The 144,179-nt window shown below is 19.7% G+C and overlaps 12 protein-coding genes and 1 long non-coding RNA gene across 24 annotated transcripts in view; 9 read left to right on the top strand and 4 right to left on the bottom strand.

Annotated features, from left to right (window-relative positions):
• The window catches only part of LOC100868658 (phospholipase B1, membrane-associated), a 14,402-nt gene extending 685 nt beyond the window's left edge, over window positions 1-13,717 (bottom strand). Inside the window, exons 1-8 of one of the 4 annotated variants that reach the window (XM_086912705.1) lie at window positions 13,556-13,717; window positions 13,302-13,482; window positions 4,478-4,597; window positions 3,896-4,097; window positions 2,114-2,200; window positions 1,733-1,944; window positions 974-1,150; window positions 192-487 (exon numbers count right to left, since the gene is read on the bottom strand). In XM_086912705.1, coding sequence (XP_086768831.1) covers window positions 192-487; window positions 974-1,150; window positions 1,733-1,944; window positions 2,114-2,198 — 770 coding nt within the window. In that variant the 5' untranslated portion in view covers window positions 2,199-2,200; window positions 3,896-4,097; window positions 4,478-4,597; window positions 13,302-13,482; window positions 13,556-13,717. Of the gene's footprint in view, window positions 1-191; window positions 488-973; window positions 1,151-1,732; window positions 1,945-2,113; window positions 2,201-2,532; window positions 2,849-3,895; window positions 4,098-4,477; window positions 4,598-13,301; window positions 13,483-13,555 lie in introns of those variants that run through there. The other 3 variants (XM_086912712.1, XM_086912720.1, XM_012488539.3) reach the window with 3 other exon arrangements.
• On the top strand, window positions 6,840-9,542 carry SP34 (serine protease 34). Its single transcript, XM_086913016.1, has 7 exons — window positions 6,840-6,894; window positions 7,455-7,672; window positions 7,752-7,955; window positions 8,493-8,691; window positions 8,758-8,970; window positions 9,031-9,182; window positions 9,261-9,542. The coding sequence occupies exons 1-7, from the start codon at window positions 6,840-6,842 to the stop codon at window positions 9,459-9,461; spliced, it is 1,242 nt and encodes a 413-aa protein (XP_086769142.1). The 3' UTR covers window positions 9,462-9,542.
• Window positions 13,718-13,768: 51 nt separating the features above from the next.
• Window positions 13,769-27,153, top strand: LOC100868769 (phospholipase B1, membrane-associated). 6 transcript variants are annotated; one of them, XM_031917424.2, is made up of 8 exons: window positions 13,769-13,853; window positions 15,657-15,878; window positions 17,417-17,503; window positions 17,613-17,824; window positions 19,024-19,203; window positions 20,679-20,977; window positions 21,764-21,942; window positions 22,077-22,214. In XM_031917424.2, the coding sequence occupies exons 2-8, from the start codon at window positions 15,743-15,745 to the stop codon at window positions 22,205-22,207; spliced, it is 1,224 nt and encodes a 407-aa protein (XP_031773284.1). In that variant the 5' UTR covers window positions 13,769-13,853; window positions 15,657-15,742; the 3' UTR covers window positions 22,208-22,214. The 6 variants fall into 6 exon arrangements, with proteins under 6 accessions (XP_031773284.1, XP_086768868.1, XP_086768871.1 ...); XM_086912742.1 differs by having other exon boundaries at window positions 13,780-13,853; window positions 15,700-15,878; XM_086912745.1 differs by having other exon boundaries at window positions 13,802-13,853; window positions 15,716-15,878.
• LOC100872773 (larval cuticle protein LCP-17) lies at window positions 27,016-29,087 on the top strand. The gene is made up of 2 exons (XM_086912768.1): window positions 27,016-27,185; window positions 28,566-29,087. Exons 1-2 carry the CDS (start codon window positions 27,030-27,032, stop codon window positions 28,941-28,943), a joined length of 534 nt encoding a protein of 177 aa, XP_086768894.1. The 5' UTR covers window positions 27,016-27,029; the 3' UTR covers window positions 28,944-29,087.
• Window positions 29,088-39,736: 10,649 nt separating this feature from the next.
• On the top strand, window positions 39,737-49,318 carry LOC100872893 (endocuticle structural glycoprotein SgAbd-1). The gene is made up of 3 exons (XM_003695034.3): window positions 39,737-39,929; window positions 42,822-42,955; window positions 47,920-49,318. Exons 1-3 carry the CDS (start codon window positions 39,918-39,920, stop codon window positions 48,185-48,187), a joined length of 414 nt encoding a protein of 137 aa, XP_003695082.1. The 5' UTR covers window positions 39,737-39,917; the 3' UTR covers window positions 48,188-49,318.
• A 10,789-nt stretch (window positions 49,319-60,107) lies between these two features.
• On the top strand, window positions 60,108-63,021 carry LOC100868883 (endocuticle structural glycoprotein SgAbd-2). 2 transcript variants are annotated; one of them, XM_012488433.3, is made up of 4 exons: window positions 60,108-60,220; window positions 61,245-61,390; window positions 61,926-62,067; window positions 62,625-63,021. In XM_012488433.3, exons 1-4 carry the CDS (start codon window positions 60,209-60,211, stop codon window positions 62,841-62,843), a joined length of 519 nt encoding a protein of 172 aa, XP_012343887.1. In that variant the 5' UTR covers window positions 60,108-60,208; the 3' UTR covers window positions 62,844-63,021. The 2 variants fall into 2 exon arrangements, with proteins under 2 accessions (XP_012343887.1, XP_003695125.1); XM_003695077.4 differs by having other exon boundaries at window positions 61,923-62,067.
• A 3,122-nt stretch (window positions 63,022-66,143) lies between these two features.
• On the top strand, window positions 66,144-69,093 carry Rpt1 (26S proteasome regulatory subunit Rpt1). The gene is made up of 6 exons (XM_086912679.1): window positions 66,144-66,376; window positions 66,444-66,481; window positions 66,639-67,121; window positions 67,242-67,406; window positions 68,316-68,482; window positions 68,596-69,093. The coding sequence occupies exons 1-6, from the start codon at window positions 66,304-66,306 to the stop codon at window positions 68,972-68,974; spliced, it is 1,305 nt and encodes a 434-aa protein (XP_086768805.1). The 5' UTR covers window positions 66,144-66,303; the 3' UTR covers window positions 68,975-69,093.
• dib (Cytochrome P450 302a1, mitochondrial) lies at window positions 68,961-74,953 on the bottom strand. Its single transcript, XM_086912674.1, has 8 exons — window positions 74,450-74,953; window positions 73,685-73,925; window positions 72,240-72,415; window positions 71,853-72,057; window positions 71,249-71,399; window positions 70,184-70,432; window positions 69,648-69,872; window positions 68,961-69,300 (listed from the first exon to the last, which is right to left on the bottom strand). Exons 1-8 carry the CDS (start codon window positions 74,634-74,636, stop codon window positions 69,172-69,174), a joined length of 1,563 nt encoding a protein of 520 aa, XP_086768800.1. The 5' UTR covers window positions 74,637-74,953; the 3' UTR covers window positions 68,961-69,171.
• A 3,974-nt stretch (window positions 74,954-78,927) lies between these two features.
• On the top strand, window positions 78,928-95,322 carry LOC100863107 (retinol dehydrogenase 12). Its single transcript, XM_003695037.4, has 6 exons — window positions 78,928-79,206; window positions 88,397-88,475; window positions 89,351-89,655; window positions 93,412-93,531; window positions 94,189-94,402; window positions 94,482-95,322. Exons 1-6 carry the CDS (start codon window positions 78,930-78,932, stop codon window positions 94,630-94,632), a joined length of 1,146 nt encoding a protein of 381 aa, XP_003695085.3. The 5' UTR covers window positions 78,928-78,929; the 3' UTR covers window positions 94,633-95,322.
• Window positions 95,323-99,590: 4,268 nt separating this feature from the next.
• On the top strand, window positions 99,591-103,729 carry Cpr49Ah (cuticular protein 49Ah). Its single transcript, XM_003695038.4, has 4 exons — window positions 99,591-99,766; window positions 101,184-101,362; window positions 102,016-102,277; window positions 103,497-103,729. The coding sequence occupies exons 1-4, from the start codon at window positions 99,755-99,757 to the stop codon at window positions 103,593-103,595; spliced, it is 552 nt and encodes a 183-aa protein (XP_003695086.1). The 5' UTR covers window positions 99,591-99,754; the 3' UTR covers window positions 103,596-103,729.
• A 1,703-nt stretch (window positions 103,730-105,432) lies between these two features.
• On the bottom strand, window positions 105,433-106,489 carry LOC147658630 (uncharacterized). Its single transcript, XR_015293424.1, has 3 exons — window positions 105,973-106,489; window positions 105,727-105,878; window positions 105,433-105,508 (listed from the first exon to the last, which is right to left on the bottom strand). It is a non-coding gene; the product is annotated as an uncharacterized LOC147658630 (long non-coding RNA).
• Window positions 106,490-110,894: 4,405 nt separating this feature from the next.
• LOC100869114 (uncharacterized) lies at window positions 110,895-131,503 on the top strand. 2 transcript variants are annotated; one of them, XM_086912644.1, is made up of 5 exons: window positions 117,575-117,758; window positions 118,000-118,122; window positions 124,771-125,030; window positions 125,415-125,534; window positions 129,049-131,503. In XM_086912644.1, the coding sequence occupies exons 2-5, from the start codon at window positions 118,084-118,086 to the stop codon at window positions 129,593-129,595; spliced, it is 966 nt and encodes a 321-aa protein (XP_086768770.1). In that variant the 5' UTR covers window positions 117,575-117,758; window positions 118,000-118,083; the 3' UTR covers window positions 129,596-131,503. The 2 variants fall into 2 exon arrangements, with proteins under 2 accessions (XP_003695127.1, XP_086768770.1); XM_003695079.4 differs by lacking the exons at window positions 117,575-117,758; window positions 118,000-118,122 and adding an exon at window positions 110,895-111,050.
• A 7,709-nt stretch (window positions 131,504-139,212) lies between these two features.
• LOC105735895 (odorant receptor 9a) lies at window positions 139,213-142,765 on the bottom strand. Of its 2 annotated transcripts, XM_012488437.3 has the most exons (9): window positions 142,645-142,765; window positions 142,249-142,368; window positions 142,032-142,149; window positions 141,480-141,738; window positions 141,111-141,224; window positions 140,936-141,026; window positions 140,617-140,762; window positions 139,780-139,915; window positions 139,213-139,377 (listed from the first exon to the last, which is right to left on the bottom strand). In XM_012488437.3, exons 1-9 carry the CDS (start codon window positions 142,750-142,752, stop codon window positions 139,327-139,329), a joined length of 1,143 nt encoding a protein of 380 aa, XP_012343891.3. In that variant the 5' UTR covers window positions 142,753-142,765; the 3' UTR covers window positions 139,213-139,326. The 2 variants fall into 2 exon arrangements, with proteins under 2 accessions (XP_012343891.3, XP_086769161.1); XM_086913035.1 differs by lacking the exon at window positions 142,249-142,368.
• Between the last annotated feature and the right edge of the window lie 1,414 nt (window positions 142,766-144,179).

Below are 144,179 nucleotides of genomic sequence, written 5' to 3'. Positions count from 1 at the left end.
TAATATTTCTTATTATATAAAGAGTAATAATCAATTATATTTATGAAAAATATATGTGATTTTGAAATTTTCATGAAAAAAATGAAGATAATATAATATGGTTTTTATATAGATTTTTTTTAATTAAAAACTATTAAAAAAAAATTGACAATTTTTAAACTAAACTGTATATTGATCTAAATTATATAAACCTGTTTATTATTTCATAATATTCCTGTCTCCGATCTCGGAATTGTAAAGCAAATAAGCATGAACATTCGAAAGTAGTCATCATATAGCATTTCAATGAATCTCTTCCTTTGCGAGTAGCAACAAGTTCCTTCAAATGGGGCATTATTATCACTGATACCAAAGTACGTGGTAAATTATCTCTCAATATCCGAAAAGTATTGATTAAATCGATTCTGTGCTCGTCCAAAATTGACCATGGAGAAACTGTACATATATTGGTACAAAAGTCATTGGCACCTATCAGCAATGAAATGAACTATAAAACATTAAAATGAATATTCTGTTATATTTTTACATAATATATGTATTAATATATATATTATAATATATATATTAACAATTGATATTTTATTTAAAAAATATCTAATTAATTCAAATAATTTTGATTGATATTTAAATAGTAATTATTAAATCAAAAATGCATCATTACAGAATTATTATAGAATTAGAATTTAAGTATATTTAAGTAAATCATGTCATGAAATGGTTTTCATTTTAGTTTATATTAAAAATGTAAAAATATAATGATTTTGTATATAAAATTCAATGATCAATTTTCTTCTATCTTCACTTGAATAATAAACTTAGTAATATTAATATTAAATAATGTTATGTTGATGTTATTACAAAAAGTACAAAATAATTTCATAAGTTGAATTGGACATATATATATATATATATTATAATTTGGTATTTAGTAACAATCAATTTCATAGATAGTTATTTCATTTAAAATACATACCTTCCAATGTTTCTTTATATCTATTCTCGTGTCTCGTTTCATTTTATTGATTAGATATTTAGCCATAAAAGGCATATCTCTAGACATTGCAGAAATTTCAGCGACATTCAATTGCGAAGCTGGCTCAGAAGTTTGACCATCTCCAAATGCATAGCCTATTAATTTGGGATTGAATTCCTGTATGTAAGAAAATCTGATTATCAAAAAATAGTACAATTACCTATAATCCTATCTTGATAAACAATGTTTATCAAAGCCAATAATATAGAAAACTAATTAGAAATAATTATAATTTTTAAGACGTGGTAAAAAATATGAAATTCATGAAAATTAAATTCATATTAAATTTAATATAAATTAAATATAAATAATATAAGCTCTCTATGTTATCAAGAAACATTAAATAAAAGAAAAAGCTTAATTCAGTATAATTTAATTTCAAATACAATTAATAATTTAAATATCGTAAATGTTTAAAATATAGAAATTATTTATAGCGTTTATATTTTCTTCTGGCTTTTTGTATCTTAAATACTTCCTTCCATCTATTATTTTTCTTTTTTTTTCATTATGCCTTTCAATAAATATTATATTTCTGGAATTTCAACATCATAATCCATCACATACTTCCATATATCTCATATTTGATATTTCATGTTTCAAAAATTATAATATGTTGAATGAATTTTGAATTGCATATGATTAAAAACTTTTGTTAAAATAATATTTTATTATACGATAACTTTGAAGATTCCATACTTTGAAGATATTGGGCAATGTTAAATATGTTCGCCAAATTTCTTCACCACCGATACTAAATGATGCGCCTCTATTCTCAATAGATAATTCGAATAAACTAGTCGCAAAAATTCCAACTCCAGCTGTCAAGGAATCACCCATCGCAGCAATAACGTCTATGTCTCCTGGTCTCAAACGATGAACTGAATCGGGAATAGTAGGAGATCTACCGTCTGTAGAGATTAAATTAAATAAAATAATTGATTAAAACTTTAGAATATTTAAAACACAATAATTTTAATTATTGCATATAGAATTTTTAATTATTTGGATGGAATTTAAGAATATGATTTAAAAATGTGAATATTCTGTTAATAATAATGGAAAATATTGTTTAATTACCTGTCACGTTGCAAGGAAATGGAACATCTGTTGGAATTTCTTCTTGAATTTTTTCTTCTTGTCGCGCTGTCACTCTTTGTTTCATGCCTTTCGTGACAAAGAAAATATTAATGATTCATGAATGTTTTAATGAAATAAGAAATAATCGTCAAATAAAAAAAAAAGTATGAATAAAAATACTGTAGTAATTTAATAAATCATCCATTTAATAAATATCTCACTATTCATACATTCCAAATATCGAAAAAATTCTACTATTTATAAAATATTATTCCAAAGAGCAATGCTTTTTTCTTTCACTTTATTTTTACAAAAATTTGTTTTTTTTTTTCTCCAAGACATCAATTTAGATTTACGTGTTCTTCTTTTAATAAAAAATAAAAAAAAAAGCAAAATGATAAAACCATTTAAATACGCACCTATACTTTGAGTAATCCAATTACGAAATAATCGATATTTTCCCAGATTTCCCGGTGAATCTAAATACGTTTTTTGAGATAACACAGATAACACATATAACGATTGTAACAAAAAAAACAACCATAATTTGTCCATTACTCGTTTTAACGAATAATTGATCAATTAATAAAAATGTCTTCGTATAATAATTTTTTATTCGATTATATTTCTGGTAGAAATATGAACTGAATGCACTCGAAACCGATAGCTGCCGATAATATATATTATCGTGTATCATGACTTTTTATTAGTGATTGATACGAAAAAAAGAAGACTACTTAAAAAGTAGAAATTAAAGACAAAAAGCAGTCTTGCGTCTTATTGAGCAGCAAAAAATCTATTTACAAAGATAAATATTTATAGAGAAAACTAAATATTCATTTAAAAAATAAATATTTATAAAGAAAGAAAAACATTTATATATAAAAAAAAATTAATTGAGAATCCTTATATATAAAACGCATATGATTTTATGCATATATGGCCGATGTTTGATCTTAATCATCGTAGTGAAAGGAATATTGGAAGATAAAAAACTGAGGATGAAATATTATATTATCGGATATAAAATTTTTATTTTCATTTCAGTTTAATTTTTAATTGACAAAATTTTTTATATTGAATTTTTTTATACGTATATTACTGTGCACATCAGTATGCCATTTATCAACTGTTCATATTACCTCATCATAATGTTTATAGAATTAAATATTAAATGCATATATATATATATATGTTGTATGCTTTTTCGATTGATATATATATATATATATATATATATATATACATATATATTTGTGTGTACAGAAGCTTGTAATTAATGATGTATAAGTGCGATATACGAGAGCTGGATCTCTTACAATATCAATATGTGATTGCACATCCGAAAGCACAATGTTTGCAATGAGATATTATTATTATTATAATTAAATTCACAATGCCATAATAGGTAATCCTATCTGACGATCAGAGCATTATGTGTATTAAGAAAACTATCTATCAAAACTATTGATCATTTCCTGCGATCAAAGATGTATTCAAAACGAAGTGTTAATTAGATTCTCCTTATCATTTAATAAGAGAACTCATATCCTTTAGAAATGCCTTCCAAATTCAATTTATAGAATCACGATTTCCTGGTGAAAGTCAGTCAATGTCTGACTTGCGATATTCTCGAGTTAGAGAAACATTTTTGTTGTTGAGTCAATTGTTGTGTTGTTAAAAAAATAGAATTATCAGTCTTGACTAAATTTTTTTTAAAAATGATATTGTTTTAACAATGATCATCCTATTTCTAGAAATTTTCTTAAATTGCATAATTACCGTTAGTTCACGCTATCGTTGTTCGTTTATGTGATGGCCAATCCTTGAGGAACAGCCAAAAGTCATATCTCGGAAATAAAAGCTATGCAGTCGATAATTCTTCAATAGTACAATTGTTAATGCACCATGATGTGTAAAAAAAACGAAAATTTATGCAAATATCTGCAAGTTGGTTCTGTGGTAGCCGAGATGCAACAAATGTCTGAAAGATACAAAACAATATCATCCATTATTATCAATCGTCAATCTCCTAACTCCTCCTCTAATGACAAATATTAACAAAAAATTATATTGAATTACATTCTTATTAAGAAACAATGGATGAACAAATTATTTTTTATTTATAGAGGACGAATAAATCGAATTTATTCAACAAAATTTGACAAAAATAATATCAAATTGTGATATAAAGAAACGAGTACAACTTTTCTAACAAATAAACGATAAATAATACATATTTTATATTATATTAAATTAAAAAATAGTTTATCAACAATTAATATATTACAATCTATATTAAATTAAAAAATAATTGATCAAGTAAGTAGATAAAATTAGTTACTTATCAAAAATTCAACTCACTTGAAATCCTTCCTTCTGAGTATATTTTCTTAATATTGATGATATTCTAGTATTCTATTTCTTAGCATTAAACTAATTGATTTGCATGTAATATTAAACTAATCATAAATAAAATATCACCTAAAAGTAAAATATTTTGGATTAATCTATTATTCAATAATTCAGTAAGAAAATTGAATTTAATTCTTTTTAATTTTTCTTCCACATTATTATATTTTAACGCTGAATAAGTGAAAATGTTTTCGCACTTCAATGATGAAAAATGGATTGTGTTGATAGGTACAGTATGCATGATATGCTGTTTCTCACAATTAATGTATTTATGGAATTATATCCAGTTATTAAACAAGATAAATCATCGTAAGACAACGATCTCGTATAGTTGTGCATATCGTACAATTCATTACTCATCAAGATAGAAAAATATTTTCATCCATTCAATTTCGATCAGATTCCATTATCCATTTACGAATACAAAAATTTAAATAAAAATGTTTAATGTTAAAATAATAATAATACGAAAGTATAATTAGGAAAAATTAAATTTAATTTCTCGTTGAATTAAAAGTGATTAATCATTGTTAGTAGATCATACAAGAAAGTGAATGATGGATAAATTAATTCGACGATACATTATCTTTATGTTATTTTTCATTTTGTGTTTTATTTGTAATAAGTTTAGTGTACAAATCAAGTATCAAAAATTAGTTCAATATTAAGGAAGCATGAAACTGATGATTCAACAGCACCACATTTTAAAACTCGAGTTGAATTTTTAATGAATGATTGATTCTATCGACTTTTTGAATTGTTTTTTAATTCAATATAATCTATAATATATCGTTTATTTTTTGTATTCCAAATTATTATTATTATTATTATTATTATATATTATTTATTGATTAGAAAAGTTTTATATTTATCTTTTTATATCAAAATTTAATGTTATTTTTATTCACTTTGATAAATAAATTCGATTTATTCGTTCAACAATTAATTAATCTGTTCATTCTTTTTGAATAAGATGTAATTTTTTTTTAATATAGTTTTTTCCACATATATTGGTTGGACTTGTTTATGCACAGTCGATGGCATTACTGGCGTCTGGATTAGTCCACGTTCTCTGAGTATGATTAGCTATTGTTTTTTTCTTAATAACTCGTTAATAAAATCATAATGAAAATTTTTGCAAAGAAAAATATTGCTTGAAATATATTTTAGAAATCTCCGATTATCCACATAATTAAATGATTCTATATATTAATATAGCGATAAATAATTACATTTAATAGATTAGTTTGTAATTATAATAATCTTCAAAATAATTGGAATTATTAGTTATTATTATATTTATTTTAAAAAAAACTATAGACGTTTACTTTATTTTAGTTCACTTTTTATTACATAGTTACTATCTATTAATATTACATAATATAAAAAATACCACAATAATATAATTACACACAACTTTTACATACATAGCACATCATTGTATACATTTTTATTTTTTCTAATTATATTAGAGTAATAATTTCGTATAATTCCGATTGAAATATTTACTTTTTCCTTTTTCCTTCTTATTTTTTTTATCTTCGCCATTATTTTTTATTGCCATTATGAATATTAAATGTATTTGCGTCAATAATATATTTTGAAACATGAACAAAATTTTTTGTAACATTCATTTTTAAAGTGTAACTTCTATTTTTACATTTAACTGGTCAAAAACTATTGATAAATAAAAAATAAAATAAGATAAAGTCTTTTTGTAAAAAAAGAATTGAGAAACGGCTTTTTAAATATCTAATATTTAATGTCTAACATCTTCAACCATTTGATGTTACATCGTATGTATATAATACATATGATGATATAAATATATGTATTGCTTCAATAAAAAAAAGAAAATATTACAAAAAAAAAAAAATACTTTCTCTTGTAATAAAAATATTTTTTTTTCAAATATATGTCTAAGTATTTGCTATGATATAAATTTACATATAATACACGTAATAATCCTGGATTGATTACACTGTATAATTCAAAAAAATAACAGGAAAATATGCGACTTAAAAACGAATGAATATCGATATCGAAAATATTTTTCCATTTTTATTTTTAAAATTCTAAATATTTATCCATTAAATCTATTTTTATTTTTTAAGTTCCAAATATTTTCGATAATAACAACGAAATTATTATCTTTTTCTTTTATCTTTTATATTTATATTTATTATTCTATATTTTTTTCCTTCATTTTTACGATGTGTATAAATACAAGCAAAAGCAAAAAAAAAAAATGGTGATGCCAGTGTCTTTAAAATTTTTGCCGCTGCCACGTAAGAAATTCGTAAATGCAGCGATGATTTTAACAAACAATATCGCAGCGTTTCAAAACGTTATTTTGGCAAAAAGAGGTATATACAGCGAATTTCTTTAGTATTTGACTAGAAGAAATTATAAAGTGTCTCGAAAATGTCGATTAACAAAGTTTATTTAATAATTTTTTTTCTCTCTTAAAAATTTTCATTTTTTAACAACTTTGTTAACAAGTTATCAATCAAAATACACTGTTCAATGGCAGAACACTATATCGCATTACGACAATAACGTTGATCGAATTGCCAGCCTCGAATAAACAAGTCAAGTTAACATATGTGGAAGATAATTAATTTATTCGTTATAAATAAGATATAATTTGATGTAATATTTGCTCGATAATTATTCAACACTTTTTTTTCGACGCATATTGTTTTCTTTATTATCACGGAATGATAGCTCTACACGTTGTGCGATTAAGTGTTTTCTTTTTTTTTTTTTTTTTTTTTTACATATGTTGTGTTATACTTATCTTAATTTATATCATATTTCTAAAATACTATTTTTATAGATTCGACATTTTGATTCATCTACACAATTTATCAGTGTAATTTATCACTGATAAGGGAAAATATTTTATTAAAATTATTCGTTACAGTTAAGATAGTGTTGTTGATATTCTATGGATCAATTGTGTTTTCTATGGCTCAAGTAAATAAGGAAGAATGCGACTATTATCAAAACCTAAATCTTGGCGAAGCATATTACATTTACAATCCTGGATATCCATTTCCATATTCTGGATCAAAATGTACATGGACCATCACCAGCTATCATCGAATTAATTTAAAGTGTTCCCTGGTTGAGTTTCCAGAAGTAAGAGTTTCCAAAGTTTTTTTTATTATACGATCAATTAATAAGGATGATTGAAAGTAAGAAAATGATTCTGTCGCAGAACAAAAACTGCAACGCAGGCAGTTTAACTGTTACAAGGAATTTTCCTACGAAATACTGTGGTAATATAACGTTGAATGTAGAATCCACATCAAACAAAATGATCATAATGCTGTCACCGTCAGGTAGATTTTTCTGTCAAGCACAACCAGTGAAAAGAATAAAAGATTCGATTACGAATTGTAACTGTGGATCGAAGAATCCTGTATGTATATATACTTAGTTTCTCGTATTTTCAACAAATTAAATCCGAAATATAATTTGAATTTTTGAGTTGAATTAAAAATATTTTCTCCATGGAACATTTCCAATTATGCTCAATAACCAAGAATATAATTTCCTTTCTTATATTATATTTTCAATTACTTATCGAGCTGATAAATCGATTCAGAATTTTTTAAATTGTACATTTCTGTTTATTGGCAATTTTTGAATCGTGCTTCATAAACATATTATTACGAACAAGATCGAAAATTTCTCAAAGATCGCTCAAAAATTCCCTTCTATTCGAACATGAAGATTAAATTGTACTTAATTATTAATCCAATTGGAATTCATTTCTATTTTAAATATTTTTTTTCAAGCAATTCACCTTTTCATCCTTATTCGATATCTCCACTTAATCCTACTCTCTCTAATTCAAACTCTTCATATTCACATTCATATTTTTACATTATCGGTGTAAGAATTGTTACATATGAAAATGAAAAATATTTTTAATCAAAATAGATTTGACTTTTAGTCCAGAATTGTTGGTGGAACTAATTCAGGAATAAATGAATTTCCTATGATGGCTGGCATTAAACGCACTAATGAACCTGGCATGATTTGTGGAGCTACTATAATATCCAAACGATATGTATTAACAGCAGCACATTGCGTCATAGATGAGAATTATAGAAAATTAGCTGTCGTGGTTGGTGAACATGATTGGAGCAGTAGTAAGTGTGAACTGCAAATGAAAAATACTTGTTTCTCTACTAAAGTGATCTTTATATCCTTATAAGGGACAGAAACAGACGCCACAGTGTCGCATAACATTAATAAAGTTATTATACATCCAAAGTACGACGACGTGGAAACGAATGATTGGCAAATAAACGACGTTGCTCTTTTGAAAACAGAAAAAGATATTAAATTTGGAGACAAGGTCGGTCCTGCTTGTCTACCTTTCCAACATTTCTTAGATTCTTTTAGCGGTTCTGATGTTACTTTATTGGGTAAGTACAATATTTTCTTTATATACATGACGCCACTTTATTAACATTTAATGAAATTAGGTTGGGGCCATACGAGTTATGAGGGCCAGCTTTCTCGTATTTTGCAAAAGATTACATTAAATGTGCTTACACAATTAGAATGTAAAAAATATTATGGCGATATAATGGTTAACGCGATGTGTGCTTATGCGAAAGGCAAAGACGCGTGTCAGGTAAAATTGTCTTTGAAAGACGAATTATAATATTCAAGTGATAATGATATATTGAAATATTTGTCTAATGATAAATAGATGGATAGTGGCGGGCCAGTTCTGTGGCAAAATCCTCGAACTAAACGACTCGTGCACGTAGGAATTATCAGTTGGGGTGCAGAATGTGGTAAATATCCTGCTGGTAATACGAAAGTTGGTTCTTATATAAATTGGATCGTTTCACAAACTCCAGGTATATCGAATGATACGAATAGAAAATATCTATATATATTTGCGTAATTTTCATAATTTTATTTCAGATGCTGAATACTGTGTCGTCGAATAAAATGTAAATCGATTTAAATCATCACTTATAGCAAATGATTTCGTTAATTTCGTTAATTGCATTTTTTGTTAAACAAATTTTCTTGCAGATATAAAAGTTTTTATTTTATTAAGTGTAAAAGTATATTTTTATATAAATATTTCCAATATTAAGATTTTTTGGATGCTAAATTTAAACATGACATACATTTTAAAATTTAAAATTAATCTTTTACTTAAAATAATGTTTTAAATATATATGCATATGTATTCAATATGTGATCAAATATTGCTACTTTAAATTAACAGTAAATCCGACTTGAAATCTTAAATAAAATCCACGAGGAATTTTTCGAATCGAAATAATTTTGAAATTAACCACTGTATAATTGATAAATGAATTCAAAAGTAAAGATATTATTTAATTTAAACGATTGTATTATGAATGCATACATTTTAAAATTTAAAATTACATGTTGTTAACACTCATGAATAAATATAAACTATAGTTGATATACTTTAAATAATGAAAAATATAATTAGTTTGACATAAGAGAGATTATTTTTATCTCTATTTTAAAAAAAAAATTGTTATCTCATAGAAGAAGAAAAAATATTGATACATTCGATCAATCTAGCTTGATCTCTAAAATCAAATATCGAAATAATAATGATATGAGAATTAAATCGTTTTTATCTTTTTTAAATTAAAAATCATTTTTATCTTTTTTTTTCTTTTTTTTTATCTATCATCGTGTTCGCGAAATTCTTTTGATCTTAATATAAAACTAAATATAAAATGTTTTGAATTATATTTACATATTTAATCTTTGTAAAAAAAGTCAATACCGGTTTTTTTAATCTACGTGATGCATCGATACGCTCGATTCCATTTTATCGAATACATATGAAAAATAAGTGAAAACAAAGAAGTAATAAATACAGCATAGAACATGAAAAGTATTCAAGAATTTAATTGTAAAATTAACAAAACAAAATGAAATTTTCTCTCTGAAGATCATACAATAGAATGAATACATTCGTATCTCTATGCAAATCTTGCTTTTTTTTTCTACTATAGCTCTTTTGTCTAATAAACTTGCCATCGATTTATTATGCATTTGCATAAATTTTATTCAACAAAAATATTATTATGTCATCAAGACATATTTAAAGTCCAATGTAGAGCCAAACAATTAACTAATTGTATGGCAATTTATAAATTTCATCTTTGAATAGATAGAAGATTTGCCTGTTGTTCACCCAAAAGCTGTAAAAGATCGATTTTTCGTTGTCCCATCTTTCAAATCTCAATGATTTAAATATACAAACTTTGTATGTTTAACAAATTTATTTATTAGATTTATTAGAAATAAATTGGTTAATTATAAATTTCATCTCTGACATAAAAAGATTTAATTTCAATTGCAATTTCATTCCACTTTGAATCTCATCGTATCTAAACGTATCTAAAAAGAATAAGAGTATGTCATTTCTTATATTATTAATAAATAAATAAATTTGAATTAAATCTCCTCTTTTAAGTTCTATGAAAACGAGAAGATTTTTTTCTTAAGAAAAATGGTAGAAAAAAATAAATCAGAGATCTTCGGGAGTAATCATAAAAAAAATAGTTTTGGTATAATAAATAAATCATTTTTTGCAATATTATAGTATGTGTTATAGTTATATAAATATCATTGAGTTTTTATCTTTTTTTATCTTTTGATATCAATATAAAATTTTATTTTATGTAAAGATTGTAATTTAAATTATTCATATAACATATGATAATCATGAAACATCATTTCCATAATTTGTTTATCGTGTTAAATAAACTTCCGCAATTTAATATCATACCATGCAAATGAATATAATAAATGAAAATTAAATAATATGCAAATTTTCTGTGTTATATTCTAAACTAATGAAAAGATCAAGTTGATATAAAAATAGGATAGCGACACAGAAAAATGATTAACTTGACATTATGTATAAATATTTCTTAATGATTAAAAAAATAATTAATTCGAAAAGAAAAAAGCGCTAAAAATTTAAACATTTAAAAAAAGTTTTTTTCAAGATATTGAACCAATTTATTCTATTCATTTTAAAAAATTTTTATAAATTTGTCGAATATCTTTAAAAAGTGGGTTTTGAATGTCAAAACGATGAAAAAAAAAATGATATACACATATATTTCATAAAATTTACTTAACAATAAATAGTATAAGTTTTATTAACGAAGCAGCAGTTATAAGTATTTTAAGTTAAGCAGAGTGAGATGATTGTAGAACGAAAACGATGAAAAATAAATATAAAAATATTTTTTAATTTCAGTATAATGTAATATACAATATATATAAATATTACCATTATTAAAAAAAAATGTATCACTTTTTGAAATTTATATAATTTGTCATTTAACAAGGATTTATTTCGAATAAGTTATATCAAATTCTACAATATTCGACATTATACAATGTATCATTTTATTTAAAATAATAAATGAATTGTTATATTATATTTAATTTTGCTAGAATTCAAAAGCAAATGAAAATATTTAAAATTCTAATAAGAAAAATTAAAAAGATTGAATATTTTTATATACATAAACTTGTTTATTTTAATTGTTTTCATATACAAAAATCTGAAATGTGATTTGATTCAATTTGAATCAAATATTGCATTGAACGTAGCGATTGACAAATTAACAAATTTCACTTGTACTGTTTCTTATTCTTATTCAGAGAAAAAACAATAATTAAAAATAAATATCATACATTAATAAAATTATAAATTAATATTATAATTAAAAATGCATAAATATTACAATTTTTTTATATGTGTCTCGAATGAATATAAATTCATTAATTTCTCTCTACTTTTATTTTATACATATATAATTTATGAACTAACTAAGATCAGGATAAAACAATACTGTTTTGACAAAAAGAAAGATTGTTCATTTAAACTTTCGTATTCTTGAATTTAATACAAATATAAGATTCGATTTCAGATATTATTATTTCATTTTTTTTATATTTAACTTATTTTTCTAACATTCACGATTAATATTGAATTGTTAGCAATGCTATTTCATTAACATATTGTTGCGCAATCAATAAATCTGAAATTTGATGAAATTAAAAAATATATTTAAAGTAATAAAGTTTTTAATATTTTCATATGAAACTTATGAAAAATTATATGATAATAAATAATAATCGAATATAAAAATAATTTTATTTGAGAAAATAAGTAAATAAAAATATCGTTATGCACTAGCTATGCGAAAATGTGAAAATGAAAAATTCAATGCTTACACGGATTTTTTGTAGACATAAAATATGTATGATATTATTTACGAACGAAATCAAAATGTAAATATTAAATTTCAATTATTATTTATTTTTCAGTAATCTCATATCAGAATAGAAATTTTTTGTACAAATAAAATAAAAACAAAAATAAATGTTTTTTAACTTGATATATTGATCTGAAATTCAAATTGATTCAGCTATTATTAGTAACTTTTTTGCTATATATAAATAATTAATTAACATATAAAGTAATTGAAAAAAAAAACAAATCTATGCGTAAGAAAACACATTCAATTTTTTAATCCTTTTTTAATTCTTATAGGAATATCTTATAGAAATCTTATTAGAAATATATTTTGATTGATATCTATGGATTTTGGCAAATAAACAAATTAAGCATCATATTGCAATTCATCTATGGATTTAAATATATAATGTTATATGATATTGATATAAAATGTTTATAATTTAAAATATTTATACCAAGCCTTACCCGAGATATATGAACTTTTCTCATGATTTTGGTATTTAAAGTACACTCTTCAAAGACATCCCGAATTTTTATTTTTAAAACTCATGGAAAACAATCGATCTTCGTTCTCCGTTGGCGAGCACTTATTGTTCACGAGATTGGAAATCCTTTTTTATTATCTGTCATCGACTTCTATTGAAACCTAAACAAAGAACGATGTTAACTGAGAAGTAATTGCCGTTTTCGAAAAGAGTTTAGTCAACACTTGTAATTACATATTTTCGATGCACTTCAGCTGACCAGACACGGCTGACTCAACATCGATTAACATCATTCTAATTCAGGAATTTTCCTCTAACTTGAGAAGATGTCACGAGCCAGACACTGACCGCAGTATTATTGGTTATTATCGTGCCCCACTAGTGATTCTCCCAAAAGAATTAAGAAGGAATTTTTTGAAGGCACGAATCTCACTAGAGTCTAATTATCGCTCGTTGTGAGCACATCGTAGTCTGAATACGATAGTTTTGTAACAGCACATCGTGTCGGATACGGATTACCTACTGTGACATTGTGAGAGATCCAGCTCTCTTATAGACACGCGTATCGCACTTATAATCGCATAATACAGTCCACTTATCGCGAAGAAAATCACATCACAGTCATATTCTAAACGTATATATATTAGTAAAAGAGCATTCGACACATGTATACATGCACTTAACAATCATCGTTCACATTATTTTTTCAGGATACAATAATTTTTCATAATTATTTGAAATTAGAATAGATATTGTGAAATTGTTTATTAATGTTCCAATCGCGAATATTTCGTAATGTAATTTTAAGTGATTTTTTTCTTCATGAATTTATAGTGAATTGAAGTGTTTCAAGTAAATTCAATTACTTTTAACAGTTATTAATATTAGATTAAAATAATATTAGAGAGAAATTGAATTTTGTTGAGATGTTGAAAGAATTCGATAATACGTGAAAAAAATTTTTTAAAATTGTTGTTAGTCAGAATTGCAAAGAAATAAAAACAAATGTCATGATTCTTGACTTTTTTATCTTACAAAAGAAATTAAAAATATGCAATTTAATAAATTTAAGTAATATATATAGTACTGTTTAAAAATTCAGAATTTTTAAGAATTACGTGACATTTTATATTCAAAATTATTATTTATTATCTTCAGAATTATTTATTTAAAGTATTACTTATTTGCCTATCAATATTATAATTAATTATTTGTTTATTAATACTATAGTTAAATATAAGTTAAAAAGAAATTAGTTTGCTTATACATTTATTAAATGTGGTAATTTTTCGATCAGTTTCTTTATTATTTCTTGATTATTTCTTTCCACTTTTTTTCTAAATATTTTCACAAATAAGTATCATTTTTATGATTTATATTATGCGTTTTCATTTATATATAAAAAATAATTTTTACATGTAATATATTTAATTATATTACAATATATATATAAAATTAATTAACATTGCTATAAATGATTGACAATGCTCAAATTTGTATTTACATTTTTCAATGCCTCTAACTTTGCAATGCTTTAACCTATTTTAATAAAATTTTATGTCAAATATATAATTTACTTAGACAAAAAGCATATTTAAAATTTTCTTTGTAAACTGAAATAAAAAAATCATAACTTTTTTTTTTTTCTTTACCATTCTAACCAATATAATTCCATTTTTTTTTTTTTTATATATGTATATTTCTTTTATACATTATCTAATTCATTGTTGAAGAAAATTCATATTGTTTGATTCAATTAAAAAGTTATTTCATTTTAATATTTAATTACTCTATATATTTAGATACTTTTCATCAATCGTTTCATCATACATAATTAAAAATGTAAATATTTATTCAGTTTTACATATGTATATTGATTCTGTCGCAATCCAACCTTTCGATTTTACGCAAGGTTTCTTTTTTTTATTTCTTATTTTTAAATATCAATTATATTAAAATTGAAACATAGATCTTTGTGCTAATAAAATTTCAAATAATGTCTCTTGCAAATGCTGATTATAACACGATCAGATACTTGTTAATATATGCTCAAATACGGTAGTCTTTCGCTGAAAAAAATATTGTGCATTGCTGGTGAATTGGTATTCGGAGGATGCGAATAATAAGTCACCTGTCAAACCACAAAACACATGACATATATTATTAGTAGTAGTTAATGAACGTGATGAAGTTCAGCCAATTATAAGAAAACGTGTGATTCGATTGTATGTTGTGTGGGCTGGCTTATCTCACTAAATTCTATATTTTTTTTTGGGGGGGGGTGCCAACTTACAAGCAATGCAAGTATTTTTGGATGCATTTAATATCGTCATAGAAATATAATTGGACAAAAAAATTTAATATTAAATGTTATCAAGAGTTTTAATTATCAAGAGGTTTGATCGTTTATGAATACACGTGATGAATAAATTAATGTGGTTGTGCTTTTTATTACAATTGTGGTGTATGATATGTGCGTCTCAAAAAACGGATTTAGACTCGTCTATAAATGTAGAAATGTTTCGTCTATTTCGTAATTGGGCTACGCGAAATTTCGGTACGTTCGAATAATTTTATTATGTTGAAAGTTTAAAAAAAAAATTGATATGTAAATCTGAATCGCTTTGGAAAAGAATTGTGAAAGGAAGCAAATATTTGTGAAAATGATTCTTTTTTAATACGATAGAAACAGTAAAATTCTTGAAATTTATAATGTGATGGAAATATTATATATGTATAATTGTAAAATTTCAAATTTCTTTTGCTGATCATTTTTCATCGAATTAAATTTATTCTTTTGCAAATTAAATTCATATTGAGGATGTCTTGAAAAAAAAATATCATTTTGTTGCGATATTATTTGAAATTCAACCATTGATTGATTCTTTTTGAATAAATATTTTTTTTTAAATTAAATTTTATGCAAAAAATATTTTAATAAATCTTTCAAACCAAATTTTTAATACTTTGAATTAAATTTTAAACTTTTGATGAATATTATTAATTATTCTGTTGCAACTATTATTTATACATAATAAATATTTATTTGCAAATTTATTTATATGTATGACATATATGATATAATTACTATATGAATGTATACAGATGAGATGAAGACATAAAATAAAAAATATAAATTTATCTATTAAAACAGAATAACTTTTTAAAATTGTATCACATAACTTGAATTTTTAGTACATACAAAAATATTATTGAAAAATTTTAATTTTAATTTTAACTAAAATCATTTTTTACAATTTTTATCTGAGTTTGCAATAAAAATTTAAAACATACATGCATATACATATACATACGTATGTATATAGTTATATCATATTATAGTATATATCAATTATACACACATATTGAAAATTTCATTGAAATTAGTTGATGCAAAAACAAATGACAATCATCGAAAAATAAAAAACTGTGATTTGCATTATTTTTAATTATTTATAGCTCATAATGATCGAATTTCAATAATATTTTCAGCATATGTAACTAATATAAAATGTCTTTTTAATTTTCATTGTAAATTCAAATAAAAAAGTTACAAAAAGTATTCAAATTAATTGTAATTTTTTCATAGATTTTTTATATTATATGTTAAACTTCTAAAAAAATTCAAGTTGCTTGGTTTAATTTTGAAAAAATTATTTCGTTAATGAAGAAAAAGTTATTTACTTTTGTTCGTTATTGTATATGAATTATAAGTAAGAACTACTTCACATATGATTTTAAATTTTGAAAAAATAAATTTACATTCGATTTTCTATTTATTACAATAATTTAAGAATATAAATTTATAAACTTGATTTATAAAAGAGCGAACTTGATCCATGATTTGTTTCATAAATAAATTTGATTTGAAAAAAAAAAAATAATCTGCAAAAGAATGAATTTGGAATGTAAAACTTACAGTTTTAGAAAGATATTAAGATATTTATTAAAAGAGATTGATAATATTAAATATTATTAAGTAATATTATTTATTTATTATAATTATTTGTTCAAAATTTACAGATTTAAGATTTATTTTTCATCCTATTAACAAAATTATGAATTATCAATAATTACATTTTTCTTTCCACAAAGGTATAAATGAAAGATTTATAGCGCGGTTTGAAGGAAAAATTCAAGACGAAATTTCAGCAGACGTTCCATTTCCTTGTAATTTGACAGGTAGTTAAATAAATTTATTATTGTTATTATAATGATATTCATAAAATGATATTTTTAAATATCATTTATTATCGTTATGATAATTTAATATTTTAAATTTAATCTTTAGACAGTAGATCTCCTAATGTTCCCAATTCGGTTCATCGTTTGAGACCAGGAGACATAGACGTTATTGCTGCGATGGGTGATTCTTTGACAGCTGGCGTTGGAATATTTGCAACTAATTTAATAGAATTATCTATTGAAAACAGGGGTACATCGTTTGCTATTGGTGGTGAAGGAACTTGGCGAACATATCTAACACTTCCGAATATCTTCAAAGTATGTTTATTATTTATAGATTGATAATGATTGATAATATACAAGTTCTAAGATTAAAAACGGAAATAATAGTGACTATACTTTTGTCATATCAAAGAAAGTTTTTAGATAAAAATTAAATTTTTGGTTTGACAAAAAAAAAAAATTTGATTTAATTTATTTTTTTTTATAGTTGTGATAGTTTTTTTTTTTCTTAATAAAATTACAATATTTTTTAGTGAACCAATTTATTCAACTTATCATATTCCACAAAAAATATTAAATTATTCAAATCAAGAAATTATTATTTTAAGAAATTTATAATTATATTTTATTTTATAAAAAAATATTTATAAAAATATGGAACAGCTTTGATAAATTCTAAGACATCAATTTGATGAAAAAAGTTCATATATACATATATTCTAAAACTAACCTAACGTAATAATTTTAAGTTTGCATTAGATAGAATGAGACGATGATAAAGTGAAAGCGGTCAGTTGGATGTACTATAATATATTGCAATATCGCTTGTGTAACGGAATTCAAAAAAACGAAAAAACACAAATTTATATTATATATTTTTAATGTGTACAAAAAAGACAAAAAAATAATGAAAATTAATGGGAAAAAAAAGTTAATGATATTTAAATCACTTTTAATCTCATAGATCAATTAAAAAAATTTTGTCTCTATTTTATTTGCATTAATATTTTTTATATGAAATTAAAAAGAAATAATAGTCAAAATAATCTACATTTTGATCATTAGTAATATCACATCTTGTAAAAATCCATATAAACACTTTTCTTTTCCATATTGTTACTGTATACAGATGATATTTTTATTCGCTACTTTTTTCAAATAAAATTAGGATGAAACAGAAATGAAGATAGGTCACATTCACTTCCTATCGCCCTTCATCTAATGCAAACTTCAATTATTATAATTTAATAAATAAATCTTAATTGATATTTTTATATATTAACTTTTGTATTTTTAGAATTTTAATTTTTCAAAAATATATACGAATATAATAATACTCTATATAGTATATATGCATCTATATATAAAACAGATGCAGAAGCGATTCAAAATGATTTTAAAATTATTTCAGTTTCTTGTTTTAGGTACAACACATTGTACAATATTTATTATTAATTAAAATTATTTATTAAACAGAAAAATGAAAAATTATGAAAAATTTTTCTTATATACAGGAATTCAATCCCAAATTAATAGGCTATGCACTTAGAGATGGTCAAGTTTCTGAACTATTTGCATCGCAATTAAATGTCGCCGAGATTGGTGCATTATCTAGAGATATGTCATTCATGGCAAAATATCTAATCATTAGAATGAGACGTGATACAAGAATAGATATTAACAAACATTGGAAGGTTTGTATTTTAAATAGAATTTTTATAATAATATAAAATTTTATGAAAATCATTTTATAATCATAAATATATCAAATTATATATTGACTGCTCCAAAAATGTGAAAACATAAGCATTCATAAACTGGAAATTCCTGAAGTAATTTCAAATTCAATTTTTCTTTCCAAGATAATAGTTATTGTTAACTATTAACTAGAGTATGAACAAGAAACATATGTTTAAACAACATCGAAAAAAAATATATTGAATATTATAATTTATTTATTTTATTTCATGATATAATTTTTTAATTCATAAAAAAATATTTAATATATTCATAATATAATATAATATATATATGAATATATTTCTTTTTTTAATAGTTAAATATATATACAAAGATCGATTAGCTGATTAAAATATTATAATATAATTATTTATATTAAAAAAGGCACCTATTGTGCAGACTCTTATTTACACAAGTTAATAGTAAAATTTTTAAAATTTTATTTATTATAATTATATTATTATTATAATTTTGAATGAAGTTCAGATTCAAAATATTAAAATTTTTCTATTCAAATACTGCATCTTGTTGCTAACGAAATTTATTACTCATATTATTTAACCGAATTTATTTTTTAATATTAATATTTAATTTAATATTATTTTATATTATTTTATAATTAATTTAATATTATTTTTATTTTAAATTATAGCTTTATTCGTTGAATTATAGTATGTTTCTATTCATTAAATGAATATAATAGCGAATAAATTTATTCTAAATATTAATTTTTGAAATTATCTGAATTATTGAAATTAATTTCTGAATTATACAATAAATATTTGCGAAATGAATAGATGAAAGAATTCCTATCTTCACCTAATATATTTTGTTCTTCAATTAAATAAGATAAATCCATTCTAAAAATAGAAAGATAAGTTAAATTAGACTAAATTATTTCTAATATGTATGCAGGAAAAAAAAGTAAAGTTTTAAAAAAATTTTTCAATAATAATGTGATGTCAAATGTTATGATATCAACTTTATTAGAAATATATGTTTTAAACAAATTTTTTCATCAATAATAATTAAATATTATGATATCAATTTTATTAAAAAATATATATTTATTCGTGGTCTATTTGTAATAATTAATAATTTTTTTTTATAATTTTAAACAATAATTTGACGACAGTTTTTCTAACAATGATTAAAACTTCTTGGAAATTACTTGAAAGTCCTTGATATGCCATATAGGGAATATTTCGTTCGAATGATAAAAATATAGTTTACTTAAATAAACGTAACAATTCTTCAATGTTAACATTTTGTTTGTTAAATATATAAATTAAAAATAAGTAAAACTTTTAAAATTAATATTAAACTAGATTATTAAAAAAATGTTTTTTTGAATAGAACAGAATATCAATTGTTATATGTAATAAAATATTAAAATGATTAAGTAATAAAAATTCTTTATGTTTTGCAGTTCATTTCATTGATGATAGGATCCAATGATTTTTGTATTAACATATGTGCAGTTTCCTCTCCGTGGTCCATTTTGGAAAAGCACAGAATCGATTTAATTAAAACTTTTCGAATATTAAGAGATAATTTACCACGTACTTTGGTATCGCTTATAATAATGCCGCATCTGAAGAATAGCATTCTTGAACACGAAAAAAAATTGTCATTGAAATGCTATATAATGTCCATTTTACAATGTCCATGCTTACATGCTTTGCAATTTCGAAATCAGAGAGAAGAATATTTTGAAATAATGAAGAGGTTTGTATATTATATAATAAATTTGTAAAATTTCTTTAATATGGTTGACAGAAAAATGTTAATGACATATCAGTATATGTTATTAATTGTTATTCCTAAAGAATAACAAATACATTCTTATTATTAATAATAATAAGAATGGACTTTTAATTTCACAGAAAAATCATAATGTACAATAGTTTAAACGATAATATATATAAGATATTATAGAAGTTTGAAAAAACTTAAAAAATTAAAATAAATCAAAATTTTAAAATCTTTATAAAATATCATAAAATGTCATCCGTTTAGTCTTGAAAGGATTATAATCAAGATCAAAATGATGGATGAAGCATCATTTTTTACCATGAAATGTTGAAACAAATAATTTAGACTTTTTCAAAACATTGATTAATAATTTAAATTTGTTGAGAATTGCCTGAATTATAAATTTTAGAAATTCGATGCCATTTTAATATTATCATTAAGAGTACAATACGTAGAGAATCTTGCATGATCAAGTTTGATTATATGTTTTATTTGATTTGCTTATCATAGAATATCTCGACAAATCTATGTACTTTATGATTGATCAGCATTTCTCGTTTGAATATAATTCACTAACAAAGTTGAAATGAAAATTTTTGCAAAAGAAAAAGTTATAAAAATGCAAAAATATATAAATTTCATTTCATCTTATTTTTTTTTTTTTAGGTAATAAAAAATATAAAAATTTTAGTAAAAGAAAAAATTGCAAAAATACAAAAAAAACAGATTTTGATTTTATTGTATTTTTATTCTATTCAGGTGGCAAAAAATAGAAGAGGAAGTCGCCAATTATCCAGAATTTAACAGAAAAGACTTTACTATTATTGTTTCACCAGGCGTTAGTAATGTTAAAATTCCGCTTGCTGAGGATGGATTGATTGATTTATCGTATTTTTCTGCAGATTGTTTTCACATAAGTCAAAAAATGAATGCATTGAGTAAGTAAAAAAAATAAATAAATAAAAATACATCTTGATTATTTGAAATAGAAAAGATGAATCTAATATTTTTTATGTTACTATATACATATATATATATAATAATAATAATAATTTAAGACATATCATTCAAGGTGCAAATAGTTTATGGAATAATCTGTTACAACCAATTGGTAACAAGACTATTTCTTGGACTTCATTATTTAAATCATTTTTATGTCCTACTTCCAAAAGACCATATTTGATTACACGTGAAAATTCATAAATCAATCAAAATAAAAAATTAAAAATATTTATGCAAATGTAAAACTTTACATATATGTAAAATATTATGAAAATACTATAAATATTTATGTGTAATAAATATATAAATATATATTACATATAATATAAATAATATAATATAATATAAATAATATTTAATATTTATACATGAAATATAAATGAAATACAAATATATGTAAAAAAAAAAAATATTAGAAATAATTATATTATAACCAATTGGTAATAAAACTATTTTTTAAATTCCAATTTGAATTATTTTTTTTTGTCCTATTTCTGAAAGGCATTGATGACACACAAAAATTCATAAGAAAATTATAAAAAAATTACAAATTATTTTGTATAAAATTCAATATTGTAAAAATAAAAGTTTTATTGCCTTTGAACATTGGTTGAAATGTATTTTCAATTATTTTTTTACATTTATGTTTTTTTACATTATTTATCATCTATCTAATACCTCTTCTATTAAATTACATCTAATTTCATGTCTACTTTCATGTCAATAATCATATCAAATAATTTCTATCTACTAATAATTATTTTACCATGTTCTATAGATTTTTTGAAAATATTTTTCTTATGGAATCATAATTCAATAATATATGTAATACATCTAATCTAAAGTATCACATGATCCTCATATGAGTTCATTACTTAAATTATAATAAATAATATAATACAAATATAAAATTTTTATGAAAAACTACCAGTAAATGTTGTAACGAACTCCCGATATTTTCGGAAAGAAATTTTCAATATCGATCAGAAAAATGGATCAAATTGATAGTAAGTAAGGAAATAATTAAATAATGCGTGCTCATGTTGATTTTATATAATTTATTTATTGAATAAATCGTTTATCATGATAATTAGTAATTTATTTGTTTTTTTCATTAATGATTCCGATAAAAGTATTTGCAATCGTAGCATCATCACAAATTTTTCACTGTCATATTTATTATCCTTCTTAAATATCCTGACAGTAGGAACAATTATATAAACGCTTACAAAATGTCTATTTAAATTGTTTGTATCTTTACTTTTAAAATTCAGATCGAATATTATTGTCATGATTTTCAAGCTGGAACAAGTTGAGAACTCTCAGTACAGAATCCTCAAAATGAGCACTACTGAATGAGTTCTTAATTCCACTTAGCATTCAGAGATGTCACAATCGACAAGTTTTCATTAACCGCAAGTATTTAGTTTAACCACAGACACAGATTAAATCTAGTCTGTGATTTAATCTCAAATACAAATTGTATTACATAAAAGCTATTTATACCACAAATTTCATCTATATCGCTATATATATTCTTATGCTACAACTATCGATGAAAATAGACCTATCGTCCAATATATTTTCATATCTCACATTTTTGGATTTAGAATTACATTACCATTTTACTATCATTTTCAATGTTACCAATTCAGTATAAAATAAGATTACAACGCTTGTGGTTGGAATTGAAATTAAATTTCAATTTTTTGGAGTCTTATCAATCTCATTATTATTTTATTGTCATTCTCAACGTTACCGATTTAGTAGTATATAAAACAAGATTATAATAAGAAGTTTACCATGATTAGAATTGAAATTAAATTTTAATTTAAAGTTACGAAAATAGAGTATAGAACAATAATTATTTATACTCAAACAAAATATTGTATAAATAAAAAATCATAATATTTCATAAGAAAAATATAATATTTTATTTTGAAAATACTTATATACTTATATGTTTATTCTTAAACAGTATTTAACAGTAATTTTAAATAGAATATACTATACTTAAGTTTTATATAAACTATATTTTCAAAAATAAAATTATATTTTTTCAGATTTTGAATGAAATGTTTAAAATATTATTTATAATATTTCCAAATATTTAAAAATTATTTGACTTTATTAAAAATTAAAAATTAAGTGGTGAAATATAGTAAATAGATATTTATAATTATACGATACTTTTGACAATACAAAGACAATAGAACCAAAATAAATAAAATAAAAAAAGTTGAAAAAAATATAAAAATGTCAAAGATTATTTATTACATTACAAACAATTTAAGTTTTTATTAGATGAAGCGAAATTTCAAGACAAAAGAGACAAAATTACAAAGAAAAACTATTTCTATATACCAATTTTTGTATTTATTTTAACATCTAAAATTAGCTCTTCAATGATGTCCCACAAATATATTTATTTTATATTTTATAAAAATATTTTAAAGGAGTATACATAGAATAATAATATATTTATGGCATATCTTTAAAATACAACAATTAATATATAAATATATCGATTAAGATTTATTTATTAAAATATAAATAAATGAAATTTAATATTTAGAAGCAAAACAGTGGTAAACTGAGATAACTGTATTTCTGTTACATTGTCATATCATTTCGCTTTATCTTCATCTTGGTTCATCTAACGCAAATTTAAATTGTTTATAAAATTAATAAGTTTTGTATATAATTTTTGTATCTTTATGTTTATTTATTTGATGTTCAGAATAAAATGGAATAGATCAATAGTATTCCTTGAATATAGTATATTAATATTATATATATTAAATATGAGAAGTTTAATAAAAAATGTTAAGGACAAAAAACAAGATGGCTAAGAATTTTCAATAGTTTAGATTTTAGTATAATTTATGAACCAATACAATTCTTTCATTTTTTCACATTTTCAATAGCAATCATTCGAAACTAATAGCAATGATTCATAAGTCACATTTTATGACAAACTACTAGAAATGATTGCAAAGATTCTGATCTTTATGCGCAACAATGTGAAGTTTTATCTTTGAAAATATTCAACGCGATCATTCTTTTTAAGTTTAATTTGCACTGAAAATAATGATTAGAGGAAGAACCAAGATCTGTAACAGTTTTCCAAAATGATAGAATCCAGATAGTGTTAAGATCAAATTGATAGTTGGAATTCAGATACTGTGCAGATCAAATCAACAGTTAGAGAAATCGCATTTAATTGGTCATGGAAATCAGTCAAATCAGAATAATCAAAAATTGGAATTCAGTCAACAAACAATTAAAATTAATCACCATTAGTTCATTCAAAATTTATAATATAAATAATTGTATAATCTTATAAATATAAATGGTTTTTTAATATTTTAAAATAGTATTCAGACACTCTTTTTGTGCAATCACATCTTAGTTGAACTTCAACAAAAGATATTTAGATAAAATATGAATATATTATACAGGAATCCTAAAAAAATGTATGTCCTATGGAACATAGGATAATAAATTAATAATAAATTAGAGATTTTTGAGATAATTTCAAGCAATATTTTTCTTTAATGAAAAACTTTCGTTAATGAGTTATATTATATAACAAAAAACAGATATATCGTGAGACATCTTTGATCTAATCAAAGAAGGATCAAAACAAACACAAGCTTATTTATTAAATAAATTAATTTAAATTAGTGAAACAAAATACAGAATAAGGCGAAAATGTAATAAAATTAAATCTATTTCATTTTATGCCTTACTTCATCTAATACAAACTTTAATTGTTTATAACTTAATAAATAAATCTTGCCAATATTTTTATATATCAACTTTTGTATTTATTTTGGTTTCTAAAATATTTTTCAAAGATGTTCCACAAATATTGATAAGACAAATAATTATAAATATTTTGCTTTAATTTTCTGTTATTTTGAATGAACAAATTTTTTAGATAGAGCTTAATGATTTCAGAAAGAGCATATTTTGATGTTATTAATTTTTTTTTATAAGCAAATGCATAAAACACACATGAAGATCATTAATTTCTTTTAAATGGGATCACATAATATATATACCAATGATGATATTTTCTATAAAATATTATTACTTATATCCAAAAATTATTAATTTAGAAGATATTTTGAAGTTTGTCAAATTTATCGTATAAAAAATATGAATGTTGAATATTGTAAGTTCGTAATTCATTATATAAATAGAATTCTTTACATATTATAAATTAAATGACTATTATATTATATTTCTTTCTTTACTATATAGCCAAAATATATTGATATATATTAAATCATTAAAAAGTAATAATAAATCTAAAATGATCTAAAAATTAAAGATTCATCGAAAAGTAATAATATATTGTATTTTATTTTAGAATTTTCACAAAGGAAAAGGAATTGTAATTTATAATTAATTAGGATATTAAAGATAATTTAAGCTAATAAAAAAAATTTTTAAAATTATGTATCAATATATTCTAATTTCTGTTAAAGATTTTTCGAAATAATTTATATAGTTTTTATAATTTAAAAATTTTTTCGTTTAGTGAAAATAGTTTATATATTTTTTTTATAAATCCATTATATAATCCAAATAAAAAAAACTATTTTTATTTAAATAAATAAAAAAGGACATTAAAAATGATTAAAGATTCTTACGTAATAATATTCCAAATATAACATTTGATATTTTAACGATTATATAATTATGATAAATTTTTTGGTATAGGTTATAGTGCTACGAATCTAATGACATTTCAATATTTATTTTATGATATAAGATTATTATTTTAGAATGTTAATGTACATAAATAAACTAGAACAGATTTTTAATTAGTTGTTATATAATATAATGTTCATATTTTATATTTTATTATAAATTTAAAAATATACAATAAATTTTGAAAAGTTACAAAAAAAAGTTACATGAAAATATTTTGAATTAAAAACTTTTATATTTCGCTAATTAGATGTTTTATATTTTGTATGTCGAATGCAGGATTACAATAAGCAAAAAATATATGATTTCGAAATGTAGATATTATATTATATACGGTAGAATTAATAATAGCCAAAAGGATACATTAATATACACGGTTATACAAGCTATCGATTTTGGGCAATATGAAAATGTCAAATCAATGAATAAATTTTGCAAAGTTCTCTTTACTTGTCTGGTGAGTTACCTTTATCTTTTATTCTCTCTCTCTCTCTCTCTCTCTCTCTCTCTCTCTCTCTCTCTCTCTCTCTCTCTCTCTCTCTCTCTCTCTCTTTTTCTTTTTTGTCCTCAAGCTGTATCTTCTTCTTTTTCGAATAACATAATATTCGGGGAAAGTGATGAGCACAGTTTCGTATAAAAGCGCATTCGTGTCACACAGGAACCACATTCGAAATCATAGTTCCTTCCATTGGATTTGATTGGTAGTAATCGTCTATCTTTTAAAATGAAATTTCTCGTGAGTTTTTCTTTCCATACTTTATTATATTAATTATTTTTAATAACATTCTTTAGCTAAATATATTACTTAAATAAAATTCCATTCGACATCCATTTGCAATCATATCTTTATAATTTGTTACATGTTCACTCTTATTTACTATGTTTCAGTTTATTATATATATATCAATTTATTAACATTATACGTTTATTTGATCTTTTATATTAGTGGACCAATGCAATAATAAAGAACAATTAAATATCATTCAGTTTCTGCTTTTATTTTTACATTTAATTTAAAATCTAATAATAAATCATTGATTAATATTATATTCAGTTATTTTATGTTATTTTTCATATTTTATTGTTAAATAGATTAGACTCGTTTTCATAATTTTATATAGTTTTTTAATCTACGATTAAATGTCCATTCAATATGTTTCCAAACTTTTTTATTTTATTTTGAAATGTTGCAGTTTTCTCGTTTTACAAAATATTATTGTTTTCGTATAACAATTGTTTGATTGTTAATTATTCTTTTTAAAGTTTTGATTTATTCTTAATCTATATACATAATATACATAATTATTAAAATAAATATATTAATTCAATAATATCAATTATTCTTTTTGCTGGAGATTGTCTTTCTCTTATTAAAATATTCTATAATTTATGCATATAAATTATGAAAATGTTACAACGATATGAATTCATTTTTAATAAACTTTTATTTTTTATGTTTAAATTTTAAATTCATTTTAATAATTAGCATCACTAACATTTTACATTATGAAGAATAAAAAGTAAAAATTTAATTTTTTACTAATTCCAAAAAAAAGTAACAAAAATTTGTTAACATTTTAATTTTTTAAAAAATAAATATTATTTAGAAAAAGAAAAAAAGGAAAATAGAAAAAATATAAATCTAAATTATCTCAAATTTCACTTTCCATGCCTGTTAGAATTAAAATTAAAAATCAAATTTCGATTTATCTTTAATTTATTTTTTTTAGAACATGAAAAAAATGTTTTAAAAAATGTTTATATACAACAGTATTTATGCTACAATAATTTTAAATGAATATAGAAAGAAAGATGATAAATTGAATACTCGTTTCAGGTAGTAATCTCTCTTACAATTTTGGCAGTAGCTTCAGCCGATGTAACTCAACCGCCTGCGGTTATTGTAAAACAGAGCCAAGATATTTCGGCTGATGGATCCTATTCCTTCTCTTACGAAACCGATAATGGAATTTATCACTCTGAAAGTGGAACTCCCGTAGTTACCAATGCAAGAAGCGCACCTGTCGTTGTTACTCAAGGAGAATATCAATATTATGCGCCCAATGGTGCTCCGATTAAAGTAAAATATGTTGCTGATCAGAATGGGTTCCAGCCTGAGGGCGAGCATATTCCTCTTATTTCTGCATCAATCAAAAGAGCACTTGAATACATTAGAACGCATCCACCACAACCTGAACAATCTAATTTGAAATGAATTTACGTTTCATTTCTTTTAAACATCACCAAATAATATTATATTTTGTACAAAATAGATATACAGTAATAAACAGTCATTAACTACTTTAAATTTTTTACACAAACTATTTAGTTATACGTATAACCTTAAATTAAAATAATATTTTACAACCTAAATATGAACTGTATTTTCTGAAATGATGAAATAGATAAATAGAAATAAATATTTTTATTTATTTTCAAGTGACACGGTATTATATTTCATTTTTTACTTTTTGTTTAAAATAAAATGATAGTTATATAATGAAATAGTATTTTAAATAATAATACTTTAAATAAACAGTTTTTAATTTTATTATAATTTATATTTAAATCTTATTATTGCATATAAAAGAACATAAAATATATCAACTTTTAATATCTAAGAAATAAAAAATAAAAAATAAAATATAGTTATCTTCGATACTTATTGCGTTTTATTTAAATAGAATATAAAATATCTCTTTATTATCTCCATCACATTCGAATATAAAACGTTAAATGAAATAGTATTTTCAAATAATATTTTTTTATGGAATTATTTTAATTTTTTAACATTTCTTTTAATTTATTTCAAATTTTTTCCAACTTTGTGTATTTCATCTCAACAAGATTAGATTTTATTCTTTTTACACGAATTATAAATCATTTAAATAAAATAATCCGAAAAAAAATTTAAATAATTTGATAAAATAAAATTTTTATAAATAACACCTTTGATTTCAATAATCTTGAAATTTATTTATTATCAAAGTCATTATTTTGAAGAACTTTTTTCTATATTAAAACTTTTTCTTATAATAATTTTTTATAATATAAATATAAAACTTTTTTAGTTTTTGAAATATTTCCAAAAAATATATTTACCACTATGTATGTTCAATGCTGAACATTTCTTAAAATTTTTTCTTAAATTAAAAGTGAATTTACAATATTTGTAAATAATATATTATGACATATACATATATGAATATATATATGTTGTGAAGTATGGACGAGAGAGGGTCAAGGCTACAATTAATCAGATAAAATTTATTTACATTAAAAATAAAATTACCAATATTTATTTTTATATTATTCAATGAAACTATTTCTTAAAACAAATTATGATTGATTAAAATTTATTCTTATTTTCATATTAAATGTTCGTTTTTTTTAATTAATTTTATTTAAAAATAACAGATTTTTTTGAAGTGAGGAAAAAAATAGAGATATTAAATATTTTTAGGATATTTTTTAAATACCGTATAACTTATTTCACAATTGAAATGGCAACAAATAAAGTAGAAAAATATCGAACAATAATAATAATCGACTAGAGAAATTTTCAAGAATCAAGTTCTCAAGAATTTATATATCTTTGAGTGTCTGATTTATATTCAATTTATAATACTAGACCTGGATGGCCTTCGCTCTACTGGCCGAAAAATATCTGGAGATTGTCTTTCTTTATTACTTAATTTTCTTTCTATGCGATCAAGAAATGATTTAGAAATATTATTACACAATTCCTTCGTAAAAATATATTAAAATAATTATTAGTATATTAATAAATTAAAAATATAGAAAAAAAGAAAAACTAATTTAATTTTAGAATTTTTAATCAATGATCTTCACTCTGTATCTATATTTAAAACTCTTTCCTGCCTATTCTCCATCAATTTGTATTACTTACAAAAATATAAAATATTCAGAATAATCAAAATCAATATGTAATTATAAATTATTATAATTATATATTGTTTTTTGATAAAAGATAATAATAAAATAATAAAATAAGTTTTTTTAAATTAAAATTAATCTTTTTTTATAATATTTCTTTATATTTAAGTATCTACATTACTTTCATTCAATGATCTTATCTATTTATTCTTTGTTTGTATAAGGTAAAAATAAATAATTATAATTATTCAACTTCGAATGTTATATTTTAAAGTATACTTATCCATAGCATTCCCTATTGATGAACAATTCTCAAATATAGTATGGTATATTTTAATATCCTAAAATTAAATAATATTTTTTATATTTTTTATGCATGACAATCTACTCAAAAAATTAATTTAAAAATTTATATTGTAAATCGAAAAATATTAAAAGTTATTATTATATATATATATTATAGTGTTAGTTTATTAGATTTGAAAATACTTAATATTATATAGTTTTGGTAAAATATAAATTTAATTTATTCAAACAAAATTTTCTTTTTATAGATTAACTTTATAAATTAGTGAAAAGAAAGTTATAGAAAATTTGAGAGTGAAAACAAATTTTTAAAAATTATTAATTTTTTAAACGTTAATATATAAAAACATTAATTAAATTTAATTATTAAGTTATAAATAAGATAAATTTATGTTAGATGAAGCGAGATTAGAACAGAAGTAAAATAACAAAAACAGAGAATATAATTTCATTCTCCGATACACTTCATCTAACACGAATTTAAATTGCTTATAACTTAATAAGTGTTAATCGATATTTTTATATATCAATTTTTATATTTATTTTGGAATCAAAACATTTCATGAATATATTAACATATTTTATATGTTCATTATCATTCGTTATACATCATTCATCACATCATTCATCATCGTGTATTCATTATCATCACAATTGCTATTATTGCATTAGAATATAAATATTAAAAATTGACATATATAAAATAATAAAATTTTTTCCTTTTTTATTTTTTTATATGAAAATAATACTAAATTATAATAATATAAATAAGAATATAGGAAAACTAGATCTATGTGCATATAAATAATATATAAAAATATATATTATAAATAAATATATTAATATAATATTAGTTTTAAATCTAATTCATTTTAAAACTTTTACTTACATTTAAATAATATTAGATTTTATCACTTGATATAAAATAAAATTTTAAATATAATTTCTGATAATATACATAAGTTCTGATAATCTTACATATAATGCATCAATTTAGATATTTACATATTGACTATTTCTACATTACATTAAGTATTAATTTTATTTATTTTATTTATATATGTAGTTTATATTTAGTTATATTTTTCACAATAATTATACATAATATTATATATTTACAAAATTATCATTTTATTATCTACCATCATATCTCAGTTAATAATGTTTTATAATTTTAATTTTAGTAATAAATATATAATATAATAATTTATGAGTATTCATAATCTAAATCTTTCACAAAATTGATATTTATCTTTTGATTTTTCAATTAATAATATTTTAATAAAAATATAAAACATATTAAATTTGTGTTTCATAATGATAAATATAGTCGAAGTCTTATATTACAACTATTATCAAATAGTTTAAAAGATTTTTAAGAATATTTATTATAAATCATGTATTAATAATATTATTATATTGATCATGTAAATTATCAAAATCATGTAAATTGACAAATTATTTTTAATAATTATAATTTAACTTTATGTATCTTTTGAATATTTTGCCAATTTATATAGTTTATAATCTTTTATTTAATATAAAGTACAATGATTTAATGATATATGATAATATATCTATTTATAAAATTTTTGTGAAATGTTTTTATTTACATTATAATATCCAACCATAGTTCATTAATTAAAACTAATTTTTTCCATTTTTTATGAAATATCTACTTAAATCGAACAAATCAATTTTAATAAAAAACGAAATAAATCGATAATCTATTCTTCTCTAATAAAAAGTAAAAGATTTGGCTATTAAGATTTTTATTTTAATAATAAATCATTCGAATTTTTTTAATTTATATAGACATATATATAATAAAATATTGATACATCTAATTTATTTTGCATCATATTAATTCAAAAATTTAAGAAAATAATATTGTTAGATTTTGTAAATATTTCTTTTATCTATATATTTAGTTTGATAAAATTTCTTTCGATTACATTAAAAAGAATTTGTAAAGATTATAAAATATCCATTATTTTATTACAATGATTAATTTACAAATGTTTAAATATCAAAGAGATCTCGAATAATAAAGAGGAGAAGCAATTCTCCTCTTTATTAGAGATGTTCCATAATGATAATAGATCCTTTAATACGTTAATAAAGAATGATGAACGTTGATCCGAGGGCGAATTATGTTGGTGTGCTCTTCTTAGCTAATCCTGAACAGCATAACTGAGAGGTCATATCACGCCTCAGCTTGAGATTTGTGGTTTCTCGACCCACCCATCTTCATTCGATGAACAATACTAGATAATCGATAACTAAGGTTGGTAACATCTTTACAATTTTACATTCCTTTGCAAGATTTGCAAATACTATATTCCTTAAAAGAAGATACTCAAGGGAAATTTTACAATATCTCTTTTATATTTTCCAATTGCACATAAAATAATATATTCTTCAAAAACATGTGTGAAGTATGCATTTTCCAAGTATTTTCTTTGAAGTTTAAAAATTATTTTACAATATCGTTATATAATATATCATATAAAATTATATAATTATATAAATTATATTCTAATCTTATTAATATAAAATATTATTAATTAATCATAATAATTAAGTTACATTAATATTAGCATGTATAATAGAATTATTAAATATTCGTAAAAATATATATATGATTATAATTTTTTTTTAAATAACTTTTTTTTAAAATTGTGATTTAATTTCTTTCTCTCTTTTTCTAATTATAATATTTGAGTTTAGTTTATTCTTTATTTTTTCATTTTTTTCTCAATATTACACGAATAGATAAATGGATATGTTTGTGTATGTGTGTGTGTGTGTGCTTAAAATTGAAATTTTACATGAATCTATAAAGGAGTTCCTATCATATTAGTCATATAGCAAATGATGATACATACATACATATATATTCATAACGAATGTATAGAAATATGCATAAATACCGGATGCGCAGAATGCGCAATCGTTATGAAGTGAAAGAAAAAAAACACTATCATAAACTTTTTTTAATAAGCAATTAAAAAAGATAAAGTTAAATAAAATAAATCTAAAGATGGATTTCTATATTTTCTTTAATGCATCCGTGAATTTAGTTTGATGCTAAATAGCACTAAAATGTTATATCATTTTCTTGTTATAAAGATTAATAAAATAGTTTTTGTTTTTAAATAAAATGTAGCAAATACAATTAAGAGCAGAGATTATATTATAAGTATTGTTTCTTAAAATGTAAGTCATTAATGAAGCTTCAAAATTTATATCTATTTGAATAAATTCTTCAATAAATATCGTTTTTTTTTTTAATTAAGAATTCAGAGATTACAGTATTCCATTTTAAAAATATAGATCAAATTAAAATATAATTAGAAAATAGCAAAACTTTTTTTAATAAAAAATTCAATCTATAAAGATTTAAATACAAATGTATTAAATAATACTATATATTAAAGAATATATTATAAAACTATATACTATAGAAAATAATTAAATATGCTATTATATATGTATAATTATATTTCAAAATAAAAGTCAGTATGAATTTTGCTAAAAATATTTGTACATTTCTTGTAATCATAAAAAATATTTATAAACTTTTAAATTAATTAATATGATGATTTATTTGATGATTCTAGTTTCAATTATATTTGTAATTATATTTATATTCATATAGTTAAAGATTATCTTTAAGATAAATCTTAATGATTTTAATAATATTTAAAAATGTTAATATATGTTAGTATGGAAACATATAATAAACATATGTATTAACTTTTTTAAATTCTGTTAACTATCCACTTTGCAACAATTGAAAAATAATATCTAAATTATATTTAATTTAAACTTGCAAAGTAACTAATTATGCAAACTCGAATTTTGATTTTTTTTTTTTCAAATTCAAAAAGTTCCATTCAAATCAATAGATAGTACTTCGATAAGTTCATTCCTTTATTTTTTAAATGTTTAGAATTGAGAAAGAAATGAGATTTTCTTTTGCATAAGAATCGAAAAAATTGAAATTATATGATTATTTTCTAATAGTGAAAAAAACTTATCTTTTATTTTCCTTTGTATATAAAGATAGTTTCTAAAATTAAATTAATGAAAATAATTTTTAAATGTAAAATCTTAAAAAATTTAATGATCAAATCAAATTTTAAATGCTTAAATATTATTATAAAAGATAAAATATAAATAATAAAAAAACATTTCATATCTCTATTTTTATTGTACATAACATATAATGAATCTCGTTTTGTTATATTATCATCAAATTTTAATGCTATATCTTCTTATTATTCTTTGCCTAACTATTATAGCAAAATTGCCAGAATTTTTCTCTTTAATCTGAAAAAAAAAAATTGTTTTTTCTCTACAATTTTATTTAAAATATATGCAATTTAAGTTTTAATTTTATAGTTATTTTGTAAACTATAATATTTAACATAATTTTACTTTGATAATTAACAAATTTTTTTTATTGTCAATTAAAATATTTTATATATCAGTTGACCAATAGAAAATAATTAATTTCTTTAAATAATTTCTTTAATAATTATTTTATTTTTATTTTCTTCTAATAATTAAATATTTTTAGGTATTTTTTTTTTTTAATAATATTTAGCTATAATTCATAATTAATATAGAAAACTTAAAGTAATATATAGATAATATAGAAAAATATATGATATATCTACTTTATAAATTTGTTTTTCTGATTAATTAATTATTTAATAAATTTTTATTTCTTTGAATTTTTATTCATTTAAAATTATTTTTTCTTTTTTAGAAATAATAAAATGTTTAAAATTTTTATTATTATTATTATTATTATTATTATAAAATCATTCTTTATAAATTTTCATTCAGTCAAAATACAACTCTCAAATAAAATAATTACTATTTATTTATTTATTTTCTTAATCATCTCCATAAAAGATAAAGAAAAACATATTAAAAATATGTAAGTTTATTGTAATTATATTGTATTATTTATATTTGTTATATTTATTACATTATATATATTAAATTATTATAAAATAAATACTTATTCTTTTCTATTTATATTATTTTTTAAATAAATATAATGATGTTTTAATTTCATCTAATTATTATTCATTTTTATATTATTTTAAGTTATTATTTTAATTTTTTTATAATATCATGTAGAATATATAATTTATCTTCTTTTATATTTTGTTAAATATATATCTTCTAAATATTATTATCGAATTAATATAATCATTTTGTTAATTTTCATTTATATTATTCTAATTAAAAATATTTTAAATTACTATGTATAAACTAGTTATAGATTATTAATATATTGTTATTAATCTAATCATCTTTGAAGAATCTATTCTAGAAAAAATAAAATAAACATAAAAAGAAAGTTAATATAGTTCTATGTCTATTACATTATCCTGATATTCCAGAAATATATCTTGTATATTGTACAATTGCAGCCATATTCAAAAAATACTTTATGTGTTGGATATTTTATTTAAAAATTCTTTTAAGAGTACTTTAGCTTATTATTTTCCTTAATGTAAGACCGTAAATTGTGTAAAATCGACAAGAAAGATTACACAGATATTCAGAAGATCTATTGAAATGTTAGTATAATAAATATTAGTGTAATAAAGACATGATAAAGCATAATTGCAGCTGTTATTTCTGATATATTGGTTATAAGTCAGTGACAAAGTATGCGTTTACTATAGAATTCGATAGTGTTGGATAGGTTGAGCAATAAGATTTCAGAGTTTCATGAATTCAAGTGTCAAATCTGTTTTATAGATATACTTCTCTATTGTTTCACAAATAATTAATGGAAATGAATCACAATTGAAAATGAAAGAAAAAATTTTGAAATAGAATAAAAATAACAAAAAGAAAGTAATAAAATTTACATAATAGATTTTTTGTTGTCTTGTAATTTTAAATATAGTTATGTATTAATTTTATTTAATTTTTATGCATTCTTCTTTTTATCAACAAATAAAATATATTCAAAATAATTAATTGTATGTACCATATTGTTAATTTCATACAATTATATATAACAATTTAATGAACATAATTTTATAGATATTAAATAGATATAAATTTTATATTCTTTTTTATGTAAATAAATTTCCATATACATACATTATCCAATCATTTTATTATTAACATTTTACTTTATGCTTTAAAATAATAAGATTAATGCATATATTACACTTTTGTTTCTTTTGCATTTATATTATTGGTATATAAAATAATAAATACAAAAAGTTAAAATTTAAAACTTTAGAAATTTTAACATTTAATAAAAATAAAATTAAAAAAAAAAATAATATTATAGAAATATTATAGAAATAATAAAAAATTTTTGAAATGTATCAATAATTTAAAATTATCGATAAAATAATTAAAAAATTTATTATTTTAAAACAAAAATAGGAGAGATCATTTTACTTTTTATCTTACAATAAGAACAATTTGATCTTTATAATCCTTTATGATTGCTAAGTTTAAAAATGCCTATTGTTTTTCAATAAATTAATATTATATATTACTCTGCTTTTTTTCTCTATTATATGTGTATGACACAGAAATGAATCGAAATAAATGAATGTTACTATATTCGAAGAAGAAAATTTGTAAGTTAGATCAAAATCTCATCGAAAAATGAGGAACGAGAAACGAGAATGCGTTGGTGTTCCAGCCAGGGAGTGTCGCAAGGATCACCGATGCTGTGCAGCGAATCGTTGCATCGTGCATCCTGCTCGTAACAGGCAACCAGTGAAAGGAATACGCCCTGTGATGATCCGTGGCAAATCCGGCGATCTGAATCCTGTACCGAGGTCGCTCCGGTCCGTATCTTGCTAGACATTGTAAAGTGGTCGATTTAATAACGCCTATTTGACGGCTGCGTACCATCCTGTTAGAAGCTTCACTTCGCTCCTGCATCGTGAATAATTGTTATTAGTTGAATAAGAAGAGTTAAAGAGTTTATATCGCTGTAACTGATGATATACGAAAAAAAAAAAAAAACTCTTAAATGTGAACAAATGTTAACAAGAAACAACTATCGAATGTCAAATAGAAAAGAGTGCCATTAAACTCTTGAAATTATGTTGTATTATCTATATATCTATATTATATATAATTATAATTTACAAAATATTTCATTCTTTAATTATATAAATACCTAATTAAATATCTTAAATGTATGATTATGCTTATTATTATATTTATACATATATGAATATAATATATATATTTATATAAAATATATATATATATATTACATATACATTATATCAATTTTATACTTATGTATAATGTATATTAAGTTAATATCTACTTCAAACATCTAAAAATAAAAAACAATTTATTTTTTAATTTTGAATAAAATTTTCCTTTTTATTTATTATTTCCGTATTAATTCCTTAATTGATATTTCTTCTGATATTTTCTTACAAAACTTTCTTTTAAATTAATTTGGTATTTAAGATACTAATTTTTTGAAATTTTCTGAATTTAATTAATGATATGCAGATGCCAAATTAAATATGTATGTACATTTACGCACAAATATAAACAATAATCAAAATAATTTATTAAAATGTAAATAATAATCTCTTTTACAATTAAATTCCATTTATACGTAAATCATTAATTAGGAAAAATAAAAAATATTTATATGTTCTATAGTAAATTTATGGATATTTCTTTATGGTATATTTTCTTCAAGTTTAAACTTTTCCTTTTAATAATTTTATTTTAAATATTTATCATAATCATATTCAAGTCTTCTTTATCCTTTTTTTTTTTAATAATAGGAATTTTTTATTACAATATATTAATTTTAAAACTCATATTATTAAAAGATTTTAAATCTTCAGTATCAAAATAAATAATTTATGAATAGAGTTTGAAAAATAAAATTTCAATATAACAATTCTAATAATATCTAAATATATTACAAAATATGATTACAATATATATATATATATTAAAATAAAATGAAAATGATAAAAAAAAAGAAATTATTTCAAAATTCACAATTCCTTAAAGAAAATAAAATAATTAAACAATTTAATGATAATAATAAATTATTAATGGAAATAAATATTTTGTATAATCATGTGATTAAAGAAATAAATAAAAATAAATAAAAATTTTAATTATGAAAATAATTTTAAAACAAGCATAAAATGATATAATGATAATAAATCGTTATATAAATATATATATAATAATATGATTTTTTTATTTTCATAATAAAATTCTACATGTGATTATAATTAATTCAGTGAACAAATGTTAATTCAAAAGAATATTATGAGAAATATTAAAAAATATTATATATAATTCATATTTTTTTATATATATTTATATTCCATAAATATAAGATATATAGGTATGTATATTAATATATTATATTGACAAATAATCAATCCATAAAAATTACAAAATTTATATCAAATTTATACTATCAAATTATTCATTAAATTATTCATCAAGTCATATTTAAAATACTTTATCATATATATATATTTCATTTAGAAATACTATTTTGTTACAAAATGTAATAATTCAATTAAACACATGTATGTATATATATATATATATATATATATATATATATATATATATATATATATATATATATATTTTTAAGTGAATGATATTCATTAAAGATACAATTAATATTCTGGTTATAAATTATAGAAATAGTTAAAATATATTCTCTCCCCTTCAACCTATTTGAAAGAATGGCGGGGCGGGAAGGAAGTAGAAGCATAGTACTGTGGCGACTATAAAACCTCATCGTGATCCATCTGATTCCATACTTCTAAGCACTACCAGATAGAACTAACTCTTGTCACGTGTCTCTTAGAAAATCAAAGTGGGCCGTGATCGAATATTATTTTTTTACAAATCGTGTAATGCCAAGTGGCTTTGTGATTGATCCAGGATTTTGACGCTTTACTATCGCGCAGTCATTATGAAGATTCTTGTGAGTATAATATCTTATTTTAATTCCATCTTTTTATATTTAAAGTAATCATGTTAATTCATACTTAATTAATAAATACATAATCCACATTTTTTAAATATTTTTAAGCGATTATATAATTATATATAACTGTTCTATAAGATATATTATTATTAATTTAATATGTATTATTATTAATTAATATTAATATATATAATAAATTTAATTATTACATCATCATATTTTTTATACATCATTAATAGTATATTATCTTAATGCATAATATATTGAATATATAATAATAATTAAGATATTTTTTTAATTTTATTTATTTATTTCTTTTTTTAATTTTGCTATATTTATATTTAACACTTTTCTTCCTTGGAATTATTTTAATTTCTTTAATATAAATGTATGCTTAATATTAATAAAATTGAGAAAAATTACTAAACAAAATTATTAAAAAATCTTATTATAATCTTAAGAAGTTCACCATATACTACAAAATATATAATATTATTTTTAATAGAAATAAACAATACAATACTTTAATTTATTTTTATCTACATCAAAATTTATTCTTTTAAAATAAATCTTGCAATTTTAGTTTTTGATTCTAATAGAAATTTTAAAATATTTAATCAATAAAAAATTTAAAATATACTAAAATATATTAAATATATCTCATTTGTTTTATAATATTTTGCATAAAGTCTTAATTCAAACACATATTAGTAAATATATTAGTTTTGTTTTATTATTATTGACATATTATACATGTACATTATTATACATGTATTATATATTTTTTCATATATAATCAATTATATGATTTAGTTAATTATTTCTATGTATCTTGCAAGTATAAAGTTATAATTTTACAATACAATTTGATTATATTATTAATTTTATCCATAAATTAAATATACATATGAGTACAAATTTTTATTGAAATTTCATTTTTTTAGTCATACTCATAAAAATTTTATTTTGCATAAATATCCATAGTCTACTGATAAGTTAATAATTACGAGTTAATTTGTCATCAAAAAAAAAATATTATATAAAGAATATTACAAGAAACTATAATTATTTATTAAATTTAATTAAGAAGCAAACAGAAATTTACAGAATATATTTTCTGCCAAGAAAATTTAATTACTTTTTATTACTTTTACCCCTTTAAATGAATGAAAAGAAAATATAAATACTTATATACAACACTTATACATATATACAACATTTAATGATTATATATTATATAATAATAAATTTTATCCATAATAATAAATAAATAATAATATTTTAATATTATTCTAAATATCTAAATATCTATTATATACATATACATATAATATAATGTAACATACTATTAATATAATACAATTATAATCATAGATAGATAGATAAAGAAGACAATACTAAAATATGCAACACATCATATAATTGCATATAATTATTCATAACTTACATAGCTATCTACCCACTTACGACTTATTCCATTAGCCCTTCTTTGTAACTTGGCAACTGCATTTAAACAGCTATGTTATTTTGTAAAGAGCAAAATTAATTAAAGAAACATAGATATGTATAAATAACTATACGTATATATTATTATTAATTATTATACATTAAATTCTAACATAAAATGAAGAATATTCTTTCCATTTTTTTGTTACATATTTCTATTATAATAATAAATTACATATCTGAACAATTTTTATCTCTTAAATAAATATTATTTTAAAATTAATATATTTTTTCAATATATACATATATATTTACTTAAATTTATTTAATAAATGGAATCCTAATTTATGAATTATTTATATAAAATACGTTCCATTAAAATTTTATTTATTATACTTAATATTTTATATTTTTGTTAAAAATTTTTAATGAAACATTTCCGGATCTTTGTTTTTTTGTTTTTCATTTATCATTTATTATAGAATAAATATGCTGATAAAACTATTAAAAGTTTTAATTTTTTAATTTTTAAGCTATAAGAGATTTTTTCTTATTAAGTTAAAATAAAACATTTAAAAAAAAACAAATCTTTTAGAAAATTTTTGTAATATCTTTAAAAATCATCTGCATTAAATTAATATTAAAATTATAAAATATTAAAATGAAATATAGCAAAATCTATTATTTTTATAGTAATTTTTTTTATATATATCATAATTGCAACGTAGTCCTGTTTGTTTTTTTCTAACAATAATATAATAAAGAAAAAAAGAGAGAATAACTTTATAACTGTTTTTTTTTTTCGTTTATCTTTAACGATAGTCACTTTATGCCATATTTGTTTAGTAATTCAAATATTATATATATAAGATTATTAATTAAAATATTATATAGTATTTTACTATATATTTAAATATATTTTACTAATATTACTATATAATATATATTATGTATTATATGTGGATGTATTAATAATATAATATATTTATACTATATAGTATTATATTATTACTATACTATTATCTATCAATCATATTTTTGAATCATAATTTTTTTTTATTTTTACTTATATTAAAGTTATCTTTTTTTTTATTCAAAAAAAATTTTAAAATCTTTAAGAAAAAAATAAAATAATATTGAAATTATATTATTCCGTTTGAAATAAACATCATAAGTTTCATTACATTATATTATAAAAAAACATAATGTAACAAATTACATAATCGATAAAGATATTTTATTCAATGTATTCAATATCATAATTGTGAAAAAAAAATTTATATAGAAATTACTTAATAATGAATCATTTAAGAAAAAAAAATAATATGAATGATTAATATGTTCATTTATAATCTATAAGACTAAAACATCTAAAAGATTTTAATAAAAATTATGTTATTTATTTGAATAATAATAAATAATAAATGAATTCTTGTTTCTCAGATTTTCTTAGGATTTGCAACGATGGTTTGTGCACAATATAACAGATACCCGTACAACCCTGATTATTATGGTCGACGTTTCGCCATACTACGACAGACACAAAATTCTTCTCCGGATGGATCATACTCCTACAGGTGAGATCGTCCTTCCACATAGTCCTGAACTTCGAGAGCGATAAGCGTTGTCGAGTACATTTCCTCAAAAGCAATCTCGACACGCTTGAAGAGTCTCATTGTCAGTCTTAAAAATACATTGTCATTCGTTCGTATCATTCTTCGTTTCGAATTTTTAATATTTTTTGCATTGCTTTATACTTGATAATGTGTACTAACTTTAATTTTGATTTTTCTCATTTTTTACTTCAATGATTTATTAACACTTTTTATTCATTAGTTTTAAATATCTTTTTTCTTTTCAATGAAATATATATAATATTTACATTATTGTAATAATATTTTCAACAAAATATATTATCATATAAAAATGATAATAATATTAAATGAAGAATTATAAAAATTGTATTTTTAAAAATATTATAAAAATTTTTGCTTACATTATTATTATATTATATTCAATATAATATATATATATTTCTTTTTATATGTATTTTAAAATTTGAATATCATGAAGTTATTACGTAAATGTATAAATCTTATCTTAGCAATTTGTTAAATTGTATTGTAGTTTAATTAAAAAGAAATTTTATTTAATGTTATTAATAATTTAACTTTATCATATATTTTCTTATAAAAATTATGTATTTGATGTAATATTTTTATATAAAATGATATATTTTTTTTTTGTATATAGTAATTTAGCTTTCTATCACGCTTGATTTCCTTCAATCTTGATAAAAAATAAATTTTAAATCTAACACGAACAAGTCTAACATTTAAGATTAAATTCATTTCTAACATAAGATCGAATTTATAAACTGCTCATAAAAAAATTTTTAATTACTTTATAAATTTTATATATTTATAATGTTTATTATAAATATAGTATTTTTTTTAATAAATAAAATTCTCAATCAATTATTGAAATCGCATTATATTTTATAAAAATATTTATATGTATATTTATATCTTATCAAATTTTAATATTTAATTAAATATTAATATTTATTAAAACATCGTTATTGATACATTTAATTATTATAACATTATTTGCTTTTACAGCATACTATCTTTAGTTAATTTTCTTTTATATTTAAGAATTATTACATATATTTAGAAATACTAAATTTATTATCATTACTGATAAATAAAATATTATTTAATAAAAACATTGAAAGAATTGTGAAATAATGAATACAAGAATAGAAAATATCTTCAATAGAATATCTATTGAGATTTTTCATTTGATTAATAAGTAAAGGCATAAGATCGAAATAAAAATATAAAGTATAAAATTAATAGAAATCTTCATCTAATGATTCAAATAATTCCAATAATATAAAACGTTAAATCAAGTATTAGCATGATATTAAAAATCGTGAAAAATGTAAAAATTGTACAAAATATAGAAAAAATTTTTATATTTTTATTTATTTTTATTTATCAAAGAATTTTTATATATTATAACATTCATGTTATATAAAATATTTGATTATTAAATATTTTTATATTAAATAAAGACATTATTTTTTTAATTTAAATTATAGTGTATATGTGTACTCTTTCATTTTTTTGAATATATATTGAAATTTAACTTACAAACATTTATATTTATCAATATTCCTGGTTATTAAAAATTTGCCAATGTCAGCTATTTTCTAGCTTATTCCGTTAACCGTGATATACAGACAAACACAAATTTAAAATTGAGAGTACGGAAGCGTAAATACATAAAGGAGTGAGAAAGAAAGAAAAGAACTCACAGGATATTCAGCTGTGAAAAGATATATAATTAGCATTGATGTTAATCATTCGTGTTAGTCGGCTGCGCAGTTAGCAATAATACATTACACAATAGAATAATTACGATCGACCTACCTACCTATCTACCTACTTGCTACTGTATATAAAGACCTGAAGATCGTGCCTAAAACTTGGCCCCTCCTATGACATATAATGTTTAAGGAATCAGGCAACTAGTTTATCTTATATTTTATGGAGATGGTACTTTCAGAAAACAAAATGATAATATTTTATCAATTATTGCATGAACACAAAATTTTTAATAATTGATTACGAATCATTATATCATTAATCATATACTGATTCGTGAAAGTATTTATATTTTTAAAAAATATTCATGGACGTAAAATAAATATTATACAAAACTTTTTAAAATGTTGTTAAATGATTAATAATGATTTCAAATAACTTTTTTCTTTGTTTCCTTCTCGATTTTATTAATGAGTTATTAAAAACAGTGGCCAATTATACAGTTCGGAGAATTATCACGCTACGATGATAATTGCCACTGGCAACTCGTAGCAACTATGTCTAATGAATCCGACGATTGGCATTAATAAAGTTGAAATGAAAATTTTCGTAAAGAAAAGCTTTTTGAAAACATTTCAAAAATTATTAGTTAAGTTTTATCGATTTACTTGTAAGTCATGCTGTATATATCTATTAATGTATGTATACTCTCAACACATAGAATGCAAATTCATAAAATCATAAAATAACAATTGTTAAATTTCATTATTTTTGAATTAAATTTTATTTTTATTTTTAATTCTATTATTGTTAAATTTATATCTAATAACATTACATTAATAATACTACATTAGTAATTTAATTAATATAATACAAGTAATTTGATTAATATAAATTCTTTAAAAAATAATTAAAAGATAGATTCATTATGGAAAAATTTGTTGTAAATATGATTGTATATATTTCATATTTTAATATGATTCCAATGATTTCAAGAATAATAATGAATGAAAAATGGAATAAGATAAAATGAATATATGAAATTTTATATGTTTAATCCATGTTTAGATGTATTATTTATATCTCAATGATTAATATTAAGTATATTTATATCCTATAAACATTTTAATATTATTAGAAGTATTTATATTCCATTGTTCAATACTAGATATATTTGTATCTCACATATTTTTAAAAATTATTTTCAAGTTTAATTTTATCACGAATTTAATAAAATATAAACAATTCGATTGTTTATGATCTTTATTAGATTAGGTAGACAATATAATCTATGCAATCAATAAGATAGAATTAATTAAAAAGCTTATAAACTGCTATAAGTTTATAAAAATATAACTTGATCTATAATAAACGTTCTTAAATATTTATTAATCTTAAAAAATAAAAAAATAGTTATTGACAAAAAACAAATAAATAATATAAAATTTTTTTAACAAATAGATGATAAATAATATATATTTGAAATAAAAGTAAACGATATGTTAAAATCAATATGAAATTAGAAACCAATCTAATTTAGTCAATTAATTAATTTAAAATTCTTAAATTTACTTGAAAATTCAATTTACTATACTGTTTCTTTATGGACTCATTTATAACTCAATAAATTTGCACGTAATATTAAAATGATTAGATAATATATAGCTAAAACATTATCAAAATATACACACGAAGGCAATGTGCTGTCTGATCAATATATCATTCCTTTCACTGCATGATCATCAACACAGTACAATTAAATCATTTATAATCAGTAATTTAGTAAGTCCATCTTTTTATATTATTTAAACTATTAAAGATATTTTGATTTGAATATTGTATAAAGTTATATCCTTCTTAATACTCTTGATGTTCAAATATTCAATCTTAATAGAATTATCCTATTTTAATTAAATGATCTATCATTTAGAAATAACATTTTTTAGAATTTAAAAATGTAAAAATGTAAAAATTTATTATACGAAATTATGAATGTGATTTCAACACACTAATATACTCGTTTATTATTATCTTTCAGTTTGGTTTATTCCAATAATGCAGTTATAATTTGTTTTTTCCAATATGAAATTGAATAGAAAGAGATGATTCTAATGAATTTTTGAATATCAAGATCGTCTTAATAATATATATAAAATATATATTAAAAATATACAAGATTTATTAATTTGAGAATAAAATTATTCAAAAATATTAACAAATTGTAAAAATGTTAAGAAGATTAATAGATTATTTAGAAATAAGGTAAAATCTTTATATCTAAAGACATATTTGAACATCAATTTTAAGAACATGACTTTATACAATATTCAAATCAAAATATTTTTTGAATTAAATAGTTTTATATTATATGAAAACTTTATAAGAAATGTTGATTTGTACTCAATAGTATAATAAAAAATACAATTTGAAAAAAGTAGTAAATTGTTTTTCATTTATATTCTCTATATTTTTATTTGCAAAAAAATTATTTATATCAAATTGTATACGATTTGAAATCATTCAATTTTCATTTAAAATATTTTTATACGTTATCAATAGTTTAGTAGATATTGTGAGTGAAAACATCTAAATAATGTTATTTAGATATTTATTTTAATGTTATATTATGATTATTTTATTTGATAGATATTTATCCTCTTATTTCATGTACAATTTTATTCTAATTCTACCTGAATATCAATATTCTTGAATTTTAATATGAAATCTATGTTTCTTATATAAATTTTGTTTGATTTTTATTATTACTTAAAATAATAAAATATCTGATAAATAAATTACTTGAAAATAATTTATTTTTCAAATAAAATTATAGAATTTATTTATAAATATTTTTATTTTAAATTAATTTATTTCTTATTTTATTTAAAATCAATATTTGTTCTTTCATTTATTTTATTTCAATTTAAAAAAATTTTTTTTTGTATTTTCTAATCTGATAATAGTCCTCCAAACAAAATCCTGCTCTTTTATAAAAATGAAATTATAACAATTTATACTGATTTTAATCTTTATTCATTAAATACTATGAGAAAATACAAAAAAAAAGTTAGAATAAAAGTTAAAATGATGTTCATGAATTGTAGCTATTCTATTTGTAATACTATTTTCATTTCAAATAAAAAGTCATCCTGAAATTATATAACATTATATAAGACTAATATTTCTTGCGCTTACGTATATTGTTATAGTTACGATACAGAAAATGGCATATCTGTAGCAGAACAAGGTACACCCAAATTTATTGGACCGAATCAAATTGAATCAGTTCGAGGACAATTCAGTTACACCGCCCCGGATGGCACACCGATTTTGCTTACTTATACTGCTGACGAAAATGGTTTTCTACCAAATGGTGCTCATTTACCAACACCACCACCGATACCAGTAGCGATACAACGTGCTTTGGCTCATAATGCAGCTCATCCTGAAGAAGAAGAACCTTATAGAAGATACTGATGATGAACGTAAAGCATGTTTTAACTGTCTAAGAAAGCTCTAGTGACATAAATTGGAATAGTATAACATAGATATATAAAAAGATTTTCGAAACCTTAAGAGATCATAGATCTCTGATAATCAAATGTACAAGATATGCTGTAATTCATATAAATTCATTCTCAACAATTTTTACATAATATTTTTAGTATTATTTTATTTAATTTTTTATGCAAAATTTTAAATTTTATGTTGTAAAATATTTTTTTATATTTGAAAATTATATATATTTTACAGTTATGAAATACAAACGGAAAATAGTTTGTATGTATAGATTTCTTCTAAATAGTTGATTATTATTATATATATATTATAATATAATAAAATTTAATGTAAAAAATTATGACATGATAAATTTATATTATCTTAGTAAATTCGGAACAAATAATTTTTAATGTAATATTTTTAAAATATTTGTAAAAATAATCATATATTTTATAATTAAAACAGTAATATTTAAAAATATTATGTTCTAGAAAAATTGTGTTCTATGCTATCTAAAAGATTTTTTATAGATTCACATTGTAAATCACAAGCGTTTTTATGAGCGTTTATTAAACTTTAATATTCAAGTAAAAAATTATGAGAATTTATGATTTTGTGGAATTTTATAAAATCTTGTACTTCAAAAAATACTTGAAAATATAATATTATAAAATTATAAATCGATTCAAATATCTTTTCTATTTCTATGTTGTATTGTCTGATATGGTTTTAATCTACTGATCATATTGACTTTATTTAAATGCCTGCCACAAAAACCATATATTATAATATGTTGCTTTATAAATCCTAATACGAGAAGACTATTACTAATTTTAATAAACATATATTTTTCATATCCTTCAATTTTATTTACATTACATTATTTTTTACATATTTTTTTTTTTTGCACATAGTGAAAGTTACTTTTGTAAGTATAATATTTTTTATATATATATATATACCAACAAATGTGCAATGAAAAAATAATGAAATGAAAAAAAGAGAAGGATACATAAATACTGAATATTATTTTATACTTTGCTATATCTCATATTTTATTATAATGTATATTATGTATGTATAAATATATTAATATGAATATCACAATTATTTGTTTATTATATAATTTACCCATTAATATTAAAAAATATTAAAAGAAGTTATGAAAAATAAATAAATATAGATGTATTTTATTTAACATAATTTATTTATTGAAAAAAATATGTAATTTTAAGTCGTAAATCATTACATCTATTATATAGTATAGTAGTAATTCATAGTTCAATTTTTTCCATAAGAATGTTTATTTTAATTTGATAACTATATTTTTGTTTTAATTTAATAATTTAAATTTGATTATTCTTATAATTAAAAAATTTTTTTTTCTTGTAATGCCCAGACAATAAATCAATTTTTCCTTAATATAATCAATCGATTAATAATTAATTAATCGATAAATTTTTTACATTTATTATCTATTATTATCTGTATATTTTACTTTTACTATTATATGTTTTTACAATAATGCATGTAAGAATTCAAAAGATTTAAAAATAATGAAATTTTTATTTAAATCATTTTTTAATAAAAAAATTCAGTAACAATATTTTATATTTTCATTTATTTTGTTGTGATAGAACATAATATAATTTATTTATTATTTTTAAAAATAGTGTAGATTTTCATAAATAAAATAATTATATACTGTTCATGCAGTTTCTATATTGGTGAACTAATATTATTAAAAAAACTTTTTTAAGTTTCAATGTATTTTTTGAAAAGAATAAACGAAATTTTAAAAATGCAAATAATATGAAATTTTCTGGTTTTGTTTGAAGTTTAAAATTATCGAAATAGATACTATATTATTTAAATATTGCTATTAAACAATTTTTTTATTCTTAAAAGAAATTAATTTCGATGAACTTTTTAGTTTGAATATTTCAATATATTCTGTATGTCGAAAAAATAAAATTATAATTAATATAAAAAAAGAAAATTATGGAAAGTGAGAATCATCAAAAGTCGTGATTCTTCTCAATTTAATTCTGATGTTAAGAATAGATTTTTAAATATGATATTTTACAATTTAAATTTAGCATTAAATAAAAAATCGAATGTATAAAAATAATGTATAATATTATATACTTTTAATTGAATGATCAACTTTCGATATAATTATATCTCGATATTATAAATTAATTTAAAATTTTTAATAATTGACGAAATTTATTTTAAGTAATTAATACGATTATCTTGAATATATTGATATCAAGCTATTATTTCAATTTAATTTTGTACATTTCGATCAAAAAATAAAAACTTTTATATAAAATTATATTTTATCATTTAAAACGGGATAATTTTGTTTATTTTTCAAAATTTTTGAAAAACATATCACAATATACATAATAAATTTTAATAAAACTCTATCTTTTTTGTAAATAAAATTATTTAAAATCGAAAAAAAATTCAAAAATATGATATACATTATGATAACGAATTTATTAACTTTATTTTCCAATAAATATTAATCAGATTTATTTAATAAAAATTAAATAAAAATAAATAAAGAAAGAAAATTTTAAATTAAAGATAGTTTCAGGATTTTAATAAAAAAATATAATAACGAATTATGTATGTATATATAAAATGTTCAAATAACATACACAAAAAATGTAAAGAATGAATTTAAAAATTAAAACAAATGGAAAAATAATATGCAAAAATGTCTCTTGAAGTTTATTTTTCAAATAATTTATTTTGTATAAATGAACTGAAGTAAAAATAAAATATGAAAGAAATAATTGTTTATGTTGTAGTTTATATTTTAATATTATTATATTTAAATATTACTTTACATAGTAGTATTTATTGGAAGAAATCATTATCAACTAGTGATAAATTATACTTTTAATAAGTGCGAAATTTTAAGAAGAATAACTGAAATGCCAGTTGAATTAATGTTAATAATAATCGTAATATCACGTTAAAGGTGAGTCAGTGAAAGCAAATCATCGGTCTCTTGTCCATTGCACAACGATCGACCGACCGACCGATCATATAAATGTTGGTAAAAGGATTCAATGCATCTCTTGTATCATCTTGCTGATCATGTGATTTTTAAATTTTTATATTAATTAAATTCTACAAATTGTTTTAATTCTTAAAGAAATATATGCAAATTTTTAAATAATAATATTAATTTTAAAAAAATAATATTTAAATTCGATTCGTTTCAGCTTATTATTTTACATGTGATCCATCTCCTTGATTATAGTTATAATTTTGATATCATGAAAAACTATTAATATTAAACAATTATTAAACAATTAGTAAATTAACAATAATTTCATTATATTTATTATATTTAATTTAGCATACAAAAAACTATTTTAAATAATAAATAATTTATCGATAAGTATCAATAAAATATATCAAAAAAAATTCATTAATTTAGAATTAGTATTTTTTATTATATTAGTTAATTTTTATATTATACGAAATTATTTTTATACAGTACATATCAAAATTGATATAATGTTTAATATCAACAAATATTAAATTCAATAGTGCACTATTTCATACTTTAAATAAAGCATTTATATAAAGTGAACATAATATTAGATATCTAAGTATATATCAATCCTATATTTTCAAAAATAATTTCTAATATTCAATAATAATTATTATTAAATACCTATTTGTATCGTACTATTATTATAGTTATTATTGTTTATATTATGTGGAAAAATTAATTTCGTGTTCTTAGATATATTCTTGTTTTCTTAATTTTTTTTTAATAATTATTTAATAATTATTAAGGTTCAATTTTTTTAATGATTATTTATTAATTTAGTATTTTCTTTTTATTTTTTTGAATTTTGAAAAAATAGTATCTATTTTTTATAATCATTTTATAATTTGAATAAATAATTAAGAATATCATTCTGGTAAGGAAATTTATATTATAAAATTTATAAATTCAATTTCTCTTTAAATGAAAAGTATTTTTCTGTTACGTATTATGTTATAATTATATTATAAGCAAAATTTTTTACATTATTATAATAAATCTATATTAAATATTCTATATATATATATATTAATAATTCATAAATACATTTAATATTAATAACACTTTCATCTTAATTTTCATCTTAATTACTTTAAGAAAAGACAATATATGTACATATTGGGTGTTAATATATTCATGAGATATGTTTGAAAAGTTAATTTTAGATACTAAAAAAACACAAAAGTTGTTATACAAAGTTATTAATTGAAATTTATTTATTAACTTATAAGCAATTTAAATTTCTTAGATTAAATGAAACAAGATGAAAATAAAGTAAAATTGCTCTATGTTGTCATTCTGTCGCTCTGACTCCGTCTCGCTTAAATTATATGCAAGTATATATGAATGAAATATTCGTTACGTCATAGTCTGTCATTCGCATTGTCTCACTTAATATAAACTTAAATTTATATATAACGTAATAAATAAGCCTTAAACCGATATTTTTGTGTAATAATAAATTTTGTATTTATTTTCAAAATGATATCCCACTAATATATAAACTGTATATATATGTATGTACATATTTTATATAATTTTACTTTACTTTAAAATTTAATATCTATTTAAAAAGTTCTTTTTATCAAAATTGAAAAACCAGAAAAAAATAACCAGATTATATCAGCATTAATGAAATAATTAATAAATTAATAAAAATAAATTTTGTTATCATTTATTTCATATACAATTATTTTAAAATATTGTTTCTATAAAATTTTCAGATTAGGTAATAATTGATTTTAGTAAAAAATAAAAAAATTCTTCAGATTAGTCAATATATAATAAACTGTTTGTATTATTGTTTTTTAATGGAAAATTATTTTTAATTTTGCAAGTTGCAAAATTGTTTTATACAATTAAAAAAATTTAATGTAAATTTATTAATATAAATATAAATATAAGAAATATAAATAATAATATAAAATTATAAATGTAAGAAAGTAACATAATATAAATTAATATGAATATAAGAAAAACATGAAATTATATGTTTGTAATTATGTAATATCATTTTTCAATTATAATCAGAAATAAAATAAACAAAAATATAAATATTGTACAAAGAAACGAATATAAATAAAATTTCAATTTATGAAAAATTAAATGTGTTACATATATATACACACACATATATATAGTGATATAATGCTATAGTTAAAAATGATAGAAGTTGATAATTCACTAGGCGTGAATATGACAGGATGAATTCCTTTCATCTTTCATCACTCATAACAAAAAAGAAAAGAAGGGTAGAGCATCGATCAAGGAATCGTTTGAATGCCAGTTAGATTTCATAATTTGTATACAGAAAACATTCATAGAAACTAAAGCACTTTCATAGTTATTGTTACGTTATTGGTACACGTATTATATTCATGAGCAATCAGTTAAAGTTCGGTTCATCTTTCCTGAGAATCTCTCGGCAAAGATCTTGCTGTTCAGATTTTAGTGAATCTATTTCATTAAAAAATGATGAAAAATATGTTTCTACTACAATTCTACTACATTTTTCAATTTAGACACAAAACTTCATTGAAATTAGAAATAAAACAATTATAATAAATAAATTATATTTTTTATATTAATAATATTTAGTAGTTTTATTATTTATTAATATATATTTATCTTAAATGATATTTATTTTCTTATATCGATAATAGTATAAAATATATAAAAAGAAAATACTATAATAAATGATAATAAAATAAATAATAAGTATTTATTATTTCGAAAGTTATTTCCAAAATGGTGAGTTAATATATATAAACAATTTATTATTAATGATTTATTTCTTTTTATATTATATATAATTTTATCTTATAATTTTTATATTAAAATAATACATACGAATAATGAAATTCATTTTTTTTTCTCATTCTTTTTAAAATTTTAAAATAAATGATTATATGTTAGAACTTATTTATTTATAATGAAATATTTTATATAAATATATATATGTATACAATTATATATATGTATACAATATATATATGTATACAATTATAATTACAATAAATTAGTAAAATTTTTTTTAATTTATATTATCCTACTCTTAACTAATAATTAATTGATATAATTATACATATTACTTAACAAAAGTTTTTTATCTATATACATAATCATATATTATAAAATCATAAGTAATCATAAATATAACATTATAATATATCCAATATATATATAATAGAATCATGGTCAACGGAAAGATTAAATATACATATAAAATTCTTTTATTTCGATTTATCTACTTTTTTTTCAAATTCTCATAAAATCAAATTTTGATAATTTAACAGATGACTTTAATATAATATAATAATAATTTGTTATAAACTAATAAGATAAATTAAAGATTGTTATATATGTACATATGTGTATTGATATAATTCGATATAATTTTTTATCTATAAAAAAATATTTGTTTATTTAACATATTTTCTTCGATGCATGGACTTCGTGCTTACATATATTTCTTCGGCGACACATAGTCAATGCTATCTGTTGTTGCAGTTCGATTGGATCACACGTTTCGTGATTGACGTTAATAACTCAACAATTTTATTAATAACTCAATAACAAAATCGTAATGAAGATTTTGCCAAAAAAAAATATTGCTTGAAATTAATTTAATTAACAGATATTTTCGTATTTACTTATTTTATTATATATATATATTCTATATAAAACATTTATATATGTATTTAAAAAAAAATATTTTACAAAAATTATCAAGGATAACAAATTATATTATTATTTATTTTACGATATCTAAGACGTGCAAATGTCAAAGTTGAATTTTTAAATTGATATAAAAACTTTGAGATCAATTTTTAGAACAAAATAAATTTATGTATAAATATGATAATATACAGTAAAAAATATAAATCTTAATTCAAAAATTCGATGTTAATCTTGCAAATCTGATTGAAAACATTTCAAAATCAAATAAATGACAGCATGATTTATTCCCTTTGATAGTGTGTAACATTTGTCTAAATATTTTTTCATATCTTCTGTTTTTAGGAGATATTTGATTTGAGATATTAAAATGGCACATCCTATATTTATTTATCTTTTATTTGTTATTGTGATGTGATTATTGAAATTAGAAAATATCAGTATACGGATTAAATCATCATATTTCTTCGAAAAGATTTATTAATGTGAGATTCTTGAAACTTTTTATAAAAATTCTCCTTGTATCTCGCCTCTTCATAAAGTTATCCAATAATTAGAAATGTATACTTTATGGTATCATATCTGTCGACTGAAATAAATATAGAATAATAATAGAACTAGAAATTATATTGGATATAATTTTAAGTTGATTCTTTGATATAATTATCAAATACACTTATATTAATATCATATTTGAAGTTATAGATCATATAATATTAAATTATAGATGGTGCAATTGTAAAACAACTTATTAAATTTTTGTTGGCAGTTATTGACATTTATTGCCTACAAATACATTGTATATCAAAGCAAATAATAAGCAAAGAAACATCCTATTATGTTTTTATTTTTTATTCTCCATAATCTATAATTAACCTTTTATACTCGAAGATTTTTTTTTTCATAACTCATTTACCAACAATTTGACTTATTCATAAATTGAGTAGGAATTTTAAAAAAAATGATACATCATTGAAAATAATAATTATTCTATTTGAATAAATCATATTTGAAATAAAACTTTATTGATAAATATTTATAAAAAAAAAATTAAAATTTTATATATTATTTCTTATTCCTTATTTCTTGTTTGATATCATAATAGTAAATACTAATAAATAAATATGAAGCTAATCATTATTATTATCATTGTAGTTTCGATCATTATGCATATCTTTAAATCAATATTACTCGTCCAATTATTGTGTTATATTTTCGATTTCGAAGAATTCAATTTTCTTCATAATAACATTGTTATAAAATTTTGTTATAAAATTAAGTTTGGATTTAAGATTTGATTTGGTTGGAATTAAATTAGATATAAATTTAATACAAATATATATAAAATTAGAAATATAATATACAAAATGGCATCTATAATAGGCTATTTAAATATCAACTGTTGTAATTAATAGAAAAAAATGTGTTAGACCAAATTTATATGATATTGAATATATAATTTGATAAATAATTTTTTGATAAATGAACAGGTAATATTTATGAGATTAACTTCATTTTTTTTATTAATTTATATCATTCATTAATTTATATAAATTTTATGAATTTCACGTTAAAATTTTTCCTAACTGTATGATATAATTAATTTAATTCTTATAATGAGAAATAATGAGGAATAATTGATTGATACAATAAAAATTATAATTATATATATATATATATATATATAAATAATTAGATTAATATTTTTTTAATAGAATAACATATAATTAAAAAAAAAAATCATTACGTAATCATTATGTAAATAAAAATATAAAATAATCATTATATAAATAATTTTTGGTATTATTCAAATAATTTAATAAAATCATGTTGCAATATTATAATCAAATACTGAAATATTAAACAGAAAATTATTTAAGGAATTTTTACATTAATACTAAGAAATTTTTACATTAAATATTTTATTGAAAATAATAGATATTCTTTAAAATAACAATGATTTTTAAATTAAAAAAATAAATTAAAAATTAATTATAAAATAATTATAAATAATTTACAATTTTTGTATAATTTGCAAATAATTCCTTTTATTTGTGTTAAACTATATTACATTTCTATATTCTATATTATTTATATATTTATAAATATTTATGTACATGTATATATATTATCTTATTTTCGAATTTATTTTTTATATTTTCATATTACAATTAAATATACATAAATACATATATGCATGATATATATATATATATATATATATATATATATATATATATATATATATATATATATAACATGTAAAATATCGAAATTACTAAATAATTGCTTCAATTGACGATAGTTTTACAATTTCTATACATTTAATCTAATCAAATTATCCAATTATGATATAGAATCAAAATGATGCTTTATACTGCTATGTAGAAGCCAGATCTTCAACATTACTTGAATCTGGTCTGACCTTTCTCGTTTTATTAACCACGTCAGTTCAAGTATGCTCTATCATCTCAAGCAAAGCTTAGAGTTTCATAAAGATACAGATAAAAGCGCATGCTTATGAGATTCTCTCAGATCAATTGTGTCTAGAAATTATGCAAACTAATCTGCTATGTGCAATCTTGAATTACTTGAACTTTTTTCTATCTAACAGTTTTTCTAAATTTACACATATATATTTTTTTTTCATTTTCTGATTTTCTTCAATTTATTTGATATTAATAAATGAATAAATTCCTATTTTACAATATTGCTAATTTGTCATTGTTATTTGGACAATTGTTTTTTTAAATAAATTTAATATTTATTGAATAATCAATTTTGTCATTTTAATTATTCTTAAATTTTTGTTTAAATCTATAAAAATTATAGATTTTTAAATTTTAAGTTTTAGAAGAAAATAAAAATGTATGCACTAGTATGTTAAATATTTATTTTGTTAAATAAAATTTTTATAAAGTGATCAAATAAAAAATAATTATAAATTCTTATTTTGTTGTTTTTTATTCAAATTTATATAAATAAATAATCCTAAAATATATATATATATGTATCGATTAGAAAATGGATTCAACATTCAATAATCAATAGTTAAATAAAACAAAAATATTTAAAATATATAATAATTATATTACTATTATTTCATATACAAAATGATTCATTTTAATTTATAAATTTTTCGAAATTATTTCTGAACTTGTCAAAATTGTTTCAAATAGGAATTGCTTTTTCGAGAAAAAAGTTTTGTAAATATTTTTTTTATATATATACAATATACGCGTAAAAATACATATAAGAAAGAGAGAGAACATAAAATATTTGTAATATCAAAATTATATATTTAAATACAAAAATTGCATATTCATGTTTGTACAACTTTTATATATATATATATATAATATATTTAATTTTTCATACAGTACATTTTTTTTAAATATCTGTAAATATTAGAAATACGAAAAAATGTTTTAAATCAAAATTATAATATAGTATAAAGATAAATACAAGATAAATCGTGATGATTTTGAAATAATGTTGACGATTCCAATTATTTTTAATTTTTACAATTTTATATTTTTTATTGCATATTTTTATTAACCAATATTTAAAATATTATATACACATAATGTATTTTTCATAAGCCATTATTGAGTTATTAATTTTCAAAATTTATGTGTTATTAACATTAGCATTGCTCAATTTATACCGAAATTGCTCAGTATATGTATGCGTGCGTACTTGTATTTTAATGTAATCTAAATGTAGTAGTCTTAATTATTATAATTATTCATTTTTTGAAAGAATTAAACTATATGGTCGCTTATATTTACAAAAACATTTATTATGAAATAATAATTAAAGTGATATCAGATAAATTAAAATTAAAATTAGAAATGAAAAATTAAAATAAAATGATTAAATTATTTTCAATAATTATTTCAATTATATTTATACATTTTGTTATATGTAAAAAATAATATTTTGTTCTTTTTATTAACTTTCAAAGTTAAAATATAAATCATAAAAAATTAAAATATATATAAAATAGATAAAATTTATCTTGTTTTAGAACTATTACTATTACTCATTGATTTGATAACGTATATAAATTCATATAGATATTGTATTTATTTATAATTCTGTCAATTATATAATAAATTTTAAAAGTTTATTTGTGATATGATTTTATTATATTTAAATAAAATTATAAAAAATATGTAAAAAATGTCTAATAAAAATAATAAAATGCAATTCGCCAATATATATATATATGTATATTTGTATCATTCATTGCTTGTTTGTTTTTATTATCATTTATTTTTAATCGGGAAATCTTATATTCTAAATATGTAAAAATAGAAAAAGTAAATTTTACAATATTTTATAAATAATAAAAATCTTATGATAATAATAATTTTATAAATAATCTATTAGAAAGTTAATAATTTTCTGTAATCTTATAATCTCAGTCTAAAATAACTTTTTACAATCTTTTCTACCTATTTTAGCAATTATTAATGAAATAAAAATGTAAAATATAACATTTTAAATAAAATGTTTCTTGTTTTGAGAAATTTATATTGTATTTATTATTATTTATATTTAAAACATATAAGATATTTTTTGATAAGATATATATATATTTCAACAAAATAATTATTCTATTATGAAACGTATAATGTATCATATAAATTATTCTTTTGAGATATAAAATTATTTATTTATTTTGATAAAATTAAAAATGATCGCCAAAATTAAATTATTTAAAAAGGAATTTATCTTCTATACATATAAATCAAATATAAAGTAATGAAATATTTAATATAAAGATTGTATATGTATCCAAATTTGTATTTTGTTTATAAATTTTCAATAAAATGTTTAAATTGTATAAATAATAAATTAAATGATAAATTACTTTAAAAATATTAATTAATAATGGCTAAATATTCCATAAAATATACATGCCTTGAACAGCACATATATTCATAAGTATTTCGATAAACTCAATAAATAATGAACAAGTAGCTACCGACTGACACTTGTTCCTGAAAGATTTGCGTGAAGAAACATTAATTCTAGCATGTAATATGTTCGAGAACAGAACTGAGGTGGGGCAGAATTGTGAGGGCGAAAAGTTATGAGGAGAATGGTTAGATATATGAACAGAGGGAACGGGAAGGGAAGACTCTTCTTCATATAAATGCTGCCAGTACTTGTATTCACGGTACTACAGATTCGATCTTGTTCAAATCTACGCGCGGTATTCAGCAACCATCATCATGCAACGCATAGTGAGTGATTGTTATAAATGTATTAACATATAAGTGATTCAAAATTAAAATAGACGCAACTTTTTCTCGTTAATTGATACATTCTAAATATATTAATACTTCATTCTTATATTTTACACTATTAATATCATTAATATTCTAATAATTCTAATACTTTAAAAGAAATCATAATTACAATTTCTTAGATAATTTAATTACTTAAATAATCATCAAATTAATCAATTAATAAAATATTAATTTTTTATATTTTCTATATTTTCTGTATTGAAACTCTTGGTTAATTATTATTTGATTTTAATATTTTGCACATTTCTTAATATTTATTTTATTTCCAAGAAATGTTTTCTATATATATATACATATATGTATTTTTACATTATTTTAATATGTGAAAAAGAGAAATTTCCCTACACTTTTTAAAAAAATATTTTTCATAATTTTACTATATAAATATATTAAATATTAAATCTATTACGAATATCATTATATTTACTCTAAAAGTTGTTTTAAATTGTATATTATATAAATTGGTTATATATTTGTAGCACATCTAGAATCGATTCTAAAAATTGATATAAAAAATAAACAAATACAAAAATATCGATTAAGACTTATTTACAAGCAATTGAAGTTTATGATAATAAAATAAGAAGCAAATAGAAGTAAATTCGCTCTATTTTTATCACTATTTCACTTTGTCTTTGCCTCACTTCATCTAATACAAATTTAATTAATACTTAATAAATAAGCCTCAATTAACATTTTCCTATTTCCTTTTTTTTTTTAAAGATCTTAAAATCGAAGATATTGTACAAATATTAACATCCTATACATAAAATTTAGAAGTTAAATATATATTAATATATAGAAATAATATATAAAATATAATAATATATAGTTATAGTAATATAATATGTATAATATGTATAACAAACAATAAAAATTTGTAATAAAAATTTATATATGTAATAATATTTATAAAATTTTAATATTTTAAAAAAGATTAAAATTGCTTAAATTTCAGTTATTGGTGTTCAGTTTATTTGGCTGTGCTCTTGGACAGTATGGTGCATTTCGTGGTGCATTTCCAACTCAAAATGCTTATCGATCAACACCTAGACCAGCTTATCAACAACCAACGATACAACCGCAGTATACACCCCAGTATAAGTATGTATTTATATACATACTATACATTTTATTACATATATACAATAAAAGCAGTTAAATATTAATCTTCTAATTCGAATAGTAACGATTGTTTTATAATAACTTTTGGTCAAATTCAAGAATTATTTAAGTTTGAAACATACCAAACTTTTAACTGATCTGTCTGAGATGTCAATATTTACTTCAGAACTCAATTTTATCGGATAATATTTTTTCATCATTATACTCTGAATAAAGAAATAAATGTTAATCAATTGAATAAATGATTATCTATTTACAAGAATTTTTAAATAAATAATCACTATTATTCAAATTGTTAAAAATAAAATATTATAAACCTAATATAAGAAAATAAATTATATATAACTAACAAAAAAGAATTAACATTGAAGTATCCATTATCTGAAATATTACCTGATAATTTTTTCTTTCTAACTTTTTTACGTATTTTATATTTCTTATAAAAATATATATTATTAAATCGAATTAAAAGTATTTGAATTTTATATAATAGAATATTTATTCTTTTTAGTAGTCCTGGAAGATTTATAGCTATACGTAGTCAACAAAAAGATACGTATCCAGATGGAACTTATACATTTAGCTATGATACCGAAAACGGAATTTCAGTTGCCGAAAGCGGAAGACCTCAAGGTGCCCCACCAACACAAACCGAGGTAAATTTGTTTATTATTTCTTTTATTATTATAATATAATTTCATACTATAAATCATATTTTCTATTTATCGAATAAAATTTTTTATATTCAAACGAAGCATGGAACAAATAATAATAATGTTTTTGCAATATATTACAAATCAAATTTTTTATTTAAAATTTATAACAAAACATGGAGTAAATAATAACGTTTTTGTAGTATGAAATTTACTAATTATCGTTTCATTAATGTGCTCTTACTTTTAAATTTTATATTTTATATCATTATTAATCATAAGATTTTAACACAAATTACGTGAAATAACTTACAAAAGTGGCTAAATTATTCTATTAATTATATAATTTTATATTTTAATTTATAAATTATATATTATAATTATATACTGTATATTATTAATAATTATTAAGTTATTAAATTATTACACTTTGATAAAATTGTTTTTACTTTTTAATATCCTTAATATTAAATTGTGCACGAATATTTAAATATTTATATTTTGTAATATAGATATTATATAGTATTTAGAATTTTAATTCCAAATGCATTATTTTATAGATTGTTCAAGGAAGATATTCATATACCGCACCGGATGGTACTCCTATTACTGTGGAATATACAGCAGATGAAAATGGTTTCCATCCTCAAGGTGCACATTTACCAACTCCTCCCCCTATTCCAGAAGCAATTAGACGAGCACTTGCAGCTAATCCACCTGGACCTGATGATTCAGACTATAGACAACCATATAATCCAAATCTTTACCGAAGATATTAAATAAAATATTAATTAACTAAATGATTTTAAGAGTTTCCAAGCTTGCACTTAATATTGCCGTATAATCCGACCAAATATGTACATATGTATATCATACATAATAGAAATCAAGATTCAACATAATATAACAGTCACTATATAATAGATGAATAAATATTTTTTATCTTTTCTCACTTTATTTAAGTCCCTCTATATTCTTTCCTTTATTTAAAAATATATTTCTTACAAATTATTGTCGCGTATAATAATATCTATCTTTAATTATATTTAGTATTTAAATTTGTTTGAATATATTTAGAGTAATATTATTTGCGCAATATATAAATTTATGTAATCCTATAAGAATTGATACTTGACTATTTTAACTTCATACAGTTGTCGCATAACTTGTAACAACAAGTGATCTTTCCAATACGATAATTCATCATATTATAGATATAGACATGCATGTTGTATTAGAAATGCATATGTAGTATTAAAAAGAGGAATATTCAAGAAATATATTTAATAAAACAAAAATATTTATGCTGATTAATTATGATTTTAAATTTATGTTTTAAAAATTTATATTTTATTATGATATAATATTTAATAATAAATATTCTAATATTTATGAATAATAAATATATATTTTTTTCTCTTATTTAAAAAAATATAATTATTTCTCTATTACTACTTATTTTATATTATTAATTATTTCTCTATTTTTATTGCATAAGTTAGTTATTATTCTATTGAAAAATTTGATAAGAGAATTCATAGAGAAAAAGAAAGAAAAAAGAAAGAGTACAATATCTAAAATTTCTCATTATTCAATATATTAAAAAAAGAATAATAGTAAATATGTGTAATTATTCACTTTTATTTTTATATCTTTGTTTTAAAATATCTTTGAACAATAATAATTTTGACAATTAAAAATAATAATTAGTTACTTGTACAAACTTATTTATATTTGCATTTATAAATAAATTTGTTTTTGTTAGAAATATATTTTTTAATCAACAAGTATTAATTATTAAAAATTTAAAAATTTTTAATTTTCTAAAGTTCAAACAAATTATGCAAAGTTAAAACAAATTCTAACAAAAATATTTTGTTAACGTAAATAGTTATTGATAATAAAAGCAAATTATTAATGTGACCTTGTAATTTGATAATATCATGATTTATGTTAAATCAAAATTAAATGAAATTGATTTCTAAAAATAAACTTTCTTACATTAACACACAAAGTAACTATACGCATGTAATAGATCACAATGATGACCCATAACGTAATTTATGAACTCCTTAATACTAGGGAAAGCATGCTAGTTGAACTTCAATTGCACCATGCCTCTAACTGATATGTAAGAAATGCAGTAAAAGAGGGCTGGGATGAGTACAGGTGAAAGTGTTCTATTGGATCTTTCATTATCTTACATTTTTCTATAGATCATTCCGGTCAAGGACTAACACAAACGATGCAACTTGGGCGGTTCCTGCACTTCCTTTGAGACGTTCATCCATCTGTATCACTAAAAATCGTATACAAAGCATGTTTATAATATAACTGTATTGGACAAAATATAATCGTTACTATTAAATTGAAAATATTTAAAATAAAAAGTATAATTATATTTTCTAATACTAAAAAAATTAATTTCTAATCTTTCAGATTTAATGTGAAAATAAAATTAAATATATACTATTAAAATTAATTTTTAAAATACTACAAAAGTTTCAATTGTTTATTGTTTTAAATACATTTTTATTAATATATTTTAATTTTTCAAATATTACTTTTGTCAATTAAATGTTATATCGTCAATTATTTTTATTTATAATTACATAGTTTTATATTATGAATTTATTGGTATTTTAAAATAAATATGTAAAATAATATTCGTAATATAAATGAATATATTAAGAAAATTTTATGAAATGATATTTTTAATCTACTCCAAATATAATCCGAATTTTTCTATTTAAAGTTATTTTTATACACATAGAAGATATTGACCAGATTTGCTGAAAATATAAAATTACATTATTATTTATAAAAAAAAAATTTCTTATCAAAATCAAATAATGAAGATGATAATTTTTAAATTTATGATACTTTAAAAAATTCTTAATCGAATTTAGATTTTAACAACTTAAATATTATTATAAAAAGTTAGTTTTTATAGTTTTTATAAAGAATAGTTCAAAGAATTCTATGATTTAAAAAGTTCAGAATTAAAAAAGTTCTGATTTTGAAAAAATTCTGAAGTTTAAGAAGTTCTAAAGTTAAAAAAGTTCTGATGTTTAAAAAGATTGCAAGTTTCAAATAATATGCAGAGTATTTGTTTATAATTCTATCAAAACGCTCATACCCTTTAAAATCTCTTCTATGCTCATCTCGCGAGATCACGAATCTTTGCGGTAGAATACACAAGCTACCAATAACAGCGTGAACATCTGATTAAGCGACATCCCCAATCCAAGAAAAATTTCTAGAATTAGACTAAGTGTTTATATCATTTATAAAATCCGCTATTTTCAAAAACCGTGACTTTACGTTTCAAAAAGATTTAATTTTAATTTATTTTATTATCAAATTTATTATTCTTATGCAATTTATTAAGACTAATAATTTGTCTTATATCTTATTATCTTATATCTTATAAAATGTCAATATTTCAATAATAGTATTTATTCAATTTATTACTTAAAAGTGCTTGGAATAAAATCTAATTAAATATGAAAATTTTATAAAAATTTTATAAAAGATATATTGATAATTTTTTATAAAAAAAACAAAGTAATTTTATTTATACATATCTTGATTTTTAAACTTAGTTTTAGAATTACTAATGCTTTTCAGGTTTTTTAGTTTTTAGTTGTTAATTAATATTATTGAAAATAAAAAATACTTATTAAAGGAATAAATTATATTATTAATGAATATTATAAAATTAAAACAAGTGCAAATATATTTTATAAATATTTATATAACAATAAAGTTTATTATAAAATATAAAAAATCATATTTATTTTATTTCACTTTTTTTTTATCACTTATTTATTATAAAATTTAATAATATTTTCAAATTATATTACTATATAATATGAAATTTTTCATATTTATTATAAATAATAATTATAACAATTATTTTATAATGAACAAAAATAATAAATTAATTATATATTTTGTATTATATGTATAACAAATTTTATAATTTTATACTTTATGTATAATTTTATATATTATTATAATTCAAATAAATGTAATTTTTTTACCTACATATACAAACATTGGATTGAAGAAGTAATAGTTTACATTTATTACTATAGAGGTCAGTCAAAAATTTTGTGTTTTCGCTAGTAATGGCAAGTAAAAACCTAACCTTAAATCTGATTTTTATCAATTTCTTTATTTATTGAACAAAATACGCTTGTTTTTAACGCTGAGAAAAACTAAATCAATATAAAAATGCCTGATCATCTAGGAGAAGATATGCGAAAAGTAAAAAGTGAAGAAGGAAAAGAAGAAAAAGAAATAAAATGTAAGTTTTAATTAATTATTATTTGTCTTTACTTATTGAGATATAATAGAATTTATTTAAATTTTAGCTTTGGATGAAGGAGATATTGCTTTACTTAAAACTTATGTAAGTAAAATTATATGTAATAATTTTGGAAAAAAAACAATTTCCTTTAATAATAGATTTAAAAATAATAGATTTGTAATAGATTTAAAAATAAAAATTCTTGAAATTATTTTCTAGAAATAAAATAACTAAGATAAAATTAAAATATTTTGTATAGGGTCAAGGACAATATACAAAAAGTATTAAAGCTGTTGAAGAAGATATACAAACAATAATTAAACGTGTCAATGAATTGACTGGAATTAAAGAATCTGATACTGGTCTTGCACCACCTGCTTTATGGGATTTAGCTGCAGATAAACAAACTTTACAAAATGAGCAACCATTACAAGTTGCACGTTGTACTAAAATAATTAATGCAAATTCTGATGATCCGAAATATATTATAAATGTAAAACAGTTTGCAAAATTTGTAGTTGATTTAGCAGATTCAGTTGCTCCAACTGATATTGAAGAAGGTATGCGAGTAGGAGTGGATCGTAATAAATATCAGATTCATATTCCACTTCCACCAAAAATTGATCCAACTGTAACAATGATGCAAGTTGAAGAGAAACCTGATGTCACATATAGTGATGTTGGAGGTTGCAAAGAACAAATTGAAAAATTAAGAGAAGTTGTTGAAACACCCTTGTTACATGTTAGTATTTTATAATTATTGAATTACAATTTTTATAGAAAATACATATAGAAAAATAGATATAATAATTTCTAATAATATCAGATAATATCAAAAAATATGATACTTTATTTATTATAGCCAGAAAAATTTGTTAATTTGGGAATTGAACCACCTAAAGGAGTATTGTTATTTGGACCACCAGGTACAGGCAAAACTTTATGTGCTAGAGCTGTTGCTAATAGAACAGATGCTTGTTTTATTCGTGTGATTGGTTCAGAATTGGTTCAAAAATATGTTGGTGAGGTAAGTATAACATGACTTTATTATTAAACTGTAATTACCAAATAGTATGTATTTACATAAAAAAATGAACAAATTTTTTAGCAAATATAAATTTATAGCAGAAACTAACATTTTTTTTAAATATTTTTATTTATTTTCAAGTATTTTTTGTTTCTATTAGTAAGTTTCCATTTTTGTTAATAGTTTAAAGGTTTTTTCACTTATTATTGTAATATAATAATTATTCGTACATAAATATTTTAAAAAAGTAAAAATATGATCATTTTGAAAAAAATATGTATATATTCAATATGAATTATAATAATATGTAATATCTTATTTATTATATTATTATTACTATTATTATTATAATATACATATATAAATTATCTATCTATTTATTAATTAAATTAATTTAAATTGTTTTAAAAATGTTTATTGTTTTAATCTAATTGTTTTAAAAAAATTTAATGTAAAATAAAAAATTTGTATATTTATATATTTTTTGCATTATTTATTCTATTTATATCAATACAAATAATTTTATGTACAACTAAATATTTTTTCTATATCTCTAAAAATAATAATTTATTGAGAAAATAAAATAGCATGAAGCAATAAAAATTCCTTTATAATATTTGAATGACATTTTATGTTTTCAAATATGAAAATTTAGTTGAGTTATCATATTTAATTATGATGTATATAATGTATTTGTAGTAATATATATGTAAAAAAATACAAATATTTCATTACCTCCAATATTGAATTTATCTATAGATATATTTTTAAAAATATGTTTGATTGGAATTAAATGTATTTTAATTCCTTCATGAACATTTTAAATAATAGAAAAAATAATACCTTATTTATTATGTTATTATTATTATTATTATTATTATTATTATTATTATTATTATTATATAATAGGGTGCTCGCATGGTAAGAGAATTATTTGAAATGGCACGTAGTAAAAAAGCTTGCTTAATATTTTTTGATGAAATTGATGCTATTGGAGGAGCTCGATTTGATGATGGAGCTGGTGGTGATAATGAAGTACAACGTACTATGCTTGAACTTATTAATCAATTAGATGGGTAAAAAATATTTTTTTTTCTTTATATTATTCTATATTCTAATTAATTTTTACTAACTTTTAGTAACTTTAATAATGCAAATAATAATATTTATATGATTTTAACTATTTCAGTTTTGATCCACGAGGTAACATTAAGGTATTAATGGCAACAAATAGACCAGATACATTAGACCCAGCATTGATGCGACCAGGACGTTTAGATAGAAAAGTAGAATTCGGATTACCGGATTTAGAAGGACGAACACATATTTTTAAAATTCATGCACGTTCAATGAGCGTAGAAAGAGACATCAGATTTGAACTTCTTGCACGCTTGTGTCCTAATAGTACTGGAGCTGAAATTCGTTCTGTTTGTACAGAAGCTGGTATGTTTGCAATTCGTGCACGTCGTAAAGTAGCTACAGAAAAAGACTTTTTAGAAGCTGTAAACAAAGTAATTAAATCTTATGCTAAATTTTCTGCAACTCCTAAATATATGACTTATAATTAAAGAATTATTTCTTATTTTCAAATATTTATGTGTTACAATTATATTGCTAATTATAACATACAAATTAATCATTATAATTTGATTATAAAGTCAAATAATAAATTGCAATTTGTTTTTTACTTAATATTGTACTTTCTCTATTTCCATATATTTTTTGTTTAAAATGATATATTTTAGCTTATAATTTGTTTTTTTTTTTAACAAGCGGAATTATTGTTTAAGATATCATGAAAACTAAATTTTAATAGTGCATCTGGTTTGTTGATTAATAAAGATATCATTCCAAGATCATCTCCATGCCAAGAAATTTTAAAATGTCGACATATCTATATAAAACAAAAAAAATATATTTATTATGATTATGATTAATATCATAAAATATTTTAATAACATAAAATATTTGCATATTTTTAATTGTGTGAAAAAACATTTTAAAAAATTTAAAGTTTATGATAATAAAATTTTTATTTTTCTATAATTTTTATATAATACTGTATAATAGCGTAATACTTTTCATTCTCAACTGAATTAAATAAAATTTATCTAATTTATTTTTAAAGAATAAAAAATTTTAATCAATTTTAAAGAATGAAATATAATTTTTAAAAACAATAACTCTAAAATATAAAGTGTTATATATCCATAAAAATTAACGAAAGAAGTATAAACTTACTCTTAGTAACAGTATTTGCATATTTTGCTCTGCAAAACGTCTAGCAATACAAGATCTAGGTCCATGACCAAAAGGCAACAACACATATGGATGTACTGTTTTCTTATAATTTATTTTATTGTTTTTTGAATGTTCACGTAACCATCGTTCTGGTATAAATGAATCCGGTTCTTCAAAATATTCAGGTAGACGACAAATAATTTGATTTTGTGTTACAACAACACTCTATGAATGAATTAAAAAATATAATAATTAACAAAAAAAAAATTTGAAAAATATGAAATATGCATATAAAAATAAATATCCATTATAAAAATTCTTTTTAAATATATATTAGTAAAAAAATGATTTTAAATAAAATTATTTAAAACAATTTATATTTTAAAATACTTATATTTATATTTAAAAAAATTTTTAAATTAAAAATATAATTAAATGTCTTACAATTGCCTTGTTCAATAAATGAATTCTATTTATATATTTATATATATATATATATCTTGTATTGATTAATTTATATACAATTTATAACTTACTCCTTTAGGTACTTTATAACCACTAAGAACAACATCAGTTTGTAATATACGACCTATTCCTATAGAGATAGGATTTAATCGTAAACTTTCCTTAATTACAGCTTTAGTATAAGTAGCATTTCGTAAAACATTTATTGATATTGGCTCATTATGATTATTCAACAATTGTGTGGCTTCAATCCTCAATTTTTCTTGAATATCTTGATTCTTTGCAAGATGGTATAAAATATAAGCTGTACTATAACTAGTCTAAGAGAGTAGAAAATTTATTTATTTTACTTAAGATTTATTGTAATAAACAATCTATATTATTGACTTATTAATATAATATTTATAATATTAATTATTATAATTAATATTATTATATATAATACTAATTATTGATTAATATATTAAAAAAAAATTATATTTTAATGTATTATTTAATGAAATCTGCATGAGCTTAATAATTTATTATATAATATATTTATACAATATCTATTATAAATATAAATTATAAATTCTATATTTTAATATATATATATATATATATATATATATATATATATATCATATTTTTAAATTTTTAAATTTTATCTAATTAATTTAATCTAATTTAAATATAAATTATCTAACTAATTTAATTAATTTAATTTATCTATCATATTTTAATTCTATATAAAATATATAAATATTTTTTTAAATTTAATTTATTTTCCTTCAAAATAAAAACAAACACTCTTAATTTTAATTATCATTATATTAAATGATATAATAAACCTATTTAAATATTGCAATGTTAATAACTTTAAAAACTCTAGTAATTCTATAAATAGAATTAATTTTTTTTAAATTTCTTATTTAATTATTAATATATTATTAATAATTTAATATATATTACATTATATATTATATAATATATTATTAATAATTTAATTATAATTATATATTAAATTATTACAGAAATTATATCACAAATGTACTAGATTAGGCTTCTGTTTTGCTTATTCAATAATAAATATTTTTCAAAAATGTATATGTTCAATATTAATATCATTATATAATGATATATATTATGATAATTACAGTATCTATACCAGCAAGTAACATATCACAAGCCATGCCCACAATGTCCTTAATGTCCAAAACAGGATTTTCTAAATAAGCATCTATAAATGATTTATTATATCGTATTTTCATATCGTTTTTTTTACGAGATACCAATTCTAATGCAATCCTAATTCAAAAAAATAAAAAAAAATATAAAATGTAAAACATAGCAATAAAAAACAAATTAACATGTACATGTATATTCAAAGTTTTATAAAAAGAATTCTTTCTAAAAAAGAATATTATATATATTTTATAAAAATTTATTTTTATAAAAATAAAAATATATGAGAAATATTTAAAATACAATTTTAATAATTTCAAAACAAGAATATAAATATTTTATTAATCCAATAATTATTTTTATAATTTATTTTAGTAATAGTTTAACAGTTTTAATGAAGTATCCAATTTTAATATCTTTATAATTTATATATAAATTATATATTATTATATCTTTAATTTGTTTATAATTTATATATAAATTATATAATTATATATAAATTTATATATTAATAACTTTAGGATTAATAATTGATTTTAAATGATAAAACACATAAAATAAAGAATTATTACTCACATTTCCATATATGTTTGTGCCTTACGTAATTTTCTATATAATGGTGTTTCAAATAAACGCCATAATTGCAATCCATTATCTAACTTTAAAATTGCACTATTTGTTGCAAAGGCAGCTTCAATTAACTTTGAACTTGTAGAATTTTCAGATCTTTCTTCTTTTGAAAAACTATTCAGTCTTATATCAAAAACAACCAAACATGTCACTAAAATCAAAAGTTAAAATAAAAAAATTTCTTAAATAATTTAGGATATATAAATAATAATTATTAAATAATATATAGACATTTTGTTTCTATTTATCTACTAAAATTTGATGTTGTTGTTTACTATAATTTAAATTTATAAAAGAAGATATACTTCATCATTATTGTAAGAATTATATTACATTCAAGAAATAAGCGTGATAAAAGTGGTAAAAAATCTGCAAATTTTTCATTGTTACATAACTCAACAAATTCTTGCACAACATGATCTGTTTCTTTTAAATAATTGATCACATCTTGAGGTTTACTAGAAACTTTTTGAAATTCTTTACGCAATCTCCACCATTCTGATCCATTTCTGAAATTTATAAATTTATCTTAATTATTATAATATAATAAATTATAGAATTACATATAAAATTTTATTTATTAGAATTATTAAATTATATATATATTTTTTAAATATATTTTATAATTATTATATAATTATATAATTAATTAAATAGAAATAATTTATATTATATATATATAAATGAATTAATATTTTATGTAATATTGTAAAAATATATTAAAAATATAATAAAATAATATTTTTAAATATATATTCAATTATTTTATATATTACAATATATTTTATAATATATATCTTAGATATTAAATAATATATATGTATATAATATAATTAACTAAATAAGAATAAAATAATTAATAATTAAAAATGGAAAATTTTTTTCTACATATAATTTATTATATTTCTATTTATACACTATTTTTTTTCAAATTTATATAAATAATTTAAAAATTGTAATGAGTAGATGATTTATAAATATTTCAGAAGTTGCATTTTATAAATGTATAAATTATATTATTAATAATAATATAGAAAAGAACAAGTATGAAACTTTTTCTGATATTTATTAAATTATATTTCAGTATCTTATATATGTATATACGTAGTTATACTATATATATGTATACATATTAATATATATGATTATGATTATAATATAATATAATATATAATATTAATAATATAATAAAAATGTATAAGTATAAAAATATTTTTTATATATTATTTTATATCTCATGTATGAATATTTTAAAAACAGTATTAAAAATTTAAAATAAAAGGTTATATGTATATAATCTTTAACACGTAGTTTTTGCATTTTTATTTTCTCTAATTAAATAAAAATATATATATAATATAATGTAAAATTTTATATAAAAAGTTTTATTTTAATTTTATATAAAAAGGATTATCTTAATTATATAATATAGAATATCTTTTATTATATTTTATTCATAAAAATATTTGCATAATGATATATAAAAAAAATTTTAACAATTGAATCTCGATTGAATCATTATTTGCTTTAAAAATTAAAATTAAATAGTTAGTGTTTTTGTTTTTATTTAATTATTTAATTTTATTTAATATCAATTAAGACATTTATAAATTAATATAATGATCATATTGTATGTATATAAATTTTATAAATATAGAATTATTGTATAATAACAAATATAATGTATACTTCATTATATTATGATTCATTATATTAAACTGAACAATATAGTATAGTATGATAAAATATATTAATAAATATAAAAATACGTATATTACGTGGGTAATAAACCTCCAGTATTGTATATATTAGGACGATCTTTTCGATATTTTAAAAGAGCTAAATGGCTTCTTCTTTCTGGATGCAAACCAGATTCCGCTTTGAAAATTTCAGCTATATCTTCTGGTCTATAAATCCATATGACATTTACATTAGGTACTATTTCTTCGCGTACTAATGGTCCAAAACATTTTAATTTTTTTTTTCCACTTTCGTATAAATTTGTAAAACTATATTCGCCTATTAAATATATCATTATTTTAGTTAAATAATAATATAAATATAATCAGTTATGAAATATTAATTAACATATAACTTAAATATAAATAATGGTCATAAGGAATAAATTCTAATATTTTAATATTTCTGAAAGAAATATATAATAATATAATAAATATATTTATATAAAAATTTATTTTAAGAAAAATTTAAATAATAAGAAATAGTATATATATATTCATAGGTTTTTATATTTTAAATATTATAAATTTATATATTATGTTATATTATTATGTTACATTTCTTACAATTATGTTTTATAATACAACTTTAAAAATCATTTAAAAAAATCATTAATTTTTTATTTTATTTTTATTTTTTTAAGTTTAAGTTGATATATATTATATTAAATTGTTTAAATTAACATAATATATCGGTAATAATATATGAAATTTATATTTGACAATATAGTATATATACATAATGTAGTGTTTTATATATATATATATATATAAAATAAATTAAATTTAATTTGATTTTCTTACCAATAAACGGTAAATATTTGTAAAGCGTTCCAATAATTGGTAAAGATTTTGGTCCAGGAATATCATAGAAAGCTTTTGGTTGAGAATGGTCTATTTTGATCTTACTCTTTGTAAACTCATTAGAATAAAATTTAATAAATAGTTTTTTCCTTATAGATTGATTACACTTTTTCAACAATGTACACATTACTATTCAACAATGTACAACTATATAATCATATAAGGAATAAACTGAAATAAATAATACGATTTTTTAGTGAAAAATATTTAAGGAAGTTTCAGAAATATAGTAACTCTCAGACTGATTTTGGAGACTATGTTATGTATCTGGATCTTTTAGAACCGTTCTTGTTCAAGAATGCGTTGCTTCTTTCTTATTTCATCTCTTCTCTTTCTAACTGCTCGATCGTTCCCCGTCCACATAGAATTTCAATGTGCTTGTTTGAATTCGATGCGTCGGCGATATAACGTCTTGTTGACGTATTCTGTTGCTTAGTAAAATTTCTGAATAAAGTAAGATGTAAAATATTATATCTTTTGGAAACATTATTTTAGGGTTTTCCAAATAAAAATGTATATCTAATAAATGAATGATTTAAAAATATGTATGTAATCATATACATAATTCTAATCTTTTTTACTATAAAATTTACTATCAAATTTCCTATCTATTTTATAATTTGAATATGTATATTAATATATTAAATTAATTATAATAAAAATACATTATAATAATAAGTCGTAATAAGATGTAATAAAATAATAAATCTAATTTAAATAATTAAATAAATAATTAATTAATAATATTTTCTCAATTTGAAATAAAAAATAAAATTCTAAAGATTTAAAAATCTTAATATTAATATATTTACTTTTTAATTATTTCATAATACGCAATAAGGAATAAATATTATTTTATAAAATTTGTGAATTTTTTAATTATTTAATAATATTATATTATTATCATTATTTTGATATATATTATATTAAATTATACAAAATTTTATTTATAAATTAAGAATTTATTGTTACTTAACTTACTTTTCGACTATTTTAATAATAATTTAACAGATTCATTTCTATATATATTTGTATAAAACTTTTAATTCAATAGTAATTGAGACACTAATTATAAATATATAAATAATATCAGAACTAACGAAATGAAATAAGGAAGCGAAATAATTCGTGAAATATGAATACCTCAATTTAAGTACTAATGTCATTGTATATATATATATATATATATATATAATACATTATTTATATAATTCGTCCGAAATAATCCGAAATCATAAATTATTATATTATTAAGCAGATATTCATTCTTGATTATAATAAATTCATTTTGAGAATATTAATGGAATCAATGTATTTGTAATACGAAAATACAAAAATATATTTGTAATAGTTATTTGTTTTTTTAAAAACAATAAAAATTTGTTTTATGTAAAAATTTATTATTATTATTATCATGCAAAATATGAAATGGCAGAGATTCTATTGATGATATAATTTGATTGATGCTATAATTTTATTTTTCAAATAATTATAATCAAATCGTTAACTTTATATACAAATTATGAATATATTCATGGAATATTTTTGAAGAGTTAATTTTAAAAATCAAAATAAATATAAAAATTATAGAAAAATATCGGTTAAGAATTATTTAGTAGATTATAAATAGATTGCAGATTTATACAAATGATTATTTTTATAGAGAATATAAAAAAGAAATGATCAAAATAGAAATTTATTGTCTCATTCCCGATTCTAAAGAAATATATTTTATTTTGTATATTTCTTGTATACTTAACATATTAGTTTATTAATTATTTAACAAGTTTGAAATTATATTATTTAATAAAATTATTATATAATAAATATTTATCTTTCAATTTATAATATCTCATCATACATACTTATCATATATATATTATATTATATATATATTTACCATATATATATTATATTATATATATATATTTACCATATATATTATATTATGTTATATACATTTATGTTATATACATTTATATATTTATTATATATATATATTTGAATTACATATATAATATATATATGCATCTCTATGTATAGAAAAAAATGACATTAATAGAATAAATTTTTTTTTGTTTTTGTCATTTAATCATATTAATTTTTATTAGAATTTTCATTATTCATTTTAATAGAATATTCATCCATGTCTACTTATAAAATAAAACTAAATTTAAAAAATAGAACTAAATATTTCAAAAAACCTTAATTACATTATAAAATTTAAGCTAATTATATATAAAGCTCAATTCATTCTTTGTATGGAAATTGAATAATTCAATGATTAAATAATAAGAAAAAAGTTCAAAGTTATCAAATTTAAAATTGAAAAAACTGAATTTAATATTAAAAATACTAGAAAAATTATATCTAATCTAAGAAGAAAATAAGAATTAGAAGAGAAAATATCCTTTTTCCATTTTTATAAATAGCAAAGTCGCAAAATCTATATTTAATATGTTATATGCATATGTATTATGTATATATATCTATATTAATATGGATTGTTAATGAAGTTATTTTAAATATGACTTAATTATTAATTACTTACATAAAAATATTGAATTCATTTATAATACATACATAAATTATATTCCTATAGTGTCAAATTCGAATAAATGTAATAATCAAATGCATAAATATATAAATCAAAATTATAGTGCTGGGCAAAATAATGATATCTTATGATTTTTCTTAAAATTAAATCAATATCAAATATATATCAAATATATATATGTATCAAATATATATAAAATATATCAAATTTTAATAACTTCAATAATAATATAAGAAAAAATCAATTGTAGTTAATATTTTTTTTTATAAATTTTACTCATTTATGCAAAAAATATATTAAAGACGGATACGAAAAAAACAGTTTATATAGATTTTATTGTTTCAGAATAGATTTCTCGTGTATTTTTATATACTGAATTTGAATCTAGTCTTAAAAATTGTTTATCATATCTAGGAAATAATGAAAAAATGAATTTATAAAAAAATATCAATTTTTGTTATGTCTTTTTAATCTTTTTCTTTCAAAAATAAAAACATTAAAAGTACAATTAATATAATCAACGGATGATGATTCCATATGCAAAAAAATTTCATTTTCGAAAAAATGAATTTAAAAAATCATCAAATACTCATGAATTAACTCATTTTCAAAATATGAAACTTCTATCTCTATTTGTATTTGTAAATATGAATAATGACGATTTGCTTCTATTTTATTATTTTATTTCTATCATATCGATTTGTATTATTGCTTCTTTCATTCTGTAATTTCTTCATTCTTAATTTGAATAGTTTCATAATTAAGATTAATATCTATTTTTTAAAAATCATTTCATGTAACAAATATTTGAAACATTAATTATATTGTTACATAAATAACTTTGTTCATTGAATTAAAATGTTTTTCCAACCATATATTTGAATTGAATTTAAATTATGTATTTTTTAACTCTTCGAATATCACTATTTATTTTTAATTCTTTAACACAAATATTTTTGAAGTATTATCATTTTTTAGATTAAAAATCTTATAAAAAAAATTCGAAAATTGTTAAATTTAGGTTCCTAATTTATAGGAATACTACCGCGACTAAATCTAATAAGTTATGATATTGTTTAATAATACACAAATATCTAACAAATTTGCAAATTCAATTTTTTCAAACAATCAAAAAATAATTTAAAAATATTATTTTCTTTTAACTTATTTATACCTATTTTATTAACAAAAGCTATTTGAATAAATCATTTTATTATTTTTATCTAATCTTAAGGTCATTTATTTTTAATTTTTTTAATAAAATATTGCTCATTTATGTGCTTTATTTATGTGCTATATTTATTTATATATATCATATCATAGATACAAAAAACATTCTTGTTTATTAATATTAGAGTGTAATGATATAATTTTGAAAATTTAATAAAATATCTATTCATCTAGAATATGTTTATTTTTATTATATATATTTTTTAAATAATCGAATTTTTTTAAAAATCATATTTTTAACTATATAAAATAAAAAAAATATTTTTTAAATAAATATTAAGTTTAATAAAATTTATCCAAAAGTAAAAAATAATTCCATTTATTTATTCCAAAAAAAATTTGAAAAAAATTTTTATTTTTTTAAATATTTTGTCCTTTAAATAATAAATTTTCCGAAATTATTTAATTAATTAAAATAAAAAATCGATATTTGCATATCTGATTTCAAAAAAAATAATTTGTTATATTTTATATATGCTAATAACGGAAATGAATAAATCAATATTTTTATAAATATATAAAAAATAAATACAACTATTATTAAATTACAACATATATATATATATATATATACATATATGTATATATATACATGTGAATGGTTGCTATTTTAAACCCCACTACTTTTACATGATGATATCAAGTACAGAATACCGTATAGTTATACCGTTCAGTGAAGTGAATGAGATCACAAAGTACAAAATTTTACTATTAGAAGGCTATTCAAGATTCTCGATAAAACAACTTTTTTTATTTTTTATTGTCGCAATTAAGCTAAAACTTGCTCTAAACATGCGATTTTTTAGTAATTATTGCAGAAGTAATATTCGTTTGAATGGTAAAACTATTGTGATAACAGGTGCAAATTGTGGAATTGGAAAAGAAACAGCCAGAGATTTATATAAAAGAGGTAAGAATATACTATTCATATTAATAATATTTTTATATATAAAATATTTTATAGTCCACTTTAGATATTTCACATGATATATATTTACAATTTTATTTTAAATTATCATTATATTATATTATATATGCATATATTAATATTTTTAAATATAAAAATTTATTTAACTGACATTAAATCAAATATGATTTAATGAAATTATTTATACTTAATATAATTATGATATAAATATATTGTATAATTTGTGTATTATATATATTACAGAAATTATAAAATTAAATTAAAAGTATAGCATTATGTATGAATATTTTATATTGTATTACTATTATCATACTATTATTGAATCATAAACGTAGAAACCAAAAAAGATACATCTTCAATATTATAGATTTAAAATAATAATTATTTCATTAAATATATATTTTATTTTTTATACTTAACATTGAATAAGTACAGAATCTGAAATCACTATGTGAATGTTAAAATATATATAATTTTTATATATTGCTATATTTAATAAATCAACTATACAATGATCATTTTCTCAATTTCTATTAATATATTCTGTTTATTAACAACTAGTTTATAATTTAAAATATTTACATACGTTATATATTTATTTATATATTATTGTTATACACATCATATATATATAAATATATAATATAGATATCGTTGAAGTATATATAATATTAATAGAGATTGTCGTGAGATATATATTTCATATTAATATATCAATTGTTAATATATTTTTTCAATATGTTTTGATATTTATAAAAATTTATTTATATATATAAATATAATATCAAATATATTTATGTACTTACATTAATTACATCATTAATTAAAATAGGTTAGGAAAAGATTATTTGTTTTAATACTTCATAATATAATTATTGCGAAATTATTAAATCAATTTTTGCAATAATAAAGTATAATTATTTCATTTGTCGTTATTGTAAATCTATAAAATCTATCTAAAAATGAAAAAAGAGAAAATAAGAAGATTAATAGTAAAAGTGACAAATGAATAATGCCACAAAAATTTCTATTTTAATATAGATAATTTTTTTCTATACATACATGTTTAATAATATATCTCAGAATATACATATATATATTATTCAAAATACTCTCAAAAATTATTTTATTATTAAATTATATCAAAATCGTTCAAAATTAAATAGTTTTTTGTATATATTGAATATATATTGAAAATATAACAATATTTATTATAGTTTGTTTTAAACATAAATCTTGATAATAACATATTTAATTATATCTCTTGAATACATTCTTTTATCTTTTTAAATAGTTTATTTTAAAAATATTTATATTTAATTATATTTTCATAACAAACTATTTTTTAGATCGCTAAAATAAAAATTTTTATTTATTTGAAATGACATATTTTTATATATATTTTATATATATAATAGTTTATTTTTATATATATTATAGCTTTTTATTTTTTTATATAATAAATAAATTATAAATAATTTTAGATTTAATTATATAAATGATTTTATATGTTAAAATATTTTTATATTTTATATTTTTTTCGAAATATTATTTAAAATGTCATACGCTATATCTAAAGAGATAAAATAATATAGGTTAATCGATTATGCCATTAGATTTGAAACAACATGATTGACACACTTGCAACTGAAAACACGAAATAATATTTAACTGGATAGAATTATTGTATCTAAATCGATAGTCTACATAAATCAATTTTAATTAGTAAATTTTACTATAAATATTTATTATATAAACATTTTTGAATGTTTTTCTATTTTATTAATTTATTTCATAATGAAAATCAATTTTTATATAAATTATATTTAATCTCTTTTATATAAATTGTAAAAAATCTATTAAAAATATGAAAAAAAAAAAATAAATCAATCAATCAAAAATTTAAAAAAGCAAAAATTAAAGCTTTACGATAAGAACTTAACGTTATGTAAATTTTTTATTATTTGAAAATATATATATATATATACAGAATGTTTATAAAAACGAGACATCTTTGGAAGGTGGATTCTAGATATTAAAACGATAAAGAAAGTTTATATATACATATGTCCAATAAGGCTTAATTAAGGAATTATAAGCATTTTTAGTTTGTATATAGAGCAAGACGGCGAAAGAGCGAGAACGCTCAGCTGGGTGCACGGCAGTACCGTATTACAATGTCGCTTGTGTAGCGGAGCCCCTCGATGAAAGTAAATATACTGATACTTTTTTATATACAATTGATTATTTCAAATAAATTTTAAAATAATGTAATATAATGTACGTATTATATAACTCCTTATTTAACAAAAACTTAAATAAGTTAAACTCGAATAAGTTTTAATAAATTCCAGAATATTAACATATACATCATCACTTTATATAAATCCATTGATAAATTATTTTATGGTATAAACATTATTTAAATCCATAGTTGAATTATTGTATGACACTCAATTTGTCTACTTACCGAAATCCATAGGAGCAAATCAAAACATACTCTCATATGATTTCAAATTAGAAAGATTGAATGTATTTTTTACATATAACATTTGTTTATTCTTACATGTACAAAAAAGTCACTAATGATACTTGAATCAATTTGAAATTCATAGACCACTGAAAAACTTTTGTCTCTATTTCACTTAAATTTAATATTTTTTATTACGATATGAAATTACTAAATAGAAAATTCAATATCTATATTTTAATATAATATTAATGTTACTATTTTATATCCACTAGAAAAATTATATAAGCATTATATTTTTCTTTTTCATATTACTATTAAATATTAGATTTTTTTTATTCACTATTCACATTAATTTCTTTAAATAAAATTATTTCGATTATTATTTATTATTTTACAATTTAATTTTATATGAAAATTATTTAATTAAAACTTTATTTAAATAAATATTCAAATATGTATTATTTCATCAAATTCTGAACTGATTCCGCGACACGACAATGTTACTAATTGTATGTTGGATGTTAGAAAAAGAGATTTGATAGAAAGAAAAAATGAGATAGTAATATTTAAAATCGAACGTTATGTTTGTGTGTTTTAAGTATAGGAATACGAAAGCTTAGATCACAATCTTTTCGATTGCTAAGATAGTGTTGCTTTGTTTTAGACTTAGTTCGTCGTAACATTTATATAACGTATATTAAAAATAAAAGTATAAAAAAAAAAAAAATTAATGAATTTGTAATATTCATTCAATATATAAAAAAAGCAATTGCAATATGTATTTTTTATGGATATGTGATTTTAATATGTAATATTATTATTATTAATTGTAATATTATTAATAAGTGATATACAGATCAATTTCTATTATTTCTCTCTACATAAGAATGAAAAATGTTTAGTGTAAGTGAAATAAAGATAAAAATTTGTCAGTGATTTGATTGGATAATTTAATAATCTGAAATTCAAATTTATTTAAGTATTCATTAGTTTTTCGGACTTTTTTATACATGTGAAAATAATTAAAAAAGCAGTGCATAAAAAGACATTCAATCTTTTTAATTCAAAATTAATTCGAAATCTTATAGAAATGTGTTTTGATTTGTTTCTATGGATTTCGATAAATATGGCAGTTGAATGAAACACAATTCATTTGTGATTTTAAATGAAATATTAACCATTAAAAAAATTTAGTATAAATTGTATTAAATGATAATAAGAAATAATAAGAAATATTATAATTTTATTGTAAATATAGTAAGTATAGTATAATTATAGATAATTATATTAATTAGATATTTGTATTTGTAACATTATCAATTTTTATAAATAATGATGATAATGATATTTCTTGCATCATCAAATTAGAAGAAAATATCACAAACATGATTAAAAGTATAAAAAAAACATTTAAAAATATTTAGAAATATTCTCTATTCGAATTAAATATAATTTTTTAATTTTTCATTCAATAAATTATTTTAAAGCAAAATTATAAAAGCAAATTATAAAAGCATTCTAAGACTTGTTAAAATTTAAATTGGATTTTTATAAATATAAAATTATAAAATTAATCAGTTATGAAAAGTACTAGAAGAATTATGTAGAAATTTATTAGGTTAAATATATTATTATCTTTTAAAAAAATATTTCAAAAAAATATTATTTTATATGCATAAATCTAATATATTTTATTTTTAAGATAAAATTTATTAGGTTAAATATATTATTATCTTTTAAAAAAGTACTTTAAAAAAATATTATTTCATATACATCAATCTATTTTATTTTCAAGCTAAACAGAATTTCAAATCTATGTTAATAGTTTTTACACAATTTACTTATGTTATCTATATTTCTATAATCAGCAAATTTAAATTTATTAAATAATGATTTAAATAATGATTTAAATAATGTAATTTAAATATAAGTTGAAACAAACACTATTATATATAATATATATATATAGTATTAAATATAAATTGAAACTATTGTTGAAAGACTAAGTGAAAAAAATATCTAAAAATTTTGAAAAAGAAATAGAAAGAATAAAATATAAAATAAATTTTATTATTATAAGATATTTATTTATAAATAGATAATTATAAATATTTATAAATAGATTATAAGCTATTTTTGAAGTAAAGAGTAATTTTATTGAAAATTTAAAATATTAATTATTATATTAATGATGATTAATATATAAAAATTTTTATTGTAGATATATATAGATATACATAATATTATTGATTGATAATAATAATGGTAAATATAAATTTATAATATAAATTATTTTATTTACTTGTTTTGAAAGATATATATGAAAAATTTTGAAATAATTCTCAAATAAGACATTGTTTTCTTTTTCTTATTTATATCATTATAAAATTATAATATGTTAAAAATTAAATAATTATAAAAGAATATTTATATATATAATATTATTTATATAATATAATTTATAAAAGATATATTATTGAATCAATAAACTTTTATTAAAAATTGATTATATTGAAGATGATTAATATAAGGAGAAAAAACAAAAAATATTATAAAACTTATATATTATATATTATTATATATTATTATATATTAAGAAATAAATACATTATTATATATTGTGTATAATTTACTATAGTGAAGATTTTATAAAATTAAATTTTAATTAGAGAGATTAAGATTAAATAAAAAAATTTTTGTAATTAAAAATTTATAAAATTTTTATATATATTATTTAAATATATTGAAATTTATGCTTTAATTAGATATCAGGAAAAGATGAGTAAGAAAATAATTAAAATAATATTAAAAAATTACTAAATTAAAGTTATGTAATTAAGTATAAAAATCATATGCAATTTCTTTTTTTAAGTTTAACTATATAAAACTATATAAATAATAGAAATTATTAAAATAAGGATATTAAATAATTTTATAAATAATTTTAAATATTGTCATTTAATTTAGATTTTTTTTATTGATATAAATATGTATATTTATATAGTATATATAAGTAATATATATTTATATATTAATAATATATTGAATTAATGAAAATATTTCTTTTCTATTTCTACTAAATAAATTTTTGTTTTTAATTTTATTAGATATATTGTAAATCTTTAAAATCATTTCATATACAGATCTTTTGATATATAATCCTTTATAATTTAACAATTTTGTAGTCTCAATTGCTATCAATAAAGTATGCTGTAGTATATATAAAAAAATAAAAAAATTAATATTTTATCTTTTTTCTTCATAAATATATCATAATATACAGAACAATTTTAATGTATCATTTTCTGGGTTTATAATTATTTATATTAAAAATTTGTATAAAGTAAATAATATATATACATATATATGTATAATTATTTTGAATTTATAAACTTTATATTGGTAGCTAAATATAATAATATTTTATAAATATATATTTTAGATAAATTATATCAAGAATCTTAGTTCAAATGTTATTTTTAACACAAGTGAAGAATTTCCTTGAATTTGATTGCGATTCGGATACTGATCACGATATTATTGGTTATTGGCGTGTCTAACCGTGAAACTGTGACCTTTTCAATTGAATAGGAAGAGATTTTTCTGAAGGCACAAGCTTCACTTGCAAATAGAGTCTCACAATAATCACATTATAGTTTGATTGCTAAATACAGCAATCAGATAGTTGTGAACATATCGTATTCTAATCATTATCTATTATAACATTGTGAGAGACCCTGTTCTCTAATAAACACGCACTTCACATAAGTAACCACTTATATAATTCACTCATCTTTAAGAAGTATACCATTTATTGCGAATCTGTCGAAGGATATTCGACAAGCATCCAGCTATTATTACATTCATCAAACTATACATCGCAATACAATACTATTATTGCGGACACGACAAATATAAATATGGATATTTTTTTTTAATTAAATTAAATGATTAATAGATTCCATAATATAAAATGTGCAATAAGTTCTTTTGCAATGATTTGAAATTTAAAAAATTTTTTTTTATTTTTCATATATGATCAATCTTGTAATAATACGATACTTTAAAAACATAATTTCAATAGAGCATGAAACGAATGTTATTGAAAACTTGATTATATAATTTTTTATTATTTAGACAATTGATATTTAATAATATTTATTTGAAATACAGTAGAGATTTCCGTATTCGAACTAATAGGAAAATAAAAGTGGTTGGGTAATGGAATTTTCGGATAATTAGAACAATTATTTTCTTTTGCTTTAAACTTCATTTATTTAAGTAGAAATGAATAGAAGTAGAAAATTAACAGTTTCTTTCAACATCTAAGAGTCCATATCTTTTTAATCGCTCACATTAATTTTTTATTGTAGGCAACAGCGTAGAATTACATTGCGTCTCAAACCATCGGAATTCAAAAAAAAAAAAAAAATTCGATGATCTGTTTTTCAAATGTATATTATTTTGTCTCTCTATTTTTTCACATAAATACATAAAATTTATAGAAGAAAATGTTAACTGTTTGATCTTTCTTTATATTATTAAAAAAGAGATAAAAAAAAAATAAAATTTTGATAAATAATAATTGCATTAAAATATATTATTATTTTGTTCAGAAATGATTATAATCTTAGATTATATTTTTAAAAATATGATTATTTTTCGATTTTATGTTATAATTCGAGAATATAAGAAGAATATATAAAAAAAGTTTTTAAACAAAAATTGTTTCTTTTCATACATACATTTCTTTTTAACATTTATTATTTAATTAAAAAAGATTTATTATAAGAGTTAATAAACAAAAAGATTAATAATTTTTTTAAAATTTGTTTTTTAATATAAAATTATTATTAAGAATATTTTGATATTATTTTTATGTTTTTAATTATTCAGTTTTAATTTAATAATGCTAAATTTTGTTGAAATGACGGCGATTGAAAAAGATTGCTGATAAATGAATCTGTTTGAAAATAATATTGAAAATTTGATCAATTTTGTTCTGCTGATAATTAATGATTTATTTTCTCTCGTTATTTATTCTGTTAGATCGTGTTTATCCCTTCTACTCGAACTTTTGTTGCTGGAATTCTTGATAGAAGTGATGATGTCTAGAATGAAATCTACAATGTCTCGAAACTGTTTTCTGAATAATCTGGTAACTGTCACAAATTATCTCCAAATTATCCTTCAAAGAGAATATATGGATTATAACATATTTGCGATTATTGAGTGTAAAAAAGAAGAAATCATTTAATTTATCGTTAAAAACTTTCTACAAAAATAGTCTCGTATGCTTGTATTATAAAACAATACTCATATGTTTCATTCTGAGATCAAATTATCTGGAATATGCTGCTACACTGTTACGACGCAATAGTTTTAATTAGTAGTTAATTAGTTTGAATAACTATCATAGATAAAATAAGTTCTTATTTTATTTGCAAATTTAAGAATGATGTAAACTATTGATATAGTATATGATTTCCGATAATATAAAAGAAGAACTTTGTACTGATGTTATTATATAATTATAACATTAATCTATATGCACAAAATAATTTCATTAAATTATTAATATAAATTATTAATTAAATAATCTCTAATTCATAATCAATTTTCTTTATCAAAGAATATTAATATATTTACTTACGCAGTAAAATAGTACGTAAAAGAGAACATATTAATGACAAATCAAATGATTTTGAAAACTCAACAAATAAAATTTGTTTTTTTGTAAAAAATTTTTGTACAGCTATTTCGTTTTACCATATATGTTCATACTATTATTTGACGTGTAATGATAATCGTACTATTATTATATAATGTACATGATGCAACATGTATAATTCGTATTTGTATGTTTCATCTATTCTTTATTGAATCCTTTTATTATCTACATAAAAAAATAAAAAAAAGATGATTACATTAAAAATAAAAAAAATTAATAAAATACTTATGTATAAATTTCTTTTTTTTTTTCTTTATACTTGTCTTATTTTTCTATATTTATAATTTTATCTTTTTAAATTTCTCATTTTTTATTTTTTTTCAATTTTATTTAAGCTTTGAAAAAAATGTATGCGCTAGTAAAAAAGATTTAAACGAATAAATAAAACAATAAAAGATTTTGACTTAAAATGCATGGTGTGAAAATGAATACAGAGAAGTTAATACAATTAAAAATTAAAATGTATATTTTTTTATTAAGATGATCAGAAATTCTAATAATAAAAAAAAAAAAGGAAATTGGAAAGATTTTAAATGTATCAGATAAATACATATAAAATATATGCACTTATATATTTTATCTTGTATAAATATCATAAATATTTATTTCGATTCAATATGATTTCAATTTTTAATTTCTAATTTTTTTTTCTTTCAATTGTAATCATACAATAGTTTTAAAATTACTATTAAAATTATTGTTATACGTAATTTCTTATTTTGTAATTTATTGTTCACCAAATATTTCCGTAAAAATTTTTATAATTCTTTAAAAGTTTATTCTCAACATAAATGATTTTTAAATTGTATTTTAACTGAACATTTTAAAATTCAACAAATAAAATGATTTTATTCATTAAATATTTAAATATTTAATAAGTAAATAGAACTTTTTTCGCATTTTGCATATAATTATTTTAATTATTATTCTTACATTGTAGAAAATAATATAATTTTCTTTTTTTTCAGGTGGCCGAGTAATTTTAGCATGTCGTGATATTAATAAAGCAAAAGAAGCAGTGAATGATATAAAAGAAAATGTTTCAAGGTATTTGAAAATTATTTTTTACTTTAGAGATAAATTTAATATATTTTTTATAATTATATATTTTCTTTAATTACATTATTTAACATGTATCTCATTTTGTTGTTAACGAAGATTATAAAATCGAAGATTATATTAGAAAGCAAAAATTATATAATCTAAAAGAAATTAAAATTTAAATCGAATAGTATATGTGAATAGTTACGCTTAATATTTATACCTTAATATTTATTTATAATAAATAATAAATACCAATTTGCATACAACTGCATACAAATCAAATATTAATTGAAAATAAACAATTGTGATAAAATAATTATTTTATAATATTTACAAATAGAAAAATAGAAAAATTTAAAATGATTTAAATAGATTACAATGTATTAATTTTAAAATTAATTATGCATCAATGAAGATTTAAAGTTCTTTTATTCATATTAAAATGTTTACATTATTGAATGTAATTTGAATATAAATTTATGACAAAATGCACTTTTCTTTTTCTTTTTTATCATTACTTATCTTTTTTATCAATGTTATATTAAAATAAATAGTACAAATAAAACATTGTATTCGAAGTTCAATATTTTTTTTCTTTTTTGCTATTTATTGATAAACGAAGCCTGTTTCTTTAAAATATAATTTCACTGATATACAATTTTTTTTATTGTTTAATTTAGAAGTTTTCGAACTTTTTAGTTTTTGGTTCTTGATTGCTTTAATGTATTGACTATTTATAAATATTATAGAATTTTATTATTTATTTGAAATTTTTAATAAATTTTCTCTCAGGTCTCATTAAATACATTAAATTTAATAAGAATAATCAAATCGACAAATTTTTTGAATAATCATATTTACAATACATAAAATTTCAGAGCTCAAGAAAATAAACTCGAAGAAGAATTAGGAGAATTAGAAATTTGTCACTTGAATCTCAGTAGTCTTGCAAGTATCAAGAAGTGTGCGCAACATCTATTAGCAGTCGAATCGAATATTCATATATTGATCAATAATGCAGGAGTATTTTTGCATCCATTTGAAAAAACAGAAGACAATTTTGAGACTCATTTTCAAGTTAATCATCTAGGACACTTTCTATTAACACTTCTATTGCTACCGAAAATACAAGAATCTGGACCAGGATGTAGAATAATTAATGTTTCATCGCTTGCACATAAATGTGAGTTATTATAACTGTTCTTATTTGTTTTTCGTTAATTTCACTCATAATACAAGCGATCCATAAAACTGAATCAGAATTTCTAATTTATATTCGTAATTCTATTTTCTCAAAATTTATATTTATATTTTTTGAGTCTTCTTTAAATTTTTAATATTTCTAGTTCTTAAGTAGCCACGAAATTCTGGTTCTTCCAACGATGATGTTATGGAGAACTTTTTTTTAAAACTAAAATTAATTCTAATGATCATGAATCCAGAATTCATGCGTTAACTTTCTCCACATGTATTATCTGAATTTATAAGATCATTGTTTGTCATGATTATTGAATAAGTAATTTCCTACGTGTGTTACTCAAAAATTTAAATCTTTGGCTAGAATCAAGGATATAGCTTTAAGTAGATCGTTATGGTGGTTTTTAATCACGTAAAATTAACCACCACTCTCGCAATTTTCAAAAATCTTAAACAATCAATGTCTTATCGAAAATTTTTTGGAAAATTTTTCATAATTTTTTTCTTCGAAAAGATTGATTCATTTTTTAACACTAATCAATTTCTGATGCGATATTATTGAATTCTTAATACAATTTCAATTAATCACAAATTAAAAAAACTTCAAATTGCTTTTATAAATTACTTCACACTTGTTATTTTTATAATCAATTAATCATTCTTACTATTTTAATTGATTTTTGATTTATAACAAACATAAGTGCGAAACTGTAGTGTCGTTAGAAATTAAAGCTTTATGATTTTTATCGACACTGAGGAACAACCTCATGATAATCATATTAAAACATTGTTATTAAATATAATAATAATATAATAATATAAATTAAATATAATAATAAAATTTTATAACTATATATAATATATCCATTTTAAATGAATATATACGATTATTTTTATAAATATTAAAAATATTATAGAAGACAAAAGTTATATCGTATTAATATATCGTGATAAATGTTTAATCTTAGAATTAATCTTGAATTGTCTCCTGATCATATTTAAATTTTTAATAGAATCCTATATTTTTTATCACATATTTTTTAGCTTATATATACTGAAACTATTTTTAAAATATTATTTATGTACATATTTTTCTAAAGCTATTATTGAATTATGAATTTTAAAAATTTATATATCAGCCAGCATCAATGTTACTCGATGTACAAGATGGACTGGATTTTGTACATCATGAAACTGTGATATATAATTATAATACTAATAAAATTGATTCATTACAAAGTTCGCTATTAACAAAGTTTTAATTTAAATAATCAAGAGCAAAGTTTATATGCTAATGAAATATTGTCATTGAATAAATAATGAGTAACGACGTTTTAAAAATTTTTCTTCAATTTGAGATTACACATTTCAAGAATTCAAATGCGTTCTAATAATTCAATACTTTGAATTGTTAAAAAATTTGATGGTTTTACAAGTTTTGTAATTAGAAAAGTTCTAAAATATAAAGTTCAAAAGATTACAAATTTAAAAGAATTCTGATTTCCTTAAAGTTTATCAAAACGCTTGTGTCTTCTAAAACTTTCTTTATGCTTATCTCTTGTGATTGTGGATGAGCTACACAAGTGGCCAATGATATCATGGATTAGTTTCCTGATTGAATAACAATCTGAGGAAAATTTCTAGAAGTAGAAACTATGCCACTCATAAAGTGCGCTGTTCTTAAGGAATTGATCCAAGTTTGTAATAATTTTTCTCAAATAAAATAATGCTGATTGAAATTGGCATGGCTGGAAAACATCATTTTAATCCCAAGATCATGTTTACCATGTTCATCATGTTCATAGTCATGCCGAAGCGTTTTTAAAAAATATATAATTCCAAGAATCTTTTGAATTTTTTTCTCAAAAACAGCATTATCATTACGTCCAATGTTATGCATAAGTTTTAAAAATATTTCAATATAAGCTACAAGAACATATAATAAAACATTTCATTTACAAAATTATCTCAAAGATAACTGATTATTATCACAATATATGGCTTCTTAATATAATTTCGACAAGCAAAACTTTACTGGCTTTCCAAATCTCTCTAATATAAAGTATGAAATGGATTTAATACTATTCTGTTTTATAAAATGTTTGATTTTTTGATAATTTTTAACATATTTGTTATAGTTTTCATTTTTAAGTAAATTTCTTAATTTATTGAATTGATTACAAAATTAACAAAATTTGTTAAATCCTTTGTATAAAAGAAAGTGCCATGATGAATGATTTAATGTTAAAATTAATAGCAAGTTCTAGATATTGCCTTTGTGGTAAAACAAATAGATATATATATAAATGAGCATTCAAAATGGTTTATGTTTATATCTTCATTTTAATATAAAATAATTCTGCATATAAAAAGCGTCGAAATAATGCCGCAAGTAAATTTTTTATCATACATTTCATCGTATTTATAGAATTATTTTCAAAGTATCGAACACAATTTTAGATTATTTGTTTTACGGTCTGTATATTTGTGATTAATTAATTCTAGATTGTATAAAACTTCGTTTGATATCTCTGCATATTAGTAACATATATGTTTTTAAATTATAACTAATCTTATAAAATTTCGCAAATATTATGATGTGTGATAATGTGCCAGCTCTATATCAAAAAATGTGTTTAAATTCGATTTAATTTGTTTGTTCTTGAAATTCATTTTTTAATTGTAAATATTTTATATACATTCTATGCAAAATTTGTTTTTTCTCCCTTTTTAATATCTTCTTATATGATTCTGCAGTATTATCATGTTTTTTTTATTTTGATTTTTAATTTACTTATATAGATTACGAAGCATAAAGATATAAGATAAAGATAATGATAATAAGAAATTATCATTATATTTATCATTCGGATATGAAGAAAAACAACAGTTGTACTTCATACATTTTGATCACATTTATTGCTATTAATAGTGGATAATATAACGTTGATTTTAATGCATTTTTCCTTAATCACGATGATAGAGTTTTTATTAGTGCAGAGAATGATTCCTTGCAAAATAATTAGCAGAATTTTCCTTGAAGAATATATATTCCATATAATATAAATTTCTAATTTTTTTTTTTATTGTTTTCCACTTATTTCAGTTTTAATTCGCATTAATTATTAATGCAAACGGAATGATTTCTCGCGAAATAATGTCAATAGAATTTTCCTCGAAGAAAACACATGATCATGTTTTATGAATTTAACTCAACGTTCCATCGTATACTATTATGTTGTATTTTTTTGTTATTGTTTCCGTGGTGTCCATATAAAATTATTGTAGAATTTATAGATATATAAATTTTTAGTCTTAAAAATAACGTCACAATATATTGCTATTTTTCTATATTAAAATAATATATAAATAATAATCAAACATTGTTTTTTATAATAAAGTGTTTAAATACTGATTAGATTTAACTTTTTATTTTATTTAACAAAATGTATAAAATAAATAATATGCTGAAATTTCTTGAAATTTTATTTTTATCATTATTTCTAATTAACACACACATAGATTAGGATTGAACATGGAATCTTACTGACTATTTAATGAATTTCTTTGATACAATTATACATACATTGAAACATACGTTATTGTGATATTTATTAAAAAATATTTAATTACTTGTATTATTCATTAAATATATTTATCTATTATCTGTTAAAAAATTTAATTAATCTATAAAAATTTTACTTTTATTAATTTTAATATTTATATATATTTTTTATTATAGATGGTGATATAAATTTCGAAGATTTAAATTTGGAACATTCCTACACTCCGATAAAAGGATACTGTCAAAGTAAATTAGCTAATATTTTATTTACTAAAGAATTGAATAACAAGTTACGTGGTAAGTAGCAGAATAATGTTTATTAATAAATTTTTTAGTTTAGTAATTATCTTGATATTGATAAATTAATTATTCAAATATTTTGAATTCAAATTATTAATTATAAAAATAAGGCAAATTTCATTATAATACTAATTATTATGTTCATTAATGTTTCAAATTTTTATTAAATTGAATCAGTATTCTTTACTTTTTCTAAGATATATATTATTTTTTATATAAATAAAAATTGTTTTTGAATATAAAATATTTAATATATAATATTTAATATTCTAAATAATTTATCAAAAGAAATGAATATTTCATAAACATGTTGTGTTTATATGTTAATCAATTATAGATTCGCTAGATTATTAGAAAACACATTAAATAAAATTTCGTAAGATTTTGGGATTTCAAGTATATTTTAAAATCAACTTTTTCAAAAACATAGCTCGATTAGAAAAATTTTATCAATTTGTTTTTATCATATCGCATTATTATTTTCTGCACAATTAATAATACTATGATTAATGTCTCACTTTATATATTATACGTACAAATACATTTTGAAATTATATTTTAAGTTATTTCTATTATTTAACATGTCTATAATATCTAAAATATTTTGGATTCTCGTAATAAATTCATGCAATTTATTTTCTGATATATTTTCAGCTGCTGGAATTCAAAACATAAATGTATATTCTCTACACCCTGGAGTAGTAAAAACGGAACTTTCTCGATATTTGGATGCATCTTACTTTCGAGGTGCACGATTAATATCATCGCTAATTAATCCTTTAATGAAAACTGCGGAGCAAGGTGCTCAGACAACTATATATTGTGCTATAGATGAAAATGCAGGAAAAGAAAGTGGCCTATATTATGAGTAAATTCATTATATGTATATTATATATATGAAAAATTTGTTATTTGTTATTTAATAATATAATTTATTTCTTCTTCAGCAATTGTAGAGTAGTAAATCCATCAATGAAAGCTTGTGATCCTGAATTAGCAAGTCAATTATGGAAATATAGTTGTGAGTTACTTGGTTGGTCATCGGACATTGGACTTAAGGAACTATTAAAAATAATAAGTAACAAAGAAATTATATAATAAGAAAATACTTTTACTCCAAAATTTTATATAAATGCAATTGTATCAAATATTTAACAATTTTAATATTGTTTTGTTAATTTTATAATATTAATTTATAATATGTTGTTTATTTAACTTTGCACTAAGAAAATAAGTATTTGAGGAGATTTTTTGGAGATTAAATATTTTTATTATATATTCCAGATATTAAGTAATATGATAATATTAATACAATATGAATATTTTTATTTAAAATATTCACATTATGGGATTTAAACATAAAGGTTATTTTTATATCTTTAAATTTATGTGTCACTAAAAAAAAAAAAAATAAAAAAAAGTAAAAAAATCTCAAATTATAAATTGTAATTTATATAACTATAATAATACATGTATTATAATTATTATATAGTTATTATATATTATAATTTATAATTAATTCGGTATATACTTTTTTTATTACTTTAATCATAATAATAAGTTTAAATATTTATTAACTTATCAACAATATAAAAAAAGCTCGATATGTATATATTGATATATATGTACATATATATATATCGTATGTATGTATTGTAACTTATTATAAATTTTATATTGTAAGATGTTAAATTATATACATATATATGTATATATTTTTAAATAATAACTATGTTAATAATAATAATAATAATATGTTAAAAATAAAGTTTTATTTTAATAAAATAATTTTATTTTTCTTTTATTATTTTCCATTATTGAGATAATTTAGATTATATTACTAAATAGAAACTTTATTAAATAAATCTAAAGTGAAGCAGATAAAAAAATTTAATGAAGAAAATCCATTCATTTACATAATAAGATTAATGATTTTAAAAATGAAGAACAGCCATAATCTATAATTTGAAATAATATTAAGATTCGTTAAATGTCTCAAAATATTTCCAATTATAATCAGAATTTATAAAAATATCTCGCAAATTTTTTGAAAATTTAGTATTGTCTTAATAACTATTAATAATTACAATAATAATACACATATTTATTTATTTATTTTAATTTTTTTTAAGTGATCGTATGATGATCTATTTTTTTAATTCTAACTCGTTTCTGGAATTAGATTATATAATAATAAAATTGATTTATTATAAAGTTCTAATAATTATAATATCTAAATGTAAATATATAAATTGTAATATATAAATTGAATGAAATATGAATTCAATACGATTCAATGATTGAAATAATTTTTGGATCAAATAGTTAATCAAATAGTTAAAAGAGTTAAAATAATTTTTTAGTTCGAGAAAATATTCTTCCGAAATCTGATAAAGTTTTTTTTAGTTTGGAATTTAAAAATTTTATTTTAGACTCGAAATTTGACAAAGTTTTTAATTTAAGAATTGAAAAAAATATTCGTTCGATAGTTAACAAAATTCTCATCTCCAATTTGAAAAAGAATTTATGCTTTTTTTAAATCTTCATGTTCATCATGGAAAATTGCAGTTCTTCCAATAACAATTGACGTAGATTATACGATAATCTCAAACCTAAGAAAAATTTTTTGATTTAAATTGGAGAAATATATTGCATGCAAATAATTAAATAATTTCATGATAATCAGGAGTGTTAAGAAAAAAAAGTAAATAGAAAAAATGAGATAATAATATAGTATATGGTTTTTATTATTAAAAAATCAAAAAAAAAAAAACTAAGTAAATATCTTTCGACAATAACAATTGTTTTAAAATTTTGAAATGACGTAAAATATTGGTTAAATAAAATTATAAAATTTTAAAATAAAGTTAAGAAGTTAATTGAAATTTTATTTTATTAAGAAAAAAATAACAACATTTTTGCAGTTATTATTCAATTTTAATATTTATGATAATTCTATATAAGATAACGATAATGATTGTCGTTTTATTGCAAAAAAAGTATTTGAAATTATAATCATACATATATATTATAATCATACAACTTACAAATAAAGTATTTATGAAATTGAATATTATATTATCTAATAAAAATATATAATAATTAAGAATATTATATAACAATAAAAAATTTCATAATTAAATAAAATAATTTATTATATAATGAAGAAATGATAAAAAAATGGTAAGAAGTAAAATAATTCTGAATTTTTAAATGAATAAATAATGCTTTTCAAATAATAAATATCGAAACTTGATTTCTAAATTTAATTGTACTAAATCATCTAACGTTTTCAAACTGTGGTTTTTCTTAAACTGAAATCGTTTCTCTTACATTTAATGTAATTATTGGTAAAATGTGTTGCATAATGAAACAGAATTTTTAACTGTTTAAATGACATTTAAGATTTTTATTTAAATATTATTAGAAGAGATAGAAGTGTAATTGATTTTTATTAAAATGAAAATTATTATTTTTAACTGTTATTTAAATAATATTGTTTAAAAAAGATAAAAACATAATAATTAGTAACGATAATGATATCTGTTTAAATAAAAATACTAATTAAAAAATAATTATCATTTTTAACTAGTAACATACAATGATTAAAAGAAAAATATAAAGCTAAAATTGATAATGATCAGTATTATCAAATAAATACAAATTAGATATTTTTTAATCGAATAACTAATTTGTTGTTACAAAAAAATTTTATTTTATTACATTATTAATGGTATAAATAATCTACAAATAATACTTAACAAATATAATTATAAAATAATATATATATATAGATAATATAATTATATTTAATGATTATTATTTATAATGATTTTACATAAAATGTTTTTATAATGTATGAAGAATATACAATGTATAAAGAATCTTTTGCAATAAGGAAATATAAATTTAGTATCAATTAATATATTATACTAATAAATTATATTACATTTCCTTTCCTCCCGATAAAATGTTTTCTTTTTGCGGCAAAATAAAAAGAAGATATATAATAATAGCTATTAAAGAATAATTAATCAATTCTTATGCTAATTTTTCGATCAGATTCGAAAGGTAATTATGAAAGAAACCTAAAGGTATTGTGGAATACTTGTGGAAGCAGTTGTAATTTATGACCAAAACAAGATATCAAAGTGAAGAAAGAAGAAATCATAAAATTTTTTTACTTTTTTCATTCTCAAAACATTCAAAAAAATTGCAATTCTCAAAAAGCGTTGTCAAATTTTAATAAAAAACACTGTAGATGTTTGTTTTATGCTCGTTCAGATAATATACGATAATAATGAAACTTTGAAGAAATTTTTCGTTTCAGAATTATAATACAAAATTCTATTTGATTTTTATTCGATATAATATGTTTATTATAATATAACAATATAACAATCATTAATTATTAAGATTATTACATTGAATAAATTTTATTTGTATTTGATAAAATATTCTTTTTATTACTTATATTACTCACAATTATTATATATTATATATTAATATTACTATCACTTATTTTATTTATTATTTCTCATTTTGTATATATCGTCTTCTTTAATATTAAATGATGAAATATAAGTTCAAATGGACAATTAATAATATAATAAATCAATATATGTATAATAGTTTCTAATGTATGTATACAAAAGGATACAAAAAGAAAAAAAAATTAATAGTGTTAATAAAATAAAATCAATATATATATATAATTTCTAATAATATATGAATATCAGTTATTTCTAAAGGCTCATATTTTTTTAATAATACAAAATGTATCTCATAAAAAAATATCAAATTTAGATAATGAAAAAAACGCAATGAATGTGATTAAATGATGAAACAAATATTTTTTTATATGTATTTAAATTAATATTATTAAATATATATAAATAATTTTTGAATTTGATTTATGAATTTTATTATTGAACATAATTTTTGCTTGCTCATAGTAATATATACAAGATGTAAAAAAAAAAGTTCTGGAAAAATTAGGAACATAAATATTCTTTAAAATAAATAAAAAGTTCTAATAAATATAAATTTAAAAATTATTATGGAATTATAAGCTATATCTTCTATTTTAAGTCTAATGGAAAATTCTATTTCTAAAACTTACAAAAAAAAAAAGAACTTAATTATAATATGTTTATTGTAGCATTTCTTTGCGTACATAATAATACGGTAATTATTTATTTCCATTCAAATTCATATATTCAATATTTGAATATATTTCATATGAAGCAATAAAAAAAGTTATGTTTAATATTTATTTACTTAAGATATTAATATTGAATTCAATGAAAAATTCAATATTAATATAATTTACATGTTCATGCTGTAGCAATAGTTTAGAGAATCGTGACTTCATATGTGATGCAATAGATTGGAATTTAAATATTAGCAAGTATTTAATGTATAATTGTTATGTTATCATAAAATTTCTGTTTTCAGAAATTGAAAATCTTTCACTTATGTTTATTCACTATTTATTATCAAGGAATTAAGTAATTAGTTCTATCGTTCTATCGTTCTATTTGTTCGTACAAATATAAAATTTCAAAATAATTTTATATTTATTATTTGAAAAGAAATATATTAATTGTAGAGCTAAATATATAATATTAGAATTATAATAACAAAAATAAAATAAAATAATATTTAGATTAAAATTATTATTTAAATTGTTACTTGCTTTGATATTATTCGAACTAGTTATAAGAATTATAAGAGTTTTATAATTTTAATAAAATAAAATATTATTGATTTTTTGTTATCGATATAGAGTAATTTAGAAAAATAAGTAAGAAAAATATTTGATGTAATTATATTTAATTAATAATGGTAGAAATAAATTGAAACGAAATTAAAATTTTAATTATTCAGGGCTTTAAAATAAGTAATTACTTATAATAAAAAATTATAATATAATCTATTAATACAATGTATTGATTTACCCTTGCAAAAAAAGATAAAGAAAAAATAGTCGAAAAGAAACATAAAGTGGTATGGAATGTATCACCATATACATATAAGATAACACGCATGTAAAGATCGTTGTTACAAACTATGTGAAACATCTTTGGAGATCCATCACTTTTTAAGTGGGGATAAAGTGAGAGTATAAAAGGTGAATTCCTTATTTCCTTAGGATCACAAACGATCTGATTTAGTAGTGCTCATCTTTTTCAAAAGTGTTTTCTTTATTAAGAGAGAGATGAAAACAATTGTAAGTAATTTTTATATTTTTATTTTTATATTGATCTGTTTTACATCATTATTTTCGTTATTCGAACATTTCACTTTTTCTTCTCATTTTGCAATAAAAATTGAAAATGTATGAAATATTCTGGTATCTTCGTATAGAAATAAGATAAAAAATAAAATCAGATTGAAAAAAGCCAACAAAAAACAAAATTATTTTTTATTTTAAATTTAATCAATATAAAATGAATGATGAATTTGATATTTTTTACCAATGTTTTATTTTTTAAATCATATTTGTAATAACGATTAAGCAAAATATGTTCAATTTTTTTCAATTAAATTGTGATAAAATAAAAAAAAATTGAATGGACATATTACAAAGGTTTAAGAAAATATTAAACATAGATTAAATTATATGTACGAATTCTGGAATTAATTGTTGCAAATATTTAATGTGAATTAAATACAATTAAAAACAATTATTTAAAATACTTAAGCTTTTATTTCGAAATATCACACTTGTATTTACATTATAATATAATAATAATAATAATATAAAATATTATTATCAATATAATACAGAATTTCTTAGGAAAAAATTATTAAATTATTATTTGCTATTTATAAATGCTTTTTTTCTTATTATTGATATAATTTTAATTATTTCTGAATAGTATTATTACGTGAAGAATAAAATGAAGGTCTGCATGGTTGACCTTTAATATATCGTACTATACTTAGAACTTATTGCTAAACACATAGTATATTATTTCAATCTATATTGAATATTTGCTTATAATTGTATATTATTAATTTGAATAATTAATTTAATTATGCAATATTTACAGTTATATAGTATATTATATAGTATTTACAATTATACAGTATATTATATAATATTAATAATTATATAGTATAAATTAATTAATAAGTGTTTCATTGGAAATAATAAATATATATATTTTCAGTATTATTATTTTATCAAGTCGGTATTTTTTTTGCAAGTTTAAGAAAATTTAAAAAAAAATTTTGTAAATTAAAGGAAAGAAAAATTAAATATTATGCATATACCAAAAATTATTATTTAATGAAAATAATTGTAAATATTGTTCCTTTAAATTCGAATTAAAAAAATAATATAATTCTTGAACTATTGTTGCGACACGGATAACTGGAAAGAACACGAAGCAATCTAAATTGAAGACGAGTTCGTAAACTCGTAGGTCAGGAGTTAAATGACCCGCATTGGCATCTTACTTTCACTCATCACATCGATGGTGTTGGTCACAGATTTCTATTATTATTAAAACTTCATTTTAAAATATTACAATTATATATAAAATAATACAATATTACAATTATTATCAAACATATTGTAAAAACGATAATTAGTTTTTTTTTAAATAGTTTAACAATAATATAAATAATTTCTTTTTTAGATAATAGCAATAATTTTAGGATTTGCAGCAGCACAAGATTCAAATTATGCTCGTAACAATTATCACGAAGATAGACAAAATCCTCCGACTGATGAGAGGAGAGGATCATTAACAACAACACCCATTCCAATTTTACATTGGAATAAACAACAAGAACATGATGGAACTTACAAAACAAGGTGACTATTTTATAATTACTTTTTTAAATTTATATTTAATATTTTTATCCATTATTAAAATATTTATAATTGAAAAATATTTAATGATAACGATATAAATAATAATATTTATTTATTGTTTATTATTTCTTTATTACTTATTACTAAATTTAAAAAAATAAATTATTATATATAAGAATAAAAAAAAAATAAATATATTAAAATTACTCATTAAAATATAGTCATTTTAAATAAAATTTTAAAATTTATTATTTATATATTTTAAAAAAATAATAATTCTTATTAATTTATAAACATAATTTAGGTAAAATTTCTAATTTTTATTAAAATAATTTAATATTTAACATAAATAATGGATAGATTATTAAAATTAAAGTAAATCATAATATTATGATATAATTATAAAATTATGATAAATTTAAAAATAATATTATATTTATAAATTTTTTGAAATAAATTTATAACTTATGAAATACAAATTAATTATTTTATATATTCACGAATTTTATCTGTAACAATATAATAAATTTAAAAATGTATTTGTACGTTTGAAAACTTTGTTTTAAATCTGATAACGCTACGATGTGCGTACATATTGAAATAAAGTTCAGAAGAATGTAATTTGAAATCTGATGCGAATAACTTATTCATAGTTATGAAACGGGAAACAATATTATCGCTGAGGAGAGTGGTTACATCAAGAAAGTAGGCGAAGGCGAGGAACAAGGAGAAGCGTTGGTTCAACAAGGAAGTTTCTCATATACGAGTCCAGAGGGGAAGCTGATCACCATCCATTATACTGCCGACGAGACTGGCTTTCACGCGACCGGAGATCACATTCCCACGCCACCGCCAGTCAGTGAAGAGATTCAGAAAGGCCTCGACCTCATCTTTGCGGGCATTCGTCAGCAAGAGGTACGTCCCACGACTTTTCCTTTTCTCACTTTCTGCTTCTTCCTTTCTCTATTCGTTCTTTCTTGTATCTCTTTCAATTCGATTTATACTTTCTCTTTCTTTCTTTTTCAGCTTATTTTTCTCATTTCATTTTATATCCCAAAGAAGTATACATATATTATAAATTACATAAGATAGTTTACATAAATTGTGACAAACTATTTTTTTCAAAACAATTTAATTAATTAAATAATTAGATGAGTTAAAAATTTATAATCATTTAGAATATATAGAATTAAACTTTTATTAAAGATTTTAAAAATTGAAATATTAAAAAAAGGAGGAAGAAAAACAAGAAAAGAAAGTTCTAATGGGACATTTTTCTTTAATTATAAGTAGATAATTTTTTGTATGGGTATTATTAAATGTATTAACATTTTTTTAAAATATTATTACATATTCTATATTAAAAAATAACTATATTAAAATAATATTTTTACGATTTTCTGAAAAATTTTTCATAAATATTGTATTATTGTATTATAAATAGTAAGTAAATTTATTATATTATATTATTTTATATTATATTATATTAAATTTTTTATTATTAATATTATAATTAAATATTTTATTAATAATGATTTTATTTATAACAATTAAGTTTTGATAAAATTAATTTTGACTAAATTAATTTACTAGAAATTAATTCTTTTATCAAAGAAAAATATAATAGGAACGTTTTATAATTTTTTTTAATTTTTTTAAATTATTTTGTAAAAAAAATATTATATTATTTTATATCATTTTATAACTAAATTAATTAAATCAAATTATACTAAAATATATAATTAACAATAAAAATATATATGACTTGTATTATACTTTTAGATTATATTATATTTGTAGAAATTAATAAAATTTAAATATTAATATAATAATATTTATTTATTAATATATAATAATAATATTAATATTAACTTTAGTATTTGAATATAATACAAACATAAGCATTTAAAATCATTTTTTTATTCATTGCTTTTTTATATTAATAATATTTGTAAATAATTATATTATAATTTCTCTATGTAATAATATATTATAATTCATATATATATATATATATATGATGATGTATGTATTTAATAATATGTATATAATAAGGATAAATAATGTAGCAAATATATCTATATATTTATTAAATGAACGAATGTGTAATAATAAAATTATTATTGTATTATAGGAAGCAGATGCACGTGAGGCAGCTCAAAAACTACAGCAACAACCCTTGAATCAGCAAATAGATCGACGAGATAATTATGATAGAAAATTTCGAAAATGAAATAAATAAAAAATAAACATTGTTGACATATGTTTTCATGTAGTATAAAAATTAAGTCAAACAATTAAGTTTTTAAATTAAGGATATTTTAATAAAATAAATTTTATAATAATATTATAAAGTAAATACATAAATGTGTGTTTCTTTTCATTGATATTATTAATCTTAAAATTTATATATTAATATATTTATAAATTTATATGAATATAATTTTATGATTCATATAAATTTCTTTTTGTATTTTGAAGTTCTATAAACATTGATATGGATTTACAATTTTATATTTCAAATTTTTTTAATAATTCTAAAATGTATTTCCTTCAATTTAATGTTTCCAATATATCCTATATGTCCATAATTTCTAAAATAAAATGTTGATTAACTTCTTAAGATTAGAATTAACAAATCTATACAAGAATTGTATAGATTTTCACATAGTCATATTAAATAAGTAAATAATTAATATAAGTATTTAATTTTTATTCTTCATTAGGAATAGTTCAGATTATTCCATATCAAACTATAATAGCATTTTTTTTAAATCACATTAAACATAAACTAATATAATATCTAGTTAATCTACATACATTTTATTTTCAATTGAAGCAATCAAAATTGTTCACATTGTTTAACTTGTTATAGGATATATTTCCTTATAATCTATAATTTTGTTTTATCTACTATTAGTTTTATTTTATATTTATTTATAGATTCATCGTGATTTCTTTTTATTTTAAATACTTATTTATTTGATAAGAGATTATATTTAATTTTTTTATGTTTTATTCTATATTCATATTTTGTATTCATGACCGCTAAATTATTTGTCATTTCTATTTTCAATTTTATTAATTAGATAGCTCTGTAAATTCTCCTTGAAATTGCTTCGATGATCTTCTAAGTTTTCTCATTTGAATATTTTTTTCTTCTTTCTTTTCTTTGAAAATTTTATTATTTTCTAAATTATACTACTATTTATATCTATACTTATGTTTTGTATATTATTTTTTTTAGGCAGAAATATCTATTATTATGTTATCATCTCTTTTTGAAAATTATTAAAATTTTTTGTAAAGTTTCTGACTTTTATATAAAGCATACATCTCGTTTTTTTTTACCATTCTAGTGGTATCAAACAACCATAATCTTTATGTTTTAGATTTCACTTGAATATCGAACTATATATTATACATATTTATGTTATACATGATTATATATCATAATTAATATACTCTTACTTGTTTGATTAAATTTTTCTATTTCAGATTTTTCTAATGCAATGACTTTATTTATTTAAACATCTTCATAAATCCAATATATGGTTTTCTTTTGTTCTATTTTCCATTTCATATTATCCATCATATTATTTATAAGTCTTAAGCTTAGATATCTATTTTTAATTTAATTTGCTATATTTATCACATCAGTCCACAACGTTTCAAGTATATACATATTCTGTTAATGTTCTATTGGTTTTTTCGGCTATGCTATTTTATTCAAGAGTATGTTTCAAGTTTAATTATAAGTTTAATTTTCCTGATACCATGTATTTTAAGAAATTCTCTAAACTTTTTTGAAATATTTATTTTTTTGCATTATAAAATCTGATATATTTTATTTGCTTTCCAATTTTTTTTTTTTTTGATTTATATACTTCTTATATTATCAATAAAAATAATAAAATATCTTACATTATTTAATGAAATTATCTTCATGAATCCAATATTGATGTGCACTAATTCTTAAACTTCAGTTTTTTTTTCTGAAGAAATCTTAAATAGAATTCTATGAATTTTTCTTAAATGATATATCTCACATTCATAATTTTCATTGAAACTTTAACTACATATATATATAATATATATTATTATCAAGATTTTCTTTCCAATTTCTCAAATCATTCTGAATTGTATCTAAAAAATACAATAATGTATAATTTATATATATAATATATATTTACAATATATATATTAATATGTTGATAAATTTTTTACTATTTTTATATAAATAATAATATGATATAATATTATCACAGTAATTTCTAAGCATTGCTAATCAGAATCATTAATCATTAGATTAATATTTAATATAATTATATATATTTGTACATTAAAATTTTTATTGTACTTACTGTATATACTTGCATTGTTATTCTTTGATTTGTCTCTTATTAAAAATCTATCATTTTTAACTTCATCTTGTGCATTTTAATTTTTGAATCTGGTTTTCAATTTTATTAATTTTGTTTTTAAGAAATTTAATGTTGATCTCTAGATTTTATGGCTATATAAAAGTTTTCATATTCTGATGAAAGACAATGTATAATTTAAAGTAATTTTAATATTTATTTCTTCTAATTTTCCTAATATTTACTTACATATTTTTCCATTTGCATATTTATTTCTTTTCACATTTTGAATAGTTGCTTATAAATGATTTCATTGTTGAATTTTTCAATGAATATCAAAGCTTCTTATACTATTTGAGCATTTTCTGTTATTTATTTGATTTTTACTAATACTTAAAAAATTAGAATAGCTTTTCATTTTTGATGTAAATATATATTATATATTAATTTTTTAAACTTTATTTATTTCTAGCATTAATAATTTTCTTCATTTAGTGTGTATTCTTCATTTTTGATTGTGTATATTTCAAAATTTATACCAATTTTTAAATTATTTTAGCATGTGATTTTATGTGATCCTTTGGGTCCATAATTTATTGAATCTAATTTGTGTAGATTGCCGGTTAACTTAATTAATGGATTTTTGCTTAACTTATATTCATTTTACAAAATAACATACTACATATTTTCGATCTTAATATAATAATTTTTTTCAATTAAACTTATAACTAATATTAATACTACTCATATGTAAATAACCAATATCAGGGATACCAACTCTATTGAATATGGTGATTTCAACATGTACAAAGTACCAAAAATTATTTGTCATAACTTTGGATCAAGAATTTTGTTAAAAAAAATGTTCAAAAAAATTGAGCATGATTTTTAGTTAAAATTTTTTTTTAGAATATATAGTATTTATCATAAGAAACCAAAAGTAACATTCTTAAAGAAATCATAGATTGCAATTGATCTTTTACAAAATTAGATTCATTATATCTTGAATTTTATATATTTTTATTATTATTATGTAACGATAATATATTATAAATATATAATATAATAAATAAACAATATTTTAATAATAATATAAAATTAATATAACGATATAATAATAATCAATAAAAATATTTAATATTATAATTATATTAAGATTTAGTATATTATTATTACTTAATATTTAGCATATTATTGAAGCTAATGAAAATTATTCTTTGTTTCTATAATTGCTAAATTGATTCAAGAATTAGAAAGAATTAATAGAAAGAAAAGAATCTCAGGAGAAATTCCTAATTGTTGTGATTACATTCTTGAATCAATTTAGCAATTCAAAATTGCTAGTAATCCAGAAATAGCGATTCCTGAATATAGAAGAGACACTTTTATATTTATTGGCACAAAAAGGAACAATATCACCATTTATCGAATAGAGATTTCACGAAACAATGAGAAATTTCCTTAAGAAAGGTTGCAAACCTGTTCGTTAATTTTTTATTTTAATTATTTCACAGATATAAATAGTTGATATAAACAATATATTATTTCCTTGAATAAAATATATTCCTGACTCTTTCTAAAAAAAAAATCTAGAAGTGTAAAATCTGATAACCAATTATAAATATGAAGCGATTTGTAAATTTAATGAATTTCAAATATATATAATCAGATATCATTTAAAAATTGTCTAAAATTTTCTAATGAAAATAAAGAAAAGATGAAAATCATTCATGAAAATCAGTGTACATTTGTAATGCGAAATAATATACCATAAAAAAGTACTGTTAAAAAATCACTGCCAAGAAATCATAAACAATTTGGCCTCGTTAAGAGAAAAGATGAAAAAATAGCTTGTGATATTTTCTCTAATAATATCTGTCCTACATATTAGAAGAAAAGTCTTTAATTGAATTTTTATTCAGCTAATGTGGGAATTTCTATAAATCCAAATTCTGATAATTAAGAATATTCTTATTAGAAATAATTTCAGTATATAAAATATACTAAAATATATACTATACTCAGTAAAGCGTGGATTATATTCTAATTTTTTTAGCATTTAACGACAAAATTTTCGTAATATAATCTGTTTTACACAGTTCTTATATTCGGTGAATCTTATAAAGTAAATCTTTCTCACGTATTATTTTTCTTATTGTTTCGTGTGAAATCTTTATTCTTTCAAGATCTTCTATCATTGAATATATACGTACACAATAGCAATAATAATATTTGGACATTCTTTAAAACAAAATAATTTTTTTAAAGTTATCAAAGAATCAAATAACTTGAATTATTTTAAGACATTAAAAGAATTAATATATTAGATAATATGAAAAAAAAAAGAAAAAAATTAAAAAAAAAATTATCATTAGTCAAAGTCATTGGTGAAGAAAAAAATCATGATTTTTAATTTTTTTATATGAATCTATAAAAAATATGTCTCTTTTAAATCTAAGAAAATTATATGTATACATAAAGATTCATTGAAGGTCGATTAAGAAAAAGCTATAGACATTAAAAGATCATGAAAAAAATGTTAGATTTATTATATATATTCGTAGACTGAAAAAATGTGAATTTAAACATTTTTTATTATTTATAACAAGTGTTAACCGATTTTGACGAAATTTTATATATATATATATATAATTTAATGCATAAACAATATAATAATTTTTTCTTTTTTTTATGTTAATGTATAATATATTATTAATCAAATTATAATAAATTCTAATGATTAAAATTAATTTATCAAACTTTAATCTAATTTTTCAAGAAAACGAGTCGTTTTATTTTTGTCTAGTGAAGAATCGGTGGAATTTTGGATTACTAAATTGTTAATCCAGGTTTTTGAAATCATGAATTAGAAACTTCTCTTTAAAATTTTCTACTAATTTCTAACAATTATCGATATATTTCACATACTGCAGAATAATTGGTTTCGTCAATATCATGAAGCTTAGCATTAAATGTGTGTTTCTTTACTTTCGGAGCATTTTCTAAAGATCGAGTGTAAAGATGTTACACTAACGCAATTCTATCTCTACCTGTTTATAGCTATTGCTCTTGAACTAGTTCAAATAGCCTTCGAATAATGGAAACGAATGACGTTATATGTGTAAATTTCGTAATTTCTTAGAGAAGATTTGTGTCTAAACTCACAGGTTGTTCTAATATAAATGTTCCAGTCTTTCGATAAGCAGTTAATAAAATTTTCTATCGCATATGCGAATGTGTTTATTTCTACTTATTTCGACTCAATAATCAAAGTATAATAAGTTCTAACAAGTCGTTTACGATTTATGATTTCTTTAAGACTTTTGTTTCTTATGACGAACAAAATTATATATTTTTAATAAAAAAAAATTATAAAATCATACTCAACATTAATTTTGCAATCACTTTTTGAATTTCTATCAATTCAAAGATATAAAATCTTCAGATTCTTCAAAGTCAAATAATTTTTTGATATTCTATATAAAAAGGAACTAAAACTATAAAGGGACTAAATTTTTATAACTAATTTGATGATACTAAATAAATAATATATATTTTTCAGTTTATAATAAACTATTTTGAATTGAGATATCTAATAATTTAATTCAATTTATTTTTTCTTGTTTTTAACATTTTTTTATGCAAATAATAATTAATTATTTATCATTAAAATTATTGTAGAATATTAGGATTTTTTAATTATTTCATATTTTTTTCTAATTATAATATAATTTTATGTTGCTAATTAAATATATTCTTAATATTTCTTATTTTTAATTTCACATAATTATTATAGATAGATTTCATTACACGAAACAAATGTAATGTATATATTTACATATATATATACATTTATTATTTGGATAAGAAAATATTCACAATATACATCAAAATAATCAGATAGTACAAAGTTTGGATAAAAAAATGTTCAATACACAATAATTTTTATTTTTACTGTACACAACTATTATAAGTTATGAAATTAAATGTATGTTCTAAGAATCTGATTATTTATGGCATGGAATTCTTTTCATTTTATATATATATATATATTATTTTTAATATCAAGAAATTTTATTGTATTTCTATTTAATAAGATGTATATGAACTTGTATCTGCATTGAAAAATAGTTATTAAAGAATTAATTGATGATATAAAAATCAATTAATTATTCAATTATGTACATTTTATATGTATTTTTAAAGAAGCAAAATTATATTTTAATATATATATATGTGTGTGTGTGTGTTAATATTATGCATAGAATTATGTAATTAATTAAGTTAATTTAAAATATATATTTTTGAAAAATATTTCAGAAAAAATTTCAACTATATTTGTTTTATGAATATCCAAGTTATAATACCAGCTATGCTAAAAAATTTTTTATGAATATCTTAGAAATTAAGATCGAACGATAGCATATATAAAAATTGTTCAAAATTATGACAATTTATTGTTTCAAGATTATTGAAATCGGTAAGAAATCTCTTTTTTTTCTGGCATAATTAAAAACTTGAGACAGTTCTATTTCCGTCACATCATTATCTTGTTTTATCTCTACACCTTGTTTCTCTTGACATAATTTCAATAGTTTATAATTTAAATGAATCTCGATCAACATTTTCATATATTAACTCTTGTGTTTATTTATTTTAAAAATATTATTTTAAAGATATCCATGAATATATCAGTTTATATTACTAGACTTTGCTCAAAATATTGTTGAGATATTTCAAGATCATTGAAATCATAAATAAAAGCGGTTTATTTTGTAAATAATTATTTCCATTATATATCATTAAAAACTTGTATCGTTATAAAAGAAAAAAGTTTCTTAAAACCTATAGAATTTATTTTTCTATATATATTCTACATAAATAAAATTTTTTTTGTTACATTTGAGTATTTTCAAGTAGAATATCAAGTAAAATTATTAGTAAAATTTATTGAATAAAATTACATAAATAATAAGAAATTACATATTTTACTATATAAAATTTTATTACATAAAATTATACCGTTATAATACAGATATGTAAAATACACAATCATTTATTATGATCCGTAAAGGAGAATTGCGAAGGCGTAAGTCCGGTCTGCTCTCCCAAGTACGGATACGTAGATTTTCTTACGTAGGCTTTTGACTGTGATTCAACTTCAACTTGGTTGCGGTGGATCAGTCAGCAATTGTGATTAGACTTGGAAGGACTACATTGCTACATTTTTACAAAGTAAAAACAATTTTATTTCTAATATTTTTTTGATATTTGTCTCATCATAATTTCAATTGAAAATGAAAATACCATTGTTATTGTTTCTTGTGGTAAGTATTTTTTGTTATTTTTATTATTTATAGATTTATATTTATTTCTATATTAAAATATAAAACTAAAAGAGTACAAAAGGATACTATAAAAATTTAAAAATATATCTCTATATATTCATTTGAATAATTTTTATTTATTATTTTTATTTAGACAATGAAATTTTCTATTTTAATTTAAGGATATTTCAATTTATAAATAAAAATATTTTTTTGATATTATATCTTGATGGTACAATATATTTATTGTATTCGAATTATATTATATACATATTATAATATATATATCTATTATATTATATAATTTTATTTATATTTTATATATAATTATTATTCATATAATTATATAAATAATAATAAATAATACTATAATATAATATAATATTATATTTTATTAATTGAATTTAATGAAAAATAATTTGATTATGTACAATATTCTTATAAACAAAGAAAATTCTGATTAGAATTATTAATTATTAATTATTTTATTAAATTAATTATTTTAAATCTTAATTAAATTATTAAATTATTAATTACTTTATTAAATTAATTATTAAATTAATTATTTTAAATCTTATAAGAAAATTATTTAATCATCTATTCACAACAATCTTTTTTTCAGCTGTTAGTAAGCAAATGATTTTTCTTGTATTCAATTTCTAATAAAAATTTTCATAATTTTAATTAACATGGTAATTTTTAATGCATGTATATTTGTGTAATAATGCTTTTTAATTTTATGTTTGAAATATAGTGGTCTTTATATTCTTAAACAAAATTTTTAATAAAATCAAATAAAACAGATTAAAAATGTATAAAAAAAAGCAATAAATTTTTCGAAGAATAATTATTTACTATTTTTATTTATACAATAGATAATTTTTATTATGATGTTATGATTCCATGAAAAGAAAAAAATTGATTTTTATATAATAAATTATATTATTTTATAATACATTGTATGTTTTTCAAAAGAAATTAAATTCTATATATTGAAATATATTTTTTATTATTATTAAAAATAATTCAAAAGATATTTACATATAAAAATTCAAATAATATAGCCATTATTAATTAAAATTTCTATATAATTTCCCCTTAACGATATACATCTATGCAATTTTTAGACATTTATATTTTTCATTATATACAAGATGATTCTTGTAACAAATTATATATCTGAGTTAAAAGCAAGGTTAAAAAAAAATTGCAATATTTATCAAGGTCTACAATGCGACGCATTATGCAAATGCATAATATATGTAATAAATGTATAAAGCAATTGCAAATATTTTTTTCTATATAAGTTGATTTAAATATTTTACTATTACATTTTTAATAAATGTTTTCTTATTTTTCCTTTTCATTCTTGAAAACAACTGTTAATAAATAATTAAAATAATTGAATTTTCAAATAAGTAACAAAATTAGGAATACAATTAAATATAAAATATACACAATGATTATAACATAAAATTTTATACAAAGAAAGATATTTCAAGCAATATATTATAAAATTTATTATAAAATTTGAATTAATAACTAACTATTATACATATAAAAGATACTATTATATACCGACATTTTTGAGGGATCGAATCTAAAAATTAAAACAAAAAAAAATATAAATAAATAAATAAATAAAAATAAAAAAATATACAAAAATAACTGATTAAAGTTTATTTATTAAGTTATAATTTAAATTTTCATTAGATGAAGCGAAGAAAAATAATGACGGTATGACAAAAATAGAGTTGTCTCATTCTTGCTTCGTTTAATGCAAACTTAAATTGCTTATAACTTAAAAATAAACTTTACTTGATATTTTTATATCAATTTTTATGTTTGTCTCAATCTCTAAAATCAATCTTCCACGAATGCATTAATAATATACACATACAGATATGTTATAAGTTTACTGATTTAAAATCAATCAAATTTATAAAATTTTTTATAAATATTATATACTTATATATTATATATTTTTTTATAAATATTGTATAATATTCATAATATTTTGTTTATATTGTCAGATATATTAATCTCCAACATTAACATATAAACATTTTGCAATTTGTAACATCATATTCAATAATTTCAATATTATTAATTTATCATTATACATTTTAAGAATATTGTTATAGCTTTTTTAAAATTATTTCCCAATATGATGAAATATACATTAAAAAATTATAATAAATAAAATGAATTATTAAATGAAATAAAAATACTAAAGAAATATATGTGATGTCTGGAAATATATAATGAAATATTATATAAAAATATATAATTCCATTTAAAAGATTAAAAGATATATCTTTATTATAATAAATCTTATTATATGTAATAATTATATACAAAAAAAATTTTATGTATTTTACTATATTTCTTGTCAAATGAAAGAATTTATGAAGAAATTTCTTGCATTTTTTAAAAATTAAAAAAATTATATAGTGTATACTATGCAGTATATATTATTTTTCAGTCTGAAGATAAGAAAAGATGATAAATTCACTTCAGAGAATATAGAATTTAAAATATAATATAATTATTACAGAATCATAAAATGTTTAATGTATGTTTAGATTGCTCGTAAGAGAATAAAATATTGTGATCTGTGATACTTTGTAGTAGTTATTTGCTACACTTTGTGGACAATTATATAATTACTTAATATTATTATAAAAAAATCAATTATCAATTTTTGTAAGTTCATATAATATTCGATACGATTTGCAAATTTTTTCTTTATAAAATATTACAACAATTACAACAATTACAAATATTTTAAAATTATAAAAAAATATTATTTAATTATTTCTTATTATATCTTATTATATATCTTGTTATAAAAAATATAAGATAAAGTAAATACAAGATAAAAGAACAGAATAGTAAAAAGTTATATAAAGAATATGTTATAAAAATGTATATGTTATATAATATATACATAAATATATATATAAGTAAATTCTTATACAGAATATTCACGCTCTTTACCTTTTTTCATTTAAAACTTAAATTGCTTATAATTTAACATTTTTGTATATTAATTTTTATATTTAGAATCGATTTATAAGTAACACTTTGTAATAATATAATAAAAATACTAAATATTTTTCAAAAATTAAATTTAGACACAAAAACGGTTTATCTAAATTATAAGAAGTATTTCAAATATCTGAAAATAGTTATATAAAACATTTGCAGTACTATATGGCAGTCGTTCATGTAGAAGCTTTCAACAAAAAACCAATTATATTAAATCAATTTAATATAAAATAAATACAAAAGAAAGAAAGAAATAATTTAAATTTTTCTTTTTATCAGGGAAAGACAATGAAAAAATAAAATCTTAATCGAATATATAGTTAATGATTTCAAAATCAACAGAATATAAAAATATTAAAAAATATTTTAAAAAATAATTTATTTTTACATGAATTCATAATAATACTCTTTTCCAGGAATTCTGTCAAATATCATTATAATACTAAATTTTTTTAAAACTTTCTTCTAATTATCATTTTATTTTTTGGTCATATTCTCTTTGTATATATACATATAATATATCTTATTTTATGTTACATGTTTCACAGTTTATTAATGTTTATTTTTTTTTTGATAATATAACATTAATTAAACATATTATATGTTTTATATATAGCTATTTATTATTATTGTTATTATAAATTGTTTTAAATTAACATAAAAAAAAATTAAGAAAAAAATTTTCTAAAAAGTTTCCATAAAATAAATAAATTAAAAATAGTATTAAAGAATATTCGAAAATGAAAAGATAAAACTTATCAAGTGAATATTAAAATGGAAAATGTATACGATACTATTATATTTTAACAAAAGGTAATTGTGAGATTATATTTCTGATTTTATCTATTTCCTGATAATTCTTTGTTCTTTGTAATACATCGAAGGAAAAGAATACTGGTCCTTGTACGGTCTGTAAATACTTCTTTTAAATACTTGTTTTCCTAAAACAATAAAGATGATTGATGATAAATATGAATTACTTATTAATATAAGATAAGAATAAGATATTAGTATTAAATGAAAATTAAATTAAATTTATTTTATTTAAGCTTTATATTTAATATATAATTTATTAAATAATTTTGTTATATTTTTTTTATCAAAAAGAATAACAAATGAGCGAAAGATTTTCATAAAATTTTATAATTATTCTATGAAAATATCATTTTATTTTATTAATGAACTTTTTTTTTTATTATATAAAAGTGTACATTTTAATTTTTTAAAACTTGATAATTTTTGAAAATTGTTAACAATTGTGAATTATTTGATAAAATTTTACTGTTATTAAATTATGTTTTTATTAATGAAAATTATTAATAAATTTAAAATTTATATGAAATATTTAAAAATATTTATTATAAAAAGAAAATATTTTTCTTAGGAAAAATTATAAAATGTTACATTTTTGAATAAAATATATGAATATTTTCACATTTTCTTTTAATTGTTATTATTTAATTTATAACCAATGGAATTTTAAATAAAATTACTAATAAAAATAAATAGAATTTAATAAATCGAAAATTAAGTGAAATATTCTACTTTCTCTTAACACTGATAGTAAAAAGCAATACAATAATAAAAACTCGAATGAAAAAAGAGAAAATTTGAATAAACATTAACATGACATATGTAAAAAAGTTTCACCGACAAACATGATGCTTGATATATACACACACAGTCACATCAATTAATCGTATACGAGACTCGACTCGTAAAAGTGAAAGCGATGTAAACGAAGGAGAAAATATGACCGTGAAACTGGACCAATTGATGCTATAAAAAGATAAAATGGATTTTCGTAAATATATAACTCTGATTATTCGATTTTCATTTTTTGAAATTTAATGTATAAAAGAATTTTATATCGTGTATAAAAATTCAAATCTTTAATTTTGTTGAAGTAAATAATTTACTTTTTGAATTTTTTATATACAATATTAAATTTCTTTCTATGTATATTTAAATATTAAATATTTAATTTTAATAAAAATACGAAATAAAAATTATATAAGTATAAAACTAAAATATTAAATAAAATGTTTAAAAATAATGAAATAAATAAAAATATTTTATTATATTAGATACAACATATATATTAACGACACTAGTGAAATCAGAATTTTATTAATTTTGTAATTATTTTAAGATTTTTCATAAAATTTGTATGAAAATGTTGAAAAAGTCTATATATACGATACATAAATATAATTTTGTAATCATTTTAAGATTTTCATAAAAATATATATTAGAACTGTTGAAACATTCTATATTTATATAAATAGAATAGATGTATTTATTAATTAACAATTAGAAGCGCGTCACGTTTGTGTAATCATCGATCATTATTCAATAGCAATTTGAACTTCCTGCACAGGAATATTTATACATAGATAATTTCTCATCTGACCCTGATCAAACTATGCAATGCTATTAAAATGCTCATGTAATCTGACATCTGAATACACGTAATCAAATCATTGAATTCAGTTACACATTGTTTCAAAATTGTTATATTATTTATATTTTTTTATTTTTATAAATAATATTATACACTTATAGTGAATATAATAATAATATAACAAATATATATATATATATTAAAGAAAAGATTTTACTTTAATATAAATAATTATTTTATCATGAATATACTTTATCATAAAATTTTATATAAATATTTAATATTTACAACGATAACAAAGCTATAGAATACAATTTAAAATACGATATATTTATAATACATTGCAAATATATAAATATACATGTATATATATTATATATAAATTATATATAAATTAATAAAAGAATGTTTTCTTCGATTTGTATGTAATAATTTATCAATTTTCAAATCATAGTAATAGCAGAATATGTAAAATTTGTAAAATATAATATATAATCTTTAATTATATAAATAATTTTTTTATCGAAAAAATAATTTAAAATTTTAATTTGAAATTCCTTTTTTTAAAGAAAAGAATTAAAAAACTATTGATTAAAAACAAAAAAGTGAACATGTGTAAATAATTCGTCAAAATATTTCAAAAAAATGAGTAAATATATTTTACAATAATTACAAATTAATAACATTATTGATATATGAACATAATCAATATTAGTTACATATTTCTTAATCTAAAATTAAAGATATAGAATAGGTGTAATTTACAAAAATGCAAGATATAATTAATTTAAGAACGATAACAAAGTAAATGAGTCGCATTGATACTTAAATATACTAGAAAAACATCTGTTTCTCTTTCTTAGTTTATATCAGGTACAAAAATAGAAAAATATTCATTATCTTTAAATAGAAAACTAGGTGAAAATGATTTTATGCGTGACAAACAACGCCAGTTCCTTGAAAAAGTAGGAGAACGTTTGTAAAGAAAAGAGTGGAGATCTATAGAGAATGGTTCGCGATAGCTTTGAAAATACAAAGCATCATATCGTCTCAGTCTCTATATCGCGTTTGCTCTGCTCGCTTCGTTCATATTCGTGCGAGTGATTCACTGTAACACATAATAATACGTTTATTTCTTTGTTTTTTATTTATTTTTATTTTTATTTTTATTAGTGAATAAAATTGAAAAAAAAAATGAAGAATATGTGTATTAAAATATTATTTTTGTTTTAACTTTTCCACTTTACAGAAAAGTAAATATATTTTTTGTTTTTTAATTATAAAGAATAAATTTCTCATAATACTTTTAAGATAAATTCTGACTTGTTATTTTGTCTCATTCTTTGTATGATTTGTTTAAAAGCAAAATTGCGTAATATTAATATTTTTAGTCATTTAATCGTAAAAATTAGTTTAATTTAATTATTTATTATTATTTAAAAAATATCACTGAAAGATGTACTATATATAATTTTATATATGATCCCAACAAAGAAAAATAAATAGAATGAAAAAGAATGAAATAATGAAAGCACGGTGATACAATTCTATCTCAATTTTACAATCATTATAATAACTATGTTTTTGTGGATATTAAGCTACTTGAATTTATTAACGGTAAGCTATATAATTTCATATCTAATTATAATAGGCCACATTAATATATTAACATAATATTATTTTTAACATATACGATATACGTTAAGAAACATATGAGATATTTTAGGAAATTATATACAAAAATATCTGTTGGATCTTATTTTTGAAGTTAGTTAACCTATTAAATCTTAGCTAATCGATATCACAATATTATATTGTTGTATCGCTTGTTGTTGTTTATATTTTTCATTTAATCGAATTTCTCAATGAAAAGTTTAAACAGCATATACTATTATCATTTTGAATGCATGAAATAAAAAGTAATCACATATATTTGTTTTTATAATAACGTACATATCTTAATACAATATCGTGTGTTATATATAAATTCTAAATAATATAATCAATTATATATATGAAAAAAATACATATAAATACATTCTCTCTAAATTTTTTAATTAGAGCAAGTGATGATCATGATATTGTGATGCATAATTGATCAATTGATTCTATCTTTATATTATTCTAATGTAAAATTAAATTTCAATGTAAATTTTTAATATTTATTTCGGTATAGAATCGAAAATTGATTTTCCGAAGCGTTTTACATATTTTTTAATATCCTGCATAACATTATATAACATGTCCAAAAAATAAATTACAATTTGATATTATTTTTAATTTTATTTGTTCGTCATATTCATATTTTTATATGTATATTCTTATTAATTCTGTATATCAAGGAATTATATTAAACTATATTAAAACTATAAGAAATATATAATTTTCCTACGATAATAATAAATTTAATACAATTTAAATAAACTTTTTTCATTAATAAATTTCGATAAAACAGAATTGTTTTATACAGAATTAAATAGAATTGCATTAAACGACAGGATTTTCTTATGAAGCACTTCTTATGAATAAATTCAATGTTGACAGAATTTATTATCTGTATTTAATATTTATCATATATAATTAGTAGAGAAATGAAATAAAAGATTATATTTCGAATTATTACGAAAATCTACTTTTCAACTTTAGTTTACTTTTTATATAAATATAATAATATAAAAATATATAAAAATTCTAGTGTATTTTTTCTTAAAACACAATTTTTAACCGATTTAAGTCATTACTTTAATTGTTATAAAAACAATTTATTAAAAAATATACTAAACTTAACTTAATATAGAAAATAGAGATATATAAAAAATAAAAATATACAAATAGTGTATTGTACTTTTCCTAAAATTTTGATAATTATATTAAGTATTGTACATTATTTTTTTTTATTTTTTTTATATATCTTTTAATTATAATATTATCTTAATAATATATATCTTAAAATTATAATATTTAATTCCAATATTTACTTATGATAAGTATCTCTTAATTATCATAAGTAAATATTGGAATTTTAATTATTATTATCATATTTTAAGTTTTTCTTAATATTTTAAAATATTTTTAATATTGGAATATCTTAAAGAGCAGAAGAAATTATAAAAATCGAAAAAAATTCATATATAAAAATACTTGGTTAAAACTCATTTATTAAGTTACAAGCAATTTAAATGTACAAATAAAAAAAAAAAATAGAAACAAAGCGAATGAATAATATGCAGTTAGAGCTGTCTTATAGAGCTCTATTACTTTTTCATTGTCTAACTTTGTTTAGCAAATTTACAATTCTTATTCAATTTAATACATAAGTCTGAATTTTTTAAATTTTTAAAATGACAATCAATTTTATGCTTGTTTTGATTTTTAGAGACGAAATATAATATATTTTACAAATATATTATAATATAACAATTTATATACATAACGTAATGTATAATATATTTTACATGTTATATTGACAATTTTTACAGTATATTATATATATTATTAGAAATAAAAATTTTATTTTACATGTACATATATGTACATATATTTGTATATATTTACATTTGTATGTATACAAAAGAATTTACGCGCTATTTCTACAATAAAATGCTATTGATTAAAACATACGAATAATTAATGCAACGTGTTATGCATGTCAATTTAAAATAGTGAAGGCCGTAATTCAAAATAAGAAACGAAAGAACTCATGATGAATATTAACGCTATAGTGATAAATAAAATTATTGTTGTCGTACACATATAAATATCGAAGTAAAATTCAATTTTAATTAGATATCGTATGGAATAATAAAAAAGAGACTAGAAAAATTATTAGTAAATATAAAGAAATACTAATTAATATCTAATAAAATAAATTATAATAACAGATGGTAAATAATCAGATTCATAAAATGCAATATTATTATTTATAAAATTCAAAATGAATGAATCATCCAATGAAATATTATTTTCAATTAATTTAATAGTTTTGTTATATTTTTCTGATAATAAAAATTGACAATGAGAATAGCGTAAAAAAAAATTTTATCGTACAAGTAATTTAATTTATTAAATGTATAATTTATAAAGCGATACAGTTTGATTGAAAAGTGCAATCGTTGTGGTTAAATTAATTATAATTTCACATATTTTCTTATATTGTCAGGATTTTTTTTTATTGAGAAATATAAGAGATTATTATTGTAAATAATTTGTTTTGTGATGTCTAATAATAAATCATTTTTTATCAAATCAGTAAATAACTACTAAAGTATTGTCTGTACAATCTCTGCCATAGTCATAGCATTTTTATTGTTACCTTTCTCTTGCTTCCGTTGTCCTCAATATTGAAGATCTCGTTATTCTTTACAATAGTAAGTCTTCTTTAATCATTAATAATATGCAATACTAAAGGCAAATACTAAATGCATTTTTCTATTAAAAAATTAAAATATAGAAGTTATGCAGTTAATCTAATTAAGATTGCATGGATAATAAAATATTCGATAACATTTCATATTTGTATGTTTTCATATTAATATCACGTTATATTATATCAAAAATATAATAAATTATTTAATTTTTTTCACATACATACATTTTATTATACATATTCTTAAAAATAATAAAAATAAATTTTCTTTAATCTTAAAAAATATAATAAGATATTTTATATATTATTATGCCAACTTATATAATTAATTTATTATAATCATTTTAAAATTTATTTAATAAAAAACGAATTTCTGATAAAAATAATTGGCTGATTATATACAGAAGATACAAAATTTTCATCAAACTCAATTTGTTAGAAATAATTATGATATTTGTAAAATTTATATTTATCATTATATATTTAATATTATATTATATTATGTTTCTTACAAACAATTATTTGTAAAAACAATATGAAATTTATTCGAAAAACTTATTAAATATTGTATATCATTTGTTTACACTTATTATTTCCTTCTGATAAATTAAAGTTATTAGAATCATCAACATTTATTATTATTATTATTTTTATCACTATCACTATCACTATCACTGTCACTATCATTATCACTATTACTATCAACATCACTATCGCTATCGCTATCACTATCGCTATCGTTATCATTATCATTATTAGTATATCTATTTAATTTTCAAATTCAATGAATTTAAATATGCTATCTAGAATTCTTTCGCAAATTTTAATTGGAAATTAAAAGCTTATTCGGAAACAAAAATTTCAACACTTTTTTTGAAAATCCATCTTTTTGAAAGAAGTTTTGAACGATTTTTTCTTCCTAGAAGAGAGATCCTACTTCCAAGATATTATTAGCAATTCATTAAAAAAAGAAATCTTTTTTTCCAAATAATAATCAAATTAATCTTAAATTTCGTCAAATTTAACTTTTTTGAGTACAATTTTTTTTTTCGACATTCAATGCAATTTATTTTTCATATAAATATTTACGAAAAGTTATTTTAATGATTTTTTAATATAATATTAAGATTTATCATATAGTGGAAAAGTGTTAAAAAGCAAGTGCCGATTGCCATTCATTAAAGAGCTATGAATTTAGATTTAAATTTTTTATTATTTAATAGGATGTTGATTGTAAATATCTTAAATCATTAAAAAAAAAAGTATTGTAAAGTAACGACAGATAACATTAGAAAAAATCCAAAAATTCAATAAGTATCAATAAGCCATGCTATTTTCCACAAAACTTTTTATATCTTTATTTCTTTTTCTTTCTCACTTATTTAAATAATAAATTTTTTAACGTATATACAGATATTTATAAGTTTAAATAGTGGGAAAGAAAATTAAAAAAAAAAAAAAAAGAAAGAAAGATATAGGATATATAATAGCAGATCATATATATATATATATATAATAAATTCGAAAAGTAATAGAATTTTTTTCAAAAGAAATACTTGAATTATAACCTGACGATATCTTTGAAATTTATAGCGATACAATGCAATCAAAAGTATTTTTGCATTTACTTTTATTTACACATCTTCTTTTTGAGTTGATTCTATCTTTTTAAAATGAGTGGATCCATATATAATATATGAACAATATTAACAATGATAATATCAATAATTTAATAACAATAATAGTGAAATTACAAGACTATATACGAATATTAATAATATTTTATTGAAAGACAAGATATTTTCTATTTTCTTATCTTCCTTATCTTGAAAGTAAATGAATAAATTTTATAAATTTTAGATTATATATATATTATAAATATTTGCAAAATTTTTTATCGAAATCTTTTTACAAAAATTAATAAGTTATACGGATTAATGTATTAAAAGTTATATAATTCTGTTTATATATTCTAAAAAATAATTCTAAAGAATGAAATTAATTTTTATATACGTATATTTATAAACTTTTGTATATTCTTTTATTTTATTTTTATTACATCAATAGTTCATTTCATTAGACTTTTAACAAAAAACAATATATTTATACAAGATGATAAATATATAATAAATTCATATTTTATGAATAGAATCTTCATTATCGTTATTCCGTATTTAAATACAAATCTTCCATTATCTTTTATTATAGATTGGTGATAATGCTTTCTTAACAATACAATTATAAAAATCTATATAAATATAGCAATAAAGTGAGAGACACTCGATTGGCAATAAAATGTCGCTTATATATCTTTAACGAAAAGTAAAAATATACAAATGACTATTTTTGAATTTTAATGGAATATAATATACAATATATAATGTATATTTGTGAATATAAATGTATAATGTAACTATGCAATGTACTTATATCGCTTTAAAAAGGAAAAATTTTATCATTTTTAATTATACAAATTAAAATCTATATATTATTCGACAAATCTAATTTTTAATTTATTATTAACAAAAAGACTTATTTCAAAAAAGTATATATAACAAATTTCAATATTCGATGTTGCAAGATTACATATTATTTTAATTATATTATACTTAAATCAATTTGAATTCTATAAATCATTGAAAATAGGCAAGTTGAATTGATTCAATTGACAAACTTTACATCTATTTTACCCTAATTCAATTTCTCATTCTGATACGAGATTACTGAATTTAAAAAAAGAAAAATAATCAATTCAAAATCAAAATCAATTACATTTCATCCTATCATATTATTACATTATATATTATATATATATATGTCCAAAAATATACTTTACTTACTGCATAATATTTTTCTTTTTCCCAAATTAATTTATATTGGTGATATTTTTATACTAAATTTCTTCGAATAAAATTCTATTACGATTATTATTTATTACTCTATAATGTTTAATTTTATATGAAGATTGTTCAGTTAAAATTTTGTTGTAAGTATACATTTGAATACGTATTATTTCATCAAACTTCTTCAAACTTCATTGCTGAAATAGCTAACAATTGGACGCTGATTGAGATTATTAGAAAAAAATGGTAGATAGGAAAAAGATACTCGAGATCGAATTGCATCTATTAATTGCATAATATAAAAAATTAACCATCTCTCTAAATTCCTGATAATTATTGAAGCAATATTATTTTATCCTTGTTTCAGTTTATTTTTTAATTGTATACCTATATCAAAAATAAAAATATAAAAGAAAATTAATAAATTTGTAATGCATTCAAGGCATTCATGAAAAGAATCTTTAAATACAATCTTACAATTTTCAATTAATGTAAATTTACAGAAGAAACTTACAGAAAAAATCTCCTTTAGGGATACAAAAACTTTTCTTTCCTATAAATAAGAAAGGAAGAGCTTTTTAATTTTGATTTTTGTATTCTCCACAATTATAAACAATTTTTCTTGTTTTTCTTTTTCTAATTCCTTAATATCTATTTTTTTATGTTTTTATTTTAAATAATTAATCTTTTATTCACTATTTCATTTTATCATGATGTCTATTTTTTTGATCTCTAGATTTGTTATTGTTCACTCACTTTGTTCCATGAATCTGTTTTCTTATTATACTTTTTGCAAGTATTTGTGTTTAAAATTAATTATTTATTTCTAAACTTTTTCTATGTTTTTGTAAACTATAAATTATTCATGTTATATATAATAATAATTTAATATTTTTTTAATTTTCCATTCAAATTTTATTATCCTACTTTATTTGTCTTTTCTGTTTCATGTTTCAATGTAATTGAAATAAATTCAATGTTTGATTTTCATCAAACATATTGATATAAAATAATTTTTATGTATTCAAAATAAATGATATTGTTTTATCATTTCAGGCGTTTACTTTGTGCTTATCAATCAGTAGATTACAAGCAGAGAAAAGTGGTTGGAATTTTGATCCAAATACGCAATATCACATTCAAACAGACGAAGGACCTGAAAGGTACTTTCGTTTTCAAACATTAAATGGACAATACAGAAAAGAAAAAAGACTAGTTGATGGAACAGTTATTGGTACAGAGGGCTGGTTAGATCCTCTTGGATATTTACGACTTAAAGACTATATAGCAGACAACAACGGATTTCGAATTTTAAGGTAATTACAAATAAGTACATAATTATAAAAGATGTTCTAAAAATCTATTTAACTTAAATATTTTAAAAATATAGAATATTTATTATGTTATTATTTTTTTAAATCCGTGTAAAATAAGAAAAAAATTAAATAAATCATCTTCAACTAAAAAGAAATTATTATGATTTATTGTAAAATATAATATATTATTAGTAATAATTTTTAGTAATAATATTTATAATAATAATATACTTATATCGTTTATATAATATTATATTAGAAAAGATTTATTATTCATATGTTGTAAATTAAATAACAGATTTAAATACAATCACATACTTTTATTACGTAATTTTATTTATTAAATTTATCAATTACATACAATTTTTTATGTTTTATAATTAGATCAAAAATGGTATACGTGGGTAATAATAGACCTATTTATGATGCGGTAACACAAGTGAAAAGAATACCACCTCAAACTGGAATTCTTGTAAAACCAAGGCGTCCACCAAATCCTTTCAGGTATTATTATTAATTTATATTCTTATAAATTTAGAAATATAATTATAAATATATTGCATAATGCAGTATTCTATTATTCTCTGGTGGATCACCAACTATTATAATATAAACGTAATAGTTGATTCTCCTAATGGAATATAAAAGTATTACAAAAGCAGACTTTTAAAATAATTTTTTTCTTTTTTTTTTTTTTAATATGAACATATTTTCATAGTATAAACGTAAAAATGTATTAAAAGATTTTTATACGATTTTATTTATAAAATGTTGAAATTAATTTTATTGAGAGTGAAATTTTCATATTAATGATTTTTATTTCATGCTAACTCGAATCATCCGCGAAAGTATTAAATAGAAATAAAACGTACTATCAATCTTTATTATGTATACTTATATTTGACTTTAAACTTGGTCTTGAAAAGTTTTGTAAAAAATTATATTTAAATTTTTAAATATACTAAAATATATTTGAATGATCGTGTATGCGTATCTGCATATTTTGTATAATTTAGTTTCATCTTATGCGATAAATTGTTTGGTGATTTAATGATATAATATGATGATCATTATTTTGAATGTATTTGAAAATTTATTATACATAGCATCTGAATGTTCTATCCAACAATACTCAATATTATATTCAAATTTGAACAGTATATTTTCATTAAAATAAATGGATTATGATACATAAGTAATTTTTCTTATAATTTGATATTTTTTTCTATTATCCAAATATTGTGGTATAAAATAAATATTCCATGCGTTAACATTTTATGTGTAACCAAAAAGAAAAAATGTTAAATATCAATATTGAGCAGGAGATAATTTCAAAAACTGAAAAGTGTTGAAAGTTAAATAAATTATAAAAATATGAAGTTAATAAATCACGATTAATGGTATGAAGAAAATAGAAAAATAAAACTCTATATATATACATTTCTATTTGTGAGTTGAAAAAATATTTTATCATTTTGAACAAAATGATTATTAAAACATAGATACAACTTTTTGAATTAATTTTATCATTATTATAATTTTGTTATACATATTTATCATTTTATAGTAATATTTTAATATAAAATTATCATTTTAATAATTTTTAAAAGACGAAAGAAAAAAGAACATTTGAGCATTCGATATATTTCCTTCCTTTTTGTTTTCGAAATTTGAATCTATCTGAAGATTATTTCTATATATTCAATAGATATTTTACAATTCGTGTTTCTAATCGAACAGAAATAAGATCCAAAATGAATAATTCTAGAAAAGAATTAATTCTATAAAATTAATTTCTAGTAATTTCGTACAAAAAGGAAACTGCAATAAAAATTGTTATTAGAAATTAACAAAAAGAAGATTAAATCAGGATGACAACAATTAAATGACATTGTGTTTCCATTCTGAAACTAAGCTTGCAATATTTTTAAGTCAAGCATTTCTAGAATATTGGTAAAAACAAATTTTTATGTTTCTCCTTTCTTTAAAGAATTTTTAATTTCTTCTGTGCTCAATAAAATCGAAAATTTCGTTTTTTCGAAAGGTAATTGGAAAGCAAGATATAATAGTTCTCAATCCAGAAATCTTCAGACTTCTAGAATTAAATATCATTCCATCCTTGCTAAACAGAAGAACAGAAGTGAGTCACAATTTATTGTATACAAAATCTTTATACAAAAGTTTAAGAATCGGCCATAAAATATTCAAACCCAAGTTTGCTTTAAAGAATTATGAGGCAAACGTAAAATATATCTTTTATGAAACAGACTTAAAATAAACTGTGTAACATAAAGTTTTATTTTAATCTTTTCTCAAATGGCTATTCTTCATTGCATAGCCACAAAGCATATTGTTAATTTTTTTAATATTCCTTGAGTTTCTCTAACAACTCTAAGCCACTTTGTAATCAATGTAATAAATAATTCCTAAATTTTCATCAATCAATATGATGTTAAAAATTATAATGACTATAATCGACAATATTAAAGGTGTCCCAAAAATGTTAGAATGTTATTCTTTGCAAAAACTTTCGTTATACCTTTGTTAACAAGTTATTAATGAAAAAAATATTGGCCAATCACAGAGCATGTTGGTTGCCAAGAGCACAATAGTCAAATTTTTCAAATGACACATGCCGGTATAAACATTATCCTTCGTTGTCTTACAAAGTTATTCTTTTGCTCTCGTGATACGTTTGCAGAATCTTCCAAATTGAAGTCCATATATGGAGACATGTATCTACGTTGAATTGTGTCATTGAAAACCACTCTTCTGTTATACGAGACTAAACTTTGTATCTTAAATAATCTAAATATAATCTAAAGAATATAATGCAAGTGATGCTATCAGACATTAAATTCTACGATTTTAAGACATTTACAATATTTTCATTATAACGTGCACATAAAAATATAAAGGAATATATAAAAAAATAATGAATTCTTGTTTCATTCCGTTTATTTTTAATAAATTGATAACAAAAAGATTTGTAGTGTATACATATAATCTTTTTTTATTCAGAATGAGTTACCAAATGTTTTGATTAAGTTATTATTAATTAAAAAATTACATTTATCATATTTTATGTGCATGTGATTATTATATGTTATAATTGATCAGAATAATATTCTTTACATGCTTAAATTTAACGATAAATATTTTTGTTAATTATACGAGAAAAAATGAAGTCAATTGTTTCTTTCGATAGAATATATTATTATAGTTTATTATTTTATAAATACGAACAATTAATATGTACAAAAAAATATATATATAATAATATTTAAAAAGTATTTTTAAAATCATTGATAATTAGATCAAAATAATTTTTAATAATTTAAATCGTTTAAAATTATAAAATCATAGAATTAAGAAGCAGAAAAAATAATATTTAACTTTTATAAAAAATTGCTATTGCTTAAAAATGATAAGTATAATTTATACTATGCAGTAATTTTTAATATCGTTTTAATAATATTATTACATTAATAAAATAAGTTATTCACATTTATAAAATTTAACAAGAACGCAAAAAACGAATTCATTTGTTTCATAATAAACAAAGATATAGATAAAGTTAAACATATGTTATAATTAAATTTAATGTGTACTATTATCTTCTATATATTTGAAAAATTTGTGATTAAAATTAAATTTAAAAATAATTTTCAAAAATTTATAAAATGTAAATATATCCAATTGTTGAATATCGGAATATTTAATATTAAAATATTTATGAATATAATTAATAAATATTGAAACAATTGAAAGATTTGAATCTAATAAAAGTAAAATATACTTTATATAAATATTACAAATTATTATTTTACTTGATTATTTTTTGAAATGTTACAAAAAATAATAAAAACATCATATTTCGATATAAATAAAATACATTTTTTTTTTAATTTTAATTAAATTCGTTTCTTGATAAAATAAAGAAATCTATAATTAAAAGCCTTATTTATTATTTATTTTTCGTCAATAACAGCTAATATTAATAATTGTTCGTTTTCAGATCAAAAACAGAGCACGTTGTTCCAATTTTCGACAATGATATCAATTCCGAGTATTACGCCAGTACAACTGCCAAACCTCAAGCTAAATCTCCTATATTTACTTCTAATGATTATTATTACAATATGAATCCAACAAGTTCGCCTTCGGGACCACGCAACTCGAATAATTATTCACAAAGTTATAATATTCTTCGCCAACCGAAAATGCCAGTTAATCAACCGCATTTCCAATTATCAACAATTCGTACGAGCAGTGCATCACGAAATAATCCAACAGAGTTTCCCGAGTTTGATGGAACGTATAACGTTGCTAATGGATTTCAATATTACTTGAAAAGGCAATATCACGAAGAGGAACAAGATTCAACTGGAACTAATGTCGGTTCTTTTGGTTATATCGATCCATTTGGCATTAGAAGGGTGATTTATTATAAAACTGACCCGCGAACTGGTAGTTTTCATCATAAAAAAAATAACAAATACGTCGGATTCGCGTCAACTCCTTATGATCCGTCACTACCTAATTTATACAGATCTGATGATTAAAGATCTGTAAATGGATACACTTTTTCTCGATTTCGTTTTATAGTGAATTCGGAATTTTTTGTTTCATATAATTGGATTAATTATTACTTGCGACTGAAATCTGTTTTGACGTTCTTTTTTTTTTTTATGCGTTGTTAATAGTATAACAACGAAAAGAAATTGTACAAACTTTTATTATGATATGTATTAAATAAGATAAATGTGTTGATATAATAATATGGACATTAATTTTAAAAATATATCAAAGACAAAGAAATTTGTTCTCTTTCCAATGAAACTGAGAAAGGAAGAAATTAAGTTATTGTAAAAAAATTAAAAAAAAAAAAAAAGAAAATTGATAATTCGAAATGAATGAAGAAGAATACAATCATACTTACGAAGAAAGTAAATAACAAATTCGTGGCAATGGAAAAAATTTACAAAGTTTAAGTTTGTTATTGCGAAAACTAAGATAAGGTTTCGAACACTGTTTTACATGGTTTTGGAAATGATTTTTAAAATTTACGATAAATTAATTATTATCGAGGAATGTAAAAGATGAAACAACTAAATTAATTTATTAATGTGTTAGCACGCAGATAGTGGTACTGCTTTGCTTTACAAAAATAGCCGTTTAATCTTGTCATAAACTTTTTCTAATGCCAATTTTTTAATAAAAATTTAAAAAATTAATTATTATTTAGCCATAAAATAAGATATATAAATATCTTTCGTTCTTTTAAATTTCTATGTCTCTTAAAATACTTAGTTTTTTGGATGTCTTAATATAAAAATAAATTTAGTTGGTAAAGAAATCTAATGTCACATATATTTAGAATTTCATAATTTGTTGAATTTTCTAATTGGAAATCTTTTCTAAAAAAAAGAAATAACTTTAATATATGTTATAATTTTTTTAAACAATTAACAATAAGAATAGTTAATAATAAATCGTATAAAAATATTTAATTATTCAATTCACTTTTCAGAAATATTTAAATATATATAAAAAAAATAAATGTATCTATTTACCAATAGTGAATATAGTATTTAATTATCAGTATGATCATTTTTTACTTATAAAGAATTAATAGATTTTCGAATTTATTATTTATTTATTTATTGAAATTCGACATTCCATATTGGATACAATTTTTTGTTACATGTATCAAATACATTTATTCAATAGTACACTTTACTTTACTTATGTACAATAGATATTTTTAATTTTTATGTTACATTGATGATATAACATATATGAAAAAAAGACTTTTTGCTTTTTCAATCTTTAAAGCTTAATTTGCATTACTACAAAGGAATTTTAAATTGTAACAACTGCGTGCCATGTTAAGTTATTATATATGCTATTATATAGTTATATATAAGTTATTATATATATATAAAGTATTAAATTTGTGAGATAGTTTTTCAGAGAATCAATTTTATAAGTTAAAAACAAAATACAAAAATTTCTTATTGTTTATTTCTTGTTTGAGGCTTATTCATTTATAAACAGTTGACATTTTAAACGAGATGAAATGGAAGTAAAATCATTCTATTTTCATTATATTGCTGTCTCATATACTGTTCATTTCATTTCACTTTTTTCAATATGAAATTAAATTTTTTATAAATGAATTTCTATGAACATTTTTGTATTTATGTTTTTATGTTTACAATCAAACTATTTCGCGAATATGCTAATATTCTATATATATGTATATTAAAAATGAATTTAATATTAGTAAATATATAATTAACCAAAACTAATTTTTTACTGTAACTATTTAGACAGTTTTAAAATTATACTTATTATAATAAAAAATTTCGAATAATTAAAAATAGATATTTATTATCTGTTTAATATAGTATTAATTCAATATTGTATTTTATTATAAACAATGATGAATAAAATGTTTTTTTGTAAAATTCTGAATCTTACAAAATATATTAAATACATAATATATTTATTTTATAAAAAATTTATAGAAAACTTATATTAATAAATTTATGCAATATTAATATATTGTTAATTAAAAGTGAATCTTTTGAATTATTACTTAAATATTATATTATATTTGAATTTTCATATATTTAAGAATTAAATTATCATTAATTATTGCATAAATTGTCTATATTACAATATACAAAGTATTCAATAATTTATAGAATTTTTATCTGAAAAATTTTTTTCTATTTGTTATATTTTTTATATTATAAAAATAGTTAAATTTTCAAGAGTTGATTTCACCACTTTAAAGTGATTTCGGACAATAGAAAAAATTTACGTAATACATACCTATGTAAGCATTATATACTCTCAAAGTTTCACAATTTTTCGAATTTCCAGAATTGCGCATCTTTCGTTGTCAATTTTAACATGTCACTTCAGAATCTAAAACAGTACGTAAAAATTAGATTTCTCATTTTTCCAAATTTATTATTACCAATCTCTTGATCTGTTCCTCTTACATCAATATTATAATACATAAATATCTATTCTTGCAGAGCAAAGTTTGGAGAATTTTTTGCCAACATCAGATTGATAGAAATATTTTTTTTTTTTTTTTTTAACGTGGGGGAAATCCTCATAGGACACCTCGGCCTCTTGGAAGAGGTGACCGAGGTAGTGCCGGACTTTTACCGGCTAAAACCCCCACGGTGGTCTTCCACGGCGGGGATTGTTCCACTGCTTGCCTCATTCTCGAAGGGAATGGATGTTGTTGCCCTCTCGAAGAATTCGGTTGGTAACGCTGAGACCACACCAGCGCCGCCACTCGGATCCTCATCCATGCCGACAGTAATCCCCTGGATTTTGCTGACACAACTGTGGAATATCGCTAGAGTTCACTAGTGTCGGCATCACAGGCCAGAACGGGTATCTTGGTCCAGTCTGCATATTCCAGAGTCGTAAAGTACCTTATTGTGGTGTCTGAGTAATAATAGAAATATCTAGGTCAAATTACAAATTAAAAAACATATATTAGCACGCACTTTCACTCTATTTTGTTCGAATTGACATGTAATATTATGATTTAATAAAAAGCTCTATTGCATTACTTGCAATACAAATTTAATCAAGAAATCATTCACAATTTTGATGAATATTTGAATATTCAATATGTAATTGTTTAATTTTTCGAGTCGAATGATTGAGTTGAATTATTAAGCAAAGATGTCACAACAATTCAATTGCAATCGGGAATTATTCAAGTTCAATCCAAAAGAAACAAAAGAATTCAGAATTCGGTATTTCAATTGATCGAACAACAAGTATTGATGTTGCTTCAGCCACGATCATCAGTGTTGGTCACTATAATTATTTAATTTTAAAATCTGTTATTTCTGTTTATAAAATTTGATATACATTATATTTATTAAACAGGATGTCTTAAAAATATCTGGATATCCATAAAAAGTAATTTCAAGCAATATTTTCCTTTGCAAAAATCTTTATTAATGAGTTATTAATAAGAAACACTGGCCAATGATTTTCGATAAAAATAAGCATATTATTGCAACTAAAATTTTATCGTATGATTTCTGAAAAATATGCATGTTTCATAGCATTATAGCATTTCTAATTCTGAAATGAAAAAAAAATGTTTCTCGAAAATTAATAAATCTTTAAAATATATTATTTGAATAAAAAAATCAAGATATCAATTCTTTAAAATAGCATTATGTACTTTTATTCGCATAGTTTTATAAGCATTTTCAAAACAAACTCAATGATCTATTATATTGATAATTTCAATGTAACTTTGAATTAAAAACTTGGTATTAAGTAACAATTTCTCATATAAAATAAAACTTTTTCATTTCTTTCAAATGTAGAATCGAAACTGTTTTTATTTTAGCTAAAATAATAACAAAAGTTACAAATGAATTTTATAGGAAATGTCAAAATGAAAATCAAAAATGGAATAATCAAAGTCATTAAAGAATGCAAAGAAGAGTTAAAGTGTCAACGATTTTAATATTGAATCGAATGGAAAGATACGAGAATTATTAAAAAAATTTACTATTATTTATTATATATTATATAAAAAAAATTTTTTTAATAAATTTGTGAGTGTTTTAAAACCGACCAAATCGTTTCCAAGTTTTAAAAAAATTACTTTTTCATTGATTTCATTAATTTTTAAATATTATATGTAAATCAATATTTTGAATAATTTTTTCCCATATATATATAGTCAGTTTTAGTTTCTAAAAAATGTACTATACAATTCCAATATCCATATATATATACATCTTATCTAAGTACAAAATAGACATTTTATGAAACTTCGTCTCACATATTCTAAAATATCAATCTTGAAAAAGATATTACATATTTCTTGTATAATTTATTATAAATATACGCTGATTACGTTTGTTCGAATTTTTATATATGGCTGAACAAGATTGAAAATTGTTTAAAGAATTGTTTGTTTGAGTAATAAATAAATTTTATACATTTATATAAAATTATATATTATATATAATTTATATATGTTAATATATATTATTATGTATATTATTAATTATATATTATTATTCAATATGTAATATGGAATATACATATTTGTTTGATCATTTTAGTTTTCTAACTAATTTGATAATAATCTAACTGATATCTAAGACTGTTGAGTATTGAACAGCATTGAAAAAATGTATGTATCATATATAAATGTGCATGTGTCATTAGTACAAGAAAAAATCAAATTGATGGATTGATGAACGATTATGACCGAGATCAATCACACATTGGTTTTTGCCAAATGATTAATTATAATATTAAAAAAAAAAAAAAAAAAAAGAAAAAAAATACATTAATCTAAAGTATAAAGATATGAGAAGATTGAAACTTTGACCAATTAATAATATTATATATGTTAGAAGAATTATAGTACATTAAATAATTTACTAACTTTTTAACTTTAATAACTTAAAAATCAATAGATTTAGAATAAAAATGTATTAATACTTTTTTATAGAAATTAACAAATTCTATTGACTGTCAAAATTATCATACAAAATTCTGTTTAAAAAAAAAAGTACAATTATATTTTTCAAATACATCACTACATATAATCATCCAGATTTATGTTTCATTGAATACCTTTCAACTTTGATTTTTAATATTTTTTTTTTCTACTTAACTGTTTGAAAAATATAGCTTTCCATGGGATACTATCAGTTGAGCAATTCGAACATCAACTTTAACAAATAATAAATAGTAAAAATAATTTCATTAATATTTTTTATTGTATCAATTTTTTAAAACAAGTTTGTTGATATCAAATAAATCATCTTCAGAATCTATGCTCCGAATATCAATATTCAATCTGTGGCATTTTTTAATAAGTTTTATCTTCTATCTTCATAAATCGTTTTTTTATTTTTTTCTACATGACATACTTTTTAATTTTCTCAATCGAATGTTGTAACCAAATCTATTTTATTATAAATTAATCTTTCTATTTGGCAATCAATATGAAAGAGTTTTTTTTCTCAAATTTTACTCTCTTATGCATAAATCAATTTTATTGAATTCAAATCATATATGTATTTAAGTAAATGTAAAACATATCCTTTTAATTCCTTACATTTCATTAAAACTTAACACTTAAAACTTTTTTCAGATTTGTTAAATCTAGAATATTGTTTTCAATTAACCAATTGATTATAATTTTCTTCTGCATATTCTAGTGATTTATTAATTTTCCAATTCCTGAAATTATATATTTGTTAAATTTAAGGATTTCTAAATTAATTATTTGCTATAGTCATTTTCGCTCAATCATTCCAAGCTATTTGATAACTTGAGAATGATTATTTTTCATTAGTCTTTTTTTTACCAATAAGATAAACTTGATTCTTGTTACTTTGCAATATATAAAATCAACCATGTCGTTCCTTTTAACTCTAACTTCTATAAAATATAATAAATATTAATATAAGAAAGTCAGAATTTAAACAAGCAATAATCAAATAATAATACTTAAAAGCAAATTAGAGCCCTTAATCATTGAAAATTATATATAATCGTGGAACATAATTTTTATCAGTTCACGTAGATTTTTTTAACTAATAGTTACAAGAATTTAATCAATACATCTGGTGCAAACATCAGCAAATATTAATCAATCAAAAGGAATTAATACTTACTTCTTTCACAAACGAATGCACTATGATAAATCTATAATATGCTGAACTAATATTTCTTAATAAGGTTTGTTTTTAGTCAATATATATATAAACCATAAAATATTTCATTTAAATATACAATATTTCTATTTTCTGATCTATAGAATAACAGTAGACAGTATTATTTTAAATATTTCCCTCAAATTGATAATATTCGGTTTCTGGATAAAGATTTTTCTTCAATTAGTTGATTTTTTATCTCATTTATATCTCTTAGTATTCAGAAGACGATGGAGACTATGGATAAGATTACGACAATTTTCACTTTCCACGAAAAATCTGTTTGTACTCGTATAGCTGTAAATTATTTAAGGAAATTATTTATTAAATAAAAAAAATCTATCTATGAAGATCATATTGCATATTATATTCTTATTTTCTTTTGAAGAATAGAATTCTTTTTTTCTTTTTCTTTATCATAAATAGTTTTTCCCTGAAAAAGATAATACTTCGTCTTTTTCGAGATTTTGAGTCTTTTTTTCGTATGTGATTAATCCCTATGTAATCCGTGACACAAAGAAGATTGATTTATTGAATGAAGAAATTTATTTCATAGTTCTATATTTTGATACTTTTTATTCTTTTGTTTTTCTCACTACGCATTGTTTTTTTTTCACGTTTAAATAATAATAATAATAAGAGATTATTTATTAAAGATAGAATAATTTTGAGTAAGATCTATTTTTTAAAATAATTAACATATTAATTATCATTAAATTTAACTAATATTTAAATTAATATCTGAAAATATGTATATTTTTAATCATTTTAAATACATATTTATTATATTAAAAAAAAAAATAAAATAAAAAATAATTACAGATTTTGAGAAATAAAAAATAATTGAATTTTGTGCAGAGACTATCTTGGGCCACATAAAAAGTATATATTATAAGACACAAATAATATAAAGTATATATTATAGTTAAATTTATAACTTTATATATATATATATATATATATAAAACTTTTTTTTAGTATGAACTTTGAATTTTTCTTCATTGTTCATAAAATAATAATGTATTAATAAAGTTTTAGAGATCTAATAGTAATTCTAGGAATCCAATAAAGGATTTTTTTTTCTTCTTCGAAAATTCATAATTTTTTGTCTTTTCTAGGATACTAAAAACTCTGATAAAACTCAAAATCTATTTTAAATTTTTTTTAATAACAAATGAGCCAACAATTTTTGATACCGCACATATTCACATATATTGACATGAATATTGATGATTGCATTTATCTTAATTATTTGAGACTTTCAGTAGATCAATAATATGAATATTATGTCTTAACTTCTTCATGATTTGTAAATGTTAATTCATCAGAAAATAATATATAATTAAATTAATATATAATTCAAATTATTATGAATTTTTCATTTGAAATTATTTCAAGATCAACGTATTTAAAATGCATATTTAAAATTTGTCACTTTTCATTCATCACAATAGTATATATGATAAAAAAATGATTATGAAGAAGAAACATCATCAAATATTCAATGTAATAAATCAAACAACTTTTTTTCATTTTTTTATATCTATTAAAACAGTAAAGGTATTAAAATAGAGCTACATAAATACATTAATTTCACGGATAAACAAGATAAACAATGTAAAAAAAAATCTTTAAATAATAGTATTATTTTATAACGAAAATTCGGATGACCACTAAAGAAATTAATTGTATGAAATATGAAAATAATTATTTTAAACTTCTTAAGGTTCTTACTTAAAGCTATTCTTAAGGTTCGAAGTTACAAATTCGAAAAAAATTCTAAATTCAAAGACTTCTGAAAATTCGTATGCCTTCTGGTAGTTCTTGCAGGTTTTTAAAGGCTCTCTCAAAGATTGGTATCTTTTAAAACCTTTTCTATATTCATTTCGTGAGCTTGCTTGTCTTCAGTGGGGCACACAAGTGTCCAATAATGCTATGGAGTCCCCTGAATCTAAAGAAAATTTCTTATGCCATTCATAAGTCCGTTCCAATAATTCTTCTCAGATAGGATGCTGATTGCCATTGAAACTGACATGGCTGGAAATGTCGTTTCAGGCCTCCAGCCACGCCGAATTGTTTCTAAATGTACAAAACGAATGGTTATCAAGTTTTTCTCTCAAAAATTGTCTTTGCAGCATCATTCTGTGTTATTTGTTCAATGTTTGGACACTTTATGTTCTGAACATCTTTAATTTTTGAAACATTAATGTAATTGGGAGAAAAACCAGAGATGATATAACATTAAATAGTTTTTAAAGTTACTTAATTTTATAAAATTCACTTTAAAGAAAAAGATTTGCATTGATCGATTGATATGCAATTTTTATAACGTTTAATCGTCATCCTGATTAATATTTAATCAGAAAATTATGGAATAAATAATTGGGTGTATTTTCATTCTTAATTTTAAACTAATTCTGCTTTTGCGTTTGAACATACTATTAATATTTGTCTATTTGTCTTATAGAAATTTAATGCTCAATTCTTTTTCCACTTATCTGCTTTATATAATCGTTTCAATCATTTCATATATAATCGTCATTCATTCTCTTACCATGCAACAAGTTGTAGCCTATTCTCACCAACAGGACTAATATAATTCCTATAGATCATTGCTGTTCAGCTTGTTTAGATGTGCTGCTAGATGCATAATGTTGAGAAAAAAATTATGGACATAGAAATAGAGACTTAACACTTTAAGTTTTATTGAATCTAATATACATTGTATATTATTTATTGGCAATGTTGAAAGAAAGTATAAAAATAAATGCTTGAAATTTGAAACTTACTTACTTGCCATAAAATCATTATCAATGTTTAAAGCTATAAAAATTAACTTTATTAAAACATTAGTTCCTGTGCTTGCAGTGTTTGTCGACGAGTTTGTCAATGCTACAAGCAAGACTATATAGAATAAGAGGAATAAGGGTAATTTAAGGGTTTATTTTGTTCTTTCATTATTTCTTGGATTATTACATCCTTATCATTTTCGGTATCTGCTAAGTTTGATAGCTAAACCAAAATTTTTCATTATTGATCATACAGAATAACAGGTAGAATAATAGAGACAATTAATAATAAAAATAACAATAGTATGGATAACAATAGTAGTATCTTAATATGGACTTTAAAATTTCAAATTTATTTGGTTAATTTTGTCATCTATAATTTTCTCCATAGCATTGTTCTTACGTTATTACGATTTTTTTTATGATTGAATTATTCATCGAATTCCCATATTTGCTTTTATTATTCAATTAGCATTTGTTGCTGTTATTATTTAGAATTCTGAATAGATTAGTCAGAAAATTTCTCTTATGAAAAGAATGAAAAAGTATTTATAGTGATATAATAGTAATAATATGGTATAAGATTCATGATGAATTTGGTGATGTCATGGTTTAAATGTGAAAATTATAAAGAAATTCATAAATCACGCTATATAATATTGCATAAATTATGCTTATTTATTGATATTATTACAAATTAATGGTGCGGTAAACATATTTTGAGTTCAATAATACACGCAGTTTGTTATGAAATGTTCAACATGTTCATTATTGTATCGAATATATGCTCATGAAATACGAGATACATACGCGAATGATCTGAAAAAGACAATTAGAATTTAAACGTTTATATTTTTTATCTTTCTTTTTTTTTTTTGTTTTTTCTTTTATTCTCTAAATTGACTGTTATAGTTGTAAATATATAATTTAAAACCAGTAGTTCCTAATCTATTGATTCGTGAAACATTTTTTTATAGAGAATTATTTTTAATTGAATATTTATTTATTTTATATACATAATTATTTAAATTTCTTTATTCTAGAGAAAATGAGGTCCCTTATTAATAAGATAAAAATGTTGATATAAATTTTTAAAAGTTTTCTTAGCAATCTATTATTTTCCATAATTCAGAAAAAATTAAGAAATACTGGTCTATACTGTTCTATCACATATCTCCTCGGTGTTATTTCAAAACATTTAATGATATTTGAATTAATTACCTTTGAAAAACCTTCGATGTTGCCTTTAAATAATCCTCCAAACATTTCGTATTGACATGGTTTCATGATATTTATCATTATAATCAATAATAATCTTCTTGTAGCTACTGGTGCAGTATACCATAGACTATCATAACTTTTCATACAAAAAATTCAATTTATAAGACTGAATATATTTTGTGCAGTATATTTAACCCTTTTAATGCTACGAATTTATATATAAACATACATAAAACCATTTTTATATACAAAAATGACAAAAACTCTCTAATTTCTTGCAATTTCTTCATTTTTATACTATCGTTCTTAATATATTGATATTCTTCTTATTGTTTTGTGATGTTATTTTACAGTATTATTTATTTACATATACTTTCGAATATAAAATACTTAGTTACAATAATATTATTGTAATTTGTTTATAACATTTGAATACTAAGAAGTTCTTACATTGAAAGGGTTAAATAATAAATTATAACGAAATTTATTCATAATTATTCATTTAATTGATAATATATAGAATGTTAATATAATATATTATATATAATTTGTAGAATAAATCTAAAAAAAAAAATATATATATATAAATTGTATTACTTAAATATTAATAAATGTTATATCATTTGAAGTTGATAAAATGAAAACAGAAAAGAAAATGAGCCTATTTTATATATCAACCGATATTTTTGTATATTAATTTTTATGTTTGTTTTATGTTCCAAAATAGATCCTTTAAAGAATATATCACGAATATATTAACATATAAATTATATATAATATAATTTCAAATATACATTCTATACTAGATTATATTATAATAAAATTGAAAATACGTACCATTTTTCGAAAACTTCGCTACTATGATTTTCTATATTCTGTCCTAAGTAAGTGACTAAGAATAAAAAACAAAATTTACCGATCAGCAATATTACATTGATGCACAATTTATGGATGCTCTGCAGTTGTTGAAGCATATAAACAACCTGTTGCAAATAAAACAAATTTTTTTCAATAAATGAAAACCAGATTTTCTCTTGACATCTAATTTGTAATCTTAATAATTTTTGTTTAAAAATAAACAATCGCAATAAATGGAAGATATCAATGAAAATTATATTAGTCGACAATACGCGATATTAAACTGTAAATTACTCACATAATATAATTGAACACTGACATCAAGTACATATAAGAATATAGTCATGGTGTATGGAATTTTATATATATCAACTGCATATTTAAAAAACCTTTAACAATGAGAAATGAAGAAGATCAAAATTTTCTTGAAAAAAAAAAAAAAAAAGAAATTTGATAAAAAAAAAAATACAAACTTGATAGCTAATTTATATATTTCTATTGCTTTGATTAATTTTGCACAAATAATGTAATATATTTCGATTTCATTCTGTGCTTTGTATGTATCCATCGCATGTTCCAGACGATAACTGTAAAAAATATAAATTATATTTATATTTCATTTTTATCTATTAAAATTTGTTAGAAAAATTCTTAACGATTGATTAAAAATTAATTTGCAATTAACTCTTGTTAATCAAAATTTTTAATATTTAATTTTAAGTAACTATTTTTTTTAATAACGAAATTCGAAACATAAATTAGAGCATAAATTAATAATAGATATGCTAAATAACAAGAGTTAACTTTAATTAAGATCGCATCATAAAATATTTTTTTCTAACCTGGCAACTTTGAAAAATCCGCAACAATGTTGAACGAATATTATTGTCGTAAATTGAGTACCAATAATCGTACATAAAATAAAAATAAGAACAAATGTATACAATAAAAAGATAATAGCGTACTCCTGTGGATCCACAAAATAGTATAAATCGCAAAGTACAATAAATTTACGAGATTCGTTTAATGGTAATATGACATTAAAAACCATGGGATATAATATCACCAACATTGAAAGAAAGAAACATAGAATTAGACATACTGAAAATATAATATGATTAAATACTTTTATTTTCGTTTTGAATTAATTATTAATTAAATAAGAAATATAAATTTGATTTTTTCGATCCTTATGTCTTATGTTTTATGATTTGTTATGTACGTTTTCGTTACAAATAATTATTTAAAAATTAAAAGAATATATTAAATCGTAAAGATATTAAAAGAATTAAATTCAAATTTAATGTATGTACGTTATGTATGATGAAATTGAAGTGAGAAAATGAAAATTGTGAAAAATTATTATAATATAATTTGTTTGATCAAATTCTTACTTGCAAGAAATTTAATTAAATGTGCTCCAATATCGATATAATGTTTCATTATTTTGTGCTCTTCGTTGTTATTTAATTCATAGTAATTGTTTTCCATTATATTAAATATTTGTTTGATCTATTATAAAAAAAAAAAAAAGAAAAAAAAAAGGAAAAAAAATATTTATATACAAATATAAACTGCAAGTTATTTAAAATTGATTTCTTAAAGACATACTTTGTTTATAGAATAGCAGTATGATCCATACAGTATCATTAATATCAGATTTAATGTAATAAACGATATGTCATTTGCAATATTATCCAATTTTAATGATGTTGTAAAAATTGGTATCAACTATAATATAATAGAATATATAAATTTGAGTACCTTGAGTATTGTTTTTATAATGTTAAAAATATTAATGATATATAAGTATAGTCTCACACGTAAAGATATGAAAACTCTTTATAATAAAATAAATTATATTTTTCTTATAAATGATTTTTTTCATAAAAATTATCCAAAATCTTTCATGAATGATTGCATATATTTCATTTTGTTTCCACAGTTTTAATTATAATTTGTATCATTAACCGATTATCAATCAAATAATTAAATTTACCGGATTACCTGAAGAAATAGAGAAAATATAAGTATAAAGAAATAAAATACTCTTTGAAATCGTAGCCAAAGATCATCGGACAATGAAAATCTGACAATAAATTGAAATATGTTCATTGTTGTACGACAATCGAATAAACACTACAGCTTTGAAGGGATGAAAACATAAAATTTCCATCTTTAATAATATTTTTGCATTATTTTTTCGTTGTATGTAGTTTGAACTGTTTCGAATGAATGATAGAAGGTATAATTTAAAAGTTATCCCTATTATAAAAGTGAAATTATTTATTCATCAATGTCAATTTTGTCTTTACACATTTTATAGTATTTCACAATGAAATTTTTGTAGATTCTGTATATATATTTCTAAGTAATTTCCTTCAATTTTCCACAGCTATAACTTAATAGCTGCATTTTACTTTAATAGTTTTGCAAGAGGTTGAATGTCTCTCATTTTTTTTTTCTTTTTTTTTTTTTTTTTATTTGAAACAACAATTGCACACGTATTGCAGATGACAGAGTTTTCATTTTCATTCGGATCGTTGAATAGTCAACATTCGATTCGATACGAAAATGTGAGTGAATTAATGTGAGATGAATAAAATAAATTTCAATTCTGTTTTATGTTCAAATTCATCGTTTTTGAGAAATTTTTGAGAAAAATAATATGCTTAAGGAAATTAAATATATCTAAAGATACGTAAGTTTGAATGTATCATTGTATTACTTTTGTTCAGTATACTTCATACTTTTTGCTAACTATTCATTTCATGAAAGATTATTTTTATCAATTTTTTTATCATTCGATAATTGAATTCGTATTAATTTCAAAATTATAAATTTTACTAATAATAATATGAATTAAAATTAACTAAATTTTGTTGACAGAAATCATTTGAAGTCTATTTTTAAACAAAATAATATTACGTACCATCATTTTTCATATAAATCGTTTTTTTTTTTTTAAATTTTAAGATTCTAATGATCTAGGATTGAAGATCAAGGCAAAAATAATTTACTTTGTGTGAGCAATAAAATTGTTCTGATTGTTAGTAATGTCGATAAAATGTTAATAAATGAAATATTCGATTGAAACTAAATTATTTTTTCTAATTAATCTTCAATAATTTTGAATAACCTCGAACCATAGATTATATGTATTTTAAAGCAATGATACATAAAATATATCATTTCTTTTAAACAAATCAAGATTCATATCGTTTTTTTATTAAAAAATTAAATATAAATTTATCATTCCTCTCGATGGCATGCAAATTGCAAATTTGATCAGCATATATATTTTTTTAATAGCAACAACAATCGATATTCAAATGGCTTGTTTTAACCAAATGTTGTTTGCAGTCAAGAAATTGTATAATCGATAATTTTTAAAATTTACATTCTCGAAAATTAACTTTAAAACGAAATAAAATTAATTTTATATTTTTTCCTTACTTTCACAATTTTCATATTCTTCCTATCGATAATTTGTTCGCATCCAATTAAGAATTAATCCAATTTCAGTTGTAATTTTAAAAAAT

Source organism: Apis florea, unplaced genomic scaffold (genome assembly GCF_048593485.1).
Source record: "Apis florea isolate Af1SG1 unplaced genomic scaffold, ASM4859348v1 contig_1794_pilon, whole genome shotgun sequence".
Classification (NCBI taxonomy): Eukaryota; Metazoa; Arthropoda; class Insecta; order Hymenoptera; family Apidae; genus Apis; species Apis florea.
This window is presented reverse-complemented; position numbering and strand designations above follow the sequence as displayed.

What these genes read in the sequence shown, in the direction of transcription:
- SP34 (XM_086913016.1), top strand. Translation starts at nt 6,840, where the DNA reads ATGATTTTAACAAACAATATCGCAGCGTTTCAAAACGTTATTTTGGCA. An exon ending in ACTGTGGATCGAAGAATCCT is followed by an intron (nt 7,956 to 8,492) that starts GTATGTATATAT and finishes TTTGACTTTTAG; the next exon opens with TCCAGAATTGTTGGTGGAAC. An exon ending in AAGGCAAAGACGCGTGTCAG is followed by an intron (nt 9,183 to 9,260) that starts GTAAAATTGTCT and finishes AATGATAAATAG; the next exon opens with ATGGATAGTGGCGGGCCAGT.
- LOC100868769 (XM_031917424.2), top strand. Translation starts at nt 15,743, where the DNA reads ATGAATAAATTAATGTGGTTGTGCTTTTTATTACAATTGTGGTGTATG. An exon ending in ATTTCCTTGTAATTTGACAG is followed by an intron (nt 17,504 to 17,612) that starts GTAGTTAAATAA and finishes TTTAATCTTTAG; the next exon opens with ACAGTAGATCTCCTAATGTT. An exon ending in TATTTTGAAATAATGAAGAG is followed by an intron (nt 20,978 to 21,763) that starts GTTTGTATATTA and finishes TATTCTATTCAG; the next exon opens with GTGGCAAAAAATAGAAGAGG.
- LOC100872773 (XM_086912768.1), top strand. Translation starts at nt 27,030, where the DNA reads ATGATTTCGAAATGTAGATATTATATTATATACGGTAGAATTAATAAT. An exon ending in AAGTTCTCTTTACTTGTCTG is followed by an intron (nt 27,186 to 28,565) that starts GTGAGTTACCTT and finishes TACTCGTTTCAG; the next exon opens with GTAGTAATCTCTCTTACAAT.
- LOC100872893 (XM_003695034.3), top strand. An exon ending in GATGGATCATACTCCTACAG is followed by an intron (nt 42,956 to 47,919) that starts GTGAGATCGTCC and finishes ATATTGTTATAG; the next exon opens with TTACGATACAGAAAATGGCA.
- LOC100868883 (XM_003695077.4), top strand. An exon ending in CAGTATACACCCCAGTATAA is followed by an intron (nt 61,391 to 61,922) that starts GTATGTATTTAT and finishes TATTCTTTTTAG; the next exon opens with TAGTCCTGGAAGATTTATAG. An exon ending in CCCCACCAACACAAACCGAG is followed by an intron (nt 62,068 to 62,624) that starts GTAAATTTGTTT and finishes ATTATTTTATAG; the next exon opens with ATTGTTCAAGGAAGATATTC.
- Rpt1 (XM_086912679.1), top strand. Translation starts at nt 66,304, where the DNA reads ATGCCTGATCATCTAGGAGAAGATATGCGAAAAGTAAAAAGTGAAGAA. An exon ending in TTGAAACACCCTTGTTACAT is followed by an intron (nt 67,122 to 67,241) that starts GTTAGTATTTTA and finishes TATTTATTATAG; the next exon opens with CCAGAAAAATTTGTTAATTT. An exon ending in CTTATTAATCAATTAGATGG is followed by an intron (nt 68,483 to 68,595) that starts GTAAAAAATATT and finishes TAACTATTTCAG; the next exon opens with TTTTGATCCACGAGGTAACA.
- dib (XM_086912674.1), bottom strand. Translation starts at nt 74,636, where the DNA reads ATGTGTACATTGTTGAAAAAGTGTAATCAATCTATAAGGAAAAAACTA. An exon ending in ACTGGAGGTTTATTACCCAC is followed by an intron (nt 72,416 to 73,684) that starts GTAATATACGTA and finishes TATAAATTTCAG; the next exon opens with AAATGGATCAGAATGGTGGA. An exon ending in GCACAAACATATATGGAAAT is followed by an intron (nt 71,400 to 71,852) that starts GTGAGTAATAAT and finishes TTTTTGAATTAG; the next exon opens with GATTGCATTAGAATTGGTAT.
- LOC100863107 (XM_003695037.4), top strand. Translation starts at nt 78,930, where the DNA reads ATGATATCAAGTACAGAATACCGTATAGTTATACCGTTCAGTGAAGTG. An exon ending in TTCATCGCTTGCACATAAAT is followed by an intron (nt 89,656 to 93,411) that starts GTGAGTTATTAT and finishes TTTTTATTATAG; the next exon opens with ATGGTGATATAAATTTCGAA. An exon ending in ATTGAATAACAAGTTACGTG is followed by an intron (nt 93,532 to 94,188) that starts GTAAGTAGCAGA and finishes ATATATTTTCAG; the next exon opens with CTGCTGGAATTCAAAACATA.
- Cpr49Ah (XM_003695038.4), top strand. An exon ending in GATGGAACTTACAAAACAAG is followed by an intron (nt 101,363 to 102,015) that starts GTGACTATTTTA and finishes ACTTATTCATAG; the next exon opens with TTATGAAACGGGAAACAATA. An exon ending in CGGGCATTCGTCAGCAAGAG is followed by an intron (nt 102,278 to 103,496) that starts GTACGTCCCACG and finishes ATTGTATTATAG; the next exon opens with GAAGCAGATGCACGTGAGGC.
- LOC100869114 (XM_086912644.1), top strand. Translation starts at nt 118,084, where the DNA reads ATGTTTTTGTGGATATTAAGCTACTTGAATTTATTAACG. An exon ending in GCTACTTGAATTTATTAACG is followed by an intron (nt 118,123 to 124,770) that starts GTAAGCTATATA and finishes TTATCATTTCAG; the next exon opens with GCGTTTACTTTGTGCTTATC. An exon ending in CGTCCACCAAATCCTTTCAG is followed by an intron (nt 125,535 to 129,048) that starts GTATTATTATTA and finishes GTTCGTTTTCAG; the next exon opens with ATCAAAAACAGAGCACGTTG.
- LOC105735895 (XM_012488437.3), bottom strand. Translation starts at nt 142,752, where the DNA reads ATGAACATATTTCAATTTATTGTCAGATTTTCATTGTCCGATGATCTT. An exon ending in TCAGTGTTCAATTATATTAT is followed by an intron (nt 140,763 to 140,935) that starts GTGAGTAATTTA and finishes TATTTGCAACAG; the next exon opens with GTTGTTTATATGCTTCAACA. An exon ending in ACATCGAAGGTTTTTCAAAG is followed by an intron (nt 139,378 to 139,779) that starts GTAATTAATTCA and finishes TGTCTTTTTCAG; the next exon opens with ATCATTCGCGTATGTATCTC.